We start from the raw sequence: 144,179 nt of genomic DNA on the forward strand, positions 1-144,179 counted from the left end.
GAGAATATTGATCAACATTTCTCTAGGATAAAGGATGTTGTCAATGCAACAAGGGGATCTACTAGTAAGATAGATGATGAGACTATACTAAGCAAATTTTTGAGAACACTAGTGCCAATTTATGCTATTAGAGTTTCTACAATACAAGAACTGAGATGTGTACCAGGTTATAATTTGACTCTTGAAGTTCTAGTAAGTGGGATCACTACTTTTGAGCTATCTAATTTTGATAATTTCAAACCTGAAAATATTGAATCTTCTTTCAAAGCCAAGCTATCATTGAAGGAACCTAATGAGAAGAAGAAGAAAAAGGTAAAATATGTGTCCTATGGTAGTGATATAGATGAGGAGGATGTATGATAACTTGAAGCACTACTAGCAAGGAGATTTCATAGAGGTAAAGGCAAGTTCAAAGGTAAGTTACTTATCACGTGTTTCAATTGAAATGAAGTTGGGCATATTGCTGCTAGATGTCCAGAGAAGAAAAACTACAGAGGCGGAGACAAGTACAAAAGTAGAAGAGATGAAGACAAAAAAGATTACAAAGACAAAGGCAAGAAGTCTTGCTAAATTTCTGAAAAGAAAAACAAAAGATGGATATGATGATCATGATGATGAAGTGGTGTATGTTACAATAAAGGATGAATCTGATGAGGATGGGACAACTGCACTAGTGTCTTGTGTAAATAAGAATGATAGATGGATCATTGACAATGGGTGTTCACTTTACATGACTAGAGATACAAGTAAGTTCATTACCTTGAATTATTATGATGGAAATAGTGTAAGGTTTAGTAATGTGCACCATGTCTGATAAGAGGAAAAGGTTCTATCAAACCCATAGAAAAGATTTTATGTGACAATGCTTATTATGTTGAAGGACTTAATTATAATCTGTTGAGTGTGTCACAACTAAATAATTCAAGTTGTAAGGTTGAGTTTGATAACAAGATTTCTAATATATATGATATTGATGGAAAACTAATTGGAAAAGGTGATCAAACTAGAGGTAATCTATTCTATCTTGATATAGAGGATGCTACTTGTTTAATTGTAGAATTTAATGATGTGTGGATATGGCACAAGAGGTTATGTCATGTTAATTTTGATAACTTGGTTAGTATTAGTAACATGAGAAGAGTTAGAGGTTTTCCTAAATTGAAGAAACCTAACAATATAATTTGTAAACAACATTAGTTGGGCAAAATGATAGAGTCAAGTTTTAAGAGTAAGAATCATACCATAAAGGAATATTAGAGATTGTTCATACTAACTTGTGTGGAGAAATTGATGTGCAAATCTAGAAAGGAGATAAGTACATTTTGCTATTTGTTGATGATTATTCTAGAATGATGACAATTATATTTTTGAAATAGAAATCTAATGCTTTCAAAATGTTTAAGTGGTACTTAGCAAGAGTTGAGAAGGAGATAAGTAAATGTTTAAAATGATTGAGATTTGATAGAGGAGAATAATTTACATCAAATGAGTTTGAGATGTTTTGTAATGCTAGAGGAGTCAAAAGACAAACATCTACTCCTAGGATCCCTCCACAAAGTGGAATTGCTAAAAGGAGGAACATATCTGTAATGGACTATGCTAGGAAACTCATGATGGAGAAAAATGTTTCTTTGAAATACTAGAGAGAAGCTATAAGTACAACTATCTATACCTTGAACCATGTACAAATCAAGAAAGGTACTCATTCAACACCTTTTGAACCATGGTATGGATACTCACCCAATGTAAAATATTTAAGGTATTTGGAAGTAAGTGTTATATTCTCAAATATTTCAAGAATGATAAATTAGATGCAAAAAGTGAAGAAGGCATATTCCTTGGTTATTCCACAAGAAGTAAAGCTTGAAAGTTTTTAAATACTAACACTAACAAATATGTGAAAAGTGATAATGTAAAATTTGATGAATATACAGAAGTACATGAGGCTGAACCTATGAAAGAACCAGAAGAATACAAATCATTTATATAATTTTATGAAGGCATTCCTATTGAAGAAGATGTTGTAAATAAATTTTCAAACCAACAAAAAGTTTTAGTGGCTGCCGAGTCACATACTATGAATGTCAAGTTGCATTCAGGAACAAAGCTACATTCAAGTGCCAAGTTATAGAATGAATTTAAGGCACACTCCAATTCTAAAATTAGTATACATGAAAGAGATGTTGAACTACATGATATAGATGCACATAGTGATTCACAACTTGAGATACCAAATGAGGAAAATAGAGCTGAACCAAGATTATCTAAGTATGTTAAGATACATCACCTTGTTGCAACAATTATTGGAGATAAAGATGCTAGACCAATGACAAGGAACAAGTTGAAAAATAATACATGTTTTTTTAGCATGCATGAACATAAAACAATGAAAGATGCCTTAGAAGATGTGGACTAGAGTAAAGCCATGAAAGAAGAGATTGAACAAATTGAGAAAAATAAGAAATGGACTCTAGTTCCTAGACTAGAAGATTTAAATATGATTGGCATCAAGTGGGTATACATAAAAAAGTTAGATGAAAATGGTGAAGTCAAAAGGAAAAAGGAAATATTATTTTGTAAAGGATATGCACAAGAAGAAGGGGCAGAATATGGAGAAATGACGTAGTGCAATGCAAGAGAATCCCCAAAGGAGATGTCCAAACCCCCAACAAATAAACAGACAGTGGAAACACAACAAAAAAACAACAATAATGCAAGATCTGATACCAAATCACAACTCTTTATTCATAGATATAATTGATTACATGGAATATGCTCGATTGTAAGGCCTTTTGGGTTAGTGCCAAATACAAACAACAATTATAATAATAGTTTTGCAAGATCCAACAAGATCCACTTACAAACTCAATCCTAACTAGTCTAGATACACAACTAAATAAGAACACCAAGAAGAATCCACACTCATACCCTCAGGTCCACTAAGAAATCCTTTGGTTCTCAAGCTATAGCCCTAGCTCTTCAAAATTTGCATCTACACTTCTCTAACATAGTGCAAGGTAGGAGAATCCCCAAAGGAGATGTCCAAACCCCTAGCAAATAACCACACAGTGGAAACACAAAAACAAAATAATAATAATGCAAGATCTAATACCAAATCATAACTCTTTATTCATAGATATAACTAATTACATGTAGTATGCCCGAGTGTAAGGCCTTCTGGGTTAGGGTCAAATACAAACAATAATTACAATAAAAGTTTTGCAAGATCCAACAAGATCCACTTACAAACTCAATCCTAGCTAGTCTAGATACAGAACTGGATAAGAACACCAAGAAGAATCCACACTCATATCCTCAGGTCCACCACCATCCACAATCACCTTGTAGAATTTACCACTAGACTTACAACAAATCCTGAACAAATTAGTCATTTGACAAGAATCCAATGTCCTCTCAACAACCAGTACTCACCACACTAGCAAACTTTCTCCTTTCTCAAGCTAAGTATCTTGAACTACAACATCATTCACAATAGAAGTTGTCCTACCAATCAGACATTCAAAAGATCTATGCCCTTCTTTACCACATCTAAAACAATTACCTCTGAACTCACCTCTACCTGTCCTCCTTTTCTGATCAACAGGTTTTGGTTCACCTTCAACACTTGGTTTAGCTTGTGCCAAGCTATCCTACTTCTCCTTCCCTCTAGCATTACTTTGAATTTTCCTTTTCAACTTATCCTCTACCTTCAGGGCATACTAATAAGCATCCTTAACTGAAGAAATATTCAACATACCAACCTCATCTTGAATATTGAATCTCAAACCATTAATGTATCGAGCTACCTTTTCCTTTGACAATTCCCTATGACTAGACTAAATAGTTAACTTGTAGAACTTAGTATAATCTTTCATAGACATATCTTTCTATTTTACATTCTACAATCTCTTAAACAACTCAAGTTCATAATCAACATGAATGAACTTAGCCTTTAACTTAGTCACCATCAATCTCCATCTAGTGATCTTCATTTCACCTTCTTCTTCTCTATCTCTTTGTGATTCCTTCCACCAAAGAGCAACATGTCCTTTCAACTTAGTTTGTTCCAACCTTACTCTAAAGGGATCCTCAATATCCTCAAGCTCAAAATAGTCTTCCAATTCACCAATCCAATCAATTAGGTCTTTAGGAGTCAAAGTATTTGAGAAATTAGAAACTTCCATCTTATGCTTCAACTTCAACTGAGATCTAGGTCTAGCAAAATGACTAGCCCTAGTTCCAATAGGTCACTCTAATGATTAATTCTGTCCTTGCCACTAGATCTAGCAACTTCAAAGTCTTCAACAACTTTCTTGTAACTTCCTTTAGTATCGACATGCCTAGGTATGCCACCTAAAGCATTTACAATTTCAGCAATCATATCACTCTTCATCAATGCAATCTCGGTTATGAACTCTATTCTTATCTTCTTTGAAATCCTTCTTCCATAGCATCACTAAGATTATCAATTACCATAGGGTCCAATCTTCTTGGAGACATCTTCCAAAATTTTAGCAAACCCTAAGCAATAGATCCACCAATCCAAAAGATCAATCAACCACAAGATCAACCTTCTCTGCAAGTTCTGGTGTAAACTACTTTAGCTTCGATGATTTGTCAACACACTTAGGAACAACCTTCACTCTAATACCATCTAACATAGTGTAAAGTAGGAGAATCCCCAAAGGAGATGTCTAAACACCCAAAAAATAACCACATAATGGAAACACAACAACAAAACAACAATAAATCAAGATTTGATACCAAATCACAACTCTTTATTCATAGATATAATTGATTACATGTAATATGCCTGGCTGTAAGGCCTTCCAAGTTAGGGCCAAATAAAGACAATAATTACAATAATAGTTTTGCAAGATCAAACAAGATCCACTTACAAACTCAATCCCAACTAGTCTAGATACACAATTGAATAAGAACACCAAGAAGAATCCACACTCATACCCTCAGGTCCACCAAACAATCCTCTGGTTCTCAAGCTGCAACCCTAGCTCTTCAAAGTTTGCATCTACACTTATCTAATGTAGTGCAAGGTAGGAGAATCCCCAAAGGATATGTCTAAACCCCCAAAAAATAACCACACAGTGGAAACACAACAAAACAACAATAATGCAAGGTATGATACCAAATCACAACTCTTTATTCATAGATATAACTAATTACATGTAATATGCCCAGCTATAAGGCCTTTCGGGTTAGGGCCAAATATAAATAGTAATTAAAATAATAGTTCTGCAAGATCCAACAAGATCCACTTACAAACTCAATCCTAGCTAGTCCAAATACACAACTAGATAAGAACACCAAGAAAAATCCACACTCATACCCTTAGGTACATCGAGTAATCCTCTAGTTCTCAAGCCACAACCCTAGCTCTTCAAAATTTGCATCCACACTTCATCCATTTTTCAAGCTAGAATGAATAACCACTTCCCCATCCTCCTCATCCCTAAAGACACTACAAGACCCCATACTTATACCTAACTAATGCATAAGTCAGCCAAGTGCATAACAAACTAAATTAAATCCCTTACATTAAATATATGTTAAGCCACAAATCAGCCCCAACACAAATAAAATAACCCATACATAAATTAAATGCCAAAAGTTGGTTCATAGACAACTTAGTACCAACAAAAACCAAGACCAAGCCAAGCACCGGTAAATTCCTAAGCAAAGTTGAGCTCCATAGACCATGCCAAGTTCCAAACCATGTTGAGTTCCTAAATCTTGTCGAGTTCCTAGGCCATGCCGAGCTCCCAAACCATGTCGAGTTCCTAGTGTATTCTAAATATTAGTATCTGCCAAGATCCACAACAATTACCAAAATTCCTCCAAACATTGAGGATTGCAAGCAAACCCAAGATGCTCCTACATCAAGAAACATTTTCTCCTGTTGCAAGATTGGAAGGAGTAAGAACTCTTCTTGCTTACTCTACATACAAAGGTTTTAAAGTTTATCAAATGGATATTAAGTCCTCATTTATGAATGGTATATTGGAGGCACAAGTTTATATAGAACAACTAGAAGGATTTGTTGATATTGACAAAAAAAACATGGTATGTAGACTACACAAAGCTTTATGTGGTTTGAAGCAAGCACCAAGGGCATGGTATGAAAGGCTTCATAATTATCTTGTGAGGATTGGATTTGAGAGGACTAATCATAACAACAATCTGTACTTGAAGACAAAGAAAGGTAAAGGTATTTTACTATCCAAAATTTTTGTTGATGATATCATATTTTGAGGTCAAGATACTTTATGTAAGGCTTTTCAAATGAAATGAAGAAAGAATTTGAGATGTCTATGTTTGGAGAGATCAAGTTCTTTATGGATTTACAAGTTCATTAGATGAAATATGGTATATACATCACTCACTCAAAATATGTAAAGGAGATGGTAAATTTTTTTAGATTGGAAGATTCAAAGCTAGTAAGTACACCTATGGTGATAGGACATAAATTATCAAAGAATGATGATTCACTTGAGGTGAATCAAACATTGTACAGGTTTATGATTGGAGAATTACAATATGTAGTACATAATAGACTTGATATTGAATAATTTGTTGGGATAGTTGCAAGATTCTCTGCTAATCCTAAGGAGAATCATTTGATAACTATTAAAAGAATAATGAGACATTTGACATAAGACTATGGTCTATACTACAAGAAAAATGAGAAATTTGAATTGAGAGCCTACATTGATGCTGATTGGGCTGAAAATATTGAAGAAAAAAATACCACTAGTGGCGGAGCATTTTTCTTAGGCAAAAGATTGGTTACATGGACTAACAAGAAACAAAACTACATCTCTCAATCTACTATTGAAGTTGAATATGTTACTGCTACAGTAAATTGTACAAATATTGTATGGATCAAACAACTACTCAAAGGTATGAAGGAGGAAATCACTAAACCTGTGATATTTTATTGTGATAATACAAGTGCTATAAATATATCAAAGAATCCTGTGATGCATACAAAGCCTAAGCACATTACAATCAAGTATTATTACTTGAGAGAGTTAGTTCAAGATAAAGAGGTGAAGATGGAATATGTTAACACAAAAGAGCAAATAACAGATATCTTCACATTTGAAAGCATTACTTAAGGATGCTCATGAGTAGCTAAGAGGTAAACTAGGGGTGATACCCCTATCAAAGCCTATTTAAGAAGCATGAGGAGTTCACTACATCAAACAAGATGATTCACATATGTTACAGATTGATGCAGTGGATATTACTTTAGGAGTTGCCTAAAGTAATCAAAGAGCTAGAGCAAAAATCAGTCACAAGCTAGGTGACAAAGAGAGAAACTGAAAATGCTCATATCTACATATTAAGATGACAAGTCATTGACATTGTTGTCAAAGAGGGAGAAAGAGAAATCTTATTGAGGGAGAAATCCTGCTTGCTAATGGAGATATTGTTGTCAAAGAGAGAGATGAAAGAAAACATAGAAGAAACATGGAGTACCTAGTAAGAGGGAGTTAATGTGAGAGGAGATACAAGAAGTGATCCAGAGGGAGTCATAAGGATGAGTTGATTGATTGTCTATTGATCAGAAATTTTTTTTTGTAACCTATTTAGAAGATGAAAATTGCTGATAGAGGGAGAGATTTTCGAGGGAGTAAGAGAAATCCTGCTAAGGGAGAAATCCTGACTACTGAGGGAGATATTGTTGTCAAAGAGGGAGATGAAAGAAAATACAAAAGCAACATGACATAATTAGTAAAAGAGAGTTAATGTCAAAGGAGATATAAGAAGTGATCTAGAGGAGTCATAAGGATGAGTTGATTGATTGTCTATTGATCAAAGAAATTTTTTTGTAACCTATTCAGAAGATGAAAATTGTTGATAGAGGGAGATATTTCAATAGAAAGAATAACTTTTCTTTTTGGTATTTTGTTGGTTTTACTGATTAAGTTTGGTAATGTGTGATAATGTGTTTTAGTCATTGTTTTCTCATTGATTAAAACAAATTGATACAAGTGTGATAATGTGTTTCAATCATTGTTTTCTCATTGATGTCAAACCTACTACTTCCTGGTAAGACAATTGCTTACATGATTTGAGTACTATCATTTGTTTGATTGATGAAGAGGATTTGATCAAATGAGGTAACAATAGCACCTAGAGGCAATGTTGAGTTATGATATGAAAAAGGAGTATAAGGATCAGTTAAGACAGTGATATTATAATGTATTGATAATCTACTTAAGGTTACAAATGATGGATACACTGATTAAGTTCAGAAGAATAAGTTAAACAAATTGTATCTACCAAGCTTAGCAATTTGCACAGTAGGTGTTAAGAAAAGTTAGTGTAAGCTGAACATAAAATTAGTTGGAACTGAGAAAATTCAATTTTAGTGTAAGTTGAGTGATACAGTGTAAGCCGAGTAAAGTTTAGTTGATGCCGAGCACTAGTAAACTTTAGTTTGTGTCGAGTGTTTTGATAGTGGATGTCATGCAATGCAGTATGTGTTGAGCATCAAAAGAAAGTTAATGCAAGTGTCAACATTATGAGAAAGATTGTGAATTTGATGAATCTGAGATGACAAGTTTAATTTCTTGGATTGTATGAACCATGTGGAAGATAAGCTTGATGAGCTGGTCACATAGAATTCAAGATGAACCATCTTGAGGTGAATTCAAAGAGGATTGAAGGAGAAGTTTCTAGAAGGGAATAAAATAAAATGATGGGTAGATTCATTGAATCTTACCTAATCCAACCTAACCCTAAAATGGATGATGGAGGTTGAACAAAAAAAATCTTAATTTTCTATTTATAGAGATGGCTAGTTAGAAGCTAAGGTTTTCATGTGCGGGAACCTAAGGAAGGCAAGGAGTCTAGGGTATTGCTTCATTTAGTGAACTAAGAGAAGAGACTGCATTGGCAAGTAAAGAAAGAAGGTTGAAGGGTATGGATGCTTGAAGGGTGAACAAGCTATAAGAGTTGAAGTGTGTGAAAGCCAAGAAAAATAGAGGACTAAAAATAAAGATCTATAATATGCAAGTGTGTTGTAAGTTGTTATTAGATCAAGCCTTACTGTTACTTTCTAATCATTGTACTGGTCTAGGGTAAATCCTTTGGATTAAGGTTGACCTAAAAGTCATTTGTAAATCCTTTAATTGGGTGACATTCCAAGTGAATGATCTAAAGTCCTCTAACAAGGCTCACTCCTAACAGGGTGATTGAAATCCTTTAACCATGTCACATTTAATAGTGTGCATTGTAACCTTTAATAGGGTTGGCCTTTCATAGGGCATCACTTTAGAAGAGTGAGAATGAGAAGCATGTTATTGGTGGTTTTTTCCAAATTGGGTTTCAATATTAAATCATTGTGTCAAATGTGGTATTGAATCTATTATGTTTCATGCTTACATTTCTACAAAGTTGATTTGACAATAAGCTAAAAGATTAAGTGACTGTATGATCTAATGGATGCATGAATGATGAAAATGTTTTATGGATATGGGTTCACTAAGTTGTGAAAATTTTTATTGTATATCTGGACCTTGGATAACTGATTCATTATTTGAAAGAGTTCCAACACAACATTCTCTTAGATGAGCCAAGATTCACAAACAATCTTCATGCACGAATAAATCAAATTTAGGCTAAGATGAAGAGATCCAACAACATTATTTCAGATTCACCAAGTTTAAGCATTGATCATTATAATAATCTATTGAATGCAGAAGGCACATTGGCTGAGCTTTAGGTAACTGATAGCAATATGATATCCAAGTTGATCTCTATTCAAGCAATGATGATACCTCATTTGGAGGTCATGCAGAGAGAGCTGAAATCAACCCAGGGTCTTATCATAGAAGATCATAATCTTTCAGTGTATGACAACTTAATTGATTTGGCTGCAAGATTATAGTTTTAGATTCATATTTTGGAGGCAGCAAGAACCACATGGGATCATGCACTATTGATGATTACTAGAGTTCATAAGAAATTCATTGATAAATATGATTTTCTACCACCTATTCAACCCCAACAACAGTGACAAAAGTGTTCAAAAATAAAGGGGAAACAAACTTGAATAAGGGGGAAATGAATTTGTTACTCATTTATATATATTTTATTCATTATTGATTGGCATAAGTTATAAGAATTAGGGGGAGAGCTCATTATCAAATTTGTAAAGATGTAAATATGACAAAGTATTTTTTGAACTAAAGTCAAAGGGGGAGATTATTGGTATCTCTAACTATTGTTGTCTATTAGTGTCAAACACTTAGTCATTTACAAGGAAAATTTAGATGGCCATCACTATGACTGAGCTACTCTATATAGGCCGAGTCATCTACATAAGAAAGTATGTACAATCTCTATAGGAGCCGAGTAAGTTTATGGTCACTAAGTATTTTCTATACGACTTGAGCTCAACATCTACCAAGTAAGTTTCAAGCATACAAGTTTCAAGTTACACAGTATATGTCGAGGACAATACAAGCTAAGCAATAAAAATTAGAAGAGCACAATACAGGACGAGCAATAACAATGTTGAGTACCAAAAAATAGTAAAGGTCGAGCAATGCAAAGTTTACATAAAAGTCAGAAATGGAATAGATTTTGAGGTAAAACATTTTTCAAGCCGACTTGGAAAGGACATTTAATACATGTAGAGGTTGTTATAGAATATTTAATATATGTAGAGAGTTTTATATGTTAATGATGTGGATCATAGATCTTTATGTCATGTCATCAATGATTCAGATGAAGAGAAAAAATATAGAAGCATATAGAAAACTCTTTACAAAACTCTTTATATAGTGATGATCTTAACCTAGATTAGAGTTATGGTATGTGATATGGATATAGTGATGCAAAAAAAGAATAATATGAGTATAAGTGAAGCAAAGGATTGAGATTGGATTAGAAGTGAGTGAAGGGTTCTGTTATCATTTAACAAAGCAAGTAACCTAATCAGAGTAGTGAAAGGGAAGACAAGTTTATCATATCAGAGGAGAGGATTAGTTAGTAAGGAGGAGACTCAAATTAGCTTATAGAGCATACCAAGAGTTAGGTACTAAATTAGTTCTAGTCAATTGGAATTAGGGAAGATCTCTTAACAGAGTGGTCTTAACAGATCTTTGTAAATCTCTTAACAGAGCCCTTACTTTGTTGTAAGTATTAAATCCTCTAACAAGGTGAGACCTAGCAGTCTCTTAAGCTTTTAATAGGGTAGACTCTTTATGGGATAGATCATATATTATGATCAAACATTATAACTATAACATGTTAACTTTATTATTGTAGTAGTGAAGATTTGAGGGTGTCATCCCCACCCTAGCTATTTTACCTTCATCTTGGAGGGTTTTTGGGTAACAAATATTGTTTTATGTGTTTATTTTCATGGATGTGATAGATTAGATTTACATGTTACAACAAGTTTTACATGCACAAGTTTACTGATAGATGTGAATGAATTGGTGAAAAGAAAGAAAAGTGTTGTTTAGCCTATTTATAACTCCATCAATCAACACATTAATGTTAGATGATACAATCAGATACAATGATGCATATTGGGTGAAAGGACTAAAATATAATCTGTTGAGTGTTGCTCAGATGAATAACACAGTTTAGAAGCTATATTTTTAAAACAAGAAAGTCAAGATCTATGATGAAGGAAATCTAATTGGCACTAGAGAGGAAAAAAAGGTAATCTATTTTATCTTGATCCTACAATTGATACATGTTTTTTTTACAAAAGTTGAAGATGTGTAGTTGTGACATAAGAGGCCATGTCATGTCAATTTTAATAATAACATCAATGCTAGTAGAAAGAGAAGAGTCAGAGGCTTAACAAATTTGCGTAAAATTGAGAATGCTATGTGCAAACAATGTCAACTCGGAAAGATGACCAAAACAAGATTTCCAAGCAATATAAATACTTCTAAAGACATTGTGGAATTACTAGATATAAATTTGTGTGGACCAATAAGAGTAGAAAGTTATTATGGTGACAAATATTTCATATTGTTTGTTGATGATTATTCTAGGATGATGATTGTCATCTTCATGAAGTTGAGGTCACATGCTTTTGATATGTTCAAATGGTATAAATCTAGAGTTGAAAAAGAATCTGGCAAAAAAATTAAATTTATGAGATATGATAGAGTTGGTGAGTTTATGTTTGTTGAATTTACTAAATTTTGTGTTGGGCATGGAAATACGAGATAGTTGTCATCATCAAGGAAACCACAATGAAATGGGATTGCTGAAAGAAGGAATAGGTCAATTGTAGATTATGCAAGAACACTGCTAATTGGAAAAAAGGAATTACTCAATTTTTTTGGAGAGAAGCCATTGGAATTGTAGTTTACACTCTCAACCAAGTTCAATTGAAGAAAGGAACAAACAAGACACCTTATGAACTCTGGTATGGTCATACACTTGATGTGAGTTATTTCAATATATTTGCAAGTAGGTGTTATATTCATAAAGATGTAAGGAATATGAATTTGATTCTAAAGGTGATGAATGTATTTTCATTGGTTATTCTTCTAAGAGAAAATCGTATAAATTTTTGAACAAGGCTAATAATACAATAAGTGAAAGTGCAAATATAAGGATTTATTGTAGACAAGAATGGTGAGGAAAGTAAATAAGAAATTGATGATTATAACAATTTTGTCTATGTATATAAAGATGCTTCTAGTGTAATGCTGAAGACATAGGAGAGAGATATTGAGCATTAGCTTGCATTACCTAAGTCACAGAAATAACAACTTGAGCATGATGTTGATCCCCAATTGAGTGAAGAGAATGTTGAAAATAAGAGAATAGAACTTGTGCTAGAAAAATATGTGAGAAGGAACCATTCACCTCAATAAATTATTGAAGACAAGAATGTTGGAGTCACGACAAGAAGCAAGTTGAAGGATAGTACATATTTGATTGTTGAATTTGAATAAAGAACTATGAAAATTGCACTTGATAATAAATGCTAGATTAATGCTATAAATGAAGAGATAGATAAGATTGAGGAAAAAAATATAGGGACACTATTACTAAGACTGATTGATAAGATTGTAATTAGAATAAAGTGGATATTTAGAAATACATTAACGAGAATGGTGAATTTGTGAGGAACAAGGCCAAATTAGTATTTAACGGTTGTTCCCAAGAAGAAGGAATTGACTATGGTGAGAAATTTCCCCCTATTTCTAGATTGGAAGGAGTCAAAAATTTTCTGGCATATACTACTTAAAATAAATTCTAAATATATTAGATGAATGTTAGGCTATCTTTTCTCAAAGGAAACTTGAAGAGGAGGTTTATATAGAATAATGAAAATGATTTGTTGAGATAGATTGGAGACACTTGGTTTGCAATTAAATAAATATTTGTATGGAATGAAGCAAGCACTAAGAGCATGGTATTAGAGGTTGCATTCATACTTGATTAAGATGGTTTTTTTGAGAACAAGTGAAAACAATAATATGTATTTGAATAGTGAAGTTGAGAACATGGTATTGATTGTTGAGATATTTGTGGATGATATCATATTTGTGTTAGCATGAATGTTGATGATATTCCTATGGGGAGTATCCTAGAACTTGAGAGATTGTTATAGTGACTACATGTTGTATTAATGACTATGTTTATTATTGATGTCAACATATTGGTGATTCTGAGAAGACTAGCAAAGTAGAAGATAGATATTGAAGCTGCATAGTTACAAGGTGGTAGATGAGGTTATGTAGAGTTGAGGACTTTTTCTACAGTGTCTTGATGATTTGATTAAGAGCATATGTGGAAAGTTGAAGACTGGTGATAGTTATTTGTGATTTATTAAAGATTATGTTCTAACAGAGTTTCTAAGAAGAATTTTGTAATGTTTGGATTATATCTCCTAACAGAGATAAAATATAGATAAACACAATTAAATAGAGGTAGAAGACATACTAAAAATGGTGTGGTTGATCACACCAAGTCATAAGTTTCACGTGTGAAGAAATTAAGAAAACAATGAGATAAATTTTTTGATAACTATGGAAATGTGATGTAATGTGTATAATTGATGTCCTATATTGTAATTCTAAATTGAGAGAGAGGCTCAAGGTTGACTCAATAATGTAATCTAGGACCTGGTATAAAGGAAGGTTTGCTTTCTTGGTTGTATGATATGATTTTTGTAAAATTATATGCTAAGCATAATGTGGGTAAGTGATATGAGGGATTTTTTATGTGATGCGACTAAGTAGATCTAGCCGAGATATAAGAAGTATTTGATGTAGAAGAGGCATGGTAAGAGGACAAAGAAAGTGTATGAGTTGCTGATATCAGTTGTATTAGTATTATTATGCAAAGGATAGTATGAAGATCAGTTGCATAGTGAGTTCAATGATCTTGCTCCTGAAGCTGTTTGGATAGCGGGTCCTTCTACCTTCTACAACTCCTAATAGGGTCATTACACCTCCTAACAGGGTTGGAATATCCTCACAAGGATTCAAAGTCTCCTAACAGGGACTAATATGTGCTAAATTTATTTCATTGGCTCCTAATTGGGTCCATCCTCTTACATAGAACTTATATATTAGTACATCATTTTTTGGGTACAATCCCCACCAAGGTTTTCCCTCTAATCAAGGGATTCCCTACTTAGTATATTTGGTGTTATTGTCTATGAATATCTTGTTATGGTTGTTGTTTATATTGATTGCATGTTTGATAATTAATAAGGTTAATAAAATTTGTTTTGATCAAATAACTAATTCACCCCCCCAGTTATTTTGGTGGACTTTACTTTCTAAAAATTGGTATTAGAGCATCAAGTCCTTCAAGGAAAATCTTAGCAAAAAGTCATTTCAGAAAATAAATTCCTAAGTTTAATGGAGTTAACTATGATAGATGGAAAGAAAGATTAAGACACATCTACTATGTATGATCAAGGATATTGGTTGATCACTAAGAAAAAGAAAACCATAGTTGAAGAAAACAAGCTTGAAGAATGTAGTGAAGTTGAAAGAGATTTGCTCATGTGTAACATGCTTTATAGAGAATCACTTTTTCCAAATCTTACTGAAAATGAGTATAGCTAGGTAAAATCTTTGAGGTTATCTTGTGAAATTTGGAAAACTTTGGAATATGCTTTTGAAAGTGATAAACATTGTAAAAGGATTATACTAAAAAATTGGATATGTCTATTTCAAGATGCTAAAATTATGGAAGATAAATTTGTAAGAAGTTATATTGGCAAAATGTTAGAAATTATTTCAGTATCAAGGCTTATGAAGGATGTAAATAAGAAGATGAGATCATATGGAAATGTTGGCATGAATGCTGATGGTATTCCTTTGGGGGAGTATCCTAAGCATTGGAGAGATGGTTAACATGATTGACATGTTGCATTCATGACTATGTTTATCATTGATGTCAACGTAGTATTATTTCTGTAAAGAGTGACATAGTTGAAGACAAAGAACAAGGTCATACATATTGTGTATTGATGATTAGATCAAGCACAATTGACAATATATTCTAAATTGTGTCCTAATTCTATGGACAAGTGTGTGTATAGGAAGTAGAAGATATGCAAAACTTATTCAATACTTACAGAGGACACCATGCCGATAGAGTACCTTAGAAGTGGCTTCTAATGTTTGGATTGTACCTCTTAACAATGATAGAATTGTGTTAAGAGAAGTTAGGCAGTGGTAGAGATTAGCCTGATGATGGCATTAGTGAGTGCACAAGGTTAGAACAAATTGTAGACTTATTTACTAAGAAATTGCCTAAGGATGCTTTTGAGTATCTAAGAGGTAAGTTATGGGTCCTTCCCTTAACCAAGATTAACTAAGAAAAATGCATGTTGCATCAATTCATGGATGATTAGATATATTTTTATGGAGTTGAAGTAAGAGTTCACTCTTTAGGAGCTATTTTCTGAAGATGTGTAAGTGATTGCAATGAAACTAATGTAAAATAGTACATGCAACATACAAGGTATTTATACAAGATTTTATAAGTTTCACATTGAAACTTATATTTACCTTTGACATTATTGTCCAAGGGGGAGAGAATTAATAATGAGAGAGTTAGAGAAGATGTAATGAACTACTTAGGGGGAGAGAATATGATATGAAGAAGATATAAAAGATGAATGGAGAAGTATGCCAAAAGAGGGAGAATTTTTGAAGATGAAGCTATTGAGAACTTGATTCATTCATAGAGAACTTGAATGAAGTCAGAGTGCTAAACATTTTTATTGTTGTCAGTGCATACATTTGATTATCTTATGTGTAATATTTTGTAATGTTAAATATTATATATGTATGTTTCCATCAATGTCAAAGGGGGAGATTGTTATTCTCAACTAGTAATGTTGTTATTGTATGTAAAAGATTCATATAAGCTTTATTTGGTTAGACATTATGCTAATTTAGTAGAGTACCATATCATTTGATTGATGCAAAGTATATGAAGAAAGTATGATGACGAAAGAGATGGTAAGTATGATATTCAATGGGTACTTGAATGAGTCAGAATATGACACTATAATATTTGTTTGATTTTTTTACAATCATGTAATGATGTGACTAAGTGGTGAAGATAATGTGTATGTAATAAAATTTGGTTGGTAAAAGAAATGCAATATTAAATGAGCTACTACAATTGTCATTGAGCACCTTGAAAAGAAGAGTTAAAGTTTAGTGTTAACCATGGGTTGTATTACCTGAGCCAAGTTGTAGTATTCACCAAGATTGACTAGAAAGAACATGTTAAGAAAAGATTAATACGAGGGTGACATTTCATGAAAGTTAACAATGTTTGAGAAGTTCAAAGGATAAAGTCAGAGTTATTTATGAGATCTATGGCTGAAAAATTTTAATGAATATATCATGAAGGAGATTTAATAGAAAGGAGATGAGAAATTTTTTGAAGGTGTAACTATTTTCCTGAGTAACTACATTCATAGAATCTAAGAACTACGATCATGATTAATTGGCAAAATCTGGAAGATTCTGGAATGGTGAAGTTACCTATTTAAGGAGATGAATGAGATTATTTTCGGTTGTTGATTTTTCATTGGTTATTGTTGATTATGAAATGAATTGGAAGAAGAAGATAGAATGTGAATTGAGAAGAATATAAGTGCAAAGATCAAGCAAGAGAAAGTGCTAAGTGAAAGTCTGAGTGTGTGTACAAGACAGTTTGGTTAGTGAAAGAAGAAATGTAGTATTAACTGAGCTACTACAATTGTCAATAAGCACCTAGAAAATAATAGTTAAAGTTTAGTGTTAACCAAGGGATGTATATCCCAAGTCAAGTTGTGGTTTTCACTAAGCATAAATAGAAAGAACAAACTAAGAAAAGATTAATCTTAGGCCAACATTACATGAAAATTAAGCATATTTGAGAAGTTCAAAGGATAAAGTCAAAGTTAGTTATGAGATCTAAATTTGGAAAAATGTAATGAAGATCTGATGAAGGTAATTTAATAGAATAAAGATGAGTAAAAAGTTAAAGGTGTAACTAGTTTTCTGAGTGACTAAATTCATTGAATCTGAGATCTATGATTATGATTGGGTGATAAAATCAAGAAGAGTCTAGAATGAAAAAGTTACCTATTTAAGGAGATGAGAGAGATTATATTTGGTTGCTAATTTTTTTTTATTGTGTGAATTGAAGTGGATGAGGAAGAAAAAAAGAGAACTAAGTAGAGAAAAAGTGCAAAGATCAAGCAAGAGGACATTCTAAGTGATAGTGTGAGTGTGTGAATCAACTAGTAAGATATTAGAAGGAAGAAAAAAAGTCAAGCGAAGATCTAAACAAGCAAGGTAGTACTAGACCTAGTAGATCACTTAATTATTACTTTCTTACAATTGTAGCAGATGAAATATCTTAACCAAGTGGACTTAACAAGTCTTTGAAATCCTATATGGTAGCATCAATTAGTGATGTTTGTAAGTCCTTTAGGGACATCCGCTCTTTCAAAATGTCAAGGAGTGATAAGGTCTAGATAATCTTTGATTAAACTCCTCTAACTAGGTCACACTAAAAGTGTGCATGTAACCTTTAACGAGGTTGGTTCATAACAACACTCACTTTAGGAGAGTGAAATATTTGGGTTTCTAATTCCCAGGTGGTTTTTCCCTTTATAGGGTTTCCATGTTAAATATTCATGCCAAATGTGTGAATGCATGTGTGTTGCAAACTTTATTCTCATATTTTTTTTTAGTATTGCAACTTGGTATAAGCTAAATGTTTTCTCTGATACTCGAAATAAGTAAAGAAAAGTTAGATAACCATTTGAAGTTGTCATAAGTTTGAATTGAGAAGTTGAATGTGATTATTGAGTTATTGATATGAAAATTTATAAAGTTCGCATTGCTAATAAATTGTTTTAAAGGCCTATATGATAACTAGATATAACTGATTCACCCCCCTTGCTATTTAACACTTCTCTCATTGTCATAATCAATAATGACAAATGCTCCAATCTACCATAAAGATACAAATTCTTACATTATTTACCATATTCAAAGATCTTATCCTAATTGATCTTCTTGGGTTAACACTAGGATCCACCTAAATAATCACACTCTTCATACCTTCGAGACCTATTAGTAGTCTAATCCACACACCTTGGTTTTACCTCTCAATACTTAGATTCTACTCTCAACATCAAACATTTATCCATTCTAAAATTTGGGTCACATTATGTTCTTTGATTGTCCTCATGAGATTATATACCCATAACTCTATCTTTATGCCCTTATCATCTTATACATATTCCCTTAACATCCTATGGTAGAGTACTACACCTTAACTCAACTTCAAATCTAGTTCACACACCTTTCTCCATTTACCAAACTCTTGATCATGCCAAACACTGATCATACCCAAATTTGATTTCATACTTAAAACTTATTGATTCCATTCACTATCTTCTGTTTAAGTTGTAGCTTCAATCAGATTGATTCGATCTAATATACAGTATTGTTATTGGCAAATCACCATTTCCTATATATACTTATCCATGTTAAATAATATATATTATTGTATATAATACATATATACTATATATATTATATTATATAATATAATATAATATATATACATAATATATATAATATATAATATATAATATATATTGTTATACATATTATATAATAATATATTATATATATGGTTATTTATATTACTAATAAAATAATACGTTAACTAGTGATGATTAACCAAACAGAAATTGTTCATACATTTACAACGGTCTTAGAAATAGAACATGATATTAGAGACAACTACACATGTATTGAAGTGTTCAAATACATGTGATAAAGAGCACCATAAATGACATGAATGGTCAAAGTATATAGGATTTAGAATGCAGTTTAGTGAAGGAACACTTCTATCCATAGGATAATGATATCTACAGGCCATGCCAAATTTACAATCACCCATCTTCATACAGAATTCACATTCTAATTGACAAGGCCTTTCAGGGAACATACCTTATCTACTGTTTGATGAAAATTGCAATGTTAGAGTTCTTGTGCCTAGGGATCCAAGTGGATAAAAGAAGAAAAGACTTAATTGGTAGTTTGACCCATTAATGATGTTACAAAAAAAATCAACATATAACATCATCCTGAGTTGTCATCAACGGAAGAAATGGATAACACAAAAGTACAAGGCATTGAGTATCGATTACACACATTGCATTAAGAGACATGGAATTAGGTGGTCTTACCACATGCCAAGAAAATTAATAAAAATAAGATGATATAAGCATGGGCATCCAAAACAAAAGGTCTATGAATATATTGGAACAAAGTTTAAATAATAATAAGAAATTTGGAGAAGACGAGCCCCATATATCTACACAATATATCATTGGAGATTATCCATCATAGGTAGTGAGTTAAAATACATCCACATTATAAATTATCACCCACATGGGCACCATGAAAGGGGGAGATTGAACAAGATGAAATTCATATCTTAATATGAGAACCTGATAACCAATTGACTGGAGAAAAATGAATATTGAAGGGAAGTTAAGAATGAATTGACTCTATAATGTCGCCACTAATAAATGAAAATCAGAGAAATGAAAGGTGGGGAATTTATGATATAAGTCCTTATTAAGCAAAAATTCCCTCCCACCAAAAAATTGAATTTAAATGCCTAAGCCCACCTAACAGTTACATTCCATATTTAAATATTCAAATGCCTAATGGAAATATGAAATAAATTAAACAAAAACCTTATTGTATTTCCTTATTTCCTAAGTTTATTTCTTGGGCCTTGCAATTTTTTGGATCATTAGATCTTGCATAGATCAACGACGTACACTTTTCCACTTTCTCAAAATGAATGATCTTTAAGAAATGAAAGGAAAGCACCTTGAGGACATGTGTCCTTGTGGAATCGAGAGTAAGCAGTGGTACCAGTTGATGGTTAGTTGTGGTTAAGACTGCAATTTCATGGGGCAGATGATTAGTAAAGCTAAAAGGCAGTCAAACACTTGAAGACTTTGCGAGGTGGTAGAAAGATAAAATAATATTGGTCCACATGGCCCTTTCTAGTTGAATGACTTAGTTGAGCTATTGAATTTTGTTGATTTATTGAGCCAACAATGGGAAGAAGATGGTTTTCCTATAGAATTCAATCTCCATGATTGATTCCAACCACTCCTAAATGAATGCAGGGCTAGAAATGAAGCAAGGGATATCTCTCCACCATTTGGGTTATCCATCTACTTGGTAAGAACAATTAGTGGTGCCATTTTTGTCTTCTCAAGGCTTTGTTTTGTTCAAAATTTTGGATTTCATTACATCTAGATGTGTACCAAGATTAGATCTTCTTGAGTTGTATGATTATTCTCTGCAATCTTAATGGTGGTAGTTGTGCTTTACCTTAGGGTAAAAGCTATCTGAGTTATGGTTGAACTATAAAGATAAATTTTGTAAACTTTCTTAGGGTCGAATCTTCTCTTTTTTCCTTGGTATTGCATTGGCATGCACATTGTAAATTCCCTTTGCCTTTGAACTTCAAGACATTCTATTGCATCAGCCATTGATGTACTATGTGAGAATCATTTCCCTTCATCAATGGATTGTGGATATCTGCAATTTGCATGACTATATCTCCTTTGGCTTGTGAATGATATATAGTGAAAATCTCTTCTTCCTTGTTTCATTTATCTGGTTTTTTGATCTGCATGTGATTGCTTGTTTAAAATAAGTTTGAATCAATATATGTTTGGGTGTTATGATAGTTTAACTGCACATGTTTGGGCAGAGATTGGCTTGAACATTCTATTTTGGTGCATCACCCCTTAGGTTAGAATAGGTAGATTTGGTTTAATGCATTCCTTCTCCATTTCCCTCTCCAAGTGTAATTAGGTGCACCTTGATAGCAAAGGAAGCCAACCTTATCCAAAGACTCAACCTCACAGTTCAAGTCCCACAGTTTGGATGTTGTTTCCATGTTACACAAGGCTACCTAAGAAGTATTCCCTTAGGCTAGGGTGCAAGCTTTTGTGTCAACAATCCTTTACATTCCAAATAACCCATACTCCTTGCATCAAATGTGGTAAGCCAAAATTTGATTGGTCAACAGTTAACTTAAGGTACACATCCCATAATCCTTGCTATTATTTATGTTACCCATTTTGAATATAATATTTCATCTGGAGTGGAAAATTATTAAAGTGAACCATAAAGTACCTTGCAAGAAAGTAATAGGTAAAGAATAAAGGATTTTAGTGTTTATATAATAAAGACCATATAAAATGGAAGAAAGGCCAAAATTGTAGGAATGGGGGTTAATTATTATTTTTGTGTGAAATGTAAGACTTCTAAACTTTAGAAAATGGTCAACAAATTTAAAGGTATAATAATTCTTAGTATGATAATGATATCTAATTAGATTAATAAATGAGTATTTTAGTGCCAACTTATAATAATATTTCTTACTATGGTTTATAAATTTTTTTTTTAATATTATCATAATAATAGAATTAAGTTAAAATATATGATGATGGTCAATATTGAAGTAGATTATTCATATTATTATTATTCATTCTTTGATCAAAGGTATATTTTGTTATCAAGAGGGGCTTGTATAAATCTAATATAGTGGATCTTATTCTACTAATAAACCATCTTATTTAAGTATGAGAAATTCTATCTCTTACTCTATGCTAAGGTATTTTTAGATAGGGAGTTTGTGGAAGGGAAAGGAAGAGTAATTTTGGGTACATAGTAGAGTATCCAAATACTAGGGTTAGGCCTTGAGGGACACTGCATGTAGTCTGTTTCACACGACCTTCGCACAGTAAGACTACCATCTAAGAATGAAATTATTAATTAGAGGAAGCATTCATTCAAGAAGATAAAAATAAAATCCAAGTTTATTAACTCATCTAACTTGCTATGATCTCCCACATGGATCCCACCCAAAGGAGATTGGACCAACCGTGTGGGCCATACAAACTTTACTAAGTGCATTTATAGTTTGTGATATTTTTGGAGGATGATAAAGAATAAAACTCTCTTAAAATAATGAAGGATTAATATCAAAATCATGTGTAAAAGAGGATGTCACTGACCACTTACTAAATACATGGCTAAAGGAGAAACAAACCTATGTTAACACCAAAGATGGCTCAAGAAAACAAGTTAAAGGGCATGATTGGTTTGACTCGATAGTGTACAACATTGTAGTTGGAATATATTTAAACAAAGGTATCCACTTGTGTGCATGATATTTATGACTTCTACTAAGTGGTTCCTAGGTATGAAGGTGATCCACTTACTTATTAAGGTAATGTATTTAATTGAATACATTAGGTTACAAATCATGCTTAAGGTAACCAAAAGGTATGATTGAAATATTTCATTTTTCTTATATAGATAGTTATATAAATGCAAATTTATAAGGAGAATATCTTAATGATATTTAGTAACTTAATATTATATTTTGTTACGTATAAACAATATAAGTTACTAGTATTAATGTGAGGTGCTAATATTGTCATTGAAATATAAATGAAATGAAATCTAAGTATAAATATGAATATTTACTTTATAGAAGAATATGTTATATAAGGGAAAGTCATATACATAGAAACTAACTATTGTGTTATCTTAGTTATAAAGAGAGATGTTATAATCATGTTAGTAATGGGCATTAGCTAAATTACTAACATTCATATTTATACAACCAAGAGATATAGAGGGAGATTGAGCTTCAGAGGGAGATTGACATTTCAGGAAACCTTGAAAGAGAGGAAGCATATGGAGGATATGATCCAGTTAACCTTTGGTGATCTTGATCATATTAATTTAGAGGGAGTAAACCACGTTGTGATAGATTCACTAATGATATAAATTTGGAATAAATAGATTGTAAGATGTGCGTAATATAGGTTTAATCAAAAGATCAAACAAATACCTTTGCATGAACAAAGGAAATTTGAGTTTTTGTGAGACATTTATGAAAATTCTAAGAATTCATTTGAACCATATACAAGTCTCTTTTTGATGAATGAAACTTTATGTATGAGTTGTAGATCCATACATGTGGCATAATCATACTCAATCAAGATATTAGCTTATTGTGGACGAGTTTGAGAAAATGGAAGGACATGTTCAGTTCTACTATTAAGCTAAATGACTATTCGGACTTTCAATGGTCGAAAAGAGAAAGTTGGAACTTAGAAAGAAGTTGTCATAATTGATACAAAATTATTCAAAAATATAATAATGAGTGGAAATATTACACTATGGGGGGAATAATGGTCAGTGTTCCATTCACACTTGAACCTTATTTAAAAGGGAGATGTTTCATTCTCAAATAACAAGAAAGATAATTTATGAATCTTCATGTGTAGATAAGTATTCTTATCATTTACATTTATCTACTCTTTGTAGTCTCTCCCTTATTTGTAATTCCATACATACTATAATGGTTATTTTCCTTGATATTTTTCCTTTATGGTTGAGGATATTCTTATAGGAAAAGAAGGTTGGTACTTTACATAATGCTACCTAATATTGTGCAGACTCAATCTAATGATAGTAGCTCCAAAGACCCTAATGATCAAGATGGATAAAATGAGACTCTTGAAGCAAACATCTTTGATGATTGAGATTATGAGATTTTTCTACATTAAGAGGGAGTATAACACTTCTTTTAAAGAAATGAAGGAGCTTGGAAGATTGATACTTAGAGGGAGTCTAAACATACATGTATGTGACTACATGATTTTGATGGGCCTACCCCTATACACCATGAGGAAATAACAACTTATCACTAAAGGTTGAAAGATTAATATCAGATTCAGAGAGAGTTCGAGAGGCATCCTTGGGTGTAGAGAGTCTCAAAGGGAGTAACTATAGGACCCGACCTCCCAAGATCATTGTTCAGAGGGATAAATTTTGAGATAAAATTCTTTGTGGATGATATCTTCTCTATGAGAAGTTCTAAGTGAAATTCTTTGTAATGTGCTCTCCTCTATGAGAGAGAAGTTTGAGGTGAAAACCCTTTTTCTACCCTCTAGTAGTAGCTATGGTGGGTCTACCCTCTAACTTGGTTCATGGTGAATATCGTGTGAGTTACTACATGATGTTGTTGTGATTATGTCATGAAAGGTGAAGATCTTTCATTGATGTATATATTTAGAAGGGAGCTATTGAAAGATGAAGATCTAATAAGTAACTAGACATGTTACCATAAAAAACTACATTAAGTTGTTGTCATGGAGTGTCAAAAGTTATGATAATGAATGAAAGGTAACTATTGTAAGGTGATGATCTTATCAATAAGTTGACCTATCTCCTAGATATGCTACATTAACCCATAGCACCAAAATGTGTTTGATGTCTAGGAGTAAGTGTTATCATGGTTCTTTGGGCTGGATTTTGCCAGACACCTTAATAATGAACTCATCATGGTACTTTAGGCTAGATTTTTCTTGACACCATGAAAATCAATTTGTTATGGTTCTTCAGGCCAAATCATGCCATAAACCATAATTAAATCTATCATAGACCACACTTAAGGTGGTATTGAAATATTGCATTATAATTGCTGATTTTTTTTTGCTAAAGAGGGAGTGTTGAGAAATTTAGCCTTATAGTAAACTAAATATCATACTGAGATGATATCTATTCATATACTTGAGGGCATACTGTGTTCTACAAATCCTAACTAGCTAAGAGGGAGTGTTGAAGTTGTAGCTTTAGTCAGATTGATTCGATCTGGAATATACATTATTGTTATTGATAACATTAATCTTAGATTAGTTTTGACATATAAGGGACTAAATAGTTAGTCATATTCATAAAGTGCATACCAAGTGAGTAGTGTATGCCGAGCACCAGTATGTGCCGAGAAGACAGTCAGTGCCGAGTCACTCTAGTGTCAAGCAAGTTAATATATGCAGAGTGATTCATATGTCAAGTGAACAGTGGATGTTGAGTCATTCAGGAGATGAGTTACAACATTGAAGATATAGTGGATGCCAAGCATCAGAGGATTTAAGTGCTAAGTAAACAGTTTTGGACATAGTTGTTTGTAATGGCACAAACTCCTATGTAAACCATTTTTAGGCTGACTTACGGATTTTTTAATGATTCTAGATGATAAGAATGAATCTATATTGAGAATCCCTATATAGTACATGCAATCGATCAAATTGAGGGATGTTCTAAGTAGAAAAATTTGTAAATTACAATCGTTGATTCTTACCTAACCTTAAGTCACCTAGGTCTTCTTAAGAAAGGCAACCCCTAAAGATGTTAAGGAGTGAATAGAGAAGTTTTCATGCATAGATAGAGCATTCATGGTGACTAAGGAGTTGTGAATTGAGATATGAATTGTAGAATCAATTAGAGAGAATAGAGGAAAGTAGAGAGGACATAAGTGATACATATGATTAGAGAGGATCAAGTATACACTAGAAAGAGAAGACCTAATATCTAGTAGAGAGGTGCTAACTGAAGGATCAAGGTTGAGACATTCTAATAGGTGAATCAATAAAATCTCTTAATCAAGTAGTCCTAATAGAATTTTTTAAATCCTTTAACAAGATTCTTACTTCATTGTAAGTTGAAGTCATTTAACTTGGCACACTTCTAACAGGGTGTTGAAATCCTTTAATAGGGTAAGATCTAACAATCTTTGTAAGCCTTTAAGATGGTAGACCTTTCATAGGGTAGATCATAGTTTATAATCAAACATTGCAATCTTCATTGGATACACTTTACAACTATAGTAGTGAAGATATGTGGCTGTCATCCCCACCCAAGTTTTACCTTCTCATTGGAGGGTTTTTGGGTAAGCAAATATCTTGTGTCATATATGTGTTGGATGTTTATTTTTTTCATGCTATGGATGAACATGTTTAGTTTGGTATTTCAATTTACATGCAAATTGTGAGATGGATGTGTGGTGAATCTTTTAGCGAATAAAGTTTTTAAGGACTAATTCACCACCCCCCCTGCCCCCCTCTTGTCAGAGTTTACTTTCCCTATTGTATTTCCAATAGATAAATTATCATTTCCTATATATAATTATCCATGTTAAATAATATATATTATTGTATATAATACACACATATATATATATATATATTATTGTATATACTATATATATTATAGTATATACTATATATATCATAGTATTATATATATTATACTATATTGTATATATTATATAATATTATATATATCATTATTTATATTGCTAATATAAATTATATTTTAACTAGTGATGATTGGTCATAGAGACATGTCTCTTCCTCTCATATTTAATAAGCCTTCAAATTGCATTTGGAAAACAATCAATATATGGCAATTGTTAGTACATTTGCGACGATCTTAGAAAAACAACATCTTTATGACTTATAATTATATAGACCATCTATTTTCCTCTCATAAACATAATCCTTCTCGAAAAATGAGTGAGTATAATCTCTTGGATCTTCTTGTGACCCAACACCAAAGAAAAGTCACTTTCAATCTCCTTTAAGACATCTACTATAACTTTCTTTGTATGTCATTCTTCTTGGCATTGAACCATCTCATCATCCATCATTATGGCTTCCTTAATTTAACTAGGATCCAGTTGATAAAATCATCCTTTAATTAAGTAAAAAACTCATTAGAGGCATTTTGATCAACATAATTCAATTTTTTATGAAAACTTGATAGGTTCCTCAATCCTCTCAAAGGAACACTTAAGAATGTCCATCACATGTAAACACTTAAATGACCTTCAAGGTTTGATCAACTGATACATTTCTCAATCTCAATCCTTAGTCTCAACATAACACTTGGCTCCATCCCTTACCAATCCACATGGGACATTACATTCATTCTACCTGTAACCATATTACAAAATTGTATTCATACTCACCATGAATCCTTCCGAAAACACCCTTTACATACCTTAATTAAGGCATATTTTATCTTTTCACAAGGGTGCATGTTGGTTACTTGCAAAATCATAAAACCTTTTCTATTTTACAAGTTTTCATCTTGTGAAACTTCACCATTTCACAATCTAGGGAATATAAAAAACTTGTGAAATGGAAAAACATTTTCTATTTTACAAGTCTCTTAGTTAGCACCTTGTGAATTAGTGAAACTTTCACTATTTTGTAAGGTGCACCAGAAAAATAGAAAAAGTTTCACATTTTTTAGCTTTGTATACCCCCTCTTTTGCAAAATCACAATAATTTCATCATTTTGTAAGTAATTTATTTTATATTTTATATTTTTAAATTTAAAATAAAGAGTTTGTCAAGATTGTGATAAACTGACTATTACATTTCCAATGAAAACTTGCCAAAGAAACAAAGAGGTTGCCAAATTTGTAACGATGACATTCATTGCTAGTTTCCCAACCTCGATTGTTAGTGTCTAATAATCTCTCGTCACAATTTTGATGATAACTCATGGTCTTAACATCTTCCATTTTTGATGTAGACCTCTTTAGAATTGTGCTGTAATGGTTCTTGTTAGACCCTTTGACACAAAAATAATGATGCACAATTTCTTTATAGATTGTTAGAAATCTGAAGTGGGTTTATCAAAATTTTGAGGAATGCCCATTGGAAATGGACATCAAATGTACTAGTGCATGTTTTGATATATTATTAGCTACCCATAAAAAAAAAACCAAGGTAAGAGATTTAGCATTTGTGTAAAACTTCTAAGAAGCCTCAATATCTCTTATTTATATTTGTTTTACATAGAGCACACACAAATAATATAATTTACCATTTTACTCATCAATTCCATTATGCAATACACTACACACTTATAAGAGTTTTCATTACTACATTATAAGAACCACTCCCTGATTATATAAGTTGTTTTAATAACTAAAAAAACACTTATGTGAAAAATAAGTCTACATATACATCTAAAGAGCATAACAAACATTTAATAGTCTTAACATTCATAACTAGTATGTGATTAATTGCTTCAACTCACTTTACCTAGATGAACACAATGATTTACAACTCCTTTCCCCTCTGTTGTTCATCATTGTCTCTTGACACATCTTTCTATTTTCTTATGTTTAATTGGACATGACATTCAAAGTGAAATTGATTTTACTTGTAGCCTTTGTTGCATTACTAATTTAGATAATAATGTTTACATAGTTGTTCATATATCATGCAAGTGACCTAAATAAAGACACCAATATTTATGTTTAGGTTCTATTTAAAATCTAATTTACCATTATGACTTTGATCTGTTTAAATTTAATTTTATCAAGTTTTACATTAACACATTTCTATTTTCCATATTTTTTCAGATTATTGAAAAAATAAATTCTTAAATTCAGCACATTTTTGTATGATACAGAATGAACTTAATAGTCATCTAATTCCATTTCTATCGTATTACTCTTTGCATAGGTATAACTCACTATACCATTTCCCATCCACCATAAATAAAGGTGATTCTTTGCTTGTGCTAGTTACAAATATCTAATAGAAGAGACATTGCATTTTTACCTAAGATAGGCTAAATTAAATTGTAACTAATATCACTTTCATATGATTCTTTTGAGAATAATTTGTCATATTTAAGACAAATTATTACAAAAGATAAAAATACATGGTACTATAAAGAATAAAATACATAATCCAAAATTAATAGATAATCTTAAATTAATATAAGTAAACCACTTAAAAGTATAATATAATAAATTTTATTAAAAAAAAATCAATAGAAGCTTAAAATTTGACTTTAAAAATGAATCCTTCATGTATAATTTTCCATTATAAAAAATAATATTATATATGCATGTCACTTCTATAAATTAGAAGTGCATCAAAATATGAATGGACCATACTTATGTACACTTTTGATGTTCTTACTTTATTTAATTGAAAATTGAAAGGTATATATGGTAATTAGATTCAAATTTCCTTCATGAAAGAGAAGGAAATGATTAAAATATCAAAATTTAAATTTATAATGAAAATATGAATGGATTATGATAAGATGTAATAACAGGGTGAATTTAATAGCGAATCAATTTGTTAAGTATTTTGATAAAAATATATTAAACATCCAATTTAGTAATAGTTGAGAAATAGATTGAAAAATACTTACATTTAGAAAGCTCTTATAGTATTTACTTTATACGATAAACCAAAGATTATATCCTTAAATTTTTTATACTATAAAATTTAAATGAAGTTCTTAGAGAGTGGAGAGCAAAAAAATTTATTGTTTTCTGAATGTACATTTAGTGACATTCAACTTTGTTTGTGTGGTATGATTCATTCTTAAGGGTTATAATGGTTGTTTTCAATACATCTTTAGATTGTCTTTTTCAATTTAAATTTATTTCTATCTTTGTAGATATTAGGTTCTTTTGTACTCTTTTTTGGTGTTCACATAAATTTCATATTTATAAATGGTAAGCATTTCAAGAAGGATCTACTCAATCTTAACACATAATAATAACTTATCTGACAAATAATAATAATTAAATAATAAATAATCTAAGCTTCAACCCATTGCCTATTTAAAAAAATATAGAAGAGAGAAAATAACCACTTTGAATGGGAGTGCCCCACAAAGGAAAACATAATAAGTTATCTTATATTTTTAAGATTAAGTAAATAACCATATAAACAATCATTTTTATAATTGATTATGGTAAAAAAAAATGCTTATATTTATGAAAAATAATATTAAAGGAAACATCATAATAAAATTTTATTTACAAATTATTAACATTGAAATAAAAATTTATTTATAAATTATAAATATATTATAGAACTTTATTATTGAAATAAATGAAATCCTTTACAATCATAATAAATTTTTTTTTTTACAATGATTCAATGTAATAATAACATCCTAAAATGTTGATCCAATTCTAAAAATATATATAGGTGAAAAAATATAGATATAATAGAGGTAATATCTATATAAAGAAGGAAGCACATCTACATTAATCAATTAGATGGAGGTGCATCCCCTATATTAGGGTGGTAGGGTGCATCTATGCCATCATCTTGAGATGAGTCTTCATGGTGGTGTTGATGTTGACGGGATAACATGCTTGAAACATTCTCTGTCATTGTCAATCCCTGCTATTAAAAATATATGTATATATTAGAAAATTCAGATTTAAAAATATATAAAAAATACAAAGCAAAATAAATAAAAAATTGTACACGAACATTTAAAAAAGTATAATAAAATTACTAATAAAGACCTATGTACACACATAACTAATTATTGAAAGGATGAAAGGTAAAGGGTGAAGGTATTATTTACCGGTACAAAAGAGTAATTATTTTGAACAATTGGCAAATTTGTCATCAAGTTGTTTCCATACATTGATTGCCATTGTGAAGAAATTACCACTGCATTACCATAATCATTTCTGGTCATATCATGCTCAATATGCTCATCACTAGTGTTTCCTTCTAGAGGAGGATAATCAAACTTCAATTGCGATTTATTGGAATCACTTGCATGATTTCCTAGATGCATATTGTCACTGCTTTGTTGAAGGGATGCCAAAATATTTACAGGTGTGCATTCTGACACAATGTCCCTTAATTCAAGTGAGCCACATGTTTAGTTTCACACTATTTGAAAATATGCTATGGATGACATGAATAAAACTCTTTTTAAATTCATACATTTTTCACTCATATAACATACCTGTACCCTAATGTTCCATCAACATTACCAGGTTCTAAAAAGTTTTGAACACTTGTTTGCGGCTCTCTTTGTGATATCCAACTTAACATCTGACTCTCACTTGAACTAACACAACTTGGATTTCCATTTTGTTGTTGCATATACATCTGTATAGAAGAATACATACACAATTCTAATTTTCAAGCAAAAAAAATAGTTCAATAACTTTTTCTACGCTCATTCCCAATATTCATTAAATCTTATAATGCATAAATGCAAAAAGACAATATTTGAAATTCATTAAGATATATATTATATTAAACACGTGTATTACTCAAAGAATTTGAATAAATACCTGCATGTTTGATTGGCTATGTATATTTGCTTGCCCATATGGGACTATTCTAGTTTGTTCAAGGTATTGCTGCAATATATTTAAAATTATTTTTAAGTTAAATAATATTCTTGAGTACTAAAATAGAAATAATTACTAAAAACTAATGATCCTTCAAGTACTCTTCATATCAAGAAGATATATTCCAATAATTACAACCTGATTTAAAATAGCTAAAAGAATTTTTTGAAGAAATGGGAATTGTTTACCTTTTTAGCTCGAACTCTAGCTAAGGACTCTTGAAGGACTCTCTCATAATACTCTGCATCTTCTACTGAAGTTATCAAAAGAGGGTTTGCTTCTAGACACCTGAAATTTTGCATTTGAATGATGAGATGATTTCTATGCCACTTAAATCCATTTATTAAAATGGTTTCTCTTATAATGAATTAAATGATCATTTATGACCAAAAAAGCACAAATATATTATTTAAATAAAAAAACACAAGTAATCTAATTACTTGTTTCAAGATCCATTCATTATTTTTTAATGGAAAATACACACATCAATTAATAGAGTTCAACATCAAACACATCAATTAATAGAGTTCAACATCAAACATAATAAGAAGTAAGAATCACATTCCTAAGGAGGAAATTATTATAAGTAAGAATCACATTCCTAAGGAGGAAATTATTATATTTGAATCCTAGTTAAATGTAATAAATATAATAAATAAAATAAATTCAAATATATTATTATTCCTATGTTAGAGTCACAATAAATTTACAAAGTCTCAACAAATAAATATTTAATAAGTAGATATTTCAAAATTAAATGATGTTTAATTCAATTTTTTGGAGGCATTACATTTATTTTAAGCTATAGACATTACAAGGTCACAAGGTAATGGAATAGGTACTAGGTGTGATGGTTTATCACAACCTAGTTACTAGCTAGGCACATTTTTTTGTGTTTTACCCAATAATTAAGGTTGTATTTTTATTAATAAAAGAAATAAGAATTTACACATTTATAGATTTTCCACAAGTCAACTCTCACCCCTACCACAAAATTGAGTATATCTTCATTTATAGAATAATTATGAGACTCCAACTACATTCCAATACCAAACATGTAATTCTAATAAGGAAAAGTAAGTATACTTTTTCTAAACATCTTTAAAAGAACCAATCGACCATCACATATTAAACAAAGAAAGGCTCTGGATCAAACTTAACCTTCCTTTTGTATTGTCTTTTCCTTGTTGCAAATACCATGGTACCATTTAGGACAAATAAAAAATACTGGCCTTGTGATTCTCGTATATTATAGTGGCTCCCTTACTATACAACTCTTCCTCACAATCCTCTTCCCAATTTCTTTGTTATGACCTCTAATTTTCTCCCTTCCCCTTCTCTTGGAAAAATTCTTGCAACTCTTCCAAGTGAACCTTGGCCTCATCACTACAAATTTCTTTATTTTTCTTTATATAATGAAAGATTAGAAGCTTCATCTAGCATTGTACACCAATCTCCATCCTTCTATCAACACATGAAAAAATTGCCTAGCTCCACATAAGCCAACATCTATACAAGTTCACCCATCTATTGGGACACCTTGACACCTTTCTATAGAAGGGTCAATGCAAATGGAGGGTTCTTAGAGTGATATTTGAATCCATGAAATCTCCTAGCTAAAACCCTTAATTTAAATACTTGACCCAAACAATGAAACTTCTGGTTTGTAAAAAACCATTGGCTTGTATATCATTTTGACCTGCAAATATTCCCTAAAAACATTTTACACCTTAACACTTCCTAAATCATACTATACCATGGGGATTAAGCCATATCATAAAAAAATCTACTTCATCATCCCGAATTATTGGTTTTGAAAATCTATTTCCAATTTGATTTTAAAGGTTTCCTCCTCTTCCCTAATTGTTATATTATTATTTTTATTAATAATATAAATAAGCATTTACATATTTATAGATTTTTCTCAAGTCAACTTTAATGACTAGACTTCCTCCACACATGTTTAAAAGATTTCAATTACATCATATAAATACAAAAATAAAAGTACTATAAGGACAACCAATTGACCATCACATACTAAACAAAGAAATGCTCTAACCTTCCTTTTGTATTGTCTTTTCCTTGTCGCATATACCATGGTGTCATTTGGGATTAAAAAACTCCAACTTTGTGAAACTTGCACACTAGAGTGACTCTCTCACTACAAATATTCCTCATAATCCTCCTCCCCATTTGAGTGTTATGACCCACAATTTTATCCTCTCCCCTTCTCTTGGACAAATTCTTTCAACTCTTCCTAGTGAACTTTGACCTCATTGCCAAAAAATTCTTTATTGTGCTCCATATAATGAAAGGATGGAAGTTTCCTCTAGCATTTTCCACCAACCTCCATCCTTCTCTCAATGCATGAAAAAAATTCATACCTCCACATAAGCCAACATTTATACAAGTCCACTCATCTATAGTGACTTCACTATCATTTGCATTAACTAAAATGCCTCCTCACTCATGCACCATTTCAAAGTAAATACAAACATCATGGAAGAGATATCCATATTAACATGGTATTTGTAGTCTACCTCCATGAGCTAATAACTAACAAATCCTCCAAAATTTGCATAAGTTTTGGATCAACATATTTAAAAATCCCTTTGAGTTGGTTCCTTAACACCTTTATATATAAGGGGCACTCCAAATGGAGGGCTTTTAGAGTGAGATTTGACTCCATGGAATCCCCTAGCTACAACCCTCAATTGAAATACTTTAATTAAATGATTATAGCTTTTGGTTTGTCAAAACTATTTGCTTATAGATCCCTTATGACTTACAAATATATCCCTATTAGCATGAATGTTGATGGTATTCCCTTGGGGGAGTATCCTAAGCATTGATAGAATAGTTGAGGTGATTGACAGGTTGCATTCACAACTATGTTTTTCATTGATGCCAACATAGTATTGTTTCAGTAAAGATTGGCAGAGTAGCAAGCAAAGAAGAAAAACATACAGAATGTGCATTGATGATTAGATCAAACACGATTGAGGATATGTTCTACAATATGTCTTGATGACATGGACAAGTGTCCATGTAGAAATTCGAAGACATGTTAAAGTTATTTATGATTTATAGAAGATAATGTGTAGACAAAGTACTTGAGAAGTAGTTTTTAGTATTTGGATTGTATCCCTTAATAGGGATAGAATCATGATGAGTGAAGTTAGATAGTGATAGTAGAGAGTTTTTGATGACGTCTACGAGTGTGTGAGGTGTAAGGTCACATATGTGAAAATTTGTAATTACTGTGAGCTGACAGTGTTTTGTAATTGTGAAAAGATGTAATGAATTGTATTATCTTAATGAGGTCCTATTATAATTATTTGGTAAAGCCTCAAGGCTGACTCAAAGAATTATTTTGAGGACATGTTATGAAGAAAGGTTATTTTCCTTGTGATGAACTGTAATTTGTGTATTTTGAACAAGTTATATGTGAAGTTAGTAAATTAATGTAAGTAATCAAAGGGATCAGTGTGATGCAAATTTGAAGATTTGTTATTGAGATCTTAGAAAGTATTTAGTGTGGTATTGGCATAGTAAGAGGACATAGAAAGAGTTTGAGTTGTGTAGTTCTATTTTATTTCTATTATTCTACATAGAATAATTTAGAGACCACATGGACAATGAGTTCACTAGTCTTTCCCTTGACTGTTTGGACAATGGGTCCATCTTCCTTCTACAACTTCTAACAGGGTTGGAACAACCCCTAACAAGGTTGGCATCTCCTAATAGGGATTCAAAATCTCATAATAGTGATTGATATTTACTAGATGTATTTTATTGGCTCCTAATAAGGTTCATCCTCTTACAAGGAACTTTTATATTAGTACATCATTTTGTGGGTTACATCCCAATCAAGGTTTTCCCTCTGATCAATGGTTTCCTTAGTTAACATATCTAGTGTTACTGTGTATGTGTATCTTCTTATGGTTACTGATTATATTGTTCACATGCTTAAGGTTTAATAAGGTTGATAAAAGTTATATTGATCTGATAATTGATTCAACCCCACCCCCAACTCTCTCAGTTATCTTAGTGAATTTTACTTTCTAAAAATTGGTATCAGAGCATCAGGTCCTTGAAAGAAAATCTTAACAACTTAAGGAGATAAATGGCAAGTCATTTTAGAAAAGAAAGTCCTAAGTTTGATGGAGTTAGCTATGACAGTTGTAAAGATAAGATGAAGACACATATGCTATGTGTGGGTCCAGAATATTGATTTATGCCAAAGAATGGAAATAAGATTGTGGAAGAAAGAAAACTTAAAGGATGTAGTGAAGTTGAAAGAGATCTATTTATGTGAAACATGATTTCTAGAGAAGCTCTATTGTCAGCTCTTCCTAAAAATGAATAGAATCTAGTAAAATCCTAAGAATTATCTCATGAGATTACAAAATTGGATATTATTGTTTCAAGAGGCTAAGATAATGGAAGATGAATCTATAAGAAGTTATATTGGTAGAATATCAAAAGTTGTTGTAGGAATTAAGTCTTATAATGGATCTAAATATGAAGATGAGATTATATGGAAGATTTTGAAACCTTGACACCACCATTCATGAAAACATCATAGATAATTGAACAAGTGATACCTTGTACTGAGAAGTTTACTAGAAAGACTCTTCTTGGAAGATTGGAAGCAATAGAAGTAAGCTTGGAACATGCTGCAAATTTTCCCAGAGCAAAAACTTCTCTTAATACATTGAGTTCTCACCCTTCCTTGTCAAGAAGTGCAAGCACTAGTGGAGAATCTGATAGTAGTAATAGATCCAGATATGAGGAAGACAACGGGATTAAAGAAGGAATTGTCATGCTTGCAAGGAGAGAACCAAATGGTAAGAGAATCTTTAAATGTTGGATTTGTTATTAATTTGATCATTATGCTTCTAAATGTCCTAAAAGAGAGAAAATGTATACAAATAATTTCAAGTCTAGAAGGCCTAGAGATTGTTTGTATACAAATGAAGATGATGAGAGTGATGAGAGAGTTTAGAATGAAAGTGATGATGAATTAGGATTTTTAGCTATAAAGGAAGCAAATTTTGAAATAGAAGTCATAGAAGAGAAAGCCTTATTTTCACAGGTTTAAAAGAAAGTTGATTGGATCATAGACAATGGTTTTTCGCATCATATAACTAGTGATATGAATAATTTTGTTAAGTTTCATAGTCATGATGGAGGTATTGTTAGAGTTGGTAATAATGCAACTTGTCATATCAAGGGAATAGGATCTATTACCCTTGATGGGAAAAATAACACATACGATGTTTACTTTGTTGATGGATTAAAACATAAGCAATTGAGTGTTTGATAGTTGGTTGATAAGGGATATCAATTACAATTCACATAAAAGACATGCATTATTAAGGATAAAGATGATAATTTGATTGTTATTGGTACAAGATCTAGAGGTAATGTTTTTTAGCTAAACGCTAGAGAGATGACATGTCTGGTTGCAAAAGTTGATAAAAGTTGGTTGTGGCATAGAAGTCTTGTCATATAAATTTTGATAATATTATGAAGGTAAGTAATAAATTTTCTATTAGAGATTTAGAAAAAATTATGAAGCCTACTAATGTTGTCTACAAGGAATGTGTTATGGTTAAGCAGAAGAAAAGTTCCTTCCCTAGAAATAAGCTCACTACATCAACAAAATTGGAGATTGTTCATATGAATTTGAGTGGTCCTACTAAGAAAAGAGGATTCTACGATGAAAAATACTTCATAATTATTGTTGATGACTTTAATAAGATGATGTGGGTAGTGTTCCTTAAAGAAAAATATGAAGCATTTGAGAAGTTTAATTTATTTAAGAATAGACTTGAGAATGAGTCTCGACTAAAGATTAAATATTTAAGATCTGATAGAGGTGAAGAATTTACCTCGATTGATTTCATCACCTTTTTTTGAAGCGAATGACATTAAAAGACAAATATTAGCTCCTAAGACTCTTGAGAATAATGGAATTGCTGAGAGAAGAAATAGGTTTGTAACAAAAACAACTATAGCTATGATTTTTGAGAATGATGTAACAAAGACATTTTGGAGATAAGCAATCAATACAATAGTATATACAATGAACAAAGTGTAGATCAAAAAATGTACAAACAAGACACCTTATGAACTATGGTTCAGACATGCACCATTAGTGAAATATTTCAAAAAATTTGGATGTAAACATTATATCAAGAGAGATGATGACATTAATAAGTTTTATGCAAGACATGATGAAGGTATGTTCCTTGGTTATTCATTGAAAGAAAATATTATAGAGGGAAAGTGGATGATAAGTTTGGAGTTAAAGAGAGAATTCTTGATTATAATTCTAATGAAGAAGAAGTTAATCCTAAGCCTATCATAGTAAATGTTGACACTTTCATTGAGCCTAACAATGATTTTAAAAATGATACTCAAATTGTGGAACAAAGATAAGAACCGAGAACTGAACCTAAAGAAGAAGTAAGAATTAAGCTAGTTAGACTTATACATAACATGAATTTGAAAAAGAATCACCCTACTAATTAGATTATTGGAAGAAAAGAAAAAAGAGTTATGACAAGAAACCTAGTTCATGAAGAATTGTGTTTGATTTCTCAAGTTGAACCAAAGATTGTAGGTGAAGCATGCAATGATCATCATTGGAAGCAAGAAATAAAGGAAGAACTGGATCAATTGTGAAGAATGAGACATGGGAATTGATTCCTAGACCTAAAGATAAAAATGTTATAGGAACTAAATGGGTTTTTAGAAACAAGATGACTAAACAAGGTGAAGTTGTGAGAAATAAAGCAAGATTAGTATGTAAAGGATATTGATAGCACTATGAAGACACATTGTCCCTTATGGCCAAAATTGAGCTAGTAAGGATGTTCTTGGCTTATGTAGCAAGTAAGAAGTTTAAAGACGACTTGTTGATTATTGTGATATTTGTGGATGACATGATATTTGGAGGTAATGATGAAGAAAGTGATAAATTTGCTGATGAAATAAAGAGTGAATTTGAGATGAGTCTAATTTGTGAGATGAAATATTTCTTAGGTTTACAGATTGTTTAGAACAATGATGGTATTTTCCTATCAAAGACTAAGTATTTGAAAAACTTATTGAAGAGATTTGTCTTGGAAAGCGGTGAGCTTCTTGGTACACCTATGATAATTGGTCACAAGTTATCTAACAACAATGAGAACCTATAGTTGAGAAGAAAAAGTACAGATCCATGATTGGAGATTTGTAATATCTAACTCACACAAGATTAGATATAGAAAATGCAGTTGGTATAGTAGCAAGATTTCAAACATACCTTAATAGTAAAAATAATATTTAGATATTTGAAGGGAACACCTAATTTTGGCTTATGGTATGATAGATTAAGTGACTTTCCTCTATGTGCAAATACTGAGGCAAATCAACTAGGAAATATGGATGGCAAAAAGAGTACAAGCAATGAAGCATTTTTCCTTGGAGGAAGATTGGTTTCTTGGCTAAGTAAGAAATAAGATTGTATTTCATAGAGTACAATAGAAGTAGAGTATGTAGCAGCAACAAACAATTGTAATTAGATCATGTTAATGAAATAGATACTGAAGGATATTGGGATAGATTTTTTAGAACCTATTATCATACATTGTGATAACACAAGTGTAGTAAGGATGTCTAAGAATCTTATATTAAATTCTAAGACAAATCATATATCAATTAAGTATCATGTTCTAAGAGAGAAAGTTGCAAAGAAAGAAATCAGATTAGAGCATGTGAATAAAAGAGAGAAGATTGCAGATACTTTTACAAAGCCTTTATCTAAGGATACATTTGAGTATTTGTGAGGTATGATTGGGGCTATGCCCTTGCCTACTTTTGAGTAGATGATACACTGAATGCATTAGTCCAGTGGTACAAAGCACTATTTTTTATCTGGAATGAATGGTGGTTCTTATATGGGGGAGTATCCGTGGTTGAGTAGAGTCACTCAGGACTCTTGGTAGTTATAAAACAATGTCTTTGGAAACTTGAGATAGATGAAGACTTTGAGTTGAATATTTACATAATGTTTCCTTCATCATTGATGTCAATAGGGGAGATATTGCATGAAAAAATCTCCTATGAATGGGGGAGAGTGTGCGATTGGGGAGAGATGTACTATAGGAAGACAAAACACTTTGAGTTATATCAATGTGGGAGAAGTGTGAACAATGATGCCATCCATGTAAGAATAAGGACAAATAGATGTAGAATTGTTCCTATGAGTTCTACATTTGATTGATGAAGAGGATTTGAAAAGAAGAGAGTAGTAACAACAACAATGTTGGATTTGGTATTCTTGGAACTTAGATGTTTTTCATCTATGGTACCATCAATGCCAAAGGGGGATATTTTTACCATGAATGCTGATGATATTCCTTTGGGGGAGTATCCTAAGAATTCATACAATAGTTGAGGTGACTGACATGTTGCATTCATGACTATGTTTGTCATTGATGTCAACATAGTATTGTTTGAATAAAGACTGACAGAGTAGTAGATAGAGAACAAGGTCCTACAGGCTCTATATTAATGATGAAGTCAAGAAAATTTGAGGATATATTCTAAAATATATCCTAATGATGTGGACAAGTGCATGCATAGAAATTCAAAGATGTGAAAATTATTCATGATTTATAAAGGACAATATGCAGACAAAGTATTCGTGAAGTAGTTTCTAGTGTTCGGATTGTATCTCTTAGGAGGGATAGAATCATGATGAGTGAAGTTAGACAATGACAATAGAAAACCTATTGATGATGTCAACAAGAGCACAAGATCTAAGGTGGCATGTGTGAAAAGTTGTAGTTACTGTGAGCTGATAATGTTTTGTAATTGTGAAAAGATGCAATAAATTGTTTTTTCTTAATGAGGTCCTATTATAATTAATTCAAAATGCTTCAAGGGTGACTCAAATAATTATTTTGAAGAAATGGTATAAAGGAAGATTATTTTCCTTGTGATGGAGTTTGATTTGTGTATTTCAAACAACTGATATGTGAACTTAGTAAACACATGTAAGCGGTCAAAGGGATCAGTGTGATGAAAATTTGAAGATCTAGTGCTAAGATATGAGAAGGTATTTGGTGTGGTATTGACATAACAAGAGGATAGAGAAAGATTTTGAGTTAATGAGTTCTATTTTATTTCTATTATTCTGCAAAAAATAATTTAGAGAGTAGCTGGACAATGAGTTCAGTGGTCTTTCCCATGAAGTTGTTTGGAGAGTGGGTCCACCTGCCTTCTATAATTCCTACAAGCAAGCATAACTCCTAACAGGGTTGAACTCTCCTAAAAAAGATTCAAATTATCCTAATAGGGATTGATATGTACTTAATGTATTTCATTGGCTCCTAATGTAGTCCATCCTCTTACAAGAAAATTTTATATTAGTATATCATTTTGTGGGTACCATCCCGACTAGGGTTTTCCCTTTGATCTAGGGTTTCCATAGTTAATATATATGGTGTTATTGTGTATATGTATCTTCTTATGGTTTTCGATTATACTATTCACATCCTCAAGGTTTAATAAGGTTTATACAAGTTATATTGATAATGTTGATAAGAATTGGAAATGTGTCAAAGGCTCCATTCCATGAGCCAAATAAATACCCTTCCACTATCACTATAATCTCCTTTTGGTGATAAACCTTCCCAACACCTCCCTCATGATGATAAACACAAAAGGGGACAAAGGGTCCCCTTATTTAATCTCCCTTGATATCTCAAAAATAGTTGTGTAGTCCCATTCACTAGTTGAATCCCTTGGATAACCAATTAATCTTGACACCCACTCTACCTATATATATTAGTAGAGCCAAAATAGAGGAGAATGCTAATTAGGAACAATCTATTTACATTATCATATTATTTCCTCACATTAAACATGATAGAAATTGCACTCTTATTACTTCCCAAACTGAATAAATTTCTTAGTGAGAAATTATAACCCCTTAAAACATAGAAATTCTCATGTGAATTTACTCCAGTCTTCAAAAATGATCTTTCATAGTACATTATTCAACCCATTGGAGTTTTTTTAATACAATCTAGTAGATTGTATTAACAAAGGAGATTAGGTGACACTCTTCAACATATTTGGTATAAAAAACTTCTTCAAATTATAGCCACCATCATGTTGTTGAAGTCTCTGAGCATGAATCTCATCTCTCTAGATTCTTCCACCACCTCTTGAAAATCCTCTTTGAGTTCATTACATTATTTATGATAGAAAAAATATTTAAACTTATATAGCCTTGGTTCATTGTTGCCTTCCATTCAAAACACCACCATTTTGAACAATTTCATGGTAACCTTTTCCACCAAGATTATATTATCTTCCTCTGAGATCAAATAAGGAATACCACTCAACAAATCTTCCCCACTTTCAACCATAGGCATTGACTCTTCAATCCATATATTTTTTAAGAACTCAACAACTTCCTTTTTAATATTTGTCACTTCCTCAATTTTACTAACTTAATTATTCACTACAGAGATAATTCTATTGACTTGTCCTCTAGTTTTCATAGAGAAATGAAATAACTTAGTATTTCAATCACCATCCTTGATCCAAAATTCCATGGGCTTCTTTTGCCAATAAATTTTGTCTCTCCACAATATTTCTAAAAATTGTTCCTTGAAATCATGTGCATTTAAAAATTCAATCTCATCCATACATTTTTATATCACCTTGTTGTTCAAAGCTTTCAATTGACCTTCTAGTTTTATCTTTTCTTCAAAGATGTCTCTTAAATGTAGTCAATTCCATACCTCAAGCTTACCTTTAATGAATTAAAACTTTTTAAAAATATAAAACTCTATAAGGACTATTCTTCCACCAATCAACTACAATTTTGAAGAAGCATGCCTCCATGGACAACATCTTTTTGAACTTAAAAGGAGACTAAAGAGAAACCACATCACACTAGATGTTAAGAGCCACTAGAAAATGATTAGATCCAATATAGGGAATAATTATAGATTCAAATATGAGTATGTGAGCTTTCCAATTGCCTACCACAATTAAGTGATATAGCTATTTCATAGTCCTAGTAAAGCCCTATTTCCAATTTTTCCATGCAAAAGCCCCTTCCTAGGTTTATATCTCCCATACACATTCTTGTAAACAAAGGAATGAAAATATGTTTGGATAGAAAAAAAATCCACTTCTTTTACCCCTCTTTTCATTTAGGGATAAGGTACCTTTGAAATCTCATTAATCTATGAGATCTCATTCTATACCTATTTCTTTTTTGTTGTCCCCATTGGGACACCATTATTTATTAAGAAAACAACTTGTTTAAGGTGGAAAATTAAGAACCTTACTAGTTGTAAATACAAACCATTTGAGATATGAAAATTTTCCACTATCAAAGCATCCACAAATAATCATTCCATGACCTAACCCTACAAAAAGGTTCACACTATCCTCTTTCTTTAATTTTGGTTCTTGTAAGAAAATTACCCTTGGCCTTTCTTGATCAATGCATCTCTAATTAGGTTCCTCTCTTCAGCCAAATTGGACCTAGGAGAGAACAAGTCTCTTCTGGATCTAAGTTTGGATTAGTCCTTCATAATACCAACACTAGTACATTTGAGACCATTTTTCGACCATTAATGGTCAAAATTTCAACCCAATTTTCGACCAAACTTTGACCAACTTCAACCAACCCATTGGTCAGAATTTTTTTGGTCAAAATTTTGACCAACCTTATGTTGGTCGAAATTTTGACCAATACGTTGGTCGAAAAACCTCAATTGCCATTTGCAAGTTCTGACAGGAATTGGTCAAAATTTTGACCAATAAAAGTAGAAATTTCCACCAATGAAGGTCAAAAGTTTCGACCAAGCAAGGTAGAAATTTCGACCAAAGAGCGTTAAAAATTTCGAGGATTAAGGTAGAAATTTTGACCAATGAAGGTCAAAAATTTTGACTAGTGAAGGTCGAAAATTTTGACCAATGAAGGTAGAAATTTCGACCAACGAAGGTCAAAGAAGTTGAACCAAAAAAAGTAGAAATTTTGACCAATAAAGGTCAAAAATTTTGACCAACGAAGGTAGAAATTTCTACCAACAAAAAGGTGTAAATTTTTTTCAGGCATTCTATAAAACAATCACATGTCTTGCGTATGATATGACATTTTGCATGCATCCTGCACTCTCTCATCCGGCTGATGATGGATTACGGAGAGTGATCTGAAACCATGATGCTAAAAAACACACACAATAAAATCCAAAATGAACTTGCATTACAAATGGATTGTGGAATTCTGATATTGTTAATTTTGCATGCATGTCTACCAGGACAAATATATGTTTAAGTTGTGATTGTCCTGGTAGACATGCATGCAATTTTACCAATATTAGATTTCCACAATCCATTTGTAGTGCATGTTCATTTTGGATTTGATTGTGTGTTTTTTAGCATCATGGTTTCAGATCACTCTACATAATCCATCATTAGGCGGATGAGAGAGAGTGCAGGATACATGCAAAATGTCATATCATATGCAAGACATGTGACTATTTTATAGAATGCTTGAAAAAAAATTTACCAGTGAGTTGGTCAAAATTTTGACCAGATAAATTTTGACCAATGGGTTGGTCAAATTTGGTCAAAAATTTGATCAATGAAGGTCGAAAAATGAACCCAAATGCACTAGTATGCTCGCCAAGTTGACTCTTTGAGTTCGGTCATCAAGTCACCCCACCAAAGTGCCTCAACAAGGTCAATCTTTAGGTCTGCTCATCAAGCTTACTCACCAAGTCAGCTCGCCATGTCACATCTCTAAGTGGCCTCACTAAGTCGGCTCACCAACTTGCCCCACCAAGTTGCCACTAAGCCCACTCACCATGTTAGATCGCCAGGCCGGCTCCCAACCAAGTCAGCTCACCAAGCTAACAATTGAAGTACGCTCACCAAGTCGACTCTCTAAGTTCGCTCACCAAGTTCGCCCCCTAGGCCAACTCTCTCGGTCAGCTCACCAAGTCACCCCCACCCAGTCACCTCAACGAGTTGACTCATTAAGTTAGCTCACGAAGTCAACTCACCCAATGGTTTTACCACCTTGCCCCACCAAGTGAGCTCACTCAGTGTGTTTACAAAGAAAAGTTTGGTCGTACAAAACCCCATCATAGTTGACATTGATCCTAGCTGGACATTTCATTGATCATCATGATCTTCATCCATGTCATCATCATCATCATCATCATCATCACCATCTTCATCGCCGTCATCATCATCTTCATTACCATCATCATCATCACCATCATCACCATGATCATGATCGTCATCAACATCATCATCATCATTATCACCATTATCGTCAGCATGACCAAAATCATCACCATCTTCTTCATCTTCACCACTAGGTAACTGTTGTTCCTGATAATCATTTACTTCCTCTTCTGCTTCTTCAATTTCTTCTTCTTCGATCACATTATACTTTATCAGCCTTCCTCTTGGGTCATGTCTAACAACAAATGACCAACCTGGTTTCTGTGGAACACCAAAATAAAACACTTGCTCGCACTGGCTTGGAAGAACATAGGGCTCATCTCCGACTAGCTCAAATGACCTTGTATTAATCATAGTAAATCCACTATCATGTTCAATAACAGTCCTATCAGGATCATTTCGATTCAGTCGTAACCTGAACCATTTGACGACAAATAGAACTATTTTGAATGAATTAAAGTCACACTCAAGTATATCATCCAAAATGCCATAGTATCGATTTTCAGATCGTTGAGGATGTATGTCAGTTCTAGATGAAATATTGGTGACCGCGAAGACAACACTTATCCCGGAATCACACATTTTCTTCGTTTCATCTGACTTTTTGGTGCAGAATTTATAGCCATGGTAGTACATAGCTTTGTGGTGTTTGACCTAAAATTATTCAAACATGTCAAGAATATTTGCATCGATTTGTGAGTTGATATTAAACTTATGTGTGATGATTACTAATCTTATGCATACCTTTGTATCTCTTAAGCCATATATTAGATCAAGTACCATTTCTGTAGCATTGGGATCTCCATTACGATGAGCTTCTTTAACCAACGATACAACACCATCCCATGTTAATGAGCGACCATTTTCTTGAGACTGCTCAATCCATACCGTCATCCAATCAAGATTGTTTGCAATATACAAGTGCAATGCATCCCACTCATGACCAACTATAAGGAAGACAATTACACTAGTTAGAAACAACTTATATATATTGATAATGAATAATAATTATTAAACTACAAAAAAAAACTTATAATTACCTGTCACCCTCCTCAATCTACCTTTCCCCCTTAGGTACTCCCCTTTGAATTTGTCATTAGAGTTGGGATCCCAAATGTGATCTACATGGATATCTGCTGCAAACTTTGGAAGATATTCAGTACTGTACACCATGGTCTGGTATATCATCTATCCCTCTATCATAGAACCCTCAGGACGTGCTCTTTGTCGAACCAAGCCCTTCATAAATTTCAAGTGCCTCTCAACCATCCACATTGATCTAGCTTGTACAGGTCCACACAATTCAATCTCCTCAACTTGATGTATGAGGTAGTGTTCTTGAGCATTGAAAAAGGTTGGAGGTAAACAATTTTGCATTTCACACATAAGCTGTGGAATTTTTTTCTTCCAGTATTTTATGTCTTTTTTGTCAATTTCTTTAGATGATAACCACCTAAAAGAGATTCAACACACAAAACCACATAAACGAGATTTCAAATAAAATTATACAATAGATTTAAGAGACATCTACAAATCTAAGAAAAAACACTTCTAACCTCGTGTATTTTCCAAGATCATATATAACTTGTTTAATACTGTTGTCAAACTGTTGTGGAAGGGATAGAGGTAGGATGAATTGCAATCATTAAAAATGATCATTTCAATATATTATTAAATAATGCAATAGGTAGTACATTCAATCTTACAAATATACTGTAAATGGAGAACATGACTTACCTTGAGGAAGGTATGCCAATCATGTGTTTTCAACCCAGGCCCAAAATCACCTTTCTTTGATAGAAGAGTGCTTATATTTGCAGCAAACCCTGTTGGAAATTTTGCTTTTTTTATGACTTCTTCTAATGCATCACTCTGTTGCTCCGTTAATAACCAAGGAAGGGCGCTTGTATTTATGCAGTCTCCATTGCTATTTGATTCAATGGAAGCTTTTAGTGCATGATTGGATTCATGAATGTCGGTGCAAATTTTGGCAATTTGTTCTCTATCACACCTTCCATCCAACATTTTCCATAGTGTCTCTGTTACATTCTTTCCAATATGCATAGTATCAAACAAATGCGCAATTGGGAGATCCTTGTAGTATGGTAACCTACTAAATTGAGTAGGATAACTTTTCATTCTTCTAGGAAGTTGGTCATTGATGCCTTGACGACCTTCACAAGCATCAATTACAACATTAGTAACTATGAGACAATATCAAAATACAAATTTTAAACTTCGGACGACAAATTGGATATTACCTCGACAATTTAGTCGATCATATTCCAACTTCCATAAATGAGGTGTTATTCTTTGTGGCCTTGATGATGTCTCTTCTTTCCCATTGAAAAGATGTTTTTCGGCAATTCGATACCTATGATTATTGTGGAGAAAGTGTCTAAATTCATCAAACACTTGCTTTCTTAAAGTTCTCGAATGACGAGATTTCATCTTTGGACCGCAAACTAGACATGCAAATTTTCCCTTTGTCTGAAGACCTACAAGATCATGTAGAAGTGGATCATGTACAATTATCATGCGCAACTTAAACATTTGATAGTAATGTGTAAGCATTATAATAGACCAAAAATATGTGATATTAACAATATAACATACCACAAAAATGAGTTAACCCAGGGGCATCATGTATTGTCCATACAAGCATTGCATGGAATTGAAATTGTCGATGTCCTATCGGTCTAGAGATGTCATACATAGTGATGCCATTCCATAACTTCAAAAACTCGTCAATCAGGGGCTCATTATACACGTTCATATCTTTCACTTGGTATTTACCTAGCAATTGAATGAACATAAACATTATATTATTATTATGACCATTTTCATGCGCTATTTATAAATTAATTTAGATAACTATAAAATGAAAAAAATACCTGGCACAATAATTGACAACATTATGTGCTCCCTCTTTATGGACATCCAAGGAGGAATGTTATTATTAATAACAAAAATAGGCCACACTGAGTAAACAGATCTCATATATCCATATGGATTGACACTGTCTGCTGCCAATGAAAGCTTCAAATTACGAGGTTCTTCTTTAAAGTGTGACCATGTTTCTTCTATCTCTTTAAATGCAAAACCATTGGCAGGCATTCACATAATGTCATCCTGACTTCTATTGCGTGCATGGTAATCCATAAATTGTGCCAAGGTAGCGCACCTGAATAACCGTTGAAGACGTGAAATAATGGGAATGTACCGAAGAACCTTGTGAGGCACTTTTTTTGTTATTTGATCTGACCGATATCTACTACTATGACAATTAGGACATTTTGCTGCAAATTCATATTGATTATGATATAGAATGTGATCATTGGGACATGCATGTATTGTTTGATACTTCATTCCAATCTGATCCATAATGTTAGATAATTTTCGGTACGAACGAGGCAAAATGTTTGATGGTGGTAACAAAAACTCACTAATCAACCTACAACAACAAATATGCATTGTTAATATAATGAATAGTAATTGTCTGCTAACATTGAAAATGACAAAAATGACATACCTTAGCATACGTGACATTGCTACATTAGATATACCATTCATAACCTTTAAGTTCACCAACAACACTATAGCCGAGAGTAGAGTTGTTTGGGAGCCTTTGTATAAGGGCTCGTGTGCCTTCTCAAGCAAAGGTATATCAAGACCATCTTCATCATCATTATCAGATTTGCTAGTACCATCATTGTGAGCCTCTTCATCACCTGCCCCAATACCATCTTCTTCAATCATGTCCTCTGGCACATTATCATCTTCTTCCATGAGAGTGTTATCCTCAGCTTGGATATTCACACCTCCATCTTCCTCCAGTAGGAAATCCACATTCAGCAATGGAAAAAAATCATGGCCCCCTTCAACATGACCATGTTTCCTACAATGACTCTGGGTTGTTGTGATTAGAATTCTTTGAGTCTTTAAGCCTTTACACTTCTTGCAAGGACAATAACATTTATTAGGTTTTCTTCGGAACTGAGCCCACAATGCAGCCATTGTCTCATTTTGTTCAGTGTTCATATTGTCAGGCGTGGTCTTTCTTCACAAGAAAATATATCTACAAATAAATTGGACATCATGTGATTAATGTTTATATCTGCACATATGGTTTTTCTTGATTAATCTTTTCAAATGTAACTAAAATGATCCTATAATTTCTAGAAGGCGTAGATGTTTGCAAAATGTGCAGTACCACCCTTCTACCAAAAAAACACACCTAGTATAGAATAATGGATAAGATCAAGACAACAATAATACTGGTCCTTCTATTGATATGCCTTTTGAAGGTTGAATAAGGTCATAATTTTGCTAACCCACTCTGTTTTATCTGCTATACTTTCTGCTTTCAATACAATTGCACTATGTGCTGGAATAGAAAGCCATGAAACAAAGACCAGCAACCATTTGAGCATAGAAGGTTCCAATTTAATATACAAATATGTGCACTTGTAGTTTGAAACTTGAACCCCAAAAAGACACACACCTTTTAGTACTATTCTGTATGAAACCTTGTTGTTGATTTTGAATGTAAGACTTATAGCTACAACATCAGAACCATTTGCCTTTTTTGAGTTTTTAGAACTTGATTTAGCTAGAGCTAGAGAATCAGAAGTACCATCATTAATTCATTTATTCAAAGACATTAATTCATTAAAAAGTTTTTTGGTGCTTGCTAGATAATGAAGGAAACCAAATACTCCATATAAAATTACACAATGGATAAACAGACAGAAACAGTCAATCTCATTTTTTCGTTACTTGATTTAGAAGTTTAAAGGTTCCAATTACAAAACAATTTTTGTATCCTTCAAGGAACTTTTGAAAATGACCAAAAGCCTTTAAAATCACAAGAGATCAACTTATAGTATACTTAAATGTTAGTAAAGATCTGCATTGTAAAGTTTCCTGGAAGTGACTGGCGCACATTACAATTACTATGCCACTTAGGCACCACGATATTTCCACATAGGCACTACGATAAACTTAACCATTTCTATTACTATGCCACTAGCGTAAGAGTCCTACACCTTATCAGTCAAATCCTATAACTCTTGTCATCTTGGTGTGACCCTTGACTAGAGGTGTATCCAACATCTTAGGATTGTCCTACAGTTGAACTAGTGTACCTAGGCAAAGGATTTCAGAACTATGAAGTTAACCTCTCATCCTATCCCACTTGAACTTAAGTCATGTTAGATCATGGGGTTACTAAGGAATAAGATTCCCTCCTTTGGTATTCGAATCCTAGAGATACATGAATTTAACTTCTAATTACAATTGCTGAAGAACATCATCTCATAAATTATAATGATTCTTGTCCATGGATTAGTTTGGTAAGTGTAATTGTAATTTAAAACTTGGCTCCAATGGATCAAATGTCGCTATACTTGGAATTGCCCCACATCTTGTCCATTTGTAAGTTTGATCTGATAATTTAGACTTCATAAAATAGTTGAAAGTGTTATAATTTTCTAAATAGAAGAAATATCTTCTACCATCATGCTACATGCTAGAAGGGAGAGAGAACATACAAAATTTAGTTATGTTACTGGTAGAGTCCTTTGACTATTAAAGTATCACTTTCATATGCTTTGACTTTTGAGACACAAAAATTCAAAGCTCATTGTTAAGATAGTTTCATATTATAGCAGATGATTTTTTTTCCATTTACATATTTTATTTTCACATTAAATTCAGTCTCTTTGGTTTTGTCCATCCTATTGTCAACTGATGCAATGGTTTCTTCTTCTAGAGTATTTAGTCAGTTTTCTTATTTAAAAACTATGGTGATTAGCACTACCATTTTTTATTAACAAAAAGGATATACAACATACTAGTAAATGATGTCATTACAATTTTCTCAAGGTTTATTATTTCTAGGTTGTGTATGTTACTATCTAGGCTCAAAAGTTTAGTCTTTTTGAAGATTATCTTATAGGAAGAATTATTAATGTTTATATTTCAAGAAGAATGTAAAGTAAAAATGTAGACATGAATACCTTCTTGGGCATGCTATAACTATAGAAGATTCAAGATCACATATGGAAAGTTTTAAAGTAGAATAAAGAATTGATAGTCTCTAGGGAGCTACAGCTAAGAGGTTAGGAATTTTGTACATTCTAACTATATATGTTAATGAATCTTAATGGAAAGATCAAATTAAAGTAAGATTTTAGAGAGATTGGCTACAATTAACATGCCAAAACCTTTGAGAGTTATACGAGGCATAGGTGACTTGTAGATGGAAATGTATGCTAGAAAACTTGGTGCAGTTCTTTATTACTTGAGAGGGGATCTCAGTGATAGCAATCAGTCACTACCTGTGCAGTATTCTACATTAATGCAAACCTGCACCGAACACCAGCAAAAGGAAGGAAACAGAGCTGAATTTGCATAGTCTACTCACAACACCCACCTGTAGACACTTGGACCATTCTTGGCTCAATTTGTAAATCTCATTAAGAATGGTTCCAATTTTTGCCATCGCTAGATAACAAAGAGGGATGTCAGAGTCATTGCCAGTTTTTTCACCATTCTTTATGCTGAAACAGAGATTCAGAAATGCCTGTAATAAAATCTATTGGATCGCACGTGTAAAATTCAAAATAATATACATCCACTATTCATGTCACGTCATCCCCATAATAAATGAAGATGCATAAAATAAATGCAACAATACTAATAAAAAGAGGATGAGGATAAACTAAACGTAGAAAAATGCTTCTAAATTGTCTAAAAGGATCACTTAGATATAAACAGCAGGGAAATACTTCTTTTGAAGGCATGGAAGACTGGATAATCATAAGATAACCATAGTAAATTCTGGCCTAAGATATAAGACAGTTCTGATATGCATAAAGGGAGCATAGGAATTAAGGAAGGATTGATGGAAGAAGGGAGGGGAAGATAGTAAGGAAGTACCTTCATTTGGTCAACAATGATGAAGAGTTTGACCTTATTTGAAGGGTGGTAATTGTGAAAGGCTGTGACCAATGCAAGGGGCACATGTGGTGAACAGAAGTGACTCTTACATTGTAAGATATAAAGAAGAGGTTTTGTTTGAGGAGGGCATCCAAGGGAGATAAAGTTGGGGAATAACATATTAATTTAAAGTGGTGATTCAATTTTTATGACAGGTGTTGAACCTTCCACAAATAATATATAAAAGAAGAAATTTTTTTATGATCATTTACCATTCATCACTTCCAAATACATTAAATCAACACACAATCATCACTCCTCAATTTATGAATTACAACATTCATTTAGTCATCATTCACTAACTATCAAATTGTCAAATCAAAGGAAATCATTCTATCATTCATCAAACATCAGTTGGGAATAAAATAGACTTGCAATCAATTCTTCAATTAATTCAATCTATGTGCCTGCTTTATGTAGCTTGTCTTGCAAAGCCCGTTCATAAAAGGAGTGTAAGCAATAACATCAGGTGGAATTTCTTTCTTGTCCATTTCTGCCCACAGTTTAAAAGCTTGTTCTACATTACAATTCTTGAGATGTTCATCAATCAATACACTGTGTACAGTTTTGTCATGAATCAAACCTTCTCCAAACATTCCCCTCAAAAGCAAATGTGCCTCCTGTATATTACCTTCCTTGCATAACCCAATTGTAAGAGTAGTATAAGTAATCACATGAGGCAAAATACCACTCTTTACCATATTATCAAATAGTTTGAATGCAACACTTGTGCAGGCAACCCTGCAGTGTCCAACAATAATGATATTATACGTAAAGTTTTTTGGAGCCAGACCATTTAGAATTAGTTGGTTTAAGAGTCTGACTGCTTCTTCTAGCCTGCCAGCTCTACAATGACCTGAAATGAGCTGTAAGTGCACATATCAGGAGGTATGTTCCTTTCAAGTATGTAATGTAATATTTGATTGCCTAGCTTTTCTCTGCCAAACTTGAAATAACAAGCAATGAGAGTGTTGATCCCTAGAGCAACCTGGCTAATGTTGATAGAGAAATGTGCTTGGACATTGTAGGAGTGGATTGAACTTCAAGAAATTAATTTGGATTGTGTTAAGTATTTAAGGAAGATGAGAATTCTATGATAGTTCAGCAGCTATATGTGCTGATGAAGATTTCTCTGTTTTTTATCAGAGTGTTGAGCATTAGCATTGATGTAGCCCTACTCTCTCGATAGAGAAATCAATTAACCAAGATAAAAAGGAGAGTGGTGTTAGGATTTCCTTATTTGCTTGCCTAAATGTTTGTCTTAGGCTTCCTTTGGCCCTTACAGCTAAGAAATTTTGTGCTAGCAAATCAACTTCTGAGCATCATACCTGTCAGGACGATATGATATATTGCAGCTTGTGTAATGTGGAGGTATGTTTTAGATATGTAAAACTTTTCTAAATTGAATTTTCTTATCAGAATCTATAATTAGTGTGGATATTAAATGATTATCACCTAACATACCAATACTAATCTTCTTTAGTTTCAATATATTTTGGTTAAATAATCTGTCGTTGCCTATGCAAGTGAAGGAGAAATGGATCCCAACTCCATCTATTTACAATCAAGTCATATTTTCTAGCTAAAAAATCCTTGTAGAACATTTTTGATGGATGCAAACACTTTTGATCAACAAGGTTTAATAATAAAACATATGACAAGACTGCATATTAATTTAATGTGAGCATATATATACACAACCATATCACTAAAGAATCCCACTATCTATGCCCTGAATGACATGATGCAAATCCTTTCACTATATGCTGAATATAAAAAATATATCAAGAGACTGCACTCTACGCTTTAGAGCTAAAGAATTTTGTTGCCTGCTTCAAAATTATAGTGGTCGATTACTTGGAAATAATGGTACAATTGAACAACCACCACTAGAAATTATGTTCGAAATAACACAACTTAGAAGGAAAATACCATCAAATTGCCTTTTGTTCAAAATACCATCAAGTTAAACCCTTTTTCCGCGTACTCCTGGCCACAAATTGCAGTGGTAGGTCCGTACTGGCCTAAAGAAACAATAGGCCGCTAGAGCAGTTGTTTATCTTCCACCAGCCCAAGAAGTTGTTTACCTTGAATCCGCGACGGAATAGTAGAGACAGTTGATCAGGTGGACCGGGAAGTGGTGTGCATGAGTCTTCTGGGCGCAATACAATAAGATTAGGGCGACAAACATAACGTATTTCAAGTTTCCGTTAAAGATGAACCAAGAAGTTGTTTACCTTGAATCCGCGGCGGAATAGCAGAGACAGTTGATTGGGTGGACCGGGAAGTGGTGTGCACAAGTCTTCTGGGCGCAATACAATAAGATTAGGGTGGAAAACATAACGTATTTCAAGTTTTCGTTAAAGATGAACCCGTGTTGGTTGAAATTTTGACCAACAGGTCAAAATTTTGACCAACACGGGTTCATCTTTAACCAAAACTCATCACAATTCGAACAAATTGACCCCAAATTTTCAAATGGTCGAAAGTTTTGGTCAAAAATTTGAGTCAAATGTACTAGTGGATCTGCTCTTCTTCCTATTTTTCTCATAGTCTTGAGCACCATCTTCTGATCCACAAACCCAACAACTATTATCTTGTGCATGCTCATCTCTATGTCCACAGTTTGCACACCTGCAGAGTTTTATGACAGAATTATCAGCTAAAGTTTGAATGATTTAACATGTCTTATTTAATACCCTCCTTCCTTAGTTTCTCCATATTGATATTTTCTTTGGCAATAGTTCAAACAACAACAATTTTCATTCCACACATTGTAGCACTTGCAGGATTCATTCCATGAGCTGAGACAGTAATGATAGAAGTTTTGATGCCCATCTCCCCTTGCTTAACGATAAGCGTATAACCTTTACAATATAAAGGAATGGAGCATCCTCAACATTAACAGTGCCCAATTTCTTTAATCCACTAATAAATGCTCACGCCAAACCATGTACACATTCTACATTTTTTTTCAATCCTTCCAGACCATGATAGATTGCATACATAGAAGATATATTGTAATTAATGCCTGTATCATGTAGATATTTCTAGTGGCATTATCTTGCCTGATGCGTTGCTCCCTTGTCTACATTTCCATCCTTAGCACAGGATTCCTATGGGAATCCACATTAACTCTAATAATCCTCCCAGACATCATTCATTTTTACTCTTAAGATGTAACCAAGCAATATAAATGAGGGGCCCCCATAGTCCAGGGGGACACCAAATCTTTGAGAAGACCCAAAGATGATATCCACCCCAAATTGTTTTGTGCTGGTCTCATTTTTAGCTTGTCGCATGTTTCCCCAGTAAGACTCTGTGTTGCCTCCCATTATGACTCTAGTGCCCATCGGATAATGCATTGGTTTCTAGGAGATCTTGCGTTCATTCTTTACTTCCTTTGCAGTCCTTGACCCCAGTTAGAATCAGTTGTGCAATTGTTTCACCATACTAAGTATTGGTTCTATCTTATATCTCCTCTTAAACTATTGTAAAAGACTTAGCGGAACAGTACTTGAAGTCATCGTATAGTGATCCATTATGTACAATGTGAGTCATATGGGTACAAAGTGGAGAGTGTCACCACTCTGTACATTTATGGGTGTCTCATACACTATGAAGTGGCAAGCATGTGCAGGTTGAGGTGAGTCCTACGAGGCATTGTTGTATACTATGAAGTAGTCATACAAGAAATATCACCCACCGGTACATCACATATTGCATTGGACTACCAGGTTCAATTATTCTTATGTGCACAATACATCAAGCAAATTTAAAAAGAAAAAGACCCTTCACCCTTTTTTCTAGTAAAAACTAGCATAATTGTTCATGATTTTCTTGATATTGGATTTGTCTAAAAATGAAAAATACTTCTTGGGCTTTGAGGTCAGGCTGAAGTTTTATGTAGTTTCAAACAAACAAAAGTCTCTCAAAAGAAGAAATCCCAGTTCGTGGCCAAGGAAGAAATTAAAGGATGGAACCTAGTTTCATGCACATGGATTTTATTCGTAGCCATGGACTCATAGATCTACAACAGAGTAAGTTCTCCGTAACTGTGCTTTCTTAATCATCATTGAGATTTTGAGTAGAAGATTTTGACAAGGAAAAAGTGGATCCAAGGTACAGAACTGTATATTCATTGTGTATTAAGCATCTTCAGACAATGAGTAACCTTCAGTTCCTTAGCTGTGGGAGAATGCATGCAAAATGGGGAGCCCGAATGCTTCAAATTAATATGATATGCTTCAAACAAACTTTGAAAAATATAATGTTACATTCTTCCTTACTGAAATTTAAAGGCATCTATCGGTTCATTGGAAGAAACAGAAGTTTCAAGCTTAAAAAATGACAAACTAGGGCACACCCATGGCTTCCACTGTTACAGCAAGTCATTCTTCCTAAATACTCCACCAATCGATCTTAGCTCAGAAAGAAAATGGATGAATGAAGACAAGAGAAACTTACAAAGAGGACCAATCGATCTTAGCATTTCACAGTGAGGACCGATCTTTGGCATTCAAAGGGCGAAAATCATTTTTGCAAGAAGCTCCTGCGTGCGGGCAATTTCATGACAATGAAATGCGAAAGCCCTTTTTGAGTTTTGCATTATAAGCCCGTGTTGGTCAAAATTTTGACCAACACGGGAATGGATCTAAAAAAAATATGTTTTCCTTTCAGATTTCGACTAATGTAAAACATTTTAATGGATGGTCGAAAAATAGGGTCAAATGTACATGTGCAACTCTCTCACAAAATATCTTGAGTAGTATATTTCCTACCCCTAGTCTTCCCAAATACTATGTTGGGATTCTTGTCTTTTGGTTTTGTCTTGCTAATGGTCCACTTTCCTAAAATCATAGCCTCCTTATTTAGGCCCAGAATGTCCTCCTCATATTTAAAAGAAATATAATCATTCCTCTTAGAAGTGTCCCCACACTCTATAGTATTTACACTTCTCTAAAATATTTTCCACCTTAGTCTTCTACCACCGAAACACAACACTCATCCATATCTCAATAGTATGTGGCAAAGGAGGATGAGGTCACCATTAAAAAATACCTAGCATACATGTTATGTCCTGTCTTCTTAATCACTTCATTTTCTTTAGTGATTTTTCGTAGCTTGTCTCTAATCATCCTAAGAGTATCCTCACTCCAATATTCACGAGGAAAGTTGTAAAGCCTAACCCATATCAAAACTTCCTCCAATAATGATTACTTTTGGTTAAGGTTAGACATGTAGTCTCTAATGAAAACTTGATTCCTCTTATCATATAATACCTATTGTTTACAACCCCAAATAGAAGCCACTTGACAATGAATTAAATATATAAAAAATTCCACAATGATCATGATGCCACTTTTAAATCTATGGAAACACAAACCAACTGCCTCCCCATTTCATCAAAATGGCCCATTCTCTATTCATCTCTTCATTTTTATCCTCTAGGCTTCAAAGTATTACACACCACTATTACTCTATTATCTACTATTCCCAATTTTTCTTTTGGTTCTTGATTGAGGGTGAAAGGGTCTTTGGGTTCCCATGCCTTCTTCTCCACCTATTGGAAACCATTACTTTTCCCATTCACCAAGTTTGGATACCATTTCCACTTGAATTTCTATCACTCAATGTTCGGCTACTTCTATTGGTACTCAAGTCTTTCTCCACTTGGTGTTTCTCCAAAATGACTCAACCCCTACTGGGTGACCTCCATGGCTCGTACACCCCTATGATAATATCTAAATACATTCCAAAAATAATGGTTTCTAATAAAGATTTGGCTTTAACTAATTCTATTCCATTTTCTAATTATGTTCAGATTTTTCTATCTACTAAAATTTAGATTCTAAACTTGTTTCATTATAATATTTGTTAAAAACTGAACTTTATTTCACTATTCTTGTTGTTCTCCTTCTAAAGAGACAAATCATTTTCTTCTCTTTTCTCTCCTTATAATTTCTTCATTCCATATCCTTCTCTTCTCCCCTTATCTTAGAATAGGAAAATATAAAAATGGAAGTGGGTTTTACAAATTATTTGGTATTAGGAAACCTTGGTTTAATATCTTGTTCAAGTTTTTGGTTATTTTATTTAATCAATACACCCATTGATTTGAAGTACTTCTAATGTTGAAAAAAAATGAGGTCCAAGTGAGGTTAGGGAGTATATAAAAATATTAGGAAAAAGGCACATCTTGTGATATATCAAAACTCATTTAAATAGAGGGAAGGCTAACGAGACATTCTCTTTAAGCCCCTACACCCTTATTCAATATTATAGAAACACATCACTAAAGAACAATGATTTTGCCTAAGATTGGGAAGAGTTTATTCATCTAATATTTCAAATGAAGTTGGAAATTATGATGTGCTTGAAAGATAATATCTAAAGGTGAGGTCAATTACTATATAGTACATAAGATATCATCCATGAATAAGAAGTACAAATTGATATTGGTTTCAAAAGGTTTCATAATATATTAGTTTAGTTTTATAAAAATTATATAGAAAGAGTTGTTCAAGATACATATATTTGTATATGTTGTCTAGTGTGGAGCCTAATGAGTCCCCATGTGGGAGGTTGTTAGTTTATGGTTAGGTATTTTCATAAGGTATGATGTGAAAATTGCTTCTTGTGACGGTATTGAGCTGTAAGGGATTACAGATTCTAATCATTGGATCGTAATAATATTGGACTTGTTGTTAGGTGGACATAGCCCAGGGTTTGGGTGAACCACATTAAATCTTGGTGTCTTGTGTTTTCTTCTCTGTGATTTATTATTTTTTGATATTGGTTATATTTGCATGTAATTGTTATTTTTGACTGAGTTTAATCCTAACAGTAAAAACTTCGCAACCATAAGTTTCATCCTTAAAATTTTATGCCTACTTTATTAGAGAACATAAGTCAAATTTTTTGTTCTCTTATTTTTAATCGAGTAACCATTCTTGTGATAGTCTAGCTTAGTAAAGACAAATAGTTTTACTATATTAGAGGTAACTAACCATAGATATTTTTCTAGATTGAGCATAATTATCTTTGAGATGAAGGATAGATTTCTTACATGAAAAACTATCAATTATATATGTTTAAGTAAATCTAATCTCTTGCCTTAATGTTAGTTAAGCTTACAACTTAGTGCACTCAAAGAAATGTGGGAAATAAATGAAGGATCATTAGAGGGAAAAAAATGAGATAGTGTGCAAGGGAATTGATGATGAAGCAAAAAGATGATCAAGCACATGGAAAAAACCTTGCAAAAGTGATAGAGAGTTAGGAAACTTTTTAGTACAAGTAGACCAAAGATATCCTTTCAAAGTAGTGTATGGGGTTTCCACCAATATGGATTTTGGAATGTTAATGTTTCCAAAGAAATTAGAGTCCATGAAATTTCCATTCCTAATTATATTCTTTAGTTTTATGTTTTAAGAAAACTATGGTTATTGCTAAGTTTAAGGGATTTGTCTTATGAAGGATGAGATTAGGTCATAGCGTGACCATTTTTGGAATTGGGTAACCCTATCATTTGTTTTGTTCTACTTGGATTCATACAAATTATTTTTCATTTAACACTTTATTAAGATCATGCATTGAAAGGAGGCCCATGATTTGTGGGAAAGGATAGTTTTATACATTCATTTTTGGGCTCCTAGATTCATTTCCCATGAGGAATTTATACAAAAAGAACCTCTCTAGATTAGGATTTATAGATTTCCATAATAAAACTTCTTTAGAACAATATATAAGGTGATTGGAAACCTATTAGGTAATTACATCAAAAGTGGGAAAACAATTTCTAAGAATAAGCTAATGATGGGAATCAAAATATCATTTGTATTTATCTCGATAAGCCTATTCAAAAAATAATCCAAATATGGAAACACATTTTTGTTTATGAAGGCTTTCCTATATGTTATTTTAAATGTAGAGGCATTGAACACAAGGTACATGGTTATGGAGGCAATGACACAATGTATGTGGTTGGGGAGACAATGCAAATTATTTAGGGAGGAAATAATGTTTCCTATTCCAAGTGTGCTCCTTTGGTGGCTATAAGGGATTCTATTGAGAGGAATGATATGATTAACCAATGTATGGTTGGGTTAAGAAATAGTTATATTATATAAAACTCAATGTTGGTGTCTCAAGAGGCTCTCCAAGATTGGTACATTCCCTCAAGAGGTGAGCATACTCATTGTTGAATAAATAACTCTTACGTCTTGATGCTAGAGGAAAGTGAGATTCCTAAAGAGAGAAATTTGGTGCCCCAAAAATTGAGGAAAGCATAAAAGATAGAGCTAAAGGGGAAATGTAGGTAGAGGAACAAGAGCACACAAATGTAGTCGATATGAAGGATACAAAATTAATAGATGAACTTAAATCTACGCTAGCAATTATTGTGTGTGAATCTAATGAGAAGGGAAAAAAATATAGTCGAGTAAGGCTATGTAAAAGGTTCTTGGGGACCTAGAGAATGGTTCTCAAGCATCAATCATTAAGTATGTCTTAATTAGAGGTAAGAGCCCTTCTACTCTAAAGGTTAATAAAGGTTCCCAATTGGAACATCAAAGATCTAAACAATATTAAAAAATATTATTTCTTCTAATAGTTGATTATCACATTGGCTTTTGACATAGTGATTTTTCAAAAAAAAAAAACAAAATGGAGGAAGATCAACTAAAAAAAAGATCTTTCAAATTTGGGCTAATTGAAAGGGGGTTTCTTTGGGGGATATTTTTATAGAAGCTAGCCGTAATTTTTTAGCTTTTAGATGTAGGAATTTGAAGGATAGTAGTTTGATGTTTATCTTTACTATTTATGGCCCTTCTATAGAATCAAATCTTTTTGAGGTTTTGGATTATCTAGGAAACTTAAGGGGCCACCATAGTCAAGATAACTAGATAGTTGGGGATAATTTTAATGATAACTTGATACTTATGGACATGAGAAGAGGGAGGATTTTAGGTATATGTGGCATCTTGAGCTTAAGGCATCAGATGATGATCTTGTCTTAGTAGACATTATGCCTAAATCTAGTTTGTTCACATGGAATGATAAGAGGGTAGATCTAAAATCATTTAACATAGATCATATTGTGTCTTTCTAAAATCAAAATGAATAATTAACTTCAGGGAATTCTTTTCTAAGGTTATGCAATCAGGGAGTTTAGACCATTGGCCTATCTCTTTAGCCATATGTAACCTTTCAAAGGCAAACGAAATTTTATTTTAACTTGTGAGAAATTTTTATCATCTTCCAAGTTTTGATAGTATTTTGATTGACTAGTGGAAAATTGATATCAAAGAATACAAGGGGTACATCACAGGATAGAAGTTACAAGAAGTTAGAGAAAATAAAGATCATGGAAGAAGAAATCAATCAATTTTCCAAAAAGGGAGAAATAAAAAATAAGTTGAAGATTTTTGAAAGGAAGCATTTCCAAGAAGGGCCTTAATTGCATTCTTCAAGAGAATGAAGCTAAGTTATTGGAAGGCTATAGAAGTGTAATGATGTAGGATACCTTTTAGCACTAGAAGACAAGAGTCAAGTGGCTCACAAATGGGGATAGGAACACTATCTTCTTCCAGTTGTCCACCAATATCAAAAGGCAACACAATAAGATCCTATGCATAGAAAATGAAGAGAATATCATTATAGAACATATAGAAGCACTTAAAAGTAAAGGAAAAAGGTTCTTTCAGGAATTCCTTAGGTATTCCACTATGGTAGATACTATGGGACAAGATGAGCTATTTTATTACGTTCCAAATTCAATAAAAAATAGACAAAATGATTCCCTTTTATCCCTAGGACTAAATGACTTTTATTGAACCTTTTTTCATAACATACCATAGTATATTATTTGGAATGACATTTGGAAGGAAACTAAATAATACAGGGAGAGACACTATTTTAAGATTATGGAATTTGAATTTAATTTCTTTGATCCCCAAGGTGAAGGAACCCACATCCTTTGAATTTCTTAGATCTATTGCTTTGTGCAATCTGACATACAAGATCATCCCCAAGGCCATGACCTTAGACAGAGGGAATGTATAAATAGTATCATCTTTGAGGAGCTGTTCAATTTTCTTAGAGATAGGGAGATTATGGATTATATTATCATCACTCATGATGTTATTCACTCTATTTAAAGTAGAAGAAGAGATGGGATGAAAATCAAGATGAATACGAACAATGTTTATGGTAGGGTCTCATGATATTTTCTTCTCAAGGTGATGATAAATTTTTCTTTTACGAGGCATGGGGTTGATGGATGGGTAGTTGCATCTCCACTCCTATTTAAATACTTCCTTTGATGGGGTACCAAATGAGTTTTTTAATGCCAAGTGAGGATTTTTTTGGGGTGATCCACTTTTCCCCCTTCTTTCACTTATCATAGCTAAAGTTTTAAGTATATCTCTAGCTAAAGAAGCTAGTGTCATTAATCTTGATGGATTGCAAGTTTTTGTAGGTGCAAGAAACATTACTCACCTTTGATTTGTTGATGACACCTTATTGTTTGGTGCTTCCATAAAAAGATAGGCCACCACATCAAAAAAGTTTTGGGGAAATATGGGGAAATTGCTAGGTAGAGGGTGAATAACTCTAAATTTAGGATTTTCTTCTCAAAGGAGGTATGTTTTAAAAAGATGATTATTAAAAGGATTCTTGGGTTTGAGTTAGACTCATTTCCTAGAAAGTATTTGGGCATGCCCCTATAGCATCACCATTCATCTAAGAGGAATTAGGTTAGTGCTATAAAAAATATATAACCAATGTTCACCTCTTGGAAGGGAAAATGACTCTCCTTAGCTAGGTGCCTTACTCTAATAAAATATTCTCTTATAGTGGAACTCATTTACATAATTTCTATCTTTGAGGTTCCAAATAGGGTTGTCATGTTTATAGAAGGGTGAAGATAATATTTATCTCGAGAGGTCATGATTTGAAGTTTTAAATATAATTTGGCTAAATGTGATGATATTTGTAGGTCAATTATGAAAGGTAGATTCAAGATGAAAAAGTACAAAGAAATAAACAAAGCCTTCATACAAAATTATTGTGGAGGATATACAATGAAAAGGACAAGCTTTGGAGAAAGATTATACCAGCCAAGGTTTTATAGATCAATACTGAAAATATATTTTCTTGTGAATTAACTAGAAGTTTTCTTGAGGTGGTTGAAGGAATTTGGGTCAAATACTACTTTGTTGGTTGATTTCTAAATATGTATGGAAATTAAGAGGTTGGTCTCGCCCACTATTCAATTGAGATTGTCTCATCTTGAGAGACAAGAGAAATTAGATAATGACCTCCGATGGGGATGGAAAAAAAGGATAAAAGAGTGTAGAATGATAATGGCAGTGAGAGTTTTATGTTAAAAGGGGACATTCCACAAATACTTCTCCAAGGAAGATAAAGAATTTAAAGTATGGAAATATTCTTGAATGATTGTGATGATAAAGATAATGAGTCTGAATTGGTTAAGGAAGAGTAAATAGTGGAATAAATAGCTTTGGCAACTATTGTTGATCCAAAGGCTAACCATGAAAATGTGGAAGTTATCATTGAGACTAGCAATGATTTGTAGAATGGAAATAGAGTACAAGAAAGAGTTAAGTTGTCAACTCCTAGCAAAAGTATATCTAACAAGATGAATGAGAAAGGTGAAGTGAGAAACAAGGCTAGACTTGTGCACAAAGGTTACTTGTAGCAAGAAGGCATAGACTATGAGGGGACATATACCCCCATAGCTAGAATGGAAGAAATAAGAATGTTCTTGGCTTATGCAGTAAATAAGAAGTTTAAAGTATATCAGATGGATGTTAAATCAATCTTTTTGAAAGGAGAACTTGAAGGAGAGGTATATATTGAGCATCCTAAAGGCTTTCCTCTGATAAAATACAAAGATATGGTATGCAAACGAAAGAAAACTCTACATGGTCTAAAGAAAGCACTTATAACCTGGTATGCAAGGTTGGACAACTATTCGGGAAAGCTTGGATTTGCTAAAGGTATGATAGATAGTAACTTGTGTTTGAAAGAAATTGAGAGTGGTTTGCTGAAAATATTAATATTTGTTGATGAAATCATATTTGGAGGTAATGATGAAGCAAGTGATAAGTTTTCTAAAGAAATGAAGAATGAGTTTGAAAAGAGCATGATAGGAAAAATGTTTTTTTTCCTAGGATTGCAGATTGTGCATAACAGTGATGGTATTTTCATTTCACAAGCTAAGTACTTGAAATACATGTTTAAGAGATTTGTATTGGAAATTTGTAAGCAAAAGAAGTACACATCCATGATTGGAGGTTTGTAGTATCTAACTCACACAAACCAGATATAGCAAATGCATTTGGGATTGTAGCTAGATTTCAAGTTAACCCTAAGGATTATCATTATGCGGCAATAAAGAGGATATTCAGATATTTGAAAGGAACACCTAACTATGTAATTTGGTATGATAGATCGATGATTTCATGCTATGTGCATATTCATTATGCGACAGTAAAGAGCATATTCAGATATTTGAAAGGAACACTTGACTATGTAATTTGGTATGGTAGATCAATGATTTCATGCTATGTGCATATACTAATGTGGATTGGGCCGGTAGTATGGATGAAAAAAAGAGGACCAATGGTGGAGCATTTTTCCTTGGAGGAAGATTGGTTTCTTGGCTAAGGAAGAAACAAGATTGTATTTCTTAGAGTACAACTCAGACAAAGTATGTTGCAATAACTAATAATTGTAATCAAGTGATGTGGACAAAATAGATGCTAAAAGATATCAAAATTGAGTTTGTAGAACTTGTTATCATTTATTATGATAACACAAGTATAGTGAGTATGTCTAAAAACCTTGTATTTCATTCTAAGACTAAGCATATATCTATTAAGATCATGTGTTGAGAGAGAAAGTAATAGAAAAGGAGACCAGATTAGAGTATGTGAAGATCAAATTAAAGATATCTTTACGAAGCCCTTACCGAAAGATACATTTGAGTACTTGAGAGGTATGCGTGGGGTTATGCCCCTACCTACTTTTGAGTAGATGATGTAGTAAGTGCATTAGTCTAGTGGTACAAAGCACTATTGTTAGATTGGACTAAATGCTAATGCTTTCCTTATGGGGGAGTATCTGTGAGGAGTTGAGGCATTGAGGACTCGAGATGGTTATATATTAGGGCATTAAATTGACATAATGAGGTCTTTGTCATATGTCGCAGGGAATTCTCTTATGTGTTGTTGGTTGAGAAAAACTAGGCTATGAGTGTAGATCAATTGGTTATTCTTATCTAGATTGTGATCACTTTTTAGTGTTGTTTCCTTCTTATCTTTGGGCTTTACACTTTAGAGTTATGTTATTTGCTCTCTTTGTTGCCCAAAATTTGTGGTACACTCAAAAACTAGATTTTCTAAAACCAGAAAAATAGACTTATAACCTATTCAAAAAAAATTCAAAGAAGGCATATATTTCATTATTTCATTTAACAATTTTTAAAAAATAGCACATGCCAATAAATCATACACTATCATTTTTTCATTTAACAATTTTTAAAAAATAGCTTATTGTCTCTTGTGTACTTCTAAAAGGTATTATGTTTTCTTAACTAATTCATTAAAAAATAATGTACAATATTATGAATTAATGTCTTAAGAATATTGAAAAAAAGTCCATATATGCATGGAAATAATATACATTATCCTATTTTATATTAATCTATTAAGTTTCATGTATAATAGAAAGGCTCTAAAAATTGGTATTGAAAAAAATATAAATTAATCTATATGTCAAAACAATTTATAAATAAATCAATTAATAGAAATTAAATGCTTATTATTTGTATGAAAAATTAATTATGCTTAAATGGTAATCTCAATAAACTACAATGATGTGATAGTAAAGAATTAGTCATAAATAACAAAATATAGATTAGAAATAATTATAATGCTATAATTTTAAATAATATTATAATTATGTAAAGTTAAACTAAAATTACTTTTGCAATGGTATTGGAGTAGCTTAAAATACAACTAAAAAATGATTGTCCATTTTTATAATATAATAAAAATAATCAATTTATAAATAAATAAATTAGAGTAAACATGAAAGGATACAAAAGTGTAATCAAATAAGAAATTAAGTAGAAATGCAAAAGTGTAATCAAAGAAGAACAAGAATTCAATAGATAAAATGAGATTCTACCTTAATCTTGATTCTGCATCTGCTAGCTGTAATCTCCATGTATTGATTTCCCTCTGAAGATCCTACAAATTACCATTATAAGAATATAATAAAAATTAAAGATAACTTAACATTTTTAATAAAGTGATTTTGCATGATGAAATCAAGTATACCTCGACATTTGGAATATTTCCTGAGCTGCTTATGATTATGCAGTCATAGATAGAAACATATAAATATGCAATTAGTATGAGTAATACTTATCAAGGAAAATTAACAACACATAAAAATGAGTACTAAAAAAAGTTATTATTAAACCTTGCTAGATGATTGGAAAGTTCATTATCGCACTTCAATTTCTTCAATGCTCTATCCAGATACTGTTCACACACATATAGATTAATAAATTTTCATTCAAAAAAATAACATTATAGTATAAATATTCTGATATAATTTTTTTTATCATGAAACTTACTTCTTGATTTTGAAGTCTGTAATTTGCCATATTTGAAGAAGAAATGCAAAACAAAAGAACATATATTATTAGGATATCACTTACTAAACAAAAACATATATGAATATAAGTTTAATTCATTTTGTAAAGAAAGATGATATAATTTTATTATTATTTTATTTAAATTGTAATAATTAATTTCACTAATGTATAAAGATTCCTCATAAAACTCTTGTAATAATTATAATTATGAAATTATTTTGTTCATATACTAGATTTGTAATAAAGATAAGGAAAGTACATATATTTCTATGAATAGATATATTAGTTAAATTGAACTATTAGTATAATATAAGGATATTCAAATTGAAGTGAGATATGTTATATATCTATAAAAAAATTCAAAGCAATATATGAGTTAAAAAAATTCTTTATTAATTTATTTTCTAATTATTTAAAGATGTGCACATAACACATACCTGCCCCTTTCATGTTCTGGTAGATTGATATAGCGTGCTATCACATCCTCTATTCTGCTAAAAAAATAAAAAAATGGAAAATTTTAAAATTGTACTACAAAATGGAAAATAGATTTGGTATATGAATATAAGTTAAATATTGTTACGACATATATGAGTGTTTCCAATAGAGATTACCTTTTCTTTCCAGAAAAATGGCTCAATCTCCCAGAAGGAGAAAACATAATGAGTGCAATATCAATATCGCAAAGAATGGATAGCTCATATGCCTTCTTAATAAGTCCATTTCGTCTCTTAGAGAATGTAACCTGCCTATTTGTGTTGTTTTCTATTTTCTTGATTTGGAGCTTAACTCTCCCCATGTTTAGCAATACTTCTCATCCTCAAAAATAATTAGAGTATGAGTTAGGTAGATGCAAAGGTGGAGGGGAAATGGATTGCCAATAGCCAAGTGAGGAAAATAAGATAGGAAATTGTATTTTTCTGCATTATCCAAAGGCAAATGAATAGTTAGCAAGATAGTATAGAAAATAATTGAAAGACAAAAGATGTAAATCCAATCTCTTTATCCAACTTGATAGACTATTAAATTATATTTTAAAAAATAAAAAATTTAGACATTTAAAATACATTTAACAATTCAATCACATATAATGATAATTCTAGAATAAAAAATGTAATTATTGATTATTTTACAAGTATCACTAAAAATTAGAATTCAAAGAAAAGATGTCTAAAACTCTCTTTTTCACAAGAGAAATAGTGATAATTTCACAATAAAAGTTTGAAAAGTTAATCAAGGGTAACATAATATTTAAAAATTGATTGCTGCTTAAAAATACATGTTTTAAATTAGAATAATATAGGATTGATATGCTAATATCATATAGACTTTCTGTATTTTTCTCTAATCAATAGATAACTAAGAAGAATGGTCTAATCCTACACTTATTAATAAGATAGCATAGAAAGTAATTTTAAAGACAAAAGACATAAAACAATAACTTTCCTTGTACTTATTTGATGATTGTATTATTATAATTACTTAAATGCTAAATCAAATTAATTATAATAAAAATATCAATCAAATACAATAATAATAAAAATATAATATCTGGACGTTTTAGTTTAGAGAGAGCATATTGCATGATGCCTGAATCTCTTTATTGACAAGAAAAACAATGGTGATTTTACAATAGAAAGTGACTGACTGAAAACAGAATGAGACAAAGATTAATTTGCTCTATTGTTTTTTCGTTGTATTACCATAAAAACTTGAAAGTATTCATACAATTTAAAGATTGTATTTTCTCGGTGGACAATGTTTTATTCATTTCGGTGATGGATTGTAACACAATTCAAAATGTTAAATACAAATACTAACATCCAAACAAAAATTGAACATTACAACTGGTAATGACAATTCATCAACAAATTGGGTATTTAAATTCTTATTGAATGTAAAATTTTGAAAGTTTCTTTTCTCTTCTTTGTATATTCTGATGATAAATCATAACACATGATTCAGAATATCGATGAAAAAATGCATAAAATTAAATTCAGTTGACAAAAGAACAGATAAGACTATAATAAGTTGACAATCTAATCCAGTGATAATAATATAATAAGCTAATAGCGTAATGGAAATGCAGTTCAAGTTTAGATTTTCTATAGCTTTCCTTTCATCCAACAAACTAAGTATTTAATCAATTTAGGGTTTGTATTCTTATTCGATGTACATTTTTCTTCTTCCATGGATTGAAAAAAAACACATAATTTAATTCAGCTGGAAAAAATAAATCAGATATCAGTATAACAAACTAACAGGTCTGACTGAAATGGAGGGTCAATAGGATATTAAGCAAGTACAACAATATTTGTTCATTCTGATGATCAATCATAAATGTGATACAAAATATTGACAAAAGAAAAACGATGCACATAATTTAATTGGGACAGGCTAATTTCTAGACAAAATGTACTAAAGACAAAATCAATTTTTTATTTTTCAGATTTACGAAAGCGTAGTGATTTTTTTCCAAATTTTTTGTTGTTTTGACTACACGCTATCATAAAGATCAAATGCTGAAATTTTTGAAAAAATCCACGATATTTTCAATTTTTTGAAAATTGGTCAACTGTACTGTTTGTATGGAGGATAACCGCCTCCAATTTAATTCAGCTGAATTTTTTTAGACGGCAGTACAATAAACTAGCATCTTTAACATAAATTGAACAGTAACAGCGTTATCATAAATTAAACAGTAGTAGTATAGTATCAAATAGTTGAAATGATTTCATGGATGATCTTTATTATTAAAGAAAGTGAAAAAAAAATGAACAATAACAGTATAGTAAGCAATTTTTTTGGGAGAGCCTGGAAAAGCAAAATAAAACAAACAGAAAAACCATTCCCAGGAAAAAATATTTCTTCTATTCTATTAACCTCTTCCTATTTATTTCTTTTCAAATAATTCTGCTTCTTCTCTGGTCTGCTGCGAATAAATTTCATATCAGAGATGCAACTTCCTAAAACAGAAATGGGAAAAAAAAACTATACCAATCTATAAACGCACCAACAAAATAGCTTTAGATTGTAAAAAATCATATTTCGTTCTGGGAATTAACTGGTTTTCTGGATTGAATCTGATAAAAAATGAAGAGAAAAACATTTTAAAAAAAAACTGTATTTTTTTGGCTCAGCTATTACCATTTTAAACTTCTGTTGATTATTGCCCTGCTGGATAGCAGCACCCGCAAAATTCGTGCAATAGAGAAATTGACCGGGGAAGAGATTCTATTTCATTTTTATTTATTTATAATCTGCAATCAGTTTGAGAATCCATTTTATGAGGAAAGAATATTGCATAGCAAATGGATTTGCTCATTTTGTATTAATGTATTTAATTTTTTACTAGGAGTTATCTATATATATATATATTTGATGAATAGTTCTTTTTAATTAATAAAATTTACTAAGATTACAATTCACAAAAAAGGGCCGGGGGATATAGGATCACCCCGCGAATGAGTTCAATCGGCCGAAGCCGGAGTAAATAACATGGCTGCAGCCAGCAACTATAAACTATTCATAAAAAAAAATATTTAAAACAACCTCATATTGCCAAGGCAGTACCAGCAAAGGGAGGAGGATCATCTTTATCAGGAAATCCCCACGCATCAGTGGGATTGTGAGGCGGATTAGGAATAGTCTAGCCGTCAGCAGCATCTGCAGGATCTGGGGTAGTTGCAGTTTCCGCATCCCTCTTGTCTGGCCGCGGAGGAGAAATTGCCAAGGCCAGTCGGAGAAACTTGCCAGAGTGCGCCCGTTCAGGGGGAGGACCTGGAGACCGGCCAGAAGCCCGCCCAGGGGGGGGGAGCCGAGGACCAGCCAGAACCACCACGTGGTGGGGAAGTGGAGCGACGCTTCCAACCGCCATGACCACCACTGGGAGAGCGGTGGCGGGGACCCTGGGAGTGCGGTGTGTGTGAATGGCGACCAAAGGACTAGCATCTGGAATGGCAACCGCGAGACGAGGAGGCATCAACTGAAGCATCCGAAGACACTCTGACAATGGTACAAGGAGCATTGCCCCAGTGGTTTAAAAATTCCTGTAAGTGTGCAACCTCCAGGGCAACTTTATTAGCTTGCACCTGTATCTGCATAATGACATTGTTACAAATGCATACCTTAGTGTACATTGCAATGTTAACATCCAAAAAACTGTGAGTGAATAAAACTACATTCTTATCTTTCCATAGAGAAAACAAAATTTCCATCCTGAAAGTATGCCAAATCTGAAAAAACTTTCGAGGAAATATGGGGGAATCACCCAGTAGGATCATGTGCCATGAAAAAGGTTCGGGCCTGAAAGGCTTGAAAAAATCATGGATCCAGTGCCAATAATTCTGAGCACGTTGCAAAACCAAAAAAAATGCAAAAAGGACTCAGGTTGGCCACAGAAGGGGCATCTGGGATCAGGAACCCTAATGTGCTTGAGCCGAGGCCCCAGGGGAAGACCTTGGAAAGCAAGGCACCAAGCAAAGTGAGCAATCTTAAGTTCTGTAATGGCACTCCAAATGGTGTCGAACCATTTTCTCCATTGAGAAAGCGAAGAATGCAAATGCCACTGTTGATTAAGCGTGTCCACCATCGAAAGGTGGGGCGAAAGCCATCTGTATCCCATATTGGGCTTATAATTGGTAAATGGAGTGGCAGGAAACCACTTTCAATCATACCACCAAGGTCGAACATACTGAATCCCCACTTTATGAAGTAAGTGCACAGGGATGGAAGACAACAAAAGGTCATAAGTCTGGTGATCGGCATGTACAAGGTGGTATTGAACTTGCATATCCTCCCAAGGCCTGAAATTCATGGTGACTCTTGAAAAAATGTCCTTGGTAGTGTGAATGCCACGTTTATAGAAACGCAGAGCACTGACACCTTGAGTCTTGGCAAAAGGAATACCTTGGAAGGCAAACAGGGGAGACCACCAAATGTTCTGCTGATTTAAGGACAACCCATTGCGAAACTCATCACCAGCCCAACGAAGCCAAGGTTTAACAGCTTCCCAAGCTTTCCAGATGCTCTTTATAACGAAAAAGCCCTATATGACCACTCGTTCACGCATAGTGAGAAGGGTTTGAAAACCAATTCCCTTCCATGCCGGTCTGTTAGCAGGGAAACTTGAAGAGATGCAATGCCTGACAAGATTTTTTCAGGCTTCATCTCCAGAAATAGCTCTGATAATCCATTTAGCACAGAGGGCAAGGCCTTGCTTTCAAGTGGAAAGCAAGCCGAGACCCCCAGATTCCCTTGGGAGACAACAGAAATCCCAAGCAACTCTGTGAAAACCATGATGGTCAGAACCAGAGGCCCAAAGAAAATTTCTGAGCAAACATTCTAATTTGAGATAGGAAGCTTTGGAGGGAGCCCAACAAGAAGAATAAAACACATGGGTGGCAGCCAAAATCTTAGAACAAATCTGAAATTTACCAGCAAGAGAAAGCGGCTTAGTGATCCAATAATCAAGCTTTTTGGTAATCTTTGTAAGCACGACATTCCAAAGTTCCACAGGGGAAGCCTGGAAAGCAAAGGGAATGCCAAGAAAGCGGAAAATTTCTCCATGAGTAACCCATTTTCATTGGAATTGGTTGAGCCAAGGTGGAGCTGGCAAAAAAGACTGTCGGTAACAGAGCGTTTTATGCCATTGAATGGCAGAGCCAAAGGCTTGACAAAAAGTGTAAAGACAATTTAAAGCATTTTTGATGTTTTCTTCATCTTCAAGAAGAGTAAGAAAAGAATCATCAACAAAATGACCATTGACTAACTGGGAGGAAGAATCAGGAAAGGAAATGCCACGGATCAACCCTGAAGACACAGAGTGAGCAAGTAAATAACCAAAACCTTCAGCAGCAAGGACATAAAGTGCTGGAGCTAACGAACAACCTTGTCTGATGGAACGAAAAAAGTCCAAAAGCTTCAGATTGCGAATTATTGATGGTGATGCAAGCATTAGTGTCACTAAAGAGCATCTCCACGGACTGAAGGAAATTGGGACCAAAACCCAGAGCCTGAAGCATAGCCAAAATGAAAGGCCATTCAATGCGATCATAGGCTTTAGCAAAATCTATCTTTAAAAAGATAGCTTGCTGCTTGGACTTACGGGCCCATTCCATACCTTCCCAGACAGCAATGATGTTGTCAAGAATATACCTGGATTTGATGAAGCCAGTTTGTTCAGGCCGCACAATTAGAGGAAGCATATGGCAGATTTTGAGAGAGAGCGCCTTAGCAATGATCTTATAAGACACATTCAAGAGGGTGATGGGCCTCCAGTTTCAGATGTCCTCAGGATCACTAGTTTTAGGTATGAATTTAATATTGCCTTTATTTATGATCGCTCCTAAGCTTTTAGAATGGTATGCTTCAAGATAGACTTTGTGCAGATTAGGACCAATTTGCTCCCAAAGATGTTTGTAAAATTCATAGGGAAATCCATCACACCCAGGGGATTTGTCATCCACCATGGAGTAAACTGCCTCTTTAAGGTCTCAGAGGGAAAGAAGTTGCTCACAGAATGCACGTTGCTCAACCGCGAGGCGGTATGGAGTAATAGTAATACACTTTTTGAGAGCCTCCTCATGAGCAACCGAATGGCCCTGCGAAGCAAAAACGTTCTCATAGTGAAGAACAAAAGCTTGTAGGATGTCTGGCAGACTAGAAAGAACATCAGTTCCCTGTTTTATCTTTTTAATCCCACTATTGGTATGAGGGGCTCAGAGAGCTTGGAAGAACTCCTTCGAGGCTTTGTTGCCAACCTCCAACCAGTGGAGACGAGCTTTGATTTGAGCTCCTCGGGCAGCATAGTTATCAGCAATTTGCTTTTCATGGTGAAGCTTGGCAAGCTGAAGTTGAAGATCCACATCAAAGGGGTTAAAGGTGAGCACTTCAGAGGCTTTTTTGAGGGCAAGGGTGTTGGCTTCATAAGATCATTTTCTGAAAATGGCCAGCTAATGCCCGTAGATGTGCAAAAAATGAACCGTTCTAGTAATGGCATCATTCCACCATTGAATCCAACCTCGATGGGAATGTGGACGTGGTTCCAAATTTCAGACACGTTGTATGTGAGAAATGGTGGAGGCATGCAATAACACAAACGTGTTGAGGAAGAATTGAGACTTAACCACTTTGGGGACAGCTGTTTGCCAAGAAATACCAAAATAAATGGGATAGTGGTCTGACAACATCACATCTGTCAGTGGAATGACAGGTAGATCACGATCTTCAGAAAAATAAAAAAAATATTGCGCCGAGATCATAGCACGATCAAGATGTTTCAATATGCGGTCAGGACCGGCTCAAAAATTGGACCAAGTGTGCCAAGCCCCATTATCATGACGATGGCTATTATTGGGATCAAAGAGGCCCAATTTATGATGCATGTAAAACCAGGCTTCTCTTTCCCCAGCTGTCCAACGGAAAGGTAGAATGCCATCTTTTTCAGAAGCCACTTCAACCATATTGAAGTCCCCACATAAGACCTAAGTAGCTGGTGGCAGGTTGTCAGCAAGCCAAACCCACATTTGCGCCTTTTCCACAACATAATTAGAGGCATAAACATTAATGACTCCAAAAGAATGATTGTTAATGGAAAGCAAAAGCCAAATAATACGGTGTGTGGGGTCAGAACCGTGCGAAATAATAGTAGAATGAAGGCGAGGTGACAGGAGAGTAACTACACCACCTCGGCCAGCTTCATGCTAAGAAGAAAACATGATGCTATCCTGCCAAATGACGCGGCATGCAGTAGAAAGCATGAAACTAGAAATCTTAACTTCTTGCAGGCAAAGAAAATCTAAATTCCCAAGTCTATGACGGGTATCCCGAACATAGAATTTTCTGGGGAGGTCTGTAAGACCTCGAACATTCCAAGAGAGGAAGTTCATGAAAACTCTTCCATATCATCCTCGTCCTTGAGAGAGGAGTAACTATTCTGCAAAAAGGTAGAAATCGGGTGAAAGTCAGACGGGAAATTCTCTAGACTTACAGCCTGCCATTTGACCCCTGATATCTCTGCACGTCCAAGAGGACTGTGAGAACGCCTTGTTGCTGGTGGTACTATGGAAGAGACTGCAAGAGGAGAACGAGCCCCAGCCAAGGACGAGGTCCTGGTGGCTGCCTTAATCCCCTGCGAGCCAGTAGGGTTTGAAACCTGTGAAATCGAAACAAGTGCAACAGAAGCCGCTGGCGTCTCCATGCTAGCAGGCGCTGACACTTCGGTGGAAGCAGGAGGAATCACGGTAACTGTCGCATAGGATGGCTTGGGGGCCAAAGGATTCAAGGCAGGCTTGCCTTTGCGCCCAACAGTAACCCATTCTTCTTTTTTTCCTTCGACCTGTTTGACAGGCGTCGCTTTAGGCTGGGGTTTGACCCTAGGCGTGGCCAAAGGGCAATCCCTGATCTTGTGTTCCGCAGACTGGCACCTATAACAGGTGTTAGGTAAGTTCAAGTAAAGCACCTTCTGTGCGAAGGTTTGAGCGCCAATCTGGATTTCCACAGAATCCTTGAGATCTTTAGAAAGATCAACTTCAATGCAAACACGCCGCTAAAGGCGAGCATTAAATTTTTTTTTGGCTCTTTAGTAACAACTTTGCCAAGGGCTTGGGCAATAGACTCAATAAAAGGCCAGCAGGGCAAGGGTAGATCTGGGAATTCGACCCAAACAGGAACCCTAAGCTTTTTATCATCCGAGACAGATAAGTCTCGGGACCATTTCTGAAAAAAAAGTAGAGAGGAATGCACAGACCAAGGGCCGTTGGTAAAAACTGTGTCATCTTGCGATGGGTTAGCAAAGTGAAATAAAAAAAAAACTTTTGGTAAAGTTTTGCATAGAGTCAAGGCGGACGCCATGAGGAGTCCAGCTTTTGTTGCCCCATTCTCTGAGCATAGCTTCAAGGGGAGTCCTACCAACAAAATACCCTATCAAAGTATGTTGTTCTAACCAGTCACATGCAACATCAAATTCTTGCAAAGGAAGGACAATATCAGGATTACCTTGTGGAAAAACCTTCGGGACAAACTTGCGCAGGCGTTTGTTCGGTGGTGGCGCCATGGCAGTCCGAAGCAGTAGCGTGAACACTAGAAACAACTGGTTCACCGCTGGCCAGAGCCATTATATCCTAACCTACAGCTCTCGCAGTAAATGCGATATGACAAGTGCTGACAGAAGGGGAGTGCAAGCGAAAGGCCGTATGCAAAAAAAATTGAAAGTTCGCATGAAGCAAGAAAACCCTAGCAGAGCGAAAAACCAAAAGTCCCAACTCAATTGTCAGCCCTACTAGGAGTTATATGAGAAAAGATTGACAATTTATTGTGTTTAAGAATTGAAATTTCATATAAATTAATATAACATTCTTTGCAATATGAGTATGAGTGTTCAAACTGTTTTTCTAAAATCAGTTGTAATGTAATTTTTCAGAAAGTTTGGACATCGTATTCTAATATCAAGTTTTTATGACCATCATTCCAATGTCTTATTTTTATGATCACCATTCTAAGCAGTCTATTAGGGTTAAGTTACAAAATAACTTTAAAATAAGATATTGTAAGATTTACATTTCCATATTTATAACAGAAATAAGATATAACTTTGAAATAAGATATTTCAAGATTTGTATTTCCATATTTATAATAGAATTATGATATTTTAAGATCGGTGTTTCCATACTCATAACATGATTAAAGAGTAAGGATAATGATTTGTTTCATAACATTATAAAAGTAATATCCTTTGCAACATGGATATTGCTATCTAAATGCCTGGTATGAAGGCAATGTGATTTTTTTGGTGAGCTACGTAAAACCATATCTAATTTGATATCATATTCATAGATTTAATATCAAGTTTTTTTTATCATTATTAGGTAAGATTTGAAGATAGATTTGATATAAGATATTTTAAAATTTGTATGCTGAAATTTCTACCATCATCAAAGGTAAGGATAATAAATTATGTAGCTTTCTAAAATGGTAAAAATAATATTCTTTGCAATGTTTTTGATTAAGAAAATTAGTAATTAATGGGTGCTGATCTGAAGTAAAATCAGAACTCTAGATACTAATAATAGAACAATACCAGTGTCTAGTAATGAAATTAGATATTAGATCTCCCTCTGTCAAAGACAAAGGTTCACAAGTGACTGACCCACCAACCATGGTCAATGCTTTCAATGAATAACTTGGGCAAGCCCCCACAATAGTTGCAGACTTAAACCAAAAACAAAAACAAAGGACCAGAGTGTGCCCTTTAAAACTACCAGCAATCACTCAATCATAGGGAAAAGAGAAACTAAACCAGGAAATCACCATAACAATAAGGGAGCAAACTCAGGCCATCTGCGCCTATTAGAACTCTAAGGAAAGATATAGGACCAAACAAGACTATATCTCTAGCTTTGGCAAACATGTTACATATCTTCCAACTATGGATCTAGGCAAGGCTCAACCTCTGGCCTTGAAAAATGCAGTCAAAAGTCTTCTAGCCCCCCGTAAACTTCCATAGCATCATAATACCTATGAGAGGAGTAGGGAGAAAGAAGACCAAACCTGAGAGATAAAAGTTGCTCCCTCTTCTTCTGCTAACAAAACTACAAAAAGTAGCATAAGTGCACAAAATCTCAATAAGAATCTCCTCTGCTTCCCAGTGCCCAAATATGATCTCCACATCAATAGGAGATTGCTCCACCTCCATAGGAGTTGTGAACATAGAAGCAAATAGGAAGACATAGTCCATCCTTGAAGGTAGTAACACACCTCTCTGCATCAAAGCGTTTAGCTATAGAGTCATCCCTTCACCACATAAAGTATACTGCCCAAACATATTCTTTCCAGCTAAATCTCTAACAACAAGAAAGAGATACTCATAAACAATAAAAGGAGAGTAACTACTGAACCCATTCACCGCCACTTTCCCCCAGCAACTAGCTACCTCCATAAGCATTTCCCCCACCTCAATAGGGTCCTCCACCTCAATAGAATATAAGAAAGTGAAAGAACATGACATAGGACACTTCCACCACACAGGCATCAGAAGCCCCAAAATGACAACCTCAACTAGATTCCACCACTAAATAGAGAAATCCATCACCTCAGGGCATAAGGAACCAAAGGACACCCCAAAGAAGCAAGCATCAAGAGGCAAGCGAATCCCCAAATGATGAAAAAATGTGCACTCCACAAAAATGCTCAGCCAAGGGGGCCCACTAATAGGAAAACCCATGAAAGTGAAGACCTATCTGGGGAGAACAAACCCATCAATAGAACTAGCAATAGGGACAAGGACATCATTTCTGCTCCAGACCAGACCATCAATGTCCAAGCTCCTACAAACCCTAGGAATCACAGGAGCCCCATGAGCCATAACATGATGCCCCAAATAAAAGAACTACCATTGGAGCCACAATACATAGCCATTCAAACCAAACCCATTTTCCTCTTCATTTGTTGCAAACTCCAAATACAAGAGAGCCCACCGGAGGTTGAGACTAACACCACATCTAGGCCAAAAAACCAAACAAATCCAAAGCCTAGGGTTGCTACTGAAAAAACACCATCAACCACAAACTCCACACCCTTCCACACCATATCAAGCCTACGAACGTATTTGTGGTAACATCAAAATTGTGAAGACAACCCACAAAGCCACCATAACCAGTACCCAGTAGAGAGCATGAACATCCCTTGAGCCAAAAAAAACCTAGGACAAAAACAAACACCCCTTGTCACTCTAGCAAACACCACTCTAAGGAGGCATAGGCATGGGGAGGACCCTCCAACTATTAGGATCATCATTCTCAAACTCCTTGTCATTGACATCGTTGACCTACTCGGCACTATAAACCCTAGCCACTCTCCTGCGCTCCCAAAATGCAAAGTAACATTCTTTGCAATGTTGGCATTAGTATCCAAAATGTTTCTCTAAACTAAAAAAGTGTAAATTTTCTTTATGTCAACTCAAGTAAATCTATAGCTAATTAGATAGCATATTTGTTTATCTAATATCATGATTTTTTGGCCATAATTCCTTTTTCACACAATGTAAAGTGAGCACTTATAATGTGGTTAAAAGTAACGACCTTTGTAATATTAGTATTAGTGACCAAAATTATCTATGATAATTCACAAATCATCCAAGTTGTGATTATCTCTCCACCCTAAAAGATAGATTTTAAAAATGCCATCTGATGAGGACCATAATTGTGACATAATACTAAAGGCCCAATCTTGTAACTGGGGATAATTTTGATGAAGAGAAAAATAAAATGTACATAATAATTATAACTAATTGAAGATGATAAATAATTAGCAACCTGACCATACAAATAATTGACATGGAGAGGTGAAGATAATAAAGATATGGTGGTAGCCAATTCTTAAACAATGATCTTCCAAAAAAATAAATCATCAATATTACTATTCCATTTATTTTTGAAAACCTTTGCTAGCTAACCATGATCATATACAATAACATATCATCGCATATATAGCACAAACAATATATTTAGAAATATTTCAATGAACATGAGAAATCAAATCAGTTCTAAATATGAACAAGGAGAAAATATGCTATCCAAATATCTTCCAAATGAGTTTTGAGCATATCATCAAAGGTAAATGATTTTTATCGCAGCTATTGATCTTAACCCTTCCCTCTTAGAAAGAGATAAAACATTCATATGATGTAATCTAACAAGAACAAAGAGTTGCAACAAAAAAGAATGTCAATAACAAAATCTCATCACAAATTTCCTCAACATAATATTGTCATCTCAGTATGAAATTGAGTCATGAAGTCTCACACAAGACTTCTCTTAAAGGAGAGGGTTGATTGCCCATAGCTACCCCCAGAGGGTGGAACAAGGACTTTCACCTCAAAATTATTTCACAAATGAGAGTAACTTAACAAGAGATTACACCCCAAACTTATTTAACAAAGAAGAGTTCTTTTAACAAGGGATTGTACTCCAAACTTCTTCCTTGCAGAGTTCTCCCACACAAGGAAGAACTCATTAACACAGAATTGCAACTTAAACTTTTCCCTCATAGAGAATAACTCATGATCAGAGGATTGTACATCAATCTTCTCACTCACATAGAAGAGATCATTAAAGCACATAAAGGATCATTTGAATGTCGAGACTCACTCTCAGTAGAAGCAACATTATTATAACTTTGATATCAAAATACCAAAAAATTGGTTTTGATGTTTGTCCAACAATGTGACTTTGTTGTCACATTGTTATATAAGCTTGTTGATCCTCTACAGAGGACTTGGTATTCTACATCTCCCACTCAAGGTCCCTCTAAATCTGGTTTCTACAAGTGAATAGTTTCCTTGTGAATGTCATTTCTTCCTCTTTGAATAAACTAATTGCAATGAAAATCTAAATAGTTTCTTTCCCTTAAATTTCTATCAACATGCAATTAGAAATAATTTCTCAACATTCAAAAATCCATCAAACCACATATTTGACACCTATTAATCATTATAAATCTTCTATAATCCCATTTTCCTATTCTTGTTCAGATCATTTCCTGAGACCCACTCTAATACTATGCAAATATTTTGAAGACCCACTCTAATACCGTGCAAATATTTTTAAGACCCACTCTAATACCATGCAAATATTTTGAACCAGAAGAACTTGACATAAATGAAAACACAAAACAAAAATAATAGGTAACACAAATATTTATCTAGAGAAACCCTCCTACTTGACAGAAACAACTCATTGGACACAAAAGATGATAACTTTATCTAGAATCTCAAAAGAATCACATTCCTCTTGCTTATGATTGGAGTCTTCAAATCTCACCAATCAATTATTCTAAGCAAGAATAACTAAAAATCTCAAGTCATTTGATTGCAAGTAACATAGCACTATTATAATTCACCAATCATCCAGATTGTGATTATATCTCCACCCTTAAAATTCTTAGAAAAAGAGAAACATCAGAAGACAAATACTCAGAAAATATGCCCAATTCTTGGATATTTATTCATTGTGAAGGTTCAGACAAAAGATAGATACTAAAAAGATCATCTGATGAGGAACACAATCGTCACATGAAACCAAAGGTCCAATCTTTTAACTGACGATAGTTTTAATGAAGAGAAAAAATGACACCATTATAATTATAACCAATCGAAGATGATAATAATGGAGAGATGAAGATAATAAAGAGACAGTGGTGGTCAAGACTCAAACAATGAGTTGCCAGTATTACGACTCTATTAATTTCTGTTGAACTTCACCATGTCATCACACATAGTGGTAACTGTAAATTCATAATTATTTTAGTGCACACGAGCAATCAAACCAGGCCCAAGTATGAACAAGGAGAAAATACGTTGGCCAGATATCTCTAGATAAGTTCTCGACATATCATTATAGGTACAAGATTTCTATCGCAGCTACTAATCTTTAATACAAAATATTTCTTAAAATCAAAATAATGTGATTTTTCTTTGTTAAGAACAGGATAAAATCATTTCTAATTGAGTATCATTTTCTCATATCTAATATCATATTCTTTTGGGCCTCATTCAGAGAAGCCCGATAAATAAATCTAGAATTAGCTTTGATCAATGTATTTTAAGATTTGAATTTTGACACTTTCAATATGGTTAAAAATAAGAACTCATGACATTATGAAGTAACATTTCATGTGATTGATAAGTAGGAGATATTTTCTACTGCAAGTCAAATTTTGATATTGTTATCAAGATTTAATTGTGTAGTTTTTGAGTCAAACTCATTGACCCATGTTTCAGGAGTGGTGATTCACACCAATCCATCTCTGATAAGAATAAATGGAATATTTAGCACTCATTAGATCTAGGTGATGCTCACAGAGGTGAAGCATCGGGACTTCCTGGGAGGTCACTCATCCCAGTATCACTCCAGCTTGAACATGCTTAACTACGGAGTTTACTCCATGATTAACCCTACTCTGATTGCAAATAGAAAATATGTTAAACAAGTCAACTTCTATCCGATTTTGTACCCCCCGTTTCACATAACCAGGTAGATATATCCAGTTTTCTGACTTCTTCAAGCCTATATTCCCTCTTAAATCCCCTTTCACTGCATTACCATTTTCTACACTTCTTTAAGCCTGTATTCCTTCTTAAAATCTCTTTTGAGTGCACTATCATTTTTTTTTTTATCTGTTTGTGTCTGGATTAGATTCTATTTAGTTTTTATATGAATATTTTAAAATATATTCTATGATCTATCATTAGAATGATTAGGTAGTATCAGAATTCTCTCAATCCATTTGAAATTCTTCTTTCCACATGGGAAATTTGAAAACACTAGCTGATCTGGCTAACTGCATCATGAGGCCACTCTATGCTGATTTTTTTATCTTTAGCAAAAGAAAATTAATGTCTAGTAAAGAAGCCTTGGAAATATTGGCAAGCCTCGCCATCCATATGACTTCTATGATAATGTTTCAATCATCACTTCAGAAAATATAAATGTGTGTTTGCAATCTGTACTTTAAAAAAGGTTGATACCAGTCCACCACAAATTCTATTTAAACTTTCCATTTGTGCTTAAAAAAGGTTGATATGAGTTCACTTAACTTTCTTTCATGTCCGATAGAGCTTGGCAAACTCTTGGCTTAAATTTCAACTTCTTTTGTATGAGATTAGAATACGCCAATTAAGAGTTTTGACCAAAAAGGCTCTGGATTGGATATGGTTGTCTTATTCAAATTGTTTTTCATCAGCTACTGAAATATCATTGTTCATCAGGATTAGGATAGAAAAGCGTTCATTAGGAGTTGAACTCCTCTGAATGCTTATTTGATCATATTTAATTATTAACTGAGATTAAAAAGTATCATATAACACTCAATTTCAAATAACATTTAATTATTAATTGAGATTAAAAAGTATCATATAACACTCAATTTCAAATAATGGATAAATATGGACAAATGTAGAAACCAAAAAATATGGAACAAATTTTTTATGTTATATGGTTGTTTGTTGTTGACTGTAGCAGAAACCTATGATTTCTAAGAGAATATTAGTGAAGTTGAATAATGCACACATGAAAGAGGAGAGATTTGAGATAGAGGAGACATTTTTGTCACACCATATACAAGGTCATTCAAACTATGTGTTTAATTAATCATTAAGCTTAATAGATTTTTTAATGCACTAGTCAGGCCAAGAATCTAAGAACTTTTATTTGTTATTAGATTGTTCTACTATACAGCCACTGACTTTATAGGACAATGTTTTATCAATAATAGTAAACAAAAATCTATTTTTCAAGAGAACGAATGGAAGGGAACTGATGTTACTAGTACAAAATTTATCATTTATTTTACCAAAAATAGGTTCTTGTTCATCAATACTCATGAAACATAGATATATGTACAAAAAATGAAAAATACAAATTTCTTATTATTATTTATATTTTTCTCTTTCCACAAAGTTGAATGTTTCCTAGTCGAAATCAGATATCTCTGACAAAGAAAAACAGACAACAAAAGCGAAACGCAGAGTAATTTCGGTTTTAACTTTTTTTAAAAACATCTCTCGAATGCAAATCCAATCAACCTGTCTGAATGTCTGGTATGGTTACAGTAGAGTACGTAAACATCATATGGAGATTCAAAGTATTTTATTTTCAAGAAAGGATAAATAATGTTTTTAAAGAAATCTAATCAAATATTCAATATTCAAATATCACAGTTTAAACTGGGAGAATTATTTTCTCTATTGGTAATCTTTTTGATAAAATAATTTTCTTCTCCTTGTTTGAAGTGCTTTTTTGTATGTAATTGTAGGGAAATCTTGGACTTGGAGATTTTTTATTGAAAGGTCGAGATCTCTATCTCTTTTTCTGTAATTGTACATTTCAACATGAAATATCACACGCTAAAAATTCATTTCCTAGAATAAAAATGTTAAATAGTTAAAGTTCACTTATTTTCCCAAGCTTAATTTTTCCTTTAGTGTGTGACATTTAAGAATAACCCGATTTTGATCAGAGCTTAACTGACTTGTGACCCCAGACAAATTATTAATTTTTCCTTTAGTTTGTGACATTTAAGAATAACCAGATTTTGATCAGAGCTTAACTGACTTGTGACCCCAGACAAATTATTATTTATCTAATTTAAGATCAAATGATCAGAATAAAATCCATAAACATTTTCTTTAATCAGAATGATAAAAGAAACAAGACCATCACCCTACAAATAGCATCATTGACCGAAAAACTGTTCTGTGCGATTGTAAATGAAATCCAAATCCAAGATTATCAACCTTGGCTGAAAATCACCAACCTTAAATCTAAAAAGAATTGTTTGAAATTATCGTTTATTCAGAATAAGGTATGTTTGAAAAACATCCTGTCGAACATAAAACCATCCTTTGAATTGTCTGTGATGTTTATTTGTCCTACAAAGAAGGTGCATCAATGGCTGCACAGTTTTTGTTGGCTGTATAAATAAAACAAAACAAATATAGCTTAGAAACCCATTATGAAAGTTGTTCGACACAATGTTCAAAAGAAGCGCATGATATTCACAAAATGGGTTTTTTTAAGAGTGCTTCACAAACTTTCTCGTGCAAGTGTAATCGTTTGGAGAATTCCTCATGCATCAATCGATATATGAGAATTTTTATGTAAGTTATTAACGATTCATAAACTTTTAAGAAAAACCAATCATAGAAATGCATACAAAAATCCATCAAAGCATCAAGGAGATCTTAGATCACGGTAGAATGCCTCAAAGAAATGGTTATCAAAAGATATCAATTCTGATTATAGACATGCAGGGTTATCCATTAAAACCCATTTACAGAAACAAGATTCCAAGAAATACCCACATTCAAAAAAAAGGTTTTCCGATTTATTCAACTGCAAATCTGAATCCAAGTTGAATAAAAGAAACAAGACCATCACCCTACAAATAGCATCATTGAACGAAAAACTGTTCTGTGCAATTGTAAATGAAATCCAAATCCAAGATTATCAACCTTGGCTGAAAATCACCAACCTTAAATCTAAAAAGAATTGTTTGAAATTATCGTTTATTCAGAATAAGGTATGTTTGAAAAACATCCTGTCGAACATAAAACCATCCTTTGAATTGTCTGTGATGTTTATTTGTCCTACAAAGAAGGTGCATCAATGGCTGCACAATTTTTGTTGGCTGGATAAATAAAACAAAACAAATATAGCTTAGAAACCCATTATGAAAGTTGTTCGACACAATGTTCAAAAGAAGCGCATGATATTCACAAAATGGGTTTTTTTAAGAGTGCTTCACAAACTTTCTCGTGCAAGTGTAATCGTTTGGAGAATTCCTCATGCATCAATCGATATATGAGAATTTTTATGTAAGTTATTAACGATTCATAAACTTTTAAGAAAAACTAATCATACAAATGCATACAAAAATCCATCAAAGCATCAAGGAGATCTTAGATCACGGTAGAATGCCTCAAAGAAATGGTTATCAAAAGATATCAATTCTGATTATAGACATGCAGGGTTATCCATTAAAACCCATTTACAGAAACAAGATTCCAAGAAATACCCACATTCAAAAAAAAGGTTTTCCGATTTATTCAACTGCAAATCTGAATCCAAGTTGACACAGAAAACGGGAAAAACAAAAAACAAAAACAGCTCTATGTAAATAAAGATCAAGAATTATATTTGCATACCTGGTAGATGAGCTTAATTTTACTGTTTTTTGCAGATCTTTCTCCTGTTCTATCAATCTTTTTCCGATCTATTTCTCATCAGACATGCAGATTCAGCTGGTGTGAATCGATTTCAATTCAGATGCATCAACTTCTGCTGGAAATCGATTTCTTTTAAAAAAAACCCAAAAAAAAAAAAAACCAAAAAACCCTATCCATACATTTAGAGATCATACCCGCTTTTTCTCTTGAGATGGCTGATCTGAATGAAATTGGAAGAGTAGAAAAATGGAGATTCACAGAGAAGATTTGAGATCAACGGTGAGTAACAATGGTGCAGATGATCATAGTACTGATCATGGTCTTCAATTTGAAGAGTTTTTTGATCTATAAAATTTCAACTACAAACAACTTTCAATCTATTCCATCAGACATTCAGATTCAAAAAACCCTATTCCAATCGCACCGCTAGATTGGAAAAAAAGAAGAAAAAGGATTATGATTTTCTATGCTAGAGCTTATCTGTTTCTTGGTTGAGCCTGTCAAAAACAAAACTGCTCTAAATTATAGGGTGACACAAAGCTCTATATTTATGAGAGGTAATAATTTAATGTTTAATACTCTCATATAGACGTTACATTGGTGTGAACAGGAGAAAAATAATCTTGACAAATAGGACTGCGGATACCTAAGAGGAGCTTGTCATTTTTTTTTTAAGGGAAAAGAAATTGTACTCTATTAAACATGCTAAGCCCAAGTAAGACTTGTAAAGGAATTATGGATTTGGTTTTATTTGTTTTAATGTTCTTATGTCCATTTATATATTTTCATGTTTTTTTTTTAATTAAAAAATACTGATTTTTTTCCCTCGAGCAGTATATTAAAGTTTTGGAGTAATTTTTTGTACGTGAGATTTCTATTTTTAATTTAGTTTTGCATTTAGATTTAGATTTAGTTATGTATTTAGATTTAAATGTAGATTTAATTTCAAAATTAGTTATAGTTTAGTCTTGCATGGTTGATTTAGATTTAGAATTCAAATTGAATCAAAATCTATTTGGTTTAGATATTTTATAATACATTTCATTTGCACATTTTGAATGTGCATGTTTCAATTTAGAATAATATTTGTATGTTTCATATTAGTTTTAGATTTTCATATGTCAAAATGCTATTGGTTTTTTTGTTTTAGATTTGTATGTTTCATAATAGTTTTATATTTGCATTGTTTCAAAATATTTATGTTTTTCATGTTTCATAATTTGTGTGTGTGTGTGTGTGTGTGTGAAAGAGAGAGAGAGAGAGAGAGAGAGAATTAACATGAGGCGACGTGATAAAGAGAAAGAGTGAGATAAATAACATGATGCAATGTGTGTGTGTGTGTGTGTGTGTGAGAGTCAGAGAGAGAGAGAGAGAGAGAGAGAGAGAGAGAGAGAGGATAATCTTAGAGGGGGTATAAGGAAAAGGGGAGAGGGGGAGAGATGAGCCATGGAGAGAAAAAGCATAAGAAGGGTCCAAAATAGATGGAGATGGAGATGGTGGAGAGAGAGAGGCCATGAGTGAGTGAGTGAGTGAGTGAGTGAGTGTGTGTGTGTGTGTGTGTGTGTGTGCGTGCGTGTGTGTGTGTGAGAGAGAGAGAGAGAGAGAGAGAGAGAGAGAGAGAGAGAGAGAGAGAGAGAGAGAGAGAGAGAGACATGAGGTAGACATACATAGAGCATTTTAGAGATATATAAACATGAAGATGGTGTGTGTGTGTGTGTGTGTGTGTGTGTGAGAGAGAGAGAGAGAGAGAGAGATCACATGAGGTGATGTGGTAGAGAGAGAGAGTGAGACAAGGGGGAGAGAGAGTGAGAGACATGAGGTAGACATAGATAGATGTAGTGAAAAATAAGGAGGGAGAACGAGCGGGGCAGGGGGGGAGAGAGAGAGAGAGAGAGAGAGAGAGAGAGAGAGAGAGGGAGAGAGAGAGAGAGAGAGAGACTAGGGGGTGTATCTAGAGAGGCAGAGAAAGATAGATAGATGTAGTGAAAAATAAGGAGGGAGAACGAGCGGGGCAGGGGGGAGAGAGAGAGAGAGAGAGAGAGAGAGAGAGAGAGAGAGAGAGAGAGAGAGGGGGAGAGAGAGAGAGAGAGAGAGAGACTAGGGGGTGTATCTAGAGAGGCAGAGAAAGATAGATTAGGGGGTGTATTGAGAGAGAGAGAGAGAGAGAGAGAGAGAGAGAGAGAGAGAGAGAGAGAGAGAGAGAGAGAGAGAGAGAGAGAGAGAATTTTCCTCAATCAACCACTTGAAAAAAAAACAAATTAAAGATACAAACAAGCTTAGAATATATATTGCCCTCATTTTCATTGCACTTTGATGTGCCCCTTTTTATTAATTTAGTGCTCTCTACAATTAACCACTTATTATACTTTGTTTGCAAATTATTAGATGAATATATTGAATATATTTAAATATTAACACCTATTATATTGAAATACACAAAATATTGTGTGTTTAGGTGGATCAAGATCAACGTATAACGTTAATTCTCAATGAAATTAAAAAAATAAAGCATTAAATTAGAAAAATATGATTTTATAGTCATAAAGATAGCTCCATGACCATGAACTTGTATTCATACAAAAAAGAGACTAGACCACTTTCTACATGTTTTAAGATATTAACTTGAAAAATAATAAAATTGAATGGAATATGGTGCTAATTCACAGTTATATATTTTTCTCTATTTTTTGGTACACATATTTATCCTAAAATAATTGAAAATCTCAAAATATAATACTATATTTGTAAATACGTATATAAACAAAAATATTCAAACACTTAAGGATAATCACTATAGGTTCCATATAAACTAATGGACCATGTGTGGATATGATCAAACAATTTCAATATGTACATCTTGTAAAATATATTTATTGGAACAATTTATCCATCTTTAAAATCTATGCAATGATCTTAAAACAGATTTAGGAAGAGGCCACTATACTAGAGTTGCATAGGTCCATCAAAATTCCAGGTAATAAAATGATGATTCCTAGGGCTTGGTGTTCTTGAGTAATATTAGATGGACATAGATATGTGAGTTATACATGAGTTAGAAATTAATCTTAGTTCTCACATGATCATGCTATTTATCACTATCTACTTACATTGAAACAGACAAAAATGAATGAGAGATGGCATTGGTTGGCCATTATATATTTTTCTCTATATTGTGGCATACATGAAACCTAAATGATTGTGAATTTCAAAATATAATACTAGATTTACAATTATGTATATAAAAAAAACCCTTCAAATACTCGAGGATATTTCTATGGGTTCCATAAAAACTAATGGACAATGTGTGGATATAGTCATACACTTTTTTTCCAAAATGTTAGTCTCTATAAGAAATTGTTCTATATTTGTATCTATAAAAAGTAACACTAGTGATAGCATATTCTCCTCCTTAAATTTACTTCTATCTATATAATATATATTTTGTTTGTATAGTATGAAAAGGAAAGAAATGCATGCAAGAGCCCACAACACAATGGTAAATTGCGAGACTCTTATTGAAGAGTTTTTGGGTTTGAATTTACTAGAGCTTAACACAAGATAATAATCAATTTCAAAAATAATAATAAAAATTAAATAATATTCTAGGCTTTGATTGATTACCGATCCCAAAAAAGAGAGAGGAAAGAAATGAAATAAGGGTAGATCACCTATCCTTTCAAAGATCACACATTTAGAAGGAAGATGCCTTAATAGGCTCAAGTGATGAATCAAGTTCTAAGTGGACACATAATCCTTCAATAAATATGTAATTAAATAAAAAATGATGATAAGAAAAAAAATGGGAAATAGGGAAGACTTAAATGCACTTAGAAATGAAATTGGAAATAATCTTTAGATTTGAATTACATAAATAGTCCTAAAAGTACTTATACTTATTATTATGAGATCCCAAAATTGTAACCTTTATACAAATAAAATATGAGCCTATTTTTTAGGGTATACAATAGGTAATCATATTATTACTCAGGAATAGAATGGATTAGTCATTTTGTACCTTGGGTTTCTACAAACTTTAGAGATTCTCTATTTATTCTTTATCTACTTGATTTTTTTGACATCTCTAAATTAAATATTAAATTATTAAATCATAAAATAAAAATACTCCCGAAATAATAGTTGGCTGAAATAATAGGATGCCAAATGGAGGCCGGAATAATAGGCCCGAAAAAATAGGGCCCGAAAAAGTAGGACCTCAAAAAATAGGGGCAAAACAATTTCAATATGATTTTTTTTTGGTTAAATATAATATTGCATGCAGATTCATGCTTCTTCTTTTTTTTTTTGTGGGGAGTGGGGGAATTTGAAATAAATTTGTGGAATGTGAAGAGATGTCTGTTGGGGGAGATGAGGAGTCTCTCACAAGCTATAAAACAAAGGCTCCTCATTTTATGTTTTTGTAGGAAGGAAGAGGTGGAGATTATTGGAGGATTAGATTGAAGTTTTTGAACATGAATAGATTGAAGTTTTGGAGTAATTTTTTTGTTGGTGAGATTTCTATTTTCTATTTAGATTTAGATGTAAATGTAGATTCAGATTCAAAATTAGTTATAATATTTTACTTTGATTTAGATTTCAATTTCAATTAGTTCCATTTAGATTTCTAGAACTATATTCAAAATTGTTTATGCTTACATTTAATAGTTTAGTCTTGCATGTTTGATTTAGATTTAGATTTGCATTCAGAATCTTTTGAGCTATATATTTTATAATACTTTTCATTTGCATATTTTAGAAATGCATGTTTCAAATTAGTTTTAGATTTGCATTTTTCATATTAGTTTTAGATTTGCATATTTCAAAATAGTTTTAGTTTGCATGTTTTAGATTTGAATGTTTTATAATAGTTTTCCATTTGCATGTTTCAAAGTATAATTTTATCATTTATGTGGATGACAATGTCACCATATCAATACAATTTATATTTTATTAAAGTTAATGATTTATTTAAAGTATATGAATCATATATTTAGTATATATTTTATCATTATTAGATTTTAAAATATAGAAAAATTCTCCAAATAATAGCTAGCCAAAATCATATGAAGCCAAATGGATGTTGAAATAATAGGACCTAACAAAAGGGGCAAAAAATAGGACCCAAAAAAATAAGGCCAAAAAAAAGGGCTGAAATAATTTCATTAAATTTTTAAATATAAAATATTTTATTTTTGTTAAATTTATTTTTGCATGCACATTCATGCTTATTTTTGGTGGGGAGTGGGGGAATTTGAAACAAATTCGTGGAATGTCAAAAGACATCTATGGGGGGATATGAGGAGTCTCTCATAGGTTATAAAACAAATGCTCCACATTTCATATTCATTTTGTGTTTTTACAAGGAGGAAGAGGTGGAGATTATTAGAGTGGATTAGAGTTTTTGAAGAGGAGTAGATTAAAGTTTTGGAGTAATTTTTTGTATGTGAGATTTCTATTTTTAATTTAGTTTTGCATTTAGATTTAGATTTAGTTATGTATTTAGATTTAAATGTAGATTTACTTTCAAAATTAGTTATAGTTTAGTCTTGCATGGTTGATTTAGATTTAGAATTCAAATTGAATCAAAATCTATTTGGTTTAGATATTTTATAATACATTTCATTTGCACATTTTTAATGTGCATGTTTCAATTTAGAATAATATTTGCATGTTTCATATTAGTTTTAGATTTTCATATGTCAAAATGCTTTTGGTTTTTTTGTTTTAGATTTGTATGTTTCATAATAGTTTTATATTTGCATGTTTCAAAATATTTATGTTTTTCATGTTTCATAATTTGTGTGTGTGTGTGTGTGTGTGTGTGTGTGAGAGAGAGAGAGAGAGAGAGAGAGAGAGAGAGAGAGAGAATTAACATGAGGCGACGTGATAAAGAGAAAGAGTGAGATAAATAACATGATGCAATGTGTGTGTGTGTGTGTGTGTGTGTGTGTGAGAGAGAGAGAGAGAGAGAGAGAGAGAGAGAGGATAACCTTAGAAGGGGTAGAAGGAAAAGGGGAGAGGGGGAGAGATGGGCCATGGAGAGAAAAAGCATAAGAAGGGTCCAAAATAGATGGAGATGGAGATGGTGGAGAGAGAGAGGCCATGAGTGAGTGTGTGTGTGTGTGTGTGTGTGTGTGTGTGTGTGTGTGTGTGAGAGAGAGAGAGAGAGAGAGAGAGAGAGAGAGGGTGAGAGACATGAGGTAGACATACATAGAGAATTTTAGAGATATATAAACATGAAGATGGTGTGTGTGTGTGTGTGTGAGAGAGAGAGAGAGAGAGAGAGAGAGATCACATGAGGTGATGTGGTAGAGAGAGAGAGTGAGACAAGGGGGAGAGAGTGAGAGACATGAGGTAGACATAGATAGATGTAGTGAAAAATAAGGAGGGAGAAAGAGCGGGGCAGGGGAGAGAGAGAGAGAGGGGGGAGGGGGAGAGAGAGAGAGAGAGAGAGAGAGAGAGAGAGAGAGAGAGAGAGAGATGATTAGAGGGGGCAGGAGATGTAGATATATAGAAGGGGAGTAGAGAGAGAGAGAGAGAGAGAGAGAGAGAGAGAGAGAGATTAGGGGGTGTATCTAGAGAGGCAGAGAAAGATAGATTAGGGGGTGTATTGAGAGAGAGAGAGAGAGAGAGAGAGATTAGGGGGTGTATTGAGAGAGAGAGAGAGAGAGAGAGAGAGAGAGAGAGAGAGAGAGAGAATTTTCCTCAATCAACCACTTGGAAAAAAAACAAATTAAAGATACAAACAAGCTTAGAATATATATTGCCCTCATTTTCATTGCACTTTGATGTGCCCCTTTTTATTAATTTAGCGGTCTCTACAATTAACCATTTATTATACTTTGTTTGCCAATTATTAATGAATATATTGAATATATTTAAATATTAGCACCTATTATATTGAAATACACAAAATATTGTGTGTTTAGGTGGATCAAGATCAACGTATAATGTTGATTCTCAATGAAATTTAAAAAATAAAGCATTAAATTAGAAAAATATGATTTTATAGTCATAAAGATAGCTCCATGACCATGAACTTGTATTCATACAAAAAAGAGACTAGACCACTTTCTACATGTTTTAAGATATTAACTTGAAAAATAATAAAATTGAATGGAATATGGTGCTAATTCACAGTTATATATTTTTCTCTATTTTTTGGTACACATATTTATCCTAAAATAATTGAAAATCTCAAAATATAATACTATATTTGTAAATACGTATATAAACAAAAATATTCAAACACTTAAGGATAATCACTATAGGTTCCATATAAACTAATGGACCATGCGTGGATATGATCAAACAATTTCAATATGTACATCTTGTAAAATATATTTATTGGAACAATTTATCCATCTTTAAAATCTATGCAATGATCTTAAAACAGATTTAGGAAGAGGCCACTATACTAGAGTTGCATAGGTCCATCAAAATTCCAGGTAATAAAATGATGATTCCTAGGGCTTGGTGTTCTTGAGTAATATTAGATGGACATAGATATGTGAGTTAGACATGAGTTAGAAATTAATCTTAGTTCTCACATGATCATGCTATTTATCACTATCTACTTACATTGAAACAGACAAAATGAATGAGAGATGGCATTGGTTGGCCATTATATATTTTTCTCTATATTGTGGCATACATGAAACCTAAATGATTGTGAATTTCAAAATATAATACTAGATTTACAATTATGTATATAAAAAAAAACCTTCAAATAGTCGAGGATATTTCTATGGGGTCCATAAAAACTAATGGACAATGTGTGGATATAGTCATACACTTTTTTTTCCAAAATGTTAGTCTCTATAAGAAATTGTTCTATATTTGTATCTATAAAAAGTAACACTAGTGATAGCATATTCCCCTTCTTAAATTTACTTCTATCTATATAATATATATTTTGTTTGTATAGTATGAAAAGGAAAGAAATGCATGCAAGAGCCCACAACACAATGGTAAATTGCGAGACTCTTATTGAAGAGTTCTTGGGTTTGAATTTACTAGAGCTTAACACAAGATAATAATCAATTTCAAAAAATAATAATAAAAATTAAATAATATTCTAGGCTTTGATTGATTACCGATCCCAAAAAAGAGAGAGGAAAGAAATGAAATAAGGGTAGATCACCTATCCTTTCAAAGATCACACATTTAGAAGGAAGATGCCTTAATAGGCTCAAGTGATGAATCAAGTTCTAAGTGGACACATAATCCTTCAATAAATATGTAATTAAATAAAAAATGATGATAAGAAAAAAAATGGGAAATAGGGAAGACTTAAATGCACTTAGAAATGAAATTGGAAATAATCTTTAGATTTGAATTACATAAATAGTCCTAAAAGTACTTATACTTATTATTATGAGATCCCAAAATTGTAACCTTTATACGAATAAAATATGAGCCTATTTTTTAGGGTATACAATAGGTAAGCATATTTTTACTCAGGTATAGAATGGATTAGTCATTTTGTACCTTGGGTTTCTACAAACTTTAGAGATTCTCTATTTATTCTTTATCTACTTGATTTTTTTGACATCTCTAAATCTTATTCCTTAGATAAAATCTCATGGAAAGATATTGTTGAAATTTCTCATACACATGAATATTATTGAATTTAATTGGAATCAAGGAGTTGAACTTGATTTGTAGAATAGGAATCAAGGATTCCCTTAGAAATGGATGGATCTATGATGATACTCCTAGATATTCTATTTAAACATGCTTGATAATCACTTGTAATAAAGAAGAGATGAATACAGATGGAAGGAATGATATTCTTACTTTATCAAGATTTCATCTTATTGGCCATCATGGTTTATAAACTCTATTCAATGGAGAAGAGCACCTTGGAACTAACTTGAATGAATTGGAGAAACTAGATCTTAGGTTCTTGCATTCAAATCTTTAATATAATTACTTAGTTTCTCTTGATTGCTTGATGACCCTTGGAAATTTGATTGTGAATGTTCAAATATAGTAATTGATATCAAAATGAGGAGAGATAGGGTGCTAATATATTTCATCCATCATTTTGGGATTCAACAATAATCTAGCTCAACCATGATATCTATTTTACCATTAACATCTTGGTATATGGCTCTAGACCAAATCTTGGTGAAAAACCTTAGGTATAGATTGGCTAAAGCTATTTTATACCTAGGTATAGAATGTATGAGTCATTCTACACATAGGATTTTGATCCTAGAATTAAAATGGGTGTTGAGTGTAAATGTTTTGGATCCCTAATATAGATTAGATAAATAATAAAAATTATTATATCTATGATATAATCTTGAATTTTATTAGAGATTTACTATACTATGATAACTTTGTATAAGTCAATATTAATAGATAACAGACAGAGAATATATTAATGTTGCTGATTGCCAAGATCAATAACAAACTGATTATCTTTTAATACTGTTGTAGGAAACTGATCACTACTGCTTTTTTGATGATAGTCTTCATCATTGATCTTTTATATATATGAGATGGAAGAGTCATGTACCTATATGGAAATGAGACTTTTAATAACTGACGGTCAAAGTTAAACATATACAAACATATATCTGATAGGAATATGAGTTATCAAGAATTAATCCTAACTTAGTTTGAATATGAAATATGTGAGTACAAATAGATACACACATATCTAAATTAAGGTAAATTATATGAGTAACTTCAACATATGTAATAGAGATTATAAATATGAATATAGATATATAGTAATGATAGAATTACTGATATATCGAGAGTGTGCACTTCACTTCAATTGAAGCTACATTTTAACACTCCTTCTTAGTGAGGGAGAAGTGAAACACAAAATTTCACATATTTTCTTGATGTGTGCACTGGTATCCTCATCAATGATATTCATCAAGAGAATGATTTCAATACTTAGATACAGTGATCTAGAGTAGTTCATAAGATAATCAAAATTACAATGTCATGAATTCTATCACAATAAATATTATGATTTTCGACACTCCAGAACAATAAGTCAAATCATAATATATGTTTGTTATCATTAACTTCTAGAAATCTAGAACAATATAATTTTGTTAAGATAACAGGTCTACCACTTGTAAGGTCGTCACCTTACAACGGTTACCTTCTGAATATATATGTCGATGAAAGATGGTCACCTTTCATTACATATATGATGCAACCATAAGATCGTATCATAAACACAGACATAAAAGAGGAAAATTAAAAACTTGATTTCAATATTTACAATTACAATTTAATCATACCAAGTTTGCCGATGAAGTATTCCAATTTGGGCTTCGGAAGACGTTTGGTAAATACATTTGCTATCTATTCATTTGTACTTATGTACTCTACCTTGATAACATCTTGATCTACCATATCTCTAATATAATGATAAGGTATTTCAATATGCTTAGATCAATTGTGAAAAATTAGATTTATTGAAATCTTGATACAACTTTGATTATCACAGTGGATGATGGTAGGCTTCAAGGGTTTCCTGAATATATTCAAATCATTAGATGAATATATTGAATATTGAATATATTGAATATAAATTTAAATTATTATACTTAAACTCTTTTAATTTGGATAACACTTCAGTTCATTCTTTTTGTTTAAGGAAGTAAATCCAAGTTTTCCTAGAATAATCATCTATAAAAATTACATAGTAGAGACATCTTCTTAGAGAAGGTACAAACATTGGACCACATAGGTTAGTATGAATGAGTTCAAATACATATTTGGATTTGTGTTCACTTTTGGGGAAGGATGCTTTTGTGTTTTTACCTAGGGCACATCCTTTACAAATACCATAATGATAAGGTTTTAAACTAGGTAACCCTATTACTATTTTTTATATGGATGATAAAGTATAAAAATGAAGATTACCTAGTCTTGTCTTCCATATTTCATTCATGTTAGAAATTTCATGATTTATGACTAAATTTTGATGGTTACAAATTTTGTATAGGATTCCATCTCTAAATCTGATAGATATGGTATTCTTAACATGTTGGACTTCTTTGGCCAAGATAGTACTTTATATTCTTCGAATGTGATTCAATACCCTTGGTTTGCAAGACTAGAGATGGAGACCAAATTTCTTTTTATACTAGGTACAAAAAAAACATTCTTTAGTTGAAGAGTGATACTTTAATCTAGTTCTACTGAACATGATCCAATCCCTTTTATCGAGTGTGTAAATTTATCCTCAATAGTTACTTCTTTAGAGAATTATCATTCAAAACTTTTGAATTTATCTCTAAAGCCAGTGATATGACATGATGCTCCACTGTCTATAATCCATGTGTTTTTATTGGATTTTAGTTCACTTGAGAGTGCTAAGTATAATGCAAAGTTTTCATCTTTTTCCTCTTTTATTTTTGCTAGAGCTACTTGAATTTTCTTCCATTTTGGATAGAAGTTATGAGTATGGCCAAATTTCTCACATTTGAAGCATTGTACTTTTGACCAATCTCATTTCTTTGTGTTTTGTTGAATTCCTTTCTTTTTCATTTGAATTTACCTTTCTTTCCTCTATTCTTGGTATTTTCTTGGAGAGCTTGAATATCTCCCTCTTGGTTTATATTGATTCCTCCAAAAATTAATCTTAACTCTTCTTGAGTACGTTCCTTTTAAAGTTTTTCAACTTTGGGAAGTTTAGGTCAAGAACTTAGTCCATGAATAAATGTTTTCCAAGATAGAGGTACTAGTCCATGAATAAATGTTTTCCAAGATAGAGGTAGTCCTTTTAGTGCTATAATGTCAAGTTCTTTGTCACCTACTTAATTTCCAATAGTTGCAAGTTGATCTTTCAACTCCAAATTTTTTTAAAAATAAGATGTAATAGATTCTCCATTGTTCATTTTGATGTAAAGTAGATATTGATTCAATATTAACAATCTATTGGTGTTGTTAATTTCAAAAGTATTCTTAATGGAAGAAAACATCTCATAAGCAGTTTTGAGGCATGATATAGATGACAAGATGTGATCTTTGACAAAATCTATAATGATCTTCATAGCCTTATTGTTGTGTCTTTTCCAAGTTGTTTTGTCTGGATCACTCTTTGGTATAGTTTTATTTTTCTCTACATATACTTTTAATTCAATTTATCATAGAATAATCATTACTCATATTTTCCATGATGAACAAAGTTTGAGGCCCCTTCAAGTTTATCTTCCAATCTTATGTGATTCACCATTGTTTTAGTTCTATTACAAGGTTGACTAAATTTCTCTATCAACCTGGCTCTGATACCATGTAAATTTTTTGGATCCCTGATAGAGATTAGATGTAATGACAATTATTTATATCTATGATATAATCTTGAATATTATTAGAACTTCACTATACTATGATAACTATGTATAGGTTAGAATTAATAGATAACAAAATTAGAATAGATCAATAACAGAATGAATATCTTTTAATATCATTGTAGGAAATTTATTATTTCTAGTTTTTTTATGATAGTCTCCATCAATGATCTTGTATATATATGAGAGGGAAGAGTCATGTACCCATAGCTATATGACCCTACGTGGCCAAAGATTACATAGGATCATATCCAAGTATGAGGAGATGAGACTTTTAATAATCGATGGTCAAAGCTAAACATATACAAACACATACCCAATAGGAATATGGGTTATTAGGAATATCCTAACTTAGTTTGAATATGAAATATGAGAATACATACATACATACATACATACATACATATATACAATCACACACACATATATAGATTTATGTGTATATATATGTATATATATATGAATTAAGATAAAGTATATGAGTAACTTCAACATATATAAAAAATATTATAAATATGAATATAGATATATAGTAATAACATTGAGATGGTGGAAAATAACTAGGAAAAGAGGAATCAACTTGCTAGGATCACACGTAATGGACATAAAACCTTGAAATCATAAAAATGGTGCCTACCAAATCATTTAATTATGGTCAATAAATTTTTAGGATAGTACACTAAGACCCCAATTTAGTAGGAGTATGATACACACTTAGACGAGCAAAGTAAAGTAGATCAATGCATGTAAGAAATCTTATCAAGGTCAAGGAGACAAAGAAATATCATGCCCCCAAGTGACTTAAGTCCTCAAGAGATACAAAATCAAGACAAAAGAGGCATTACTCAAAAGATAGAGAGAAGATAGAAAGAAAAAGAATCAAGAAAAACTACTAGCCTAGTAAGGTATTTCCTTACTATAGATCATGCAAATGGAAAGTGTTATCGTAAAACAAAATGTTGATAGTATAGAAAGTTGTGTGATGCTACACATACCATGAAAACAAAGGGATTTTTCTTTGAAAAAATATTATCTCTACTAAAGGATTCCAAAAAGTTTATTATTCCTATAAGGAAAATATTATTGCCAAAGGAATTTAGAAAAGAAGGATTAATCCTCCAGGAAAATATTATCTCCATTAATGGATCCATTGAGTGAAAAGGGTCATGATAATAAAAATATAGGAAAGGATTGTCTCCTTATTGAATAATAATGCGTGTGTGCAAGATTTGAAACAAGAAGTAGAGTGTATACTCCTATGTTAAAAAGGAAAAATCAAAAGGTGACATCTAGAAATTTACCTCCAACTTCTTTGGGAAAAGTAATGTAACCATGGCTTGGATAGATGAAGTAGAGTTTGAATAATCACATTATATTCCTCAAAGAAATGTTACTGCAATTGTATAGTGTAAATATGTTCTTTAGAACTTATAACATTCACCATGCTAGTAGGGTATATAAGAAAATCATGAGAAAGAAGACAATGGACCTTTTCTATAATATAAATAGGATCATTAGGTTCTTAATGTTTTTTTACATAATGCAAATGATATGACTAAATATGTTTACGACTTGATGATGTGTTTTGTCAGTTATGATGTTTTTATTGATATCAACTTAGGTGTTTTTGATGTACTAAGTCATGTTGGAATAGGTAAACTGAGAATTATGTTGTGAAGTATGGTTCATGATTTGAAATATAGTATATAGAGGTGTACATCATGCTATGTCTATGATTTCACATGTGTATAACAAGTTTGATGCAAGTTACAATCAATTTGGTGATGTCATGAAATTGGTTCAACAATGCAAGAACAAAGAAGAAATATTTGACCAGTATGTTCTACATGAATGGAATCAAGTGTTGTGATTAGAGGTATGTGATCTTGATTATGTTATTGGGTTTTTTGTCTTCAATCAAAGTAAAATATGTGATTGGTGTACAGAGTCACATGATTATGAAGTTCCAATCATTGGATAACTGGGGGGGTGGGTGTGAATTAGTTATCTTCAGGTCCCTTAGTAATTTTAAACTTAATTTTTTTTTTAGTAACTAATCTTATTGATCATATTTAAGAATTCAATTGACCACATTAGTATACATATGGAAATAACATGCAAAACATTCAATCATACTTTGACAATAATATTTTATGTGGAAACCCAATTTGGGTAAAAGCTATGACGAGAATTATCACCAATAAATTAGTCACTCTTTTGAAGTGAGCTTGGTTAAGAGACAACTCTGTTAAAGGTTAAAAACACATTTTCTAGATGTGACCCTATTAAGATATTTTCACCACTAAATATCAGTTAAGAGCCAACTCTGTTAAAGGTTACAAAGTCTATTAAAGATTATAAATTTTATATAGATAATTTTTGCCACTAAATCTCATTCATTAGGGTTTACTTGAATTAAATTCATCCATTCAATAATATCTCAACTTATATACATTGAATCTATTGTTTAGAAAAAACATTTTATGGACCATGCTAGTTGGATCTCACCTTAAAACTTAAAAACTTTTCTTATGTATTAAAGGTCAATCATTAAATCTTAACCCTTTAGTTGTACCTAACCTTTATCATCTATTTATTTCACTAACTTTTTTCCTTCCTTGTAATCTTCTAGATCAATCCATATCATCACTTGATGTCATCCTTTAATCAATTTTTATCAAAACTATTCTTCATTATCGACTAGTGTTCTTGTTTAACTGAACAACATCATTTCCTTGGTTACAACTATTGTAAACTACAATTGAAAATATTGTTATGTTGTCATTGATATCAAACCTACTAGTAAGACATAGTGTCAAACCATTGGAGAGAAATTTAGTAACAATGTAGAGTGCCATATCATTTGATTGATGAAGAGGATGTGAAAAGAAGAGATAGAAAGGTGAGCTAGTGATGTTGATAGGTGACAAGAAGTTAAATATTATGGAATTACAATGGGCACTTGCTAAGTTAATCCTTGATAAGATAATGTGTTTTTTAATCAATACATGAAGTGAAGAAGACAATTGAAATAGATGTATGAGTGAAAGGAAAAGAATTAAATTAAACTCCAAGCACGATCGAGTATTAATATTGGTCAGTCAATAAAGAAAGTGAAGCAAAAGATTTAGGAACTTAAGAAGAAGCTGATCAAACAGTTCAAGTGGAGTAATAATTATTGCCAATAAAGTTTATGAATTGTTACTTGGTGTTTTAACCCCAATTTTTGAACTTGGAAACTTGGTCCCCTTGATGGATTTTTCATATTTTTCCCTTCAATCTCCCCTAAATCCATATTGAGAAATGCTTTGAAAATTTTTTTTTTTATGAGGACAATGTTCAGGCTAGTTGTCATAACAACGAACCAAAAGATGCATGTGCCAAAGTTCAAGATCGAGAAAATAGATTTAGATGGTATGTGTTGGAAATATAAGGTAGGAAAGGTTACTAAGAGGGGAGGGGGTGAATTAGGAACCAATAAATTTTTATCTTACTTCCCCAATTGTATGCATGAAAGAATGAAAGAAAATTAATATTCATAACACTTTGACACAAGATATGGTGACCTAGAAACCTTCCAATTAGAAAGTAAAACTAGGGTGGGGATGATATCCACAAGATTTAGTGCTATAGTATAAAGTTAACCTATTAAGGCTTACAATTGACCACTTCTAGTGATCTTTGTTAGGAACAATAAGGACTGTGAGGTCCACCTTGTCAAAGGATTTACAAACATAAAATGAAGTATGCACTTGGTTAGGAGATTTATTAAATACTATAAGGTCTACCTTGTTAAAGGATTTGGCTAATGCACCTGTTAGGATGAACTAGTGGCTGGTCTCTAATCCAAAACTCTATTTTTTGGTTGAAATTCCTTGTATTACAATGATCACTTAATTGTGATAGATAAATCTTTGTTGTCCCGTATACTACTTGTAGCCTTCTTCAATTCACATTTTTTCTCATCATACACTCTTCACTTCTCTTGTTTGGATATGATACAATGTATTACATATATACCAATTGAAATTACAACTTACTAGTGTTGGCTACAATACCAATTTCATCATAATTCATAAGGTTAGCTCAATTGTTGTAACTTGGGTTCTAAAGACAAACTTAATGATGTTCTGATACATGGTAAACATTGTCAACACTAGGAAATCTTTGGCACTTGGTTGAACTTAAACTCAGTCCATACTAATCACTTCCAAGTAGCTTGAACTCAGTTAGCATTGTGTGACTCGGTGAACTCTGAGAAAATTAGTAGCAATTGGATCACTCGGTTGATACTACATGACTCAGTAAACCCTATGAGCTCAATAGACACTTTTGGACTTGGTTAACGCTATAGAACTTGGCTAATATTACGATCTTCTTCACTTCCAATGACTAGCTTGGTAGCCTTTGCTATGCTTAGTTTGCATTGAACTTTGTCTCTGAAACTTGGTAAACACTGTGTAGCTCAAAAAACACTGCAAACTGACTCAAGTGCTTGGTAGACAATGTATTCCACCTAATTAACTTGACAACAACTAAATCACATGGTTAACAATACAAATTGAATTATAAGCTTGGTAGCAACTATAGAGCTTGATAACAATGTAACCAATTGACTAAGTGCTGAGTAACTAATATACAATTTGACCTTTATGTCAACAATCTCCCCCTTTGGCATTAGTGACAAAAGCACTTATTAAAACAAAAATTTGATCATTCAAAATTGTAAGTCAAAACTTCCTTTTCCATCATTCTGTGTCTTCAACTTAGTTTTGACTTCCATCTGATGTGGCTTGATAACATACTCTATTTTTTTGATTTTTCAAAATTTCTTTTGTAAAGGTATTCCCTGCTTATTCATACTGCACTATACTGCTCCCCCATGCATAAATCTCCCTTATATAAATACATAGTATAGAACACTTCTCCTCCTCTACATACTATATACACTACTCCCCATTTTTGACATAAATTCCAAAGGTGTATAATAACTATATGTTAATACCAAAATGTGACAAGAATCTAAAATGTACCTTAATGATAAGTACCATTTTATTGTCCCAATTTTCCTATAGTACCTTGCTTGCATGCAATGCAATCTAAAATTCTACTGATAATTCCATTATGTGATTAGCTATGGAGAAGTTGTTATCATGAATGAGTGTCTTTTCATGTGTGTTATATTTTTGCAATGCATCCATGTTTGGAAGAAACATGCCTTGGATTTCTGCAAGTGTGGCCCTGATCCTGGCTTCTTCCTTCAATAGTTCTTCTTGTAGATTGGTCAGATATCTAACCTTTGTATAATGTGCAAAGTTATGGCTTGGGTCAAGTGACAACCATTGTGCACTTTCCTTCATGTCTTTATCTATCTTGGACAATTTCTCCTTAATATCCTTGGAAAAGATAGATGTGTCACTTAACTTGACAAATAATACTACAACATTGTTAACAAATGTTTGTAGTGTACCAAAAATAGTAGCTAACTCTACTTGGTCTATTGCAATCCTTTGTGCAACTTGTTCCAACACTCTATTCTCAAAATTCCTTTCTTCTCTCTAAATTAGCTTCTTGTGTCCATTCAAGTGTTCATTTAATTTGTGGATAATATCTACTAATTGATCCAAAATAGGTTGAGCCAATACTTAGAGCATTAACAAATATGCTCTTTATGTCTTCAAAGGCTTGGTTTTCTTTCTTCTTTTCTTCTTTAAGCTTCTATTGCTTAGCTTTTTTCTTCAGTAATTCACCCATGGTGTTCATTTAATCAGGAGTGAGGGTAGAGATATCCCAATTTGGAATAACTATATGCTCATGGAGATCAACAATTTCTTTTTCTTTACCCTTTCCATTCAAAATGGTGGAAACAATTTGTTTCCCCTTGTTTAGGACTTCAGTACTTGGCTGACTCTTTCTCAATTATCATTATACTTGCTATAGATATATTTGGAATAGAAGGTTAACATATGGAAATCAACCAATCAAAAGATCAAAGATAGACTAGAAGAGTTATGGGTAGAGAAAGAGGTACTCAAGGCCTTAGATAAGAAATTGATGGATTACATCAGAGATGCACTTAAAAGCACCTCTATAATTACATTTGACCCAAGTGTAGAGGAGAACAAGAACTTCCTTTTGAAGCTACAAAAAGAGAGGCAATTTGGTCCATTTGGTTGCACATGGATTGATCAAATGAAGGCCCAAGGTCCCCTTCTCATTGAGAACCTTGGAAACTTGTTGTTAGATACTGACAAGTTAAGGGAAGCATTGTCTATTCATCAAACTAAAATGCACAAAAAATTAAAGAATTTGACAAAGAAATTGGTCGTGTTGCAAGAGGTAATTGATATGAAGACCAATGTCACCATGACCCATGAGATTCTCAAAAAAGGTCAAGAACCATAGCTTCACTGGAAGAAAGAATTAGAGTTCATAGTGGAAAGCTAAGTAAAATCTACAAATGAGCTTAAGGATGTGCATGATCTAGTGCAGAAAGTCATGGAAAAGATATTTGAATATCTAAAGGTGTTGCATACATAATCATATGTCACCAATAATGGTCAATTGGTGTATATTGAGTGAATGAAATCCAAATTTATAGCATTTTTGGAGGAATCAACTGATCTAGCCAACTTTTAGGTGTCAAAGATCTAAGAGCTTTTAGTGGTAGATTTCATCCTAAGGCATGCATCAAAAAATATTCAATCAAAGATGGCCACAAGGGGAGAGTTGATAGAAATGCATGATTATTAGATGATTGGAGCTGATAATATCATGATTCTAGGTGTTAATGAACAGAACAATGTAACTAATGCAATGAAAGCATACAGAGCTAATTTTGTGACCCCAAAGAAAGTTTGATGCTCTAACACTCTTTGTGACAAGTATCACCTACTCTTCCTTTTGGAATTCTTTTATTGTAGCCATTTTTGGCATTTTCTCTTTTTTTGCATTTTCTCCATAGGCTTAGACTCTTTAATAGATGAGAACCCAGTCAAGTCTTATTTTTAGCATCCTCTATTAAGAGATTCTTTGAAATTTAATAATCTAATATACATATGTACATACATATATATAGATATATATATATATGTACATATATATATATATATCTATATATATATATGTACACACACACACACACACACACACACACACACACATATATATCTATATGTACATATATGTACATATATATATATATGTGTGTACATATATATATATATATATATATATGTACATATATATATATATATATATGTACATATATATATATATATATGTACATATATATATACATATATGTACACATATGTACATATATATATATATATATGTACATATATATATAGATATATATGTACATATATATATATATGTACATATATATATACATAGATATATATGTACATATATATATCTATATATATATATATCTTTTTGAGAAATTAATAGGATCAACAAATTACTTTGTGAACAAACCCTTGTAGCTAGTAATACTATGTGAGAATTTGAGTCTACATTTTAATTTTTCTATTTATTTAGTTTCTGTATGGTACTTGGGATGAATGTGTTATGAATGAAAACTGAAATATTGAAAATAAACTTGGTTTTGTTTCTTTCATTTCAGATTGTAAGATTTACATTCTTCATTACAATATTACTTTATTCCCCTATTTTGTGTGTATTACTTCATATGCATTTTATTGATTGTATGAGAAGTTTAGGGTTTGATTAATGAAGTAGCTAAATGGGAGGCAATCTAGCTATTGTCAAATCTCAATCACTTTATAAATTTGGGTGTTGCCAAACTAATAATTCTTTTTCCTCTTATATTGTGGTAGATGGTCTTTCATTGTTTCAATCTTGCATCCAAAATAGAATGGATTGCATATTAGGTGTTACATTTGAAATTTTCCTAGATTATTTGAGGTATTAAGCAATCTAATTTTACCTCTTCTTCTCTTTGGTTAAGAGCATACCCCAAAACCTAAAACAAATTCATTGCAAATCTTTTCATCATAAGGGAGTTGTTTCTTTCAATTCAGGGGTCTCTGATAGATTACTACATTGATCCATTCTATCATTAACTATTTTATTTTCCATCACTATTGGGTACATTAAGAGTCAAGGTACAAACCAAGAAACTAAGGAAGACAAACTATTAACCAACTATTTTTTGGTGACTCTACTAGGGAAACTACTTTTCAGAATCTCTAAATTTTACCTTTCTTGATATCAAAAGATAAAAGCTTGTGCCTGCTACTTACTATCTATGTTTCTTCAATATGTCTATTTGTGGCTTAATTGGAGTAACTTTTTATCCTCCTTCTTGGCACTTCTATTCATTGAGTCATGCCTATCAACCCATGAGGAAAAATGGTCTTACCCCATGAAGATTAAATCCCAGTAATTTACCCCAACCTTGGCTTCCAAGATGAATAGGAAGATATAATAAACCAATTGAATACACTCTCCTAGAGAAATAGAAAATCTCTTAAAGAGCATAGAAGAGTCATCTTTGTATTAGAAAGAGAAGAAGCCAATGTTGAGTATTGGGAAGGTGTTCTTCAGTAAAGAAGATTGAGACAAGTGCATCCATTGTGAATAGAATTAGTTCACCCTAGATTCTTAGTATACCAAAAGTGTTCATGATCAAGGAAAAATTAATCTAGTACTTGAAGAAATAAGAAAGGTTGACTTTCTAATACTGGAAGATCCTCTAAGAAGGGGAAGAGATTTCTCTAAGGATCCAATGTTTCAAGGTATCCATGGAGATCTTTTTCTGCTACCTCATATCATTTCTCAAAGATGTAGTTATTCCTCTTTCCATCCTATCTTTTGTACTTAGATCTCTTCATTGTGTAATCCTCTCACTTTGCATGGAGTCATAGCCCCAATTGCTATCACCTTCTAGTTAGTACAAGTAATTCTTCCTGCATCAATGGTCATGCCCTAGGGTAATTCTATTGGTCTGCTACAACTTTCTACTAATAATGACTTACCAAGGGATTCCTAAAAGAACTTTCCCAAATTCTATGGTGATGGGAAGGTCTCTATTGATGTGCACATCACTGCTTTCCTTTGCAACATGTAGTGTTGTTTGGCCTTAGCATGAAGATGTGGTTGTTAGAATGTTCATAGAGACTCCAGTTGAAAATGTAACTGACTCACTCTAGCATCTTCATGTGGAATGCATTACAACCTGGGATGACATGAGAAATTAATTTGAGACGTGTAATAAAAGAATAGAAGATGAACATACTCTATTGTCTCAGCTCACTCAAGTTAAGAAGGAACCTAGTGTCCCTATAAGAGACTTCATCATAAGGTTCAACAAGTTGGTCAACCAAAATCCTATTGTGAGTAGGCAAACTACAAATAATTAGAAGATATTCTTAATTAGCCATATGCATTCAAATATAAGATTCCAAATCAAAAGAGCACATGTATTTAATTTACAAGTTTCTCAAACTTTGGCAATAGAATTAAAACATGATTAGAAAACAATTAGAAAATAGAAAATAGATCTTTAGAATGTAACTTCAAAAAATTGCATTGCTAGTACAACCAATAACATGGAAGCAATGCTCCAAAAATTATCAAATGAGATGATTGTCATGGTAAGGAAAATGGGTAAACTATTTCTTCATCCCAACAACCTTATCAGGATGTCTCTAGAATGAAACATGAAGGGAAACCCTTACACTTACCATCTACTCAAAAAAATCTTGCCATAGAGGCAACTTGTAAGAAGAAAAGCATGTGTATATTTCACTTAAGAGTAGATTATGATAGTGACTCTTGTTTAGAAATGAATAGATACAAGTAGCTCAATGCGAGTAATGAGCTAACAGTGGAATATCCTAAAAGAAAAGATGATTATGCTCCCCCTAGTGACTCTAGAACATTTTTCTTAGAGTATGAATCAAATTCAAACATAGGAGGTGATTGTTTCACTACCTTGGATGGATTACAAATAACTATAGCAATGAGAAGTCAAAGAGATAAGAATCTGACAATCTCATTTCCTACTTGAAATGTTGCTCCTGGCTTTGCACTAGTCGTAACTAGTGCATTTACTTCCACTTCTTGGGGGAGAGAAAAAGAAAAAATGGAGCCAAGTGGTAAATCTCATCCCTCATTTGATATCATTCAATATTTCAAGGATGCTCATATCCAAGTTTCTCCCCTTTCACTTGAAAACTCACCCTACTAAATTGCAAAAACTAGTAGATTATTGCAAAAGTGAAGTTAGTGGTAAAACTTATCTTAATGTCAATACTACCATTAGTAATGAGAAACCATATACCAGTATAGCTCCCCCTACTAATGAAGAACCAATCCTACCCATACTATTTAAAGAAGAAGAGTCTTCAATCCTAGCTACCTCTCTCGACCAAAAGTCCAATCTATTTTATGTGTCCTTATGTGTAAATGGTCACAAATTGAGTAATTATAGAATTGATTTAGGAGCTTTAGAATTTGTTATGCCTTCTATTGTTTCCCACACCTTAGGCTTACCTTTAACCAAGACCTTTGGTCATTGTTATTCCATGGATGCCAAACAAGTTCCCCTATTAGGTCAAGTGAAAGATGCACAAGTGGCCTTAGCCACACACCCTGCAAAGTGAATGAAATTAACCATCTTGGTAGTTGATATCCTTGCTAGTTATGATATGATGTTAAGTAGGATATTTTCTATGGATATGGGAGGGGAAATTAAACTAGATTGGTCTCATGCCATTATCCCTATTGACAATAAAAAGATCAAGCTAGAACCGAGGAGAAAGATAAATTTACTATGATGAAATTTGATGATCCCAAAGCCCAAATCTTGTATCAAGAAATAGAGTTTGGGAACTAGATGATGTTACCTAACTTCAATTCTTCAAAAGAAGAATTAAAACCTCTTGATGATCAAAGGATTTGAACCTTAGAGTTTGATGGCAATTGTGCAACTATTGGATCTGGAGCAGGTGTGGTGCTCATTTCTCCCAATGGATATTTGACATAGCTTGCATATAAGATGCAGTTCAAGAAAAAATAAAATACTACAAAGTATGAAGCATAACTATTGGGTATCATCACTACAAAACAAAGAGGTGTGAAATGTTGGAAATATAAGAGGAGTAACTGGGAGGGGAGGAGTGAATTTGTTACCACTAAAATAAATCCTAGATCTCTTAGATGTCAATACAAAATAAACTATGAAAACTAAACTCTATTGATGCTCGACAAAAATATAGAAAAATGTTGTAACTCAATAAATACTAAAAATTCTTGGCAAATAGTTAACATGAAAATCTTAAGATATTATCTATGATTACTATTACTTTAACTTAGGTGCAAACAAATAAGAGAAATAGCATGAACACATTTGACACCAATATTTGACATAGAAACCCAATTTGGGAAAAATTGCCAATTGCAGCTAGTTACTAATTTTCACTCTTCTAAAGTGAGCCCTATTAGGAGCCAACCCTATTAATGGTTACAAAACACACTATTAGGTGTGACCCCATTAGAGGATTTAATCACCCTATTAGGAGTGGCCTTGTTAGAGGTCTTTGGACAATTCAATAGAAATGCCACCTTATTAGAGGATTTACAAATAGTTGTTAAGAAAAATCTATTAGGAGATTTAGATCACTACTACAATGGTCAGAGAATAACAATGAGATTACCTAATTTTGGATGTAATTGAATTTCTAATTATAGATCTCAATTCTGGCTTATATACTTGATCTTTCTTGATCAAATGTATCTTTTTAGCTTCACAAGGATATTCAGCTTATCCAAGTCTAATTTGTTTCCTCTTAGCATGATTAAATTTTCAATTGTCTTCCATGCATTCAAACCTTCTAAATCTCAACTTGACCTTATATTTATATCTCTCATATTGTCAAGTTAGGTAGAATATAATTTTGAATAATTAATATTCATCTCCTCAGTTGGCTAGAACCAATAGAAAATTCAGTTGAACTTAATATGCCAAAACAAGAAAATCCTTTGTTAGTCGATGCTACTTTGTAGACAATAACTCAAAAATGATTTTCCTATGTTAACCAAGTGAACTCGGTCAACACTACATATTTGCAAAGTTACTTTGGTAACCAAGTGTGCTTGGTTAACACTGGTTCTATCCAATATTCCTTCATTAATTAAGTGAGCTTGATCAACACTCAACTTTTGCAAGTCTTTCCTTTGGCACCTAAGTGAACTCAGTAGATACTACTTTCTAAACTAGGCAAAATCTAAAATGCTTGGTAGACACAAAAAACTATCTTCAATGCCTAAGTGAGCTTGGCATAGATTGACTAGAAATGATATGACATTTTGTGTAACATCAAAGACAATACACAATTAATCAATTATTCCAACAATCTCCCTCTTTGGCATTGATGGAGACACAATATATCATAATGCAATGAAATTTTTCAAGAATAAAGTAAGGAATTATCCTTAGTTTCATTCTAATTCTCATCCATGAGAACTCCCTCTATCAGTGTGAACTCTTTCTGCCCCAAATTTCTCCCTCTATCAAAAAACTTCTATCTACTACAACTTCTGACAGTAAACTCTACCTTTGATGTTAGACCAAGTTCATTCTTATTTTGTACATCTCTTTACAAAATTTCTATGAGCATGATAGCAAACTTCTCCCTCTTTGACATCTCATGCCAAAGATAGTAATCAGTGAATATCAATGTACCTTAAGTACTAATTCAATTGTGATATACTCTTATCAATACTACACCAACTAATTGATTGTCAAAATGCTCTGGTTGATGCATCACTAACTTCATTTAGTGAGCTTTAGATAGGGGAATGACCCCTATCTTACCTCTTAGATATATAAATGCATCCTTAAGTAATGGATTAGTGAATATGTCTTTTTAGCTTCACAAGGATATTCTATTTATCCTTCTAATTCACTTCCTCTTAGCATCATTAAATCTTCAATTATCTTCCATGCATTCACACCTTCTAAATCTCAACTTGACCTTACATTTATATCTTTCATATTGCCAAGTTGGTTAGAATACAACTTGGAATATTTAATATTCATCTCCTCAATCGACTAGAACCAATAGAAAATTCAATTGAACTGAATATGCCAAAACAAGAAATCCTTTGTTAGTTGACCCTGCTTGGTAGACACTAACTCAAAAATGATTTTCTTATGTTAACCAAGTGAACTCGGTCAACATTGCATATTTGCAAAGTTCCTTTGGTAACTGAGGGAGCTTGATTAACACTAGTTCTATCCAATATACCTTCATTAACCAAGTGAGCTTGATTAACACTCAACTTTTGCAAGCCTTTCCTTTGACACTCGAGTGAACTCAGTAGATAATACCTTCTAAACTAGGGAAAGTCTAGAATGCTTGGTAGACACAAAAGACTATTTTCAATGCTCGAGTGAGCTCGGCATAAACTGACTGGCAATGATATGACATTTTGTGTAACATCAAAGACAATACACAATTAATCAATTGTTCCAACATTGAAAATATTTAAAGCTCAAGGGGATGCAAAACTCATAGTGAAGCAAGTCCAGGGATAGTGTACTATGAAGAACACAAGACTTTTAAACTATAGGAATAGAGTCAGGGAAAAAATTGAAGACTTGGATGCACATTCCATACAAGTCATTCCTAGGGAATATAATACAAGGGTAGATATATTAGCTACCTCATCCTCTCTTCTTCTCCCACATCTAAAATTTAAAGATAATCAATACAAGCTTGAAATCCTCTTCAAACCTAATGTACCTGACAATACTGAATCATGGAAAGTATTCACTAGTGATAAAAAGATCCAATTCTTCCTAGAAGGAGTTGATCCTTTCAGTGACAAGTACTTTGAAGAAATTGAAAGTTTCTGCTAAGAGTTTTCCCCTAATAGCAAGACAAATTTAGAGCTTGGTGCTGAGAAACTTAAAGGTAAAAAAATTCGAAGACACCTAATTTCTCTAGAAAAGTTATTTAATAGACATGATGCATATATTAGAAGGGAAAGAGGTAGGAAAGGTGAAATCTTTGGATATTTTGAGGGAATGAATATAGGTACTAAGTATAAACCTAAAATGATTGAAATGGTAGCAATTTCTCAAATGAAGAAAGAACCAAGGCTAAAGGTTTTCTTTTTAAATACCAAGATGTAGTTGCTTGGGGATATGAGGATTTGAAAACTTTCAAGAATGGTGAGTTTAAACACAAGATTCTCCTTAAGCCTAAAGAAATCTCTTTTAGAAAAAAGAAACACAACTAAAATCCAATAATTTTAGATTCCATCTTCAAAGAAATCCACAAGATGTCAGAAGAAAGGATCATATATCCTATACACCATTCGACTTGGATAGCAAACATTATCCCTATCCAAAAAAAGAGCGGGGAGATCAGAATTTGTGTTGACTTTAGAAATTTAAACTAGGCTTCTCTTAAAGAAAATTATGCCTCCCTAACATGGATCATCTACTACAGATAGTGGTAGGATCTGAGATGATGTCTATGTTGGGTGGTTTCTTAGGCTTCAACCAAATTGAAATAGATCCAGATGATCAATTTAAAATAGTGTTCACCACCCCTTGGGGAACTTTTCCCTATAATATAATGCCTTTTGGGTTGATCAATGCTGGAGCTACCTTTTAGAGAGCCATGAATTCATCCTTTTTAGATCTAATGAATAAGATCACTATTATATATTTAGATGATCTAACAATCTTCTCCAAGAAAAGAGAAAGTCATTTGAAGGACCTAGAGAAAAAATTGATAAGATGTAAGTACCATGGAATCTTTCTTAATCCCAATAAATTTGTCTTCTGTATCACAAAGGGTAGGTTACTTGGTCACATAGTTTCTAAAGAAGGTATTAATATTGATCCGAAGCATGTCAAAGCTATCCAACAGTTAAATTTATTGGCAAGAAAATCTGGAACTAAATCCTTCTTTGGAAAAGTAAATTTTTTGAGACACTTTGTTTTTTATTTCTCTAAAATTACCAATGCATAATCAACATGATAAAGGGTAGTCAAATGTTCAAGTAGAATAATGCTAGAAGGAATACTTTTGGTGAAATAAAAAATTTCCATAGCTAAAGCTTGTGTCCTAGTTCATCCAGATTATACCAAAGAGTTTATCCTATATTGTTATGCTTTAGCCCATATATTATCTATCATACTCATGCAAGAAAACATGGAGAGTATTCAAGAACCTATTTCTTTCATGAGATCCCCTCTCAAGGGGCATAAACTAAGGTACTCTTAGAGGGAAAAATAATGTGTGTGTTGTGGTAAAATAACTCAAGAATTTTAGGTTCTATGTTTTACATTTGCATTTTGTAGTGCATATTCCTAACCCAATAGTCAAGAGTATCTTGACCCAGCAAGAGATAGGTTGAAATACCAGAGGAGCTTGGATAGATAAGTTCTAGGAACATGATATTGAGTTGAAACCAAAAAATTTGGTATGAGGAAATTTCTTGTGCAAAATAATTACTAAAAATTAGGAGCCAAGTCAAGAGGAAGAAACCTCAAGAGCATTAATGGTAACCCTCCAAGATCCTTAGTTTTCAAATATTGCTTATTTCATTACCTATGGAGAATACCCCAATGGATTGAAATATAAGAAGAGAAGAGATCTTAGGACTAAGTCAAGTAAGTATTTCATTTATGATGATCAATTGTATAAAAGGGCGATTGATGAAACTTTCCTGAGGTGAGTGGATAAGCCTCAATAGGAAAGGTTACTTCAGACATTTCATAAGGAAGCTTGTGGAGGGAATTTTTCTTCTATAGTAACAACTTACAAAATTATGAGGCAAGGCTACTACTAGTTTGGTATATTTAGAGATGCTTATAAGTGGGTGGCCCAATGTGACAAGTGTAAGATGTTCTCTAGTAAACCCCAATTAGTTGCCCTACCACTGAAGCCAGTAGTGATAGAAGGCCCCTTTTAGCAGTGGGGAATCAACTTCATTGGTCCAATTAATCCCTCTTCATGTGCTGGTCATTTATAAATTATAATTGCTATAGACTACTTCACCAAGTGGGTGGAAGAAATGCCAATAAAGATAACCACCTCTGAAGCCATATGTGAGTTTTTCAAAGAGAGCATCCTAGTGATATTTGGTGTCCCATTAAAGCTTGTCATGGATAATGCTACCCATTTTTCTTCAACAGAGTTGTAGAGTTCTGTTATGATAACAACATCCATTTGAGTCATTCCTTAGACTACTTTCCTCAAGGGAATGGTTAGGTAGAATCAAGCAATAAAAACTTAATCAACATCATGAAAAATATAGTCCTTGAGAATAAAAAAGATTGTCACAAAAAGCTACATGAAGCTCTTTGGGAAAATAGGGTGAGACCTAAGAAGGCCATTGACATCTCCCTATTTGAGCTGGCATATGGAGTTGAAGCTAGCCTTTCCCTACCATTGGAGCTATCCATTTGCAAGCTACATCAAGTAATTGAGAATCTAGTATTTCAAAATGGTCTTGAAAAGTGAATTATGTACCTTACCAAGTTTGAAGAGGAATGCAAGAAATTAGTTGACCACATCACAAAACATCAAAAGTATGTGAAGAGCTTCTTTGACAAGAAATCCAAGCCAAGGAAACTCATTAAAGATGATCTAGTCATGTTATGGGATAAGAGACATGAACCCAAAGGTATGCATCATAAGTTTGACTCTCTTTGGAAAGGCCCTTTCAAAGTTGTACAAGTGAATCAAAATAACTCTTTCATTCTAGCCTATCTCACTGGAGAAGTTCTATCATTTTCTTACAATGGTCAGGACCTAAACTTATATTAGATTCACAATTGAAAGTAGGTAACACCTATAGTTAGAGTTGGTCTAGGTAGGTTTTCCTTTTTGAGTCTTCCTTGCTTTTTTTTCCTACTTTCCTAGGTTAGTGTTCCTTTTTGTCATGTGCTTAGCTTAGTGGTTACCCCCTTTAGTTTTCCATTCTGGATGTGCGAAACCAAATATTTTAGGTCCCTTCTTAGACATTTTATATGCCTAAGGCCCTAGTTAGAGCTAGCTATTGGTAGACTATTAGTCTATCCCTTTGGAGTTTTTGGCTCGATGGATTTTATTGTAATTTTGTCTAGTTACTTGTCTCGGTAGCCCTTAGGTGGCTCTCTACTCATCAATCTTCCTAAGACTCCCACTTTGTGTCTTTTTTGGGTTTCCCTTGCTCCACTTCCCCTTATACCTCCATGCGAGATTCTTGTCATTCTAATGCATTTAAGTCTTAGGTGATCTATGTATGGATGGGATATTATTTGAGTGTCATCCTAATGAGAAGGGAGTCTTACTTGTTTCCACGATTCTAATCCTACCTCAGAAGGCTTGTTCCCTTTGGATTATGAATCATTCCACTAGCTATCCACTTTGGAAAACTTCATCGAGTAGGAAACCAAAAATGAAAGAATTTAAAAATGTATACCCACTCATTTTACAATGAGGAGACCAAGATAAGTGAAAGCCAGAGCTAACAAGGTCTCAAATCAAAGTTTTGAGGTCAAAATTTTTTTCTATACAGAGAAATGGGGCTATGTGTTTTCAACTACTTGTTCATTGGAAATGAACATTTTCTTTTTTTTTCCTGAATGCTAAGAAAATCCCATGCTCCATTCAATGATTTTAAAGTAGGACCTAGGTGCAGTGTTGAAAAGAAATAAATCTAAGCCTTTGTTATGCATTACTAAGATGGCTAATCCATGACTAAGATTTTATTTCAAGGATACATAAGGTAACTAGCCAAATCAAAGGAAAAAACTTAAAAGTGGTTCTCCCTCCAGAAAGTGATCGTCTTAATGGTGTTTTTTTGTACTTCAGAAATGTTCAAGGTTAGTTCTCCTAAAGACTAGAAAAATAAAGAACTATGCAAGTATAACATGATGATATTCTGTGGAGATGCTAGAAAGATGCTTCTGGTGAAGTCAATCATAAAAGTGCACCCTAGACATAAAGGAAACCTAGTGTTCAAGTGCTCAATGTGAAGAAAAATGAAATAAAGTGCGTAAAGTGTTGAAAGAGTATTGCTCACATTATGATCCTAAATCAAAGAAAATGCAAACTTGAAAAAAGATGGGCCTATGCTTTCTCCTTTGCATATAAATAATTATTGTGTAATCCCTTGCTCCAAATTCTAAATTAAATAGGAGATTTCCCATTCAATTGATTTGGTAAGTGACTATTCTCGCTACTATATGACTTTAAGTGAGTGATATGGTTTTCAAATTTGTGAATCGTTATATGGGTAGAAGTGGAAAGTTTTAAAATAGTCATTAACTATTAAATTTATTTCAAATCCTACCACTACAACTGTTGGTTTCATTTAATTTCAATTGTGTGGTGCAAATATTTGGATTTCTCCATCTATTTGATTGAATTTGTCTCAAACTTGCTTCCTCATTTTTTTAATGGCTATTTATCTAGTTATTTTCCTCTCTATGAGATTATAAGAAAATGGTAATCAAAGAAGCAAGATATAATCAACTAATTGTCTTGGAAAGTGAACAAAAAAACTTCAGGAATACTTCATTTAAATTTTACGACTTGGGTGATCTCCACAGAAGGCTTAATTTTTAGCCTATTCACCTAATAACCCAGAAGCTAAAGGAAAGTGGATTGGTTGAAGCTATAAAATTCTTCATCGTTCTGAAAGTACTAGAGCTAGTGAGATAATGTATCAAGAGATACAATCTAGATATAAAGCAAATATTACTACCAGATCAGTCCATCATTCTATCGATAAATAAGCCTTTGATGCAATCTATATTTGGTGTGCCAATGAAGGAAGAATAGTGTGACATTGATTTCTCATCCATTGCATTGATGTTCAACAAAAACATAACTTTGAGCAGACAAGATATGTAGAGAACTTGGTTCTAGAAACCTCATTCCAAAAAGACTAAAATGATGAGGATTATTTTTGGAACTAATTTTAAAAGAGAGATCGTTGACATCTTGGCATTATTACTAAGATTGAAAGGAAAGGACAAAATCCCAAACTTCATTGAGCATCAGTTTTTCTTGGTACATGTCATATGTGCCAAGGGACTATAAATTGATTGGGCTCAAATTATATGTGATGATATTTCCTTGTGGTTAAATTTAGATAAGACATTTGAGAAGTTTTATATGTCTTTGTACTTGATATATACCTTAACCACATATTACCTCTACTTGGATCTTTTGAATATTAAAGAATATATGGGTGTATGAGATATACCCCCACCTTTAGCTGTAGAGGAGCTTCAAAGAGTATGTGAAAGTTAGTGATGCCTTCACAATGAGACTGTGTCAAGAATTGAAAGGCTGCTCTGAGCAAAGATTATCACCAAAAGCTATTTCAACTATAGGCTAGTTTGGATGCTCTTTCATCTAATTCGCAATCTTCTCCTACCTAAGGATTGGTGCATTTGATGGGTATTCCAAAAGGCTCTCTAGGTATCTTGAGGACAAGGTTGTTCTTGTCAAATTATATTGACAAATGTTAGAAGTAAACGCTTGTGTTCTAATGTAAAGAAAATATCTAGGATTTCCTTCCCAATAGTGGTTGGACCTTACTCCTATACTTCTAGATCTGATGCCAAGAATATAAGTAACATTTTTGAAAGAAAAATCAAATTGGTTGATTATGAAGTGATCAAGCTTTAGTATGACCAAGTGTACTTCATGAGAGATCATCTAAAGCTATGATACACTCACAGACATGTTCTAGACATTGAAGACTATTGGGGTGGATGCTATGATGAATATTGGAAGAAGGAGAGGTATTGGTCGAGGCTAACAATTGATGAAATTAAAATGAATAATGACTCTGTTGATGTTTTTGATCTTGCAGATGATGGCTCCTACATGCATCCATCATCCTACAAGAAAATCAAGAAGATTCCCATTGTGTCAACTCCACCTGAAGGTCCTATTGTCAACACAATGGAGGTCCTAATGCATGGGATCACCAAAAGGAAGGATAAATGGGTAGAATAGACCAAAGTGAGAAAGAAAAGAATGGGAAGTATAGGCTCTACTAGTGGAGTAGCTTTTGGAACTGCTCAATTAGCTACAACTTGCTCCACTAATGTTGCTACCTCAACATCAACGGGTCTAGCCTAGTCCATCAGTAGAGCCAGAGATCAACTTGTAGAAAATAATTTCTAGATAACCCCAACTTGTGGAGGAGGATCTTTGCTAGACATAGGAAAGGTTGGGGATAAGGAAAAGAAGAAAGAGAAGGCGCATGAGGAATTAGTGGCCAAGCTTTCCTCCCTTATGCAATTCATCAACCATGATGGTGAAAAAAATCTCATGGATGGTCAGGAATAAGGTGCATCTCCACAGGGTGATACATTACCCCTCTAAGTTACTAAGGTGACTTCTTTCTCCACTGCCACTTAGAGCAAGGAGACATCACCAGTGGGAATGAATCTTTTTAATCCTACTATCCTTCAATCAGAAATCAATCTCCTTTCAACTAATTCATGGTTAGAAGAGACTATTGGTAGGAAGAAGCAAAGATGTACGAAAGTTTCCTCATCCAAATACCTCATTAGGAAAGCAAGCTCATCTTAGCTACAATCAAAGAAGATGAAGAAGTAGAAGACAGTAGAAATATTGGCCACTAATTCTTCTATTGTTAATATGTTGATGGAGATAACAGAATCTCAAAAGGAGGGCAAGTTCCATGAGCTCATTGTTAATAATTTTCATATTAGAATGGTCAACATTGGTAGTACTATGTGTGATTGCATGGTTAACATATGTAAATTTACAAATGAGAAGATAAAAAATATAATAGAAGAGTTAAGGGAAGAGAAAGAGGTACTCAAGACCTCAAATAAGGAACTAATGGATTACACCATAGATGCACTTGGAAGCATCCTTACAAGTATATTTGAACCAAATGTAGAGGAGAACAAGAACTTTCTTTTGAAGCTACAATAGGAGAGGAAATTTGATCAAATTGGTCACACATGGTTTGATCAAATGAAGGCCAAGATCCCCCTCTAATTGAAAATGTTGGAAACTTATTGTTAGATACTACCAAGTTAAGGGAAGTAGTGTCTAGTCAGCAGACTATAATACATAAAGCATCAAAGAATTTGACAGAGCAACTAGCCTTGTTGCAAGAGGTAATTGATATGAAGACCAACACTACCATGAGCCATGAGATTCTCCAAATATGTCAGGAACCATTACTTCACTAGAAGTAATCATTAGAGTTCATAGTGGAAATCTAAGTAAGATTTGCAAATGAGCTTAAGGATGTGCATGATCTAGTGCAGAAAGTCATGGAAAAGATATTTGAATATCTAAAGGTGTTGCATACAAAATCATATGTCACCAATAATGGTCGATTGGTGGACATTGATAGAATGAAAGGAAAATTTCTAGCATTTGTGGAGGAAACCACCAATCCATCCAACGTTTAGCTGTCAAATATCCAAGAGCTTTTAGTGGCAAATTCCATCTTGAGGCGTGCATCAAAAAAGGTTCAATCAAAGATCGCCACAATGGAATAGTTGACAAAGATGTATGCTTACTAGATTATTTGAGGTGATAATATCATGATTCTAGGTGTCAACGAATTGAACAATGTAATTGATGCAATGAAAGCATATAAAGCTAAGTTTGTGACTCCAAAGAATGTTTGATGCTTTGACACCCTCTATGATAAGTTTTACCTACTCTTCTTTATCCAATTCTTCTATTGTATCCATTTTTTGAATTTTCTTCATAGGCTTAGACTCTACAATAGATGATGACCTAGTCATGTTTTATTTTTAGCATGCTATGTTAAGAGATTCTCTACAATTTAATCATTGAATTTAACTGGCCATCCATAAGAGGCCTATATATGTAACTTTTTGAGAAATTAATAGGATCAAAAAATTACTTTGTGGACAAATCCCTATAGCTAGGACTACTTTGTGAGAATTTGAGTCTACATTTTAATTTTTATGTCCATTTAGTTTTTGTATGGTACTTTGGATGAATGTGTTGTGAATGAAAACTAAAATATTACAAATAAACTTGGTTTAGTTTCTTTCATTTTAGTAGATTGTAAGATTTACTTTCTTCATTACAATATTACTTTATTCCCCTATTCTGTGTGTATTAGTTCATATGCATTTCATTGATTATATGAGAATTTTGTGATTTTATTAATGAAGCAACTAAATAGGAGATAATTTGGGTATTGTCAAATCTTAGTCACTTTAGAAATCTGGGAATTACCAAACTAATCATTAGGTTTCCCCTAATTTTATGCTAGATAGTCTTGCATTATTTCAATCTTGCATCCAAGGTAGAATGGATTTCATATTAGGTGTTAGATTTTAAAGTCGCTTAGATTTTTTGAAGTACTAAGCAATCTAGTTTTACCTCTTCTAATCTCTAGTTAAGAGCATACCCCAAGACCTAAAAAAAAATAATTAAAAATATTTGCATCATAGGGGAGTTGCACCTTTCAATTCAAGGATCTCTAATAGATTACTATATTGACCCATTCTATTATTAATTATTTTGTTTTCCATCACTATTGGGCGCTTCAAGAGTTAAGGTACAAACCAAGAAACCAAGGAAGACAAATTGTTAACAGATAGATTATTTGATATCAAAATTAGTTCCTAACTGATGACAATCAGGTTTACCCAAGTATCATTCCTCCAGTAGTTGGCCACTTACCTCCCAAAACTGAAAACACAAGTATTTTGATGAATAGAATGGTTTGGTATTGAATCTATCAATTATTTTGTTTACATCATTCCTTCTGACATTGTTTGCATTCATTATAAAGTTAGGTGTTCTCACATTGCTCCTTATGTTGTTTGGAATTCTCATATTGCTCATCCTACAAAACCTTGTTGTGCATCCCATGTTGTTACAAATTTGACATGCTATCACATTGTTTCTATATCTAGGTCCTTACTAATTGATTTGTAATCTACAATGTAATGCCCCAGCAGGGAACCTAGAAAGACAAGGCTAAAAGCTACTAATAATAGAAAGTTTTCTTTCTTTTTTTAAATTAGATTTTAGCTTTCTTATGTAGATGTAAGATTCCAAAAAGGTTCCCTACATATTCTCTAGCATCATTCCTTGTTTTCATACTCAAGAATTTATGCTTATACAAATTATCCAGTTAACAAGTAGCTTATAAATGTAAGAAATTCACTTAATTTCACTTAAAATATTTTATAATAACTACTTAAGTTAAACCATCTTTTAGTTGCATCTTCTTATTTTTTCATACTTGGTACATTATTCATCTTGTTATTCATTTCTTTATTATATTAATATAGGATTAGGTTAACAACTTCGGATCTTAGTTCCTTTCATTTATGTTAATCCATAGTTTTATCCTTATGGGAGTTAGGGAAAGAGAAAAACATATATATAACATTTTCTAGTTGTGTCATTTATCAATTACAAGTGATATACTCAACTTTAACTCATTATTTTAAGCTATTTCAACCTATAAAATAACATATAAGACTTAGTAAATCAGATGCATTTAGTACCCAACTTAACTTGTATCGATGTCTTTTAATGATAGATTAAATAGATTTATAGCTTCTTCTTTTTTACATGATAACCAACCATATTTCATTCACTAATTGCTTCTATCACTCCATTCATTCTAAAAGATATTATAAGCCTTTAGCAAAATACAAGGTTGTTTTACTCATCATAACATATTATTATTAAAGTCATGTAGTCATACATATTTTGAAATATACATACCATAACATCATCACCATTTCATTAAACTTTTGAAACAATAAAAAATAATTACTTTTGAGATGGCCTTCTACCTTTTACATAGCTTTTCAATCCATGATACATACATATATAATGTTAAATCCTCTTTCAAGAGCCCATGATACATTGCATAGATTCCACAAGAAATACAACATAGGGACTTAAATATCCAAGTGATAATCTCCAAAAAATTCACAACAAGGATCCACATAGATCCATCCATGAAGCATAAATAATACCTCAAAAAATTTTGCCACACAACCATGTACGACCAAAAATGGTCCACTCCACTAAGCTATGATATGAGACCATGATCCATATAGGTTCCAAGGTGATTTAAAATATAGGGTTCACTTAGCCAAACTTTTGTTGAAATTAAGGTCAAAGCTTGTTTATTAGTGACTCACACTTAGTCAATTGGTTAAGCTTCTACCAAGCTTACCTTTCAGTTTGTAGTGTTAACTAAGTGCTTTAATTACTACTAAGTAATATAGTTGTTACCAAGTTCTACAGTTGCTACCAAGTTCCAAAATCTTCATACAGTTCATGTCAAGTAGTATCTACTAAGTTGTTCACTAATAGTGCTAACTGAGCTTCACAGTATTAACCAAGTTGCACAGTGTCAACCATGCTTTCTAGTATCTATCAAGCTTGTAGTATTAATGATGAGAATCTAGCGTTGACCAAGCCAAGGAGTTTCAACCAAGTGATTCAATTTATACTAAGCTTGCAGTGTTAATGTTGACCAATCCATATGTAGTGTCAACCAAGTAATTCAGTTTATATACCGAGTTTCACAGTATTCACTGAGTCACACAATTGCTAACTGAGTTCAAGCTACTTGGAAGTGATTAGGATGAATTGATCTTCTATGTCTACTGAGTGCATGATGATGTTGAGTGTTTACAATGGTTGTCGAGTATCAGAACATCCTTGAGCCTGTCTTTTGAAACTGAGTGTCAATAGTTGGGATGACTTTATGATCTTGATGGAAATCTATGTTGTAGCTAACTTTGATGAATTGTGATTTGGATTGGTATATATGTAATGAATTTTATCATATCCAAATAATTATGTATGAAGTGATTATGAAGATCATAAGTGCAAATTGAGAAGGATACAAGGAGTATATGGGACAACAAAGATATATCTATCACAACAAGGTGATCTTTACATTTCAAAGGAATCTCAACCAGCAAATCAAAGTTGCAGATAAGAGATTAGCCACTAATTCATCCTAATAGGTGTATCAGTTACATCCTTTAGTAGGGTAGACTTAACAGTCTTTGACAAATCTCTTTACTAAGCGCATACTTCATTATATGTTTTGTAAATCCTTTCACAAGGTAGACCTAGCAATCCTTATAGCTCCTAATAGGGTAGATCATCAAAAGTGATCAATTGAAAGCCTTAACAGGTTAACTTTATACTGTAGTACTAAAGCTTGTGAGTATCATCCCCACCCTAGTTTTAATTTCTATTCTGAAGGTTTCTGGGTCACCATATCTTGTGTCAAATTGTTATGAATGTTTATTTTCTTTCATTCTTTCATGCATGCAATTAGATCAGAATATTAATGAAGAATTAATTAGTGGAATAAGATTAAAGCTTTATTGGTTCCTAATTCACCCCTGCCTTCTCAATAACCTTTCCTACCTCATATTTCCAACACTTTTAACTTATAAAGGATAACATTCACATGGACTTCTAGAGGCAACAAAATAAGAGTGAGGACTTAGAATGCAACTAAGGGAGTGTACTCACATACCCCTCAAATGTTGGGATCAACCTACTCAACAAATGTCATCCTATCACATCCAAACCTTATACAAAATGATGTATGGTCTTAGTACTCCAATAGGGCATATACAACATTATCACACTTTCCTTAATATTGGGATCAACCTCCTGAACCATTGTCACACTATTGCATCAAGGCCTTATACAAGATGACATATAGTCCCAATACTCCAACATGACAAGTGTGGCCTAATATATGTTATCTTGATTAATGTGTTAACCCAAAACCCCAATAACCTATTTATTTAATTAATGTTTCCACTTAATTACAAACTGGCATGTAGAGTTAGCCTACTCAGGGCCTTGGTCTCCACTACATAGGATTCTCACACCTATGGTGAGCCACTCACCTAGGATACCAAACCCTGCTCCACAAAATTTCACAAAAAATGTTAGAAAGGAAACCTATTAAATAACACATTCTCAGGTTTACCCCAAAATCCCTATATTATCATTTAGGATATTCAAGCTAGAAATTAGAGATAACTCATAACAAAACTTTAAGATATGAAAACACCAGAAGATGGTAAAGATATCAGAAACAATACACACTTTTCATTATCAATAAAAATAAAAATATTCAAGGGTCAGTGCAAGAAGTTGGGTCTCACTTTTGGCCAAAAAGTGGAAGTGTTTTTCCTGTTTTTGAAATTTTTTGTCAATTGATGTCAAAATTTGAGGTATTCAAAGATTGAATATTAAAAAACTCCAGAAATAAAAATTTTAGTGTTCGAAATCTAGTTTTTGAATATGTAATTTATTTGTGCACCCATGTGATAGATTATTTTTTTGGTATGGATCTTTAAAAACCACTTTTTCAAAATGCCCGTTTTAGGACCATACCATGCTCATGTACAGACACCATAATTTGACACAAATAAATGAATTTTTGCAAATCCTTTTAAATGGAGTTACCTAATACACCTAAGATTGATGACAATATTTGTTCTTAATTTTTTATTGAATAATTTTTTTATTATTAATTATTAATTGGCTATAAAGGTAAATTTTAAAACCTCTCGTGTATGGACCACATAATTTGATCAAAATCTCACTTTTTTCAAAAAAAAATTTTAACATCAAAAGAATTGTATGTAGATTGATGACATATAAATTAATTTAAGAAAAATTATAAAATAAAAAAGTTATTAAAGTTTTAGTGAATGTCACTTTTTAACATTTAGGAGATAGTTTTGATTAATAAATAATCGAAAAATAGAAAATAAACTAATAACATTATAAAATTTACATTTTTGAAATCAAAACAACAAGACCTATAATGGGTTTTGTCTCATCAAAAAATTCAATAGGAATGACTATAAAGAAATTACGACAATACCAGAAATTGTCGATTAAATGCCTTAGAAAAAGAGAGGAGCACAAAGGCATGGCTTGGTGGGACCAAGTCTATGCCATGCCTTTCCCCAAGGCAGAACCCCATGCAAAAGTCAAGAGCCATACCAAATTCTCGCTCATGTCTCACGAATTGGGCACCTAATTTGTAATTCACAAATCGGGTGCCCGATTGCTTTGAACCGTTATATCAATTTTTTGAAAATCGGGTACCCGATTTTTAAAGAATCGGGTGCCCAATTTTTAAGAAATTGGGTACCCATTTCTAATGTACCCATTGGGTCCAAAAAGGTGCCCCGCCGACCCAATTTCAATGATTGAAATGATTGAACATCAGTTTCGACTTGCAACATCGAATTTCGTCACGCTTATTCTATTTTTTTGTCCTCTTATACAATTTGCAGGCTACTGATTCAAATTCAAAATTGGTGCAAACATGGGATTAAAATAACAAAGAAAGAAGAAAGCAAGAGTTCTGACAGATGAGGAGATTGCAGCAAATAAAGAGAATGAAGCACAACGTCAACGAGAGAGACGATAGAGAATTAGAGACTTGAACAATATTTCAAAGGAGAAAGACATTGAGGATACCACGATGGATGAAGAAGTCAAAGAAGAGAACCCAATACAATAAAATTCAGGTGCACATTCTAATCATGCATTCAATACAGGTGTGCCTCCAAACCCTCGAATTTTCTCTCGTGATGAAATTGCTAATTTTTTAGAAGCAAGTTACGATTTAAACGATTTAGATTTTCTTCATGAGAAGCAATTTTCAAATGATCATGCACAAAACACTCCAATTGAAATGCCTGCCCCAAAAGAAATGCCAAGAAAATTTGAAAATGATATTCAAATCCCAAATAACAGTGAAAATAGTAACGTGTCTGAAAATAAAAATTGCAGCAATGTAGACATAGAAACACCAACTACTGAACAAACATGTCAGGATGATAGTAAAGTGTCTTAATATAATTTTCATATTCCTAATGATGTGTTAGATAATCTTGAGGGATTGGTTTCATGGAGACAAATTAGGACACATGCTAATAGATTGTATAGGCATTTTTTTTATAATAAGAAATTTGGGTTTCAATGTCAGCTAATGTTGCAACTAATTAAAATGTCTAAAATGCGAAAAGTAATGAGAAGGTTGGGAATCTATGTAAAACCCAAGAATAAAAATGAGTCTTTAAAACAAGTTGTATCCACTATTGCTAGTGTCTTTGATGTTATTGGAAAGAGAAGTCGGTCTAAAGATAAGAATGCAACGTGACGAGCAATAACAATAGCTTTAGTTAACAAATCAACATCTGACAAAAGATTGATTACCAACATAAGTGGATATCTTAATGTGAATCGTAAGACTTTACAAAGAGCTATAAAGAGAAGGGTTAACTTTGAATGTGATCCAACAAATATTTTATGGACTTCTAGTGGTAGACTCCGGAGATGTGATATGAAACTTACTAGTGAAATCAAAAGTTTGATTAAATTTTTTTGGCATGATAATACAAGAGTATCACCTAATTCAAGATATTTTCTTAAATTGAGAATTGGGTCAAAAATACGTGATCCACATCCTAAACACCTTTTGGACATGACTCAAACTGAATTGTTTAAAAAATTTGTAGATGGTAAGGTATTAAATATTACCATTAGTCAAAGATATTTTGAAAAGTGTAAACCATGGTATGTAAGGATTAACAAGGAAAGAATCACATGTTGTTGTAAAACTCATATTCAATTTCATTACCATTATGATGTATTTCAATCTATACGTGGTATCATGCATAGTAAAGAAATGTTGCAAGAATGTGGTATAAAAATACCACCTCAAACTATAAAAGATTTCATATCAGGTTTGTCTTGTAAGCCACCTAATGATCAATACTTTCTTTTCAATGCATTCTTTCTAGTACATGTGATATGTGCAGCAATATTTCTTTGTTAGATGAATGTTTGCATGAAAATGCTTTGACTACTTTTGGACAACAATTAGTTGAGGTAAAAAGATTCAAAACTATTGAATATCCATTGAAGGATGGGAAGTTTGGAAGAAGGTGTGATCTAGTTACAGATAAAGTTAGTTGTCATGCATTTATGGATGAGTTTAAGAGTGTGATCATACCAAAATATGTTAAACACTCTCAATATTCTAGATGGCTTGATGGACAATTTTGCATATGTAAGAATACATTTCCAATTGGTACTATACTTTCAATTGTTGACTTTGCAGAGAACTACACGCTTGCACCGCAAGAAGAGGTACAACCACAATATTACAATTCAGCGCAAGTAATAATTTATGTTCATATAGTTTATAGGCATGCACCTGATAGTACAGAGGAGGATCAAAAAATATTGAGAGAGTACCATTTTTATTTAAGTGATAATAAATTCCATTCATCTGAGTTTGTCCACTATTGTTTCAAGGTCTTTTATGATAATTTAAAAGAGAGAAAAATTCAAATGACACAACATTGGATATGGTTAGATAATTGTATAAGACAATTCAAGAATGCTAGAATGTTCTATTGGTTGAGTAGGACACATAAGCAAACTAACATCCAACATGTGTGGAGTTTTTCTGAGGCTGGACATGGTAAAGGAGAACATGATGGTGCTGGTGCATGTGTGAAGAGAGCCCTTAGTAGAGAGCAATTAAAATTTGAGGAAAAAGCTAAATTCAAAAATGCACATGAGATTGTCGAATGGTGTAACAAATATTTATACACAAGATCAAGTCAAAACTCTACAATCAAACATTTCTTCTACCTAGTTGAAGAAAATAATATCTCTTCAAGATATGATTGTGATACAATTAGTGGTTCAGTTAAATGACATTCATTTAGGAGTTCAGATTCTAACACTTGGACTATATGGATTAGGGACCTTGCTTATTTTTGTCAATTTTGTCTTGCAGGTGAATGGGAAGAATGTGAGAATACAAAATGGGTTGAAGATTGACAACAAAGATCATTAGCACCTACTGACATGCATTTTGAAGATGATATAGTAAATGAAGGCCAGAATGTTACTTTTGCATCAAAAGACTATGATCGTATTTCAGACCTCATAGAACCTGGTATGCACAAGTTAATTAGATTTTTTTGCAATCTCATGCTTCAATTTATATAATTTTCATATGTACATGAGTGATTAAAGTGTTTCTATACTTTATCTTATCTTGTAGGACATGTTTATGTTGTTATTGCACCTAGTGATAATGATGAACAAACTGAGTATTGGCTAGCTAGATGTGTGGAACCTAAGAAAAAATTGACATGTCATCAAGTAGATGATGATGGTTTTGAGTATCCAATTGGGTCTATTGTTGTAGCTGGCACCTGGCTACGTAGATACCTAACAAGAAGAAATGGTTTGCCAGCATTTGAAGACTACCAAACCGAAAAGAAGATTTTATACTATTCTCATTTGGTTGTGGCAACAAATATCAAATTAGAAAGATACAAAGGGAGACCTACCAATAAGGTATTATGGACAATTTCAATGGACGAGCATGAGACAATCATAAATGCATTGCAAAAGAGAGAGGATGTAGATGGTACAGTGGGATGACTACATTTAAATCAAACACATGTAAGTTTTTTCATTATTGTATTATTTTTATATATATGTACTTATATAATTTAATTACATGTATGTTTGTGTTGTCAATACTAATTTAGAGAACTTATATACCTCTTATTCAGGTCTCAATTACAATTTATGCAAATTTAAATGTTAAAGTGGATCGAACATCAACATCTTGTGCAATTTCACATAGTAAGTACATACAAATTACACATATATATTTACATAGTTCAGATACCTTGAATATTAATTTATGTGTTTATTAACATGTGTGTTTTTGTTTTACATTTTTATTTTACATGACCTCATTTGAAGAGATGTGTTCAACCAATTTTATGTTTCAAATGAGTTTAGTGAACTATAAATATATCATTGACATTGTCTTACATATATTGTGAAATATGTTGTACAAACTAATTCAAAAATGAGAGTTTACTTCTATTTGAAAGTTAAAGGTATGTGCACTTGATAAATTATTATAAATTAATTGTCAATTTAAGTAATGACCTCCTATTTTGTTCCATTACTTTTACATTCAAGCATGTTTAAATTAATGTTTGTTTGAAGTTTCAAATTACTATTGATTGTAATATTAAAAACAAGTCACTTGCACATGATAATTTAAAGATCATTACTCATTGTATTCATTGTATTGATTATATCTTTCATTACCAAACAACACATTAAGATCACTTATGATGTACATTGTTAGGTACGTTATCCATACATGTGTGTCTTAAGGGGACATGGGAGTCCTAATAAGTCATTATGTCTATTATAGGTTATGATAGGTATTCATATGTTTACTACCACATAATAGGTATTATTAGGTGATAATGAGTCTTACATTACCAAACAACACATTAAGATCACTTATGATACATTGTTAGGTACGTTATCAATACATTTTTTAATCGAGTACGTTAATTTTATTTGTGTGAATCTCAATGCATAAATTTGATGTGATATTTATCTAATAATGCTCTATAGATAGTTAAAATTATTGTTCATCTTGCACATATACTTACAAAATGTGTCATATGTTCATGAATAAATATGTTAGAATAAAGAAAATGGTTTGAATATACTTAAAACATGGTGAAACATAGTAATATATGTACTACATATGCAAGCATGATAAGAAATCATAAAAAAATAGTACATGGTCTAACATACATCATAACATGATCTATGAAGAGAAAAAATACATGGTCTAACATACAGTTTTAACTATCCTAACAAAAAGTGTACATACATCATAAATAATATATATACATCATAAAAACACAATCTATAGGTGCCAAACATACCTAATCTATCTGATCGAATGTCCTCTTTGCTCCACGTGAAAAGGACTCAGATGGATCATCATTTGTAATATGAGTCATCTGTTCATGTACTTTCTTAATTGAAATGGGTCTCAAAATCTAGCTTGCAAATAAATTAAATATTCACTACATAATAAAATAAACTATACCACATCAGATGGGTGTCCCTTAGTAACGGGAGGAGGTGCACTATCAAAACTACCAAATGCAGCAGTGGTGAGGTCCTGTAATTTACAATACATACATTTTTTTAATTTGATTTTAGAGCATAATGAACTATACATTATGTACATAAATCACAATACTGACCTCAAATGACGATGTAGGTACCTCCATCTGGCTAAGTCCTATGCTCTCAGCAACACTTGTGGTGACATAGTCCTAAAATTATGGATACATAAACGTTTAGTCAAAATTAAATATACATGAATAATTACAAAGTACATAATTTGTACACTACATTTTTTATACACTATAAATTAAACATGTATATATAATGTATATATCATAATTGAGTGGTAGCCAATGTCACAGATGTGTCTATAGGTATGCTAGCACGATAATCATAAGATGGAGTCAAAAATAGACTATACTGAGGCTTGTATGGATGAGTATGATATCCATGCTCCTGTTCGTAAAATCAAAACACATAAATATTATACATGTGAGTCAAAATTGTTCAGATGATAAGTTATTGATAATGTACATACATAAAAATAATACAAATTATTTGTCTTCAGTCAAAAGTTCATACCGCATGTATTTGAGGCTGTGCCTCAGTGGTAACTGGAGTAGGACTTGTACTAACATCAGTATGTGTAGATGTAGACAATCCCTACAAAATCAAATAAAAAGAACATATGAGCACATGTTATTAAATTTGAATTTGAATGTAATTTTTTACAGTGTAATTCAAAGTGCATGCCGTATAAGAGATGCCAACATCTATAGGTCTCAAAAAAAGACTATACTGCCTCCTAGGAGGAACAGTGTCATCCATCCTCTATTATTTGAAAAGTACAAATTAATATAGTTAATACAATTACACATGTATTTAGAAAGTAAATAATTATGTGCACTTTATATTTATATTGAAATTAAAATTTTACCTGCTGCTCTTGACTCTCTCCAGGCTCTCCTTGTTGCATGAGGTCAATAAATGATGACACGTCTATCTCGTCACTACCATCACCACAGGTAGCGTATACATCATCATCAAAATCTGCACCCTCACCATAATGGCCATCGTGTGTTGCACCAGGATCGCTTTGGGGGCCTATGCATATGCCTCCACAACGAGTACAAACATGTCCAAGTGGAGGAGCATGTACCGCCTGCATCCACTTCTATACTAAATTTCCCGAAAGGGCACTCAAATGGGTAAAAGCAGATGAAATTGCATGATGATGGTGAGGAGCAGGCACAACAGGCACAGGAAGAGGTACAAGGGGCTCAGCTTGCCTGCGGTTTCTCATTCTGTCACTCAGCTTTGCCCCAGGCCTATCCTGAGGCATCCCTCTACCAACCCCTTGAAATGCTTTCATATCAAAATAGTTGGGTTTCAAACCCAACTCAAACTCAGCCCATAAATTCCTAAGGTAGTACATGGGCACCTCATGGTTAGCATGTGGTGGATGGTCAAATACCATCCACCACCGCTCCTAAAAATGTGTTGTTATGCGCAGATGTGTACACCACCTAATGGAAATGTGAGGCTTCTTATCACTAATTGGTTCACCCGCCTTAGGGTTTACAAAATAATGTTGAAAATTTCCTTTACCTATATGCAGGTTATAAACCTCTTTGTATGATAAGCCATCAAAGTAGAAGGCACGCATGCTTTCCCTCCATGATCTAAATGAATCGATGTCTAAATCAAAATGATGAATGGATTCAACCATGCCTTGCATGCTATCTGCAAGATGTAGTAGGTGAGGGGGGGGGGGATGGGTGGGGGGGGTGCCTCTCACATCGGATAGCCTCTATATCACTCATGAGGTTGTTGAGGTTATGCCTCATGGTCTCGCGGAGCTCATTTGCAGTGGGTGGTGGAGGTGTGGGTGGAGGTGGAGGTGGAGGTGGAGATGGAGGTGGCGGAGGTGGGGGTATGGGAGGGGGAGGGGGTGGTGGTGGGTCCATCAAATATAATCTGCATATATATTTAAACAACATAAAACATAAAACACATCAAAAATACATCACAACATAATACATGACAAAATTACTATTTAATAAAATTTAAATCTAAAATTTATCAACTAGATCTATATAAATGTGCATATCTTTATTAAAATCATATCAATTAAATAAATAAATTTAAACACTTAAGTCAAATTAAACATTAAATACTAAATTTTTAAGTATGAACTCATTATGGATTATACATGTTCATGTCTCAGGATGAAACAAAGTTAAGATTATGACAAGGTTATGGTTTACAATTTTGTTATGTTAACAGTTTTCATGATGGCTAAGCTTAAGATTATTCTAATGATTGTGATCCTTTAATGTTAGGGAACTTACCTAGGATTATGGTTTTAGTTAAAATTATATTTACCTGTTTCGGATATTTATTATGGTCCTAAGACGAGAGTTAAGGTTACAATTATCTAATGAAAGCTTAGAGATAGAATTATGATTTGATTAAAAAATATTTATGATTGTAGTTTGAATCCTAACTATTATTCGCTTTTCAATGCAAACTATAAGTGTAGATCATGTCAGGTAATGAACTGATTTACATGTGAACCCTATCCCTAACCATATAATAATCCTAATTCTAATCATAATCCATAATTCATTACCTTATGAAGCTTTGGCTATCCATTTTATTGCCAGAGTAATCCCTTGGCTATCCACAAAATGGTCCTAATAGATTTATATAGAAGACCAAATTGATTTAAATAAAATGAGTAGGAAGAAGACAAACTTACACCCAATATTCAAGGAGAGAATCTTTTAACATACTTGAATTCTACCAACCAAAGTCAGATAATTAGAGTTCTAGTTGTTGAGTTTTCCAAAAAAATTCTTGTTGATATAAAGACACATTTCATTTATATGTTAGGGTTTACTACAAATGGAATCCCTAGGTACCTAACCACTTAATTATGTAATCTCCATCCAATACCATATTTACTACACAAGGTAGGGGACTCAATATTTAGCCCCAATATAATAGATGTAAGTCTTACTACCCGATACAAAGAAAAGAGGTCCAATTTGATCATTAAATGACTCGTGTTGCACTATTCTAGCTTAAAATGAATACAAATATATTATCAACAAACTATGTACATTAGATACTTATTAATTATTTGGAGAGTAGATCCTCTAAATTTTAGAGACAACTGGTTATCTCTAAGGAGATAACATAATGAGTCAATGTTCAACAATAAAAAATAAAGAGGATGCAAGAGGACACCCTTTCATAATTGATCTAGAGAGTCCTAAAAATTATTATCTAACCCCATTAATTTCTTTACTAAAACCTTGACACCAATCATAAGAGAGGACACCATTTGACATTTAATATTGGATGGAGGGCTTGCAACATCATCATAGTGAAACTCCATTCCACCCTTTTGTAGACACTTTCATAATCAATTACTTGAGCATGCCTACACTCTATCCTAGAAATTTTTCTCAATCCAAAGTCTTCCAATAGGTTATCAAGTTCTCCAATATGCATAAATATCCTTAACAAAACACTTTTGTGTAGGGTTAATGATCTTGGGTAGGATAGCTTCTAGTGTAGAGGCTAAGACCTTGGCAATAATTATTTTGTATGATACGCATTTAGGAGTGTCCTGTCTCTAATTTTTAATGAGATGTTTATCTCCCCTTGGGGATCAATTTATTACTTGACCTAGGGATTTTATGAGCCCTCTGTTGATCACTTGATCAATTTTATGAGCCCTCCATTGATTACTTGATGTAGGGATTTCTCATTACTAATTTTTTGGATGGAGGAGTTGATTTATGATAGAAATGGGTTTATCACTTGGAATAATGCATCTTCATTCTAGGAATGATGGTTCTCATTTTATCCCTATCTTCTAAATTATTTGAACTATCATCGTCTTCTAACCAAAAAAATTGATATAAAATTAGGAAAAAGATCTTACTATATATATCACTAGGGGGTGGGTATTTCTTTTTATAGAATAAGGAAATATTTTGTTATGTGGCCTTCCATTTTGCAAAGGTAATAAACATTTAGGCTACCCATCCAGGGGTCTAGTCCGGGCTCCTACTCGCACTGATGTGGACACCTCCACCTCTTGATGGTTAGGGAGGGTTACTTAATTAGATGCTTGATTCGTTCAAGTCTCTTCTAATTTTTTTATGATGTATCATTTTGAGACCTTGATATCAATGTTTAATTAGTTTTAGGATTAGGGTTCAATTTGGTTTGTACTGTTTGATTAGGTTTACATGCTTAGGTTTCAATTAGGACAAGAGTTAATAAATTGAATTAAGTTTTAAAGTGCTAAATTTGGTTTTAGATATAGAATTATAGTTAGAGCTTTTAGATTAAAAACCAACATTAATTCAAAAAAGTTAGGTTTGAATTTTGTTTTAAAGTGTTCAATATATTATTGAGTTCTAGTTTAGGGTGATTTGGTTTAGTCTTAAGGTCAATGTTTATCTTGGTTCAATATTCTAGAGTAATGGTTCAATTTGGTTAATGGTTGGGGAAAGGATTTTTAAGGTTAAATTCAAGGTTTCTACTCTTAAGTTGGGATATATAATTAGGTTTATGATCATGGTTTAATTCAATTTGGTTTATAAGTATAATATTAATTAGTTAAGGGCCAGGGTTACCTTTCAATCTTAGGGTTTGACATTTATAAAATTAGTACTCAAGGTAAGATAGGAAAGTTATTTAATTATTTATATATTACCTGGTGTAGGTTTTAGCAAATTAAGATTAAGGTTAAGATGATTGTAAAGGTTATGATTAGAGTTAAATTCAATACAAATTGACATTATAGAACTAATCCTAAATGACACCCAGCCAAGGGATCCAAAGAACTGATCAAAAGCTTTACTAAGAAAGCAATAACATACATACAATAATTTACATTTATAAAAAACATAAGAGATTGCATTCCTTAATGAGCACATTTAAATTTCATTTTTAAATAATTATAAACTACTAAAAGTAAAATAAATAACACATCCACATGAAAGTTCATATTAACTACTTTAGTTCAATCCATTTAAATAATTTATATACATTTGTTCCGAATGCCACTTGGAAAATTAATTCGAAATGTACAATCATCCACTGTACATGTCACAGGGTATGAAAGGCTGAAAGAATATACATTTATAAAATAGTTTACATCATCCATTTTCGATCCATGAAACAAAGTACAATACAATTTAAGTAAAATCATTTTAAATACTATAAGTTTCTTGTTTGGATCCCTTGGTGGGCTGTTATGTGATTAAGTATTTTATATATGTTTAGGGTTTTATTTATATGGTTAGGTCGAGATTATAGTTTAAACAATGAATTTAGGTCGAGGTTATAGTTAAAACAAGGTTGAGGTTATATGGTTTTAGGTCGAGGTTATATTTATTTGTAAAATTACATGTTTAAACAATAAATTTACATCTAATCTAATAATTCAACATTGTAATAAATACATAAATTAAATACATTTCAAAACATCTAAAATAATAATTTTTTAAATAAACATTTACGAAACTATATTTTAATTAACAAAGACAAAAATTTAAACATTTAAGTTCATTAACAATGTAAATTTACAATTTTGCGTACATATTAAAAGTGAAAAAAAAATAAAAAATTAACATACATATTAAATTGAAAATTGAAAAAAATAAAGTAAAATAGAATAAAACATATTAAAATACTTGTGTATCGAAAACTAGCAGCAAGGGGGTAGTCGGTAGGGCTGAAAAATGGGCTCCCATATGCATCTCTAATCGGGCTCCCATTTTTGAGGTCATGAAAATGACCTCAAAAATGCCAAAAAAGCACTTATATAAACTTTTACAAATCGGGTACCCGATTTCTAAGCAATCGAGTACCTGATTTTTTAAAACTCGGGTACTCGATTCTTAAAAAGGCGGGCGCCCGATACTTAAGTGACTCGGGCACCCAATCCATTTTGAATATCGAGTACTTGATTTTTAAAATTTGGCTCAAGTGCTCGAAGCGTAATTTTAGAAATGGGTACCCGATTTTTAAAAAATTGGGTACCTATTTTTGAGAAGTACAATTCCGCGAATTTGACTTCTGCGAAATTGCGACCGAACTTCTTGTGGTCACCCTCAAAAGAAACATAATATCACTTTGCAACTAACACATAGGATCTAAGAGTCTCTAGTAACCATGGGAAGTCCTAGTGTTTACAAGCATACTTGACTAAAAAACTAATATGATCAATATTCATAATAAGGAAAATCAAAGGGTTCTATCAATAAATCCACTTACTTTCCAATAGGTTTCACCAATATACATAAATAACAATCATTAAAATTGAATATGCATTTAGTGGGCATTTATCTTAATATAGAGTATTCATGCCCAATATGGTACAAAAGTACAAGTAAGTTTCCCTTCTTTAGTTACTAATATTTTATAAAATTTAATCAATAAATAATATCTATTACATATATTAATTCCTATAAATCACCACAGTAATTAATTTGATCTTATTAATTTAATAGTGTTTTAAATACATTATATTTATTACATATATAAATTTAAGATATATGAAGCATCAACTCTTATATAAATATATCTAATTGAGGAAAAATATATAAGGAATCCATTTGCCTTAATTTGGGGCTTTTGTACAACTAAAACGTTCAAAGTTTAACTCCTCTTACTTAACATGACAAGAAGGTGAGAGTAGTGGGAGAGAGAAAGTAGGAGTAGTTTTAGGGATTAATTATATATTTTTTTAAATAATATCTTCTCTTTAAAATAATTAATTATTTCTTTTTTCCATTTTTTTATTGAATACTTTTGTTGTCATTTAATCCTAGATATTATATGTTTACCCCTTTTAAAATGAAACATATAATAATCATTAAAATAATATTTATCTTTACTGATTTTAAAACATGAAATTTAAACTTCCAAATTCAAAAGAACATTTTTCTTTACTATTTTTAAATTAAGAAACTTATAATTATAATTTCACTTTAAAATAATAACTAAACTTGGCTTTGGCCTCTTACTGATTAAAAAAATAAAAAATAAAATTTATCTTTACTCCAAAGATATTCTAATTTTTTTTGTTGTTTAACCTTTCACTTATTATAATTTGGTTAAACTATAGTCATCTTTATTTTAGAATTTGTATAGTTTTGTGTTTACCAATATTTCTATTTCTTTTAATGCTTCCATTTCATTTTCATTTCTTTGATTTATGCAAATATGTACAACAAGTTTGTACAAACAATCACAAAGTTTAAATTATGGAATTATTACGAAGTATTTATTGATGCAAATCTAATCTACATGGAAGGGGACCAACTTGATTTATTTTTTAAGTTTCCAAAATCTTTCTTGAGGATTTGAAGGTGCTCCCATTATCCTAATTGACCTTCCTTCTCAAAAAACTCCACCCACATGTACTCCTTTCTCTAAGAAATTCCTAAATTCCTTTGCTAATTTTTCTTTATGTTTTTCCTCACCCATTTTGGATCTCCCTAGTCATTTTATTTATAGGTAACCAAATAATTGTGTTTTTTTGTAGGAGTTACAACTATTCCTCCATTAATGTTTGATTTAATAAACAATTATACTTTTTAAATCAGACAAATTTCCTATTATTATATATTATTTTTATTCTTAATTACTAATGTTCACTATTCATCAAGGCATCGTGAGTAATTTAATCTCAAGGAATACATATAGCTCAATGTAAAAGAAACTCTTCTTCCAACCAATTGTTTAAGAGTTCAAATACCTGGACTTATTATTAACTATTTTAATCTTACTAATTATCCTTTTATACCTACTCAACACTAATTGTTCTTCTATAAGTTTTAAGGGCTACTAATGGTAAGATGGTAGGTTGATGGTTTGTAAAAGAAGAGACCAAGAGTTATTTTGATTGATCTTTTTATTTAATTATTTTCTATTATGTCCATCTATTTATTTTAACTATTTAAAATGCCACATAAGTCTTTGATATAAGTATAGAATAATTCATTATATTTAACTAAAGAAATACAATTAGTGTATATTAATTTGGGCATATATATGTGCACCCATATATACTCAAATAAATATACTTAGTTAACCAAGTAAGAAATCACTCATCAAAATCACAAGATCATTCATGAAAAACCAACTGTCATAATGTTAAATAAAAAGATAAAACCCAAAACTTAAATTAGGTGACCAACTTCCTAATTGGATTATAGGTATTGTGGGCCTTATACAAACCATGTCATCATCTCTGAGTTGGTGATTTCTTTGATTTGTGATACCTTTTACCTGCACACACCTGCGACACTAACCACCAATGTACAATACCCATATCTACAAACAATGACACAACAAGAAGACATGCCCACCATAACATACACAAATAGTATGAGTTAGTAGGATTAGCCTAAATCATAATAAAATTAACTCATATACATATTCAAATCTAATCAAAAGTTAATCATATCAATGTAAGTAATTTAATTAAACCATATTCTCATAACATAATATGAAATATAATTTATATCATTATACTAACAAGAGATCTGGACAACTAAATGATAATATCAACTCATAAAATAGTGTTTCTAGGGAAGGCATTACATGGAATCTCTAGCAATATATCCAAAGTTGTGGCACTTATAATAGATGATTCCATTTCTTATGACATTATTTGCATCAATAGATATGCTAGCTATAAGGTTAGTACTTTGATGCATATTATTATCAAACCTAGGTTTCCTACATTCAATAGCTCTATGTCCATAATCATAACAATTATAACAATAACTAGAAACAAGGCTAATATACTTGTACAATCATTTTTCATATGACTTTGTTGCATGCAAATCGTCTCCCACTAAATTGCATTCTTACTTCTTTAGGTGGTTCAGATTGCTTAGGTACATGTTTAGATTAACTAGATTGTTCAGATCTTGTTGTTGTTGTTTAGATTTTTGGATCATGTTGAAATTGTATAATCATTTGGATATCTATTATCTGATTATGACTCAAGATGTGTTTCATAGACTAATATATGAATGCATACACATACATGTAGATTTGCATGTAAATATATACAATCATACATTACTCTGATCAATTGTCATATTGATTCGATCCAATTTGATCAATACTGATGTGTTGATAATCCATTATATACTTCAAATTGCAAGACATCTTAATATTCATGACACTTGAACATGTCAATGATTAGACTGCTATCATCAATGACTGACATATGTAATTCAAGATCACTGATTGTGATCAATAGTATATGTCTTGGTATCACCAATCTGAACAAAGGATGAAGAATCAACTATGTTAATATTGTGTTTGTTAAATCATGATTAGTTAAAGGTCATTCATTGTATAGACATGACCCTACAAGCCAAAAGGGCACATAGATTCATGTCTATAAAGTCAAACATGACTCTTTCCAATACTATATATGTTAAGAAATAAGATCAATGAAAACCTATCAAGTCAACACATGTTACTGCATTCGATCTATTGGTGTTTGAAAATGCTAGAGGGTTTTCAATTATTCCAATGAGAATATGACATATCTAGGGGCAGCTAACTCCCATCTTCAACACATCATTTCAAACACTAAGCCAACTATAAGGCTTTGACCCTTCTTCACTTCAGGCTCTGCAAAACCTAGGTGGGTGGACCTCAGATTCAATCGATATGGTACCAGTGCAAAAACATATTTGTGAATCTATTAAAGCATATAAAAGCCCTTATATCTCCTAATGACTTATGAAATGACATAAATCTGTAGTAGCTAAATATAGAACCATGGAGTTCATAAGTTGAGTGAGGGCATCACATTTAGGTTCTTCAACATGAAAGGGAAAGAATGTTTGATAAATGATGTTGAATTCAACAAACCCTCAAATATGCAACAGTAGGACCTAATGATCCTGTAACTAACCAGTGCCTAATCCATTGGAAAAATCCATGAATCAAATGCATACATGTGGATATCTAATACTTATTTATATATTCAGATATACGATCTATCTATTTACCTTGTAAATAGACATTTGTGCTCAATCTAAACCTTATTCTTACATGATATCCCCATCAATAAACTTACAACCCTATTGATTTCTCCGAAGCATTTATATAACCCCTTGAGTTATAAGCAACATTGAAACAACATACAACCTTAAGGGACTACAACTACAACCTAAGCTCTTTGTTCAAAGGTTATAAAACATTGAAGATCACTAATAAAGGAGACAAGATTCAAGATGAAACTCAACCTGTTGTTCTTTGTATTAATTTCCTTGAAAATATACATCCATATGCATGAAATGAAGACACAAAAAACACCTAACATATCAAAACTTGTTGTATTATCTACACTATTGTTGTTCACATGAGAGAATTATTCTGAAGAATATGGTGTCACAGCAATGAGAACATATCAAAATACTGGAACCAATAGTCTCATAGTGAAAAATTGGAACCAATAATGGGAAAGAATGAGAAAGATATAGGAAGAAAGGATTCCCAAATCTGATCAGGAGATGACAAATGTCCCTTCAGAATTGTTTCCTAAGAAGTAGAAAAACCTCTCTCTACCTTCTTTCTATAACTAAATATTAAAATCCCATCATTTGGCCTCTACAAGGCAGAAATATCTGAGATATTTGATTCATCATCATAACTAATTTGGGTGCTAAAGTGAATTCACGGTAAAAGTAAAAATTAGTTCAATATGACTTCAAGAAGCCAATATAACCTTTGCCAGGTTGTTTTTTCCACATTCAGACTTCAAAAGGTCTTCAAATTTTCCTTCTAACAAATTTTGATGCTCAATGATCAAATTTGCCTATTCTACTGCCAATGCCCCAGACTTTACAAATTGGCCTATAGCACAAACTAGTGAGCACCTATGCAAAAATTGACCTCATAAATGGAAAATTCAGCTCGTTTCAATTCCAGCGGTATATTGGAGTGCCTATTTTGGATAAAAAATACTCCAGTTATGACCATTTGAAGTTTTAGGGTCCCATTCATAGCTTTGCATAGCAAAAGAATGAAATTGAAAAATTTAACATATATAGTTTGAACTACAGAATATTCAATCATTTATAATCAAATTTTTCAAAGTAGTCTGAACGTGCACATAAGGATATTTTTTAACTTAAAACTCTTCTTGCTCCTTTGACCCAATCAGACCATGCCACTTGTCAATATCTGATTGACTCTTTGACTTGTACTAACACCACATGTCACATTTTGACTAGCTAATGATATTCGAGCGAGACCCACATTTAAACTCTGCCAATTTTTTGAAATTTCTAGCAAGTCGCCAAGTTGCTTGCTGAAAATTTTCCCATTTTTTGGTGGTGACATGGTGACCCAATCAGACCACACCACTTGTCAATATTTGATTGACTCTTTGACCTGTACTGACACCACATGTCACATTTTGACTGGCCAATGATATCTGAGCAGGACCCACATTCAAACTCTGCCAATTTTCTAAAATTTCTAGCAAGTCGCCAAGTTGCTTGTCAAAAATTTTCCCTTTTTTTAGTGGCAACATGGTGACCACCAAATTTTGATCACTTTTTTGGTGACCTCATCTAATGCCACATCATTGTCATGTCATACACGCCACATCAACATCGCTATCTCACCATACTAACTTCCTTGCAAGGTTTTTATAGCAACCAAGAATGACTTAGCAATGACCGCACAATCTGCCATGTGGCGTGATCTCGTTCCATCTCTATTTTTGGTGCCATGTCATCATTCCTCCATCCTTGGTCAAAATTTAGTTGACTGCTGACCTCCAGCTGTCCAAGGTCAGACCCACTACACATGGTCGTGGCTTTCAAAAAACTACTGTCTCGACACACTATGTATGGTGTATAGTAGTATTTAAACTTAATAATTCTGCCGCTTCGGCAATGTGGGATATTTCCCTTGACTACGGCTTCTTCATACTTGACATGTGGACTACTTTTTTCTAATGCTTGGTTGCTTTTATAATCTTTGACGGCGTTGGATCTCTTTATAATGGCATCTTGTTTCTTGGGAGTGGTCTGCAACTTGTTTTTGCATGGGCGGCGCGAGTTTTGCTTACGTACTTTGCTAATTTATGAATTCCACTGGACAACAAAATGACATGGACAAAATGGCATAGAATTCATAAATTTATTCTGTCTACATTGGGCATGGACTCTTTTATAAGTCGTGCCTTATCTTCATTCTATGCTAGCGGCTTCTTTTGATTGCCTTTTGACTAACGTTTGGAGCCCCCTTTTGAAATCTTTGCTCACGCTGACTACCTTCCCTCAGGGTGCCTAGCTCCCTTCTTGTTGGTGTGGAGCTGCTTCGTTCATTCTTTAGCTGAGTCTGCTACTTTAAATCCTGCGTGTGGAGCTTGTTTTTTATAATGTGTGGCTTCTCTATTCCTTCATTGCAGTGGCTTGGGCTTTCTTCCATTGCGTGGACTCTTTATTTTTTAAGAAAATTTGTCGCCTCCTCTTCATTTCTTGTATAGCATGGGGAATTCCCTTTACTTCATCTTGTGGTTTTCTTTTGTTAAACTCTCCTTTGACTGCATGTATTTGTTTGCTTATGGTGCGAAGTGCCTGTTGTGCATTCCTTTGATTTGGCATGACTGTGGGAGAAGGACATCTTCCTGATACTCCAGTCAGCTAAAAGAAACATCTTCCCCTATTTTATTCGTGGGTACCATGGCTCTTACCTAGTGCTTTAACTGTGGCTCTGTAGTGAAACAAACTTATATTCCATTGAGGACTAAAGGCATCTAGAAACTTCATCAATGCACCTAGCCTCTTAGGAAACATAATTTGCAAAGTAGTTCATTTTTTACATTCGAATGACCACCCATAAGATGTCACAGATGATCTTTAGCTAAGTCATTGTCTATTAGATCTAATGTCCTCAGTCCAAAATATTCAATACGTTTCTTGAGTTCTAGCAGTGCCTTTAGCCTTGTGAACACCAACACCATACAAAACAAGTGCTTTGCCTTTCTCAGCATATCGATTTTGAATTCTGTTATATTTATTGGCCCCACTAGCTCACAAAATTTCTTGAAAGGACCATACTCCTCTTTAAGAAATGTCGCAAGAACAGCCTCCCTCTTGGCACCAATGTCAACAAGTTGAGTGACAAGTCTTAGCCCTTGAAAACTCACATTTGCTCCACTGGTTATAGCTATGGCTAACTTTAAAACTTTGCATGGGATCCCTTAACTTGGAATTCTCTTCCAACATTGCCTGCATGAGGCATGTGTCTTCTATGCTATGCGTGAGCTCCATTCACTTTTTCTTCATACTGCATATGGCCAGCCTCTATTTTCATGCTTGACTTGTTCTTTACCTATGTGACTACTTCCTTTTACTTGGTGTGGAGATGTTCTGCAATGGCATGGGAGCTTTCTTTTAATGCTACAGTTTGTGGTCTTTAACATGGAGCTCCCCTACCTTTTACTCCTCTTCACACACACCGCCTCTTCCATCTTATGCAATTCCTCCTTGCCACTTACTTGCAGATCAAGACCCCTTGGCATGAATGTTGATGTGGACACCTTTGCCCATCGTGGGCATCTCCAACGTGGGCACTAACATCCTCCTCAAAATAGCATGCATCTTCTTTTTGGCTGCCTCCGGTGAGATGTCCTTTGCTCATTTTTGATATGAGGTGCATGGGAGTATGGTGTACCAAAGGCTAGGTGATTATGGTGATCTCTTTCTTCCACTTTGGTGGCTACATGTTTTGTAAATATATTGAGTTCATGGCCAAAAAAATTTCAATCCATAGAAGGCTTGTTCTGAATTTGTGAGTCCAAGTAGACCACATTTTTTCTATAGCTGCATAATGCTCTGCATAGGATCCATTTGTTTGAAAAGAAGATTGTATTGGAAAACCTTTATTATATGATAATATTATTGGCCCATCTCTAATCAAGTCACTTCTAGGAGCATCATCAAGATTTTGGAACTTCATAGAATTAGTTGTTTTGTTTTTCTTGCTAGTGCCTTTCATCCAACTCGTTTCAACTGAAGGAACACCTTTTAAGCATTGCTTGAACTTATGAATTGAATCTTATTAATTTGTACCACTCTTTTTCTGGAGCATTATCTAAGCAGACTAACCCATTAAATTTTGCAAGAGAGAAAATTACCATTACTGAATGCGGGAAGCTACAGACCATTGCACTACCAACATTCGATCTTACAAAGCTTGTGTACTTTCAAAACATAGATCTCCCCTATAGAGTATCAAAGACTTCGACACCTCTTGGAAAAGAAGTCACATTATGTTCATTTTTCTCCTCACAACCTTTGTAGCAATATCTTGGTTTATCTTGGATGGGATGCCTTCGAATATTTTACTCTTCCATGTGATGTTGCAGGTCTTATAATCTTCTATACTTTAAAGAAATCTAACTACCACCTATCCACATCTGGAGGCACCTAGGCAACACATCCACACAACAAATG

General features: G+C 32.8%; 1 protein-coding gene across 6 annotated transcripts; it reads right to left on the reverse strand.

The window, feature by feature from the left end:
- Window positions 1-30,319: 30,319 nt before the first annotated feature.
- Window positions 30,320-85,781, reverse strand: LOC149575307 (agamous-like MADS-box protein AGL66). Of its 6 annotated transcripts, none has more exons than XM_089812210.1 (13): window positions 85,484-85,781; window positions 85,269-85,364; window positions 67,183-67,488; window positions 67,006-67,062; window positions 66,548-66,563; window positions 66,391-66,452; window positions 66,246-66,270; window positions 66,094-66,155; window positions 31,788-31,887; window positions 31,540-31,608; window positions 31,206-31,351; window positions 30,813-31,095; window positions 30,320-30,625 (listed from the first exon to the last, which is right to left on the reverse strand). In XM_089812210.1, exons 3-13 carry the CDS (start codon window positions 67,365-67,367, stop codon window positions 30,488-30,490), a joined length of 1,143 nt encoding a protein of 380 aa, XP_089668336.1. In that variant the 5' UTR covers window positions 67,368-67,488; window positions 85,269-85,364; window positions 85,484-85,781; the 3' UTR covers window positions 30,320-30,487. The 6 variants fall into 6 exon arrangements, with proteins under 6 accessions (XP_089668336.1, XP_089668338.1, XP_089668339.1 ...); XM_089812212.1 differs by having other exon boundaries at window positions 67,006-67,059; window positions 85,269-85,401; XM_089812213.1 differs by having other exon boundaries at window positions 66,094-66,146; window positions 85,269-85,401.
- Window positions 85,782-144,179: the final 58,398 nt, after the last annotated feature.

Source organism: Cupressus sempervirens, chromosome 2 (genome assembly GCF_028749045.1).
Source record: "Cupressus sempervirens isolate cs-2001-9-10 chromosome 2, ASM2874904v1, whole genome shotgun sequence".
Classification (NCBI taxonomy): Eukaryota; Viridiplantae; Streptophyta; class Pinopsida; order Cupressales; family Cupressaceae; genus Cupressus; species Cupressus sempervirens.

What these genes read in the sequence shown, in the direction of transcription:
- LOC149575307 (XM_089812210.1), bottom strand. Translation starts at nt 67,367, where the DNA reads ATGGGGAGAGTTAAGCTCCAAATCAAGAAAATAGAAAACAACACAAAT. An exon ending in GATGCAGAATCAAGATTAAG is followed by an intron (nt 31,888 to 66,093) that starts GTAGAATCTCAT and finishes GCAAAATTTCAG; the next exon opens with GTGTCTAGAAGCAAACCCTC. An exon ending in ATAATTACTCTTTTGTACCG is followed by an intron (nt 30,626 to 30,812) that starts GTAAATAATACC and finishes TATTTTTAATAG; the next exon opens with CAGGGATTGACAATGACAGA.